Source organism: Dromiciops gliroides, chromosome 3 (assembly GCF_019393635.1).
Source record: "Dromiciops gliroides isolate mDroGli1 chromosome 3, mDroGli1.pri, whole genome shotgun sequence".
In the NCBI taxonomy this organism is placed as follows: Eukaryota; Metazoa; Chordata; class Mammalia; order Microbiotheria; family Microbiotheriidae; genus Dromiciops; species Dromiciops gliroides.
In genome coordinates this window covers 556986167-557108062 of record NC_057863.1, presented here as the reverse complement: position 1 = coordinate 557108062, position 121896 = coordinate 556986167, and the positions used below count along the sequence as shown (strand labels likewise).

At 38.8% G+C, this 121896-nt stretch overlaps 1 protein-coding gene across 1 annotated transcript; it reads left to right on the top strand.

The window, feature by feature from the left end:
* Positions 1–1265: 1265 nt before the first annotated feature.
* LOC122745527 (prolylcarboxypeptidase) lies at positions 1266–92894 on the top strand. Its single transcript, XM_043990861.1, has 9 exons — positions 1266–1541; positions 42700–42840; positions 47871–47972; positions 51457–51638; positions 51903–52060; positions 69904–70076; positions 77854–78018; positions 78422–78609; positions 90673–92894. The coding sequence occupies exons 1-9, from the start codon at positions 1347–1349 to the stop codon at positions 90875–90877; spliced, it is 1509 nt and encodes a 502-aa protein (XP_043846796.1). The 5' UTR covers positions 1266–1346; the 3' UTR covers positions 90878–92894.
* Positions 92895–121896: the final 29002 nt, after the last annotated feature.

Genomic DNA, 121896 nt, shown 5'->3' with positions numbered 1-121896 from the left:
CTGAAATTGTTGATATTTCTTCCAGCAACCTTAACTCTGTCTTTTGATTCATCTAGCTTGGCATTTTGCATGATGTACTCTGCATATAAATTAAATAAGGTGACAATATACAGCCTTGTTGTACTCCTTTTCCAATCTTAAACCAATCAGTTGTTCCATGTTTGGTTCTAACTGTTGCTTCTTGGCTCACATTTGGATTCCTCAGGAGACAAGTAAGATGATCTGGTACTTTCATCTCTTTGAGGACTTGTCACATTTTGTTGAGATCCACATAGTCAAAGGCTTTAGTGTAGTCAATGAAGCAGAAGTAGATTTTTTTTTGGAACTCCTTTGCTTTCTTCATAATCCATTGAATGTTGGCAATTTGGTCTCTAGTTCCTCTGCCTCTTTGGGAATTAGCTCACTCTTCTGGTAATTCTGGGTTCATGTATTGTTGAAGCCTAGCTTGCAGAATTGTTGGTATGACCTTGCTGGTGTGTGAAATGAGCGCAATTATTCAGTAATTTGGGCATTTTTTGAGTGGGACATAAACTGGTTTTTTCCAATCAGTGGCTACTGTGGAGTTTTCCAAATTTGCTGACACATTGAGTGCAACAATTTAATAGCAGCATCTTTTAGGATTTTATTATTATTATTATTATTATTTTTTATGGGGCAATGAGGGTAAAATGACTTGCCCCGGGTCACACAGCTAGTAAGTGTCAAGTGTCTGAGGCCAGATTTGAACTCAGGTACTCCTGAATCCATGGCTGGTGCTTTATCCCCTGTGCCACCTAGCTGCCCCCTATCTTTTAGGATTTTAAATAGCTCAGTTGACATTCCATCACCTCCAGTAGCCTTATTGTAATGTCTTTGGGGTTTTTTTGGGGGGGGGAGCAGAGGGTGACACATAGGAAACTGGTATGAGTAGGCAGGTGAGAGGAGAGGAAGGATGCTATGAGGGGGTGAGGCAGAGGAATGGGTAGGCCTTCTTCATTGGGTGCCTAGTGGGCTGGGCTAATTCCTTATTTCAGGGCCTGTAAATTGGGCTTTTTCCATCTTCAGAGTCTGGGGGAGGTGGCTAAGCTATCCTTTGGTGCCGGAGGGGCAGGGCCAATCTCTTATTTGGGGGCACAGTAGGCGGGGCTACGTCCTCATTGGAAGTCTGGGGCTAAGCAGTCTCATGGTGCCCGGTGGGCGGGGCCACTCCCTTCCTTGGTGCCTGGTGGGCGGGAAGTGGGCGGGGCCACTGCCTCCCTGGGCAGGGTTGGTTCTGGGCCGGGCGGGGGCGGAGCAGCAGGAAGTGCGACTCTGTATCTGCGCTGTGGCTCCCAGCGCTCATAGCCTCACTGCTGGTGTCTGGAGCCATGGGCTGCCGCGCCTCATTCTCCGCTACTGTCGCCTATGCTTTAGTCCTCCTTGCCTTGAATCCGCTCCTATCGAGCCCCGCGGCGGCTGCCCCCCACCTGCCTCGGGCCGCCCAGACCCTCCGTCTGTCTAGCTCGCCCAGCAGTGCCCCCGCTGCGAGGCTCAGCTACAAAACCCACTACCTGGTCCAGCAGGTAAGTGCTGGTCGGGAGGGAGACTTGTCCTCCGAGGAAGCCTCCTCCCCCTGCCATCCCGGCCCGTGACCCCAAATCCTAGCTTGGAAGCCCGCTGGATCTGTATCCCTACCCCCTCAGAGGATACCCCAAACCGGCTCTCCATCGGGAAGAGGTTCCTTCAACTTTTAAGTGCTTCAAAAAGAGGAGCTGCCACAGTGCCTCCCAAATCCAGGCCAGAACACTGGCACACTTCCCCAGCTCCAGGGGTTTGGGAACCCCTCCCTTAGTGCAATCTACCCCTCTCCCTGCATCCTCCTAGGTTTCCCTCCCTTTTTTCCCCAACCAGCTTTTAACACTTGCACTTTCCCTTCTAAGCCTCCTAGTTCATCTCCCTTCTCCTAGTTCCAGAGGTTTGAAACTTCTTCCTTAGGGGTAGACCTTCCCCCCCCCTCCCCATTATTTCTCCTTCTCCCATTTCCTATCCTTTTCTTCACGCTTTAAATGTCCGAAACTCCTCTGCCTAACTCATCTCTTCATCCTTAGCATTTCCAGGCAGATGTGAGGTCCAAAACGCCTTCTTTAGCCCAAAAGAGACCTCTTAACATATTCTTCCTCCCCCCAAGGGTTTTTTTTGGGGGGGCAATGAGGGTTAAGTGACTTGTCCAGGGTCACACAGCTAGTGAGTGTCAATTATCTGAGGCCGGATTTGAACTCAGGTCCTCCTGAATCCAGGGCTGGTGCTTTATCCACCTAGCTGCCCCACTTCTTCCCCCCACCAAGGTTTTTAGTAGTCTCAGAGATCTTTCTCCATTCTTCTGAATTTTCTTTTTCCTTCCTTCCTTCCTTCTCTTTCTTCCTTTCTCCTCTTTCTTCCTTTCTCCTCTTTCTTTCTTTCTTTCTTTCTTTCTTTCTTTCTTTCTTTCTTTCTTTCTTTCTTTCTTTCTTTCTTTCTTTCTTTCTTTCTTTCTTTCTTTCTTTCTTTCTTTCTTTCTTTCTTTCTTTCTTTCTTTCTTTCTTTCTTTCCTCCTCTCCTCTCCTCTCCTTCTCTCTCTCTCTCTCTCCCTCTCTCCCTCCCTTCCTTTCTTTCATTGCCTTATAACACTTGAACCTCCCTCTTGTAGCTTCACTCCTCTCCTTAGTGAAGTCCTGGGGTTTGAAATCTATACCTTATTTGAAAAGGTTCTCCCCCCCTTCCATTATCTGCCCCCCTCTTCAGGTCCTTTCCTTTTTACATGCTTGAAATTACTGCAACTCTCCCAGCCTAACTTGTCTACCTAACCCCCAGCATTTCCAGGCAGATGTAAGTCTGAAACTCCTTTCTTACTATCAGAAATACCTGTAACACCATTCTTTCCATCAAAGTAGAGACCCCTTCCTTAGGCCAAGTGACCCCAGGATCATCCTGCCAGATTTCTTTCCAATCGTCTTATCTTCCTAACTCTGGCACCAGGAGTTTGAAATACTTTCTTGTCCTGTTGTTGTTCAATTGTTTCTGTTGTGTCCAACTCTTTGTGTGCTCATTTGGGGTAAGATACTGGGGTGGTTTGCCATTTCCTTCTCCATCTCATTTTACAGATGAGAAACTGTGGCAAACAGGGTTAAGGGACTTGCCCAGGATTACAAGTATCTTAGGCCAAATTTGAACTCAGGAGTCTTCCTGACTTCAGGCATGGTATTCTATTTACTACACCACCTAGTTCTCCTTATCTTTAGAGCCCTTTTTTTTCTACTTATCCCCCTCTCCACTTTCAGTCCTTTCCTTTTTACCACTGAAAAATAACTCAGACTCTCTGAGCTTAATTCATTTCCCCACCCCAGCATTTTCAGACAACTGTAAGTATGAAACTCTTCCCTTAGTCTGAGGGATCCCTCTAACTCTATCTTCCTCACCAGATTTGAAACCACTTCTGTTAAAGAGATCCTTCTAACTTCCCTCTTTCCTCTTCCTCCTTCTAAAATACCTGCACCAGCCTGCCAGGGGTATCAAACTGAAGTAGCAATTGATCCCTGCAGGTGGCATAGTGATTTAGAAGACCACATATTATTATCCAATACAAATCCAAATGCAACAATGTGTTTTAATTTATTTTGTTAAACATTTCTAAGATACATTTTAATCTGGTTCTAGCTTTACCAGTTTTGTGGAAGGCTTGTGCCCTGGGGCTTTGAGTTTGACCAGTCTCTTTGTTCTAGTCTAACTCATTTTTTCTACCTATTGCTCAGGGGGTTCACCACCCATTTCTTAGTCCCAGAGCTCTATCTTCCTCCATCTCTTATCTCCACTCCAAATTCTTTCTAGTTTAACCAAATAGCTAAAGAAATCCTATGTGGGGTTTATTAGGGTTGTTTGTGGATGTGAGAGGCTTTGGATACAGATTTCTCCTATGAAACTCAAGCTTTTAGTTTTGTTTGCTTGTTTGTTTGTTTTTGGTCAGGCAATTGGTGTTAAGTGACTTGCCCAGGATCACACAGCTAGTAAGTGTCAAGTGTCTGAGGTTGGATTTGAATTCAGGTCCTCCTGACTCCAGGGCTGGTGCTCTATCTATTGTGCCACCTAACTGCCCCTGAGCTTTGAGTTTTAAGATAGACTTGAATGCATTTTATGCTTAGTTTATCTAGAGGATGAGACATTTCTAAGCAGTTTTGGGGTTTAAAGGTATTGTGTAGAAACAAGGTAAGACTTCTCTCTTGGTGGAATGATAGGGATAAAAATTCAAAGTTTCATAGTTGTCCAGTCATGTCTGATTCTTCATGACCCCATTTGTTTATTTATTTATTTATTTGCCAAGGATGCTGGAGTAGTTTGCCATTTCTCCAGCAAAACTTTGCTACCTACCTGAATTTGGCCTACTGTTCTACAGTTTAGGGTTGAGGTTGAGGGCAGTGGATCTCTAAAATAAGAATAGGGGGTTTTCTCAAATCATTATGGTATGTTGGAAAGACCATTGAACTAGGAATTAGGAGACCTGAGTTTGAATTCCAGCCTTACCCCTACTTCTTAGCCTTGTGATTTGGGTTAAATTATTTCCCTTCTCCTGACTTTCATCTGTAAATTGTTGGATTTGGACTAGATGATTTTTGAGGTAGCACACAGTTATAACAAGTGGGAGATTTGTTTTTGAGGAAATAGAAGAGAAAGTAGGGAAACAAGAGTCTTCCACCAATTCATTCTGTGAACTTAGGCAAATAACATAACTTGCCTAGGCTTTAGCTTTCTCATCTTTAAAGTGAGCAAGACCCTGCACCAGATAATGTTTAAAGTCCTTTCCAGGTCTATTGTTTGTTGAGTTAGTGATTTGAATATTTAGAAAGTGGTTATTTATGATAAAGAGCATTGTATCAAACTAGAAGAGAAGATTTTGGACTATGTTATAGAAAAAGGATCATAAAAGGGGAAGTATAAAGCAAATGAAAGAATTGTGAAGTTCTGGCTTTTTTTTTTTTTTGACCGGGCTTGTGATTTCACAGATGTAGTTAACTTGCTATCCAAAAAACTCCCTACAACAATCCAGATGAGTAACTTCTGTAATTTAGAGTTTCCAAAAGCAACTGATATTAACTTTTGTTATATTAGTTATAAATGGCCAGTGGGTGAAGTAGCCAAGACATGTATCAGATAAATACTTAGTGAATTTGTGTGTTGCTCATGGGTTAATATTTGCAAAATATCAAATCTTTTAGAACACAAAACAATAACTAATTAAATTAGTCACTAACTATTAGAAACTATTCTTCCTCACCTTCCAGACTACTTTGATTTTTACAAGTGGTTGTTTTTTGGAGAAAATAACCCACACATTTGTTGTATTTGTTAGAGTATTAGTAGTTGTTAATCTCTGAACCACAGGTTTTTGGTTTGTTATTTAGTGTTTTGGTCTATAAGCAAATATTATTTGTATCATTAACAACTGGAGACTGTCTACTTAATTGCCACTGAGCAGAATTATTTCCCTTTTCTTTTCATTTTTTTCTTTGCCTATTTTGTACCAGCATTTTTTTCACTTCCTCAAAGACCTCAAGTTTGTGCTCATTTCTTAGAAGTAACCCAAACCAAAACTGAAATTGAACAGCAAATATTTTAATTGTTGATATGCACCATAAATTTTGGGAGTCAGATAATCATAGAAATTAGTTGTAATGGCTCTATCAATCACCTAGTATAATTCTGCCTTGTTTAACAGATTCATTTCAGCACACATTAAGTGCCTACTGTGTGCAAGGCACTGAGTTAGGTGCTGGAGGTACAAACATGAAAAAAGTCTGCTCCCAAGGACCTTATGTTCTATAAGGAGGAGACTTGCACATAGTTAAGTAAATATATACAAAAAATACATACACAGTAATTGCAAAGTATTAGAATGAAAGGGAGAAATCAGAAAAGGTCTCCTCTAGGAGGGGGTACTTGATTTGAGCTGAGTTTTGAAGGAAGCTAAGGATGTTAAGAGTCAGAGGGAGGGAGGAAGAACATTTTTGGTCCAGGCAAAGCATGTGCAAAGGCTTGGATTTGGAATTCAAATGTTATGTATAGGAAACAGCAAGTTGGCCAGTTTGACTGGAATGTATAATATGTGTGGAGAAATAATGTGTGTGAGATTCCAGTAAACTGTGTACTCAGTTTAGAAAGATAGGTTGAGGCAAGATTGTGAATGGTTTTAAATACTAACACTTGTGGTTTTGTATTTTATCTTCAGGAAACTGATAGGAAACTACTGAAGCTCCTTGAGCAGAGCAATGATATATTAATATTTGTGCTTTAATAATTTCAATTTGACAGCCGTCTGAAGAATGAATTGGAGTGGGGAGAGGCTGGAGGCAGGAAGACCCATTAGAAAATATTACAGTTGGGGCATCTAGGTGGTGCAGCAGATAGAGCACTGGCCCTGGAGTCAGGAGGACCCAAGTTCAAATCCGGCCTCAGACACTTGACACTTACTAGCTGTGTGACCCTGGGCAAGTCACTTAACCCCAATTGCCTCACCAAAAAAAGAAAGTATTACAGTTTATAAAAGTCTAGATTGTCATACCCTTCCCAGTAAATGGGAATTGTACCTCAGACTCCATTTAGGATGTCAGTTTGATTTTCTGAGGTCAAGATGGGTCTTTGGACTTGGGTTGGTCTGTGTGGCCAAAGGCCAGTCCAGGTGGCTGGTGAGAGATCTGGTGTCTGAGTCCTCTCTGCTTATAGAATTGTTGTTTCACTCTTCTTCCTTTCTGTGTTTTTTTTTTTTTGGTGGGGCAATGAGGGTTAAGTGACTTGACCAAGGTCACACAGCTAGTAAGTGTCAAGTGTCTGAGGCCGGATTTGAGCTCAGGTCCTCCTGAATCCAGGACCAGTGCTTTATCCACTGTGTCACTTAGCTGCCCCTACTCACCTTCCTTTCTGGCTTGTATTTGTATCCCCTTTACCACTGAAAAATATTTTCTTTCTTTCTTTCTTTTTTTTTTTAGTGAGGCAATTGGGATTAAGTCACACAGCTAGACAAATATTTTCAAAAAGAATATCATATAAGTGCAAAGGTGGGAAAGAGTGAGGATGGAGTGAAATATATAGGAAAATATGGATCAGGAAAAAGAAGTGAGAGAGACCAATGACTTGTAAATTGTATGTGAACACTTTTTTCAAAGAAAAAAGTTGGTGGGTCAATCACCAAATGACATCACAGAATGAAATGGACTGCATTTTTAACAGATAGGAAAAGGCATTATTATTGATGTGGGAGATACTCCTGATTTAGCTTTCTGTGCACAGTCAGACCATTGACTCATAAGAGTCAAGATCAGAATTTGTAATACGCAAGAAGAATGTAAGAAAGAAAAAGATGTGGAACTTAATAAAGAAGAATTAACTCAATTATTTAAACAACGTTTTGAGACTCAAACATAGTGCACCACAGAAATAATATCAATACTGATTATAATATTTTCATTTAGAAATTAAATAGAAATTAATGTCTCCCCTTCAACAAAGCGACCAAAAGAGCCCAGAAAGTGTTTTAGTGAGCTAACATTTGACTTCCTTTCCAAATGGAAATAGATGGCTGCCAAAGCCATTCTGGGTTCAGGAAATCGAGGGGATTAGGACAGTAAGTGGTTGGTTAATTGTGGGAATTGAGTGAGCCACACTGGTTCCATCTTGTGACTCAGTTCTGGAGCTAGCTCAGTTCCCTTTTTATTCAATTATGGGTCTAATCCAAATTCTGTCTTGTGAGAAAACTTTATTCAATTGTGGGAGCTGGGAGAAAACTTTATTTCATTGTTTGAACCTCACCCTGTGTGGCTGGGAAACTGGACCACCTCTCCTTGCTGTTTAGAGACCCTCAACCAAAGACCTAGGTTATACTGACCAGAAATTCACTCAGATGCAAAGATTGATGCAATTTGAGGGAATTAGGATAGGAATTGAGTGAACCACACTGGCTCTATCTTGTGATTCAATTCTGTGGCTAGTTCAATTCTTTTTCTACTCAATGATGGGTCTAGTCCAAATTCTGTCTTGTGAGAAAACTTTATTCATTTTTGGCAATTGGGAGAAAACCTTATTGCATTGTTTGAATCTAGTCCTGCATGGCTGGGAAACTGGACAACTTTTCCCTGCTGTTGGTGAGACCCTCAACCAAGGACCTGGGTTGTGTTAATCAGAAAAAACAACCCATATATCTTATCTAAAAACAGTCCCATACTGATCAATCAGTTTCCATGTTGCTTTACTTGTTCACAGATACTAGGGGGAGTGGGACATCTCTTTTTCTGATTTCCAGGAATTGTACCTATTCTCTCTCCCCCTCCCAACTTGGAAAGTCCCATATCTTTCTTCCAATTAGAAACCAGATTACCTAATGTTATATTGTTTCCTTTTAGTTAATTGGTCTTATTTGATTATTTTTTTTTAATGTATAAAAGAGCCTGGTCCTGATTTGTTGGACAATTGGCATGCTTAATATGTCATTATGCTTAGAAGGTCGAACCTTTGTTTTCCTCAGTCATTTCATCTTTCACCTGCCACAGGGTGAGACTATAGACTTGCTTGTGAAGTCCTACAAAGAAGACTGATGACTGTTTATGAGTAGAATGGTCTCATCAATTGGAGAGAAGCCTTGGAGAGTAAAAGTTATTTAAAGAAAGCTTGACAAGATAACCATACCTATTTGTCACATACTTCTGTTTGTAGTCCTCTCTCCATTTTCATCCTGGAAATTGGTGTGATTATCTTATGAGAGCTTTGCAAATGGCATTTTAAGATGATTCTATACATTTCAAGGCATTTGCATTAGCCCTTTTTATGATGTTGAGGGAAATGGAGGAAGGCTTTGAGGACCTTGCATGGATTCCTTGTAGGAAGGAGGATGTGGACAAGAGTTGCACAGGATGGTTAGACAAGGATAGTTTGTGATCTGCATTATTTTAGGGGACTCTCAAGTTGACATTACATATCCATTTAAACATTGTGTTAAAAGTTTTCTGCATACTTATATAATTATGTTTTTTGTTGTTTTGTTATTAATATGGTCTATTTTGTTTATAGTTTCATACCCTGTATCTCTGGTATAAATCCAACCCAGACATAGGGTATAATCTTTTCAATATATTTCTGTAGCCTCTTCAAAAATATTTTATTCAGTATTTTTACATTGATACACTTTAGAAATATTAGTCTATAGTTTTCTTTTTCTGCTTTGTCTCCATTAAGTGCTGGATGATGAAGTGTGGACAGATACCCAGGCTAGTTATTTATTTTTGTTTGAATCCTAGTTTTGATTTACTTAATCACAGTTGGATTCTGCCTGTGTTTTACTAGGGTAGAAAGGTTTTCAAGGTGGTCTTAGTGACAGATTAAATCCACTATCCAAAGACCAGCCTAACAGCAAAGGCTCCTTGCTAATACCTTGGCCAGTATGTGATGAATACTTTGCCATCCAAAGAATGGGTTATGATGATATGTTATTCTGATGTCTGGAGATTTAAAAATATTGACAATATTTGGTACTTTGATAACTGAAAATCTCTACTAGTTAATCATATTTGCATCATAAAAGTTCAAACAGAAATTTAAGCTTGTAGGAAAAACTGCATAACTGAAACACTCAGAAAAAGTTATTCAATTGTATTAAAGTATATTACTGTCTAGTCTCAGAACTATAATATTTTAGTGAACTTGTGATCTAATTAGTTTAGGCCTTCCTTCCTTTGATGAAGATAACAACCTATCCACACTTATACTTTCAGATTCTTGTCTATGTATTTCCACAAGCAATATTACCCATTTCCTCACTGGAATCTTTGTGCTTTTACTTTAACTCTTCTGTGGATGCCAGTGTAGCCTTTGGAACACCTCTATCATCCCTTTTTTGATACATTATTGGACCTGTCTTAAATGACCAAATAACTTTTGCACTATTTCTCAAATAAAGACTATAGTCTTCATCATTATCATGATCAGTTGCCTTTTTATATGAAAAATGCCCTACTGATGACCCACTTTAAGGAAGATGTTTGCTATAAGCTGTCATGTTCAGCATTTGTGAGATGGCTGGTTTAGGTTAGAGATGCTTCTTGTGATCATTCACTCATTACATATTGATTGAGCATGAACTATGTGTAGTACCTTGTGGGAGACACATAGTTCAATAAGATGGAATCCTTTCCTTCAATAAGTTTATAATATTAGATGAGAATATATATATATAAACTATATTACAAGGCAGAATGCCATAGCAAAATTAAGTACATAGACAAAGTATAGTATTAATGGAGCAAAGATCAAAATTACATCCCCCCTCCCCCCATGAATTAATGAGTGAGGGAATGAGGACTATAGTGCTAAGCCTGCAATTGAAATAATCATAGCTTTAGTCAGATCCCTTAGATCCAACCAAACCAGGCCTGGAGTTAGGAAGATCTGAGTTCAGATTCAGACTTATACACTTACTAGCTGTGTGATCCTATGTTAAGTTCTGTTTGTTTTAGTTTCCTCATCTATAAAATGAGGATAATAATAGTACCTACCCCCTAGGGTTGGAGGATCAAAATGAGACCATATTGTAAAGAACTTGGCAAGGTGCCTAGAACATAGTAAGCATTATATAAATGTTAGCTATTGTTGTTATTGTCTTTTGTTCAGATCTGTTTCAATATTATTTCAAATTGTTTTTTTGCAGGGAGAGATACTGGAAGAAAAAGAAGTCTGGCATAAATTCAGATTTTTATAGTTGCAAAATTTTTATTAGAGGTAACCGATGATTGCTAAGTGGACCAGTGGATGGAAATTATAGTTCATTCATGATATGGCTAAAGAAATAAAAATTTAAGTACAGGACACTTTTCAGTACTCTTTGTCCCCCATATTTACTCTTTCCCCCTTCAAAAAAGAGGTAAACTTTAGGGAAGCTTCTGATTGGGGGAAAAAGTCATGTGACTTCAAGACAGGTTTAGGGACACTTTATTGCTTAGAACTTTCTTCCCTTTTTGAAGGGAAGAAGTAAGTAAATTTTTACCTTGTGGAAGGGAAAGAAAGATTCTGAAGAGAAGGTAACTTAAATATTTGGTAACTTAATCTTTTTTTTTTTTTTTTTTTTTTTTTTTTTTTGCGCAGGGCAATGGGGGTTAAGTGACTTGCCCAGGGTCACACAGCTAGTAAGTGTCAAGTGTCCGAGGCCAGATTTGAACTCGGGTCCTCCTGACTCCAGGGCTGGTGCTCTATCTACTGCACCACCTAGCTGCCCCCCCCCTTTTTAAAAATTAAATTAAATTAATTTATTTTGGTGGGGTAATGAGGGTTAAGTGACTTGCTCAAGATCACACAGCTAGTAAGTGTCAAGTGTCTTAGGCCAGATTTGAACTCAGGTCCTCCTGAATCCAGGACTGGTACTTTATCCACTGTACCACCTAGCTTTCCCCTGGAGTGAGTTTTTTTTTGTTGTTGTTGTTGTTTGTTTTGTTTTGTTTTATTTTTTGCTGGGCAATGGGGGTTAAGTGACTTGCCCAGGGTCACACAGCTAGTAAGTGTCAAGTGTCTGAGGCCGAATTTGAACTCAGGTACTCCTGAATCCAGGGCCGGGCCAGTGCTTTATCCACTGCGCCACCTCGCCGCCCAGGAGTGAGTTTTAAAGAAGCATTCTAACCAGTCTTTGTAGAATGCTAAAGTTGAACTAAGTTTATAACAATTAAGGATTAGAGCAGAATTTAGCAATCTATGGCATATGGGCCTAATTGTCTTTTGAAAGAATGACTCTTTGGGCAGCTAGGTGGCTCAGTGGATAGAGCACTGGTTCTGGAGTCGGGAGGACCTGAGTTCAAAGCTGGCCTCAGACACTTAACACTTACTAGCTGTGTGACCCTGGGCAAGTCACTTAACCCTCATTTCCCCACCAAAATAAATAAAAAAAGAATAGCCAAAGAAAAGCCACATGTCTTGCCCTCAGGCACCTTCTACTCATGGCAGGGCTTTCCTACAGTAAGTCTCCAGCAGGTGGTGTCATTCCAATCGTTAGGGTATTCCCCAGTCTAGTCTGGGAGGAAAGAGTTTCAAACTTTCCTCTCTGCTAGTTTCTCTTGTATCAAATAAAACTGTTCTTTTATTCCTAACTAGGACATGGGAGAGAGTGTAATTCTTTTTTTTTTGTTTGTTTGTTTTTGTTTTTGTTTGCTGGGCAATGGGGGTTAAGTGACTTGCCCAGGGTCACACAGCTAGTAAGTCAAGTGTCTGAGGCCGGATTTGAACTCAGGTACTCCTGAATCCAAGGCCAGTGCTTTATCGACTGCGCCACCTAGCCGCCCCCGAGAGTGTAATTCTTTAACAAGGAATCCTAAGGACCCGAGTACTTTCCCCATAACACTAGCTTGCCAGAAAAACAGGAGTTTTTGTTGTCTGCCTACCTTTGAAAGGTTTATGAGAAAATATTTAATCAAACTTGTGTGCATTTTCTTTAAAACTTGCATTTAAGATGCATATTCTTTGAAAAGAATGTTTAGAGGCAGCCAGGTGGCGCAGTGGATAAAGCACTGGCCTTGAATTCAGGAGGACCTGAGTTCAAATCCAGCCTCAGACACTTGACACTTAACTAGCTGTGTGACCCTGGGCAAGTCACTTAACCCTTATTGCTCTACAAAAAAACAAAAAAAGAAAAGAATGTTTAGCAATGCTACTGGTTTAAAGCACTGAGCAGTTTCCCAAATGCTAAAATGCATTCATTCTGTCTTCTTCCTAATTAATCCTGGGCCCTACTTATTGCCAATTTGTGGTGCCTTTCCCAAATATATATACTGATATACTAACTCAGTGGGCAAGTACTTTTTTTTTTTTTTGGTGAGGCAATTGGGGTTAAGTGACTTGCCCAAAGTCACACAGCTAGTAACTGTTAAGTGTCTGAGATCGGATTTGAACTCAGGTCCCCCTGACTCCAAGGCTGGTGTTCTATCCACTGTGCTACCTAGCTGCCCCAGGCAAATACTTTTAATGATCCTAAATGATCCAATAATTTGACTTTTTAATGTTTTATTGATGCTCTTTTTAAAATATCACTGCTGCTTTCTACTAATATCTCCCTTCTCCTACCTGTAACAAATGACTCTAGTCAAACAAAACAAACACAATCAATGGTCATGCACCAGACCTAACTTTTCAATAAAAATTTCTCCCAGCAATGCTCTGTTAGCAAATATTGAAACATCAGTGCTTCAAACAGTATTTGATACATAAGTGTTTAATAAGTGTTTATCAACTGCTATCATAATTTCCAAGGTAGTAAAGTTTCTTGTAACCCCAGTGGCAATGGAGAAAAACATGGTGGGCACAAATAATCTATAGCATATTTCAGTTGATGACCTATGCTCAAGGATACAGCATGGAATCATGGAAAAAGCAATGGTTTTAGAGTCAGAGGACTTTCATATATGAGCTCTTACACTTGCTAGTTGTGTGACCTGGAGCATGTAATTTCACTCCTTTGTACCTCAGTTTCCTCTTTTGGAAAATGAGGGGGTTGTATTCAATGACCTATGTGGTTCCTTCTATATAAAGCTGCAGAAGGATAATCACTGAAGAAATATATTGGAAAAGAAGTTAAGCAAGCCATCATGTAATATGAGTGAAGATAACAAACAGACAACTGAAGGCCTTTAGCATGTGGGGTTCATTTTTGGAAGATATATGAATAAATAAGAATTAGAATTGCATAGGCTTAGAAAGCATGGATTTGTTGCTATTTATACCAATGGAGAGAACATTCACCTTAATGAGATCATGAATCCATCAAAGTATTGAAGGAATAAATCCATCAAAGTACTGAAGGAATATTATTAGTTATGTCCAGTTATTCAATGAGCACTTCTTTTTGTAAAAAGTCACAATCGAATGCAAAAATTATACTGATTTCTTTCAGTTAACCACTTCTATTTGAAGCTTGACTCTTCGGATTTAGAGACCTAATTCCCTAAGTAGTATAAAATAGTAGTAATAATAATATTATAGGTTCCTTTTGATGTTTAAAACTAAATGTGTGGTTGCCTTAAATTAGAAACTTTAGCACCAGTCTTTGGGCATTAAGCATTTATTAAAGCATACCAGGTATTGGTAAAAAGAAAACATGTGGAGTTCAGAAAATTGAGAAAGAAAACTTTTCTACCCTAGGGTTCAGAATGGACTCCTTCTTCTCTTTCCCTTCGCCACCAACCCAAGGTTCCAGAACAAAAAAGAGACCAGAGCCAAGAAGCCAGCCTCACTTCCTACTTCCTGTCCCCCTCCCTGGGAAGGGGAGGTCCTTCAAGCTGATTGGTTGAGGGTGGTCTTGTGTTCATGTAGTCCACAGTCTCTGAGAACAACACCCCACTCAGGGCTGTCCAGGTGTGGTCTCAATTTAATCAACCTCAGTCAGTCTCACCCAATTCAGTCAATTCAAAATCAGTTTTCAGGTGGGGCCCCTGGGCGTCTGCCAAATCCCATTATTTTCTCACACCTTTGACTTTTATTTATACATAAAATGTTCTAATAAATCGTAATAAATTATAGGAATCTCAATCTCTCTACCTTGAATCAAATTTTAATTTATATTATTCTACATATTTGACAGAATTCTGCCTAAAGACTCCTGTGAATATCAGTGGCAGATGTCAGTGCTGCCTGATGTCTAGGATGAAAGGCAAAAACTGAAGATTATATAATTAATAAGCAGAAGATGATGCACAACCTCCAGGAAGAAACGCATTTTGAAGTGTAGGAAGCCATTGTTTCTCTAGCCATTTCTTCTTATTTTTTCTAGCACTTGGAGTTATAGAAGCTTAGCAGTAAATGGGATAGAAAGATTTAGAGTTAGAAGGTACTTTGAAATCATCTGTCATTTTATTAATTTTTTAAATTAGCAAGTGTATGTATATCTATATGTGTATATATATGGTGGCTATGGAAAACAAAACTTAGAAGAAGTATAAATGGTTAAACAAAACAAATTATTGCATTGGCCATGTACAACATATGTAACATTCTACATTACTTCTCTATCAGGAGGGATAGGTAGCTTGCTTTGTCATTAGTCTTCTGGAATCATGGTGGGTCATTGCCTTAATTAGATTTCTCTGAAATTGTCCCTTTCATCCTTTCTGATGATGCAGTGATATTCCATTACATCCATATACCATCATTTGTTCAGTCATTCCCCAGTTGATGGACACTCCTTAGTTTCTAGTTCTTTGAATGAATGATGCATTTATTAAGCACTTACTATATGTGAAGCACTGTGCTACGGATACAAATATAAAAGTAATATAGCCCTTGCTTTCCAAGAGTTCATGTTTCAATGGGGGAGACAACACATGGATGGTTTTAGCTACAAGTCAGATGGAAAAGTTCCATGGTCATTAGGGAGCAGCAGCAAAGCAGATAGTAATACTTCTCCTTTAATGGCATTATTTAAGGTTTTTATTAAGGCTCTTGGACTCAGGGTCTAGACTGTCTCCATTGTGATCTGAAGGGAAATGGGGGTCAGGGTGGTGGTGGTGGTGGTGGTGGTGGATGAATTTGTTTGGTATGTGCTGCCTCCTGTCTCCCACAGTGCCTTGTTCCTTCAGCTTCTTTGCCATGATAAAAAGAGCTGCCATACATTTCCGAATATCTAGGTGATTTTCTCTTCATTGATCTCTTTGGGTTATTGACCAATTAGCATTATGGCTCTAATTACCTATCAGATCTACTAGTGTTATGCACAATTTTCATCTGTCATTTTATAAACAAGCTGAGGGAGACCAGGAGAGGTTTGTGATTTGTTGAACATCACAGAGGTAATAACAGAACCAGGATTTTTTTTTTTTTGATGGGGAAGGGGATAGAAATAGAGAGAGGGGCACTAATAATATGCAACTGGGTTTGTAATCTCCGGGAGAAGGAAAAAACAAGGTACTTAAAGCTGCCCTTGGTGCTAATTAAGTCACAGTTAAATCACAGTCTCAACAATTTTTTTTTTAATACTGTTGGTATTTGTCATGGAGTTGGCTTACTTTGATATGTTTTCCCAATAGTATACAACTGGCGAAGATCACTGTGATTTAATAACCTAATTTAAACAAGGAATGACAATCAAGACAATGGTTCTTACTCAGCAGATGGGAAAGTGAGGAAGTACTTGTTTATTAGTGAATTTTTATTTTTATGCATTGTATACTATGGGTCACACTGCAGACACTCCCTTTTAAAACTCTCGGAAATGGTCACTTCCTTTACAGTGAGGGCTTTTTCCTTTCTTTGAGAAGTGAGTACAGCATCTACAGAAAGTAATGAAAATTATTCTTCTCCCTTTGGCAACGAGTATTTCCTTTTTCATGTATAATTGACTTAAAATATTAGTGATCCTTACTTATAGGAATAGCAGAGGTTTGTGGCAGATTTAAAATGCATCCTTTGGTTTTATCTCTTTTTTAAATAAATTTAACTTTTATAAATGACTAGCTTAAAAAAACCCACAAAACTTTTTAGGTGCTCAGTAAATAGCCCTTAAATCATTTTTCAAAAATCCGCATTTTGTTTTGCCTTATTTTAAATCCTGTCCATTTTGTCAGGGATAATGAGCATGGTGATATTTCTTTCTTTCTTTTAAAGTAATAAACATTTTTATTTATAGTTTTGGGTTTCAATTTTTATCCCTCCTTTCCTCCCTCCCCTCCGTCCCTCTGAGGTGGTATACAATCAGATATGGGTTATACATGTATAATCATGTAAAACATTACCATATTAGTCACTTTGTGTAAGAAAACTTGAATAAGAGAAAAAAATTCAAAGGAAGTGAAAAAATAGCATGCTTCAGTCTGTGTTCCATCAATATCAGTTCTTTCTTTGGAGGTGGATAGTATGTTTCATCAATAGTCCTTTGGGATTGTCTTGGATCATTGTATTATTGAGAATAGCTAAGTCATTCACAGTTCATCAAGCAGCATTGCTGTCTCTGTGCACAATGTTTTCTTGGTTTTGCTCACTTCACTGTATATCAGTTCATACAAGTCTTTCCAGGCCTTTCTGAAATCATCCTGCTTGTCATTTCTTATAGCACAATAACATTCCATCACCATGATATACCACAGCTTGTTTAGCCATTACCCAATTGATGGGCATTCCTTTGATTTCCAATTTTTAGCCACATGGTGATATTTCTAATCTATAGCTCCTCTTCTGCTTGAGGCTCGAGAAATTATATCCATGCCTGTATGAACACACACTTTTTGCCATGGTGTTGTATGCTCTTCAAGTAGGGTTATTGCTCATTTATCAGAGAAGAAATTTTCCCAGTGTTCATTAACTTTATTTTCCACATAACCCCTTTCTTTTTGCTTTCTTGGTCATTCATTAGCTCCTCTGATTAAAATTTACTTTAGAAGATTCTTTGACCTTCAGCACCCAGTTTAATTCTTTCATGTAATTCAGAAAGCCCTAAATCTAGGGATTCTTTTCTGATTAGCTGAAATAATAATAGTTTATTAATTTTGGACTTATATATATATTCAATGTAGTAGGCTGTTGGTTATCTACTCAGGGATTATATGTTCCCTGTTTTTAATTTTAAATTTCTGCCAGCCTTTTAGCCTGTTCCCAGGCTACCTTGCCTCTTGTCAGAGAGATTGTTTAGAAACTTCGGAATAATTTTAGTGATCAGCCTAGTGAAAACATTATTAGGAAAGTAAATCATCTATGGAAATAGATCATATAAATTAATTTAGAACCACATACAGTTTGGGCATGGGTATGTGTATGTCACTTTACCTTTTTCAGTCTTAGTTTTCTCAAATAGAGGTAATATTTTGCATTAATTACAAGATTGTTGGGAGAAAAGGTTTTTAAATGCTGTGGAAATGTGATTATTATTATTATTATTTTTTTTGGGGGTAATGTGGGTTAAGTGACTTGCCCAGGGTCACACAGCTAGTAGCTGTCAAGTGTCTGAGGTCGGATTTGAACTCAGGTCCTCCTGAATCCAGGGCTGGTGCGCCACCTAGCTGCCCTCTGTTTTTATTATTAGGGCAGTTACTTTAAATTGAACTACCAATCCTTTTGCATATTGTCTTTCCACCATTAAATTATAAGCTCCTTGAGAGCAGGGATTGTCTTCTTTTTTGAATCTATATCCACAGCACTTAGCACAGTGCCTGGAACATAGTAGGCACTTAACTGACAAAGTGATTGATAATGAATAGCATTTTTGTAGGGCTTTAAAGTTTTGCAAAATGCTGTACAAATATTATCTCATTTGATCTTCAGCACAACCCTGGGAAGTAGGTGTTATTATTTACCCCCATTTTATAGATGAGAAAACAGGAAGATGGGTTAAATGACTTGCTTAACGTCAGACAGCTAGAAAGTATTCGAAGCTGGATTTGAACTCAGGTCTTCCCAACTCCACTTCCACCTATTGATTACTTTGCTTGCTGCCTCCTATTAATGACATAGCAGAATGTCTAAGGTCACTGTTATCTCCAGGAGGTAAGCTCCAGGAAGGATCATGTTTTTAATTTGTTTTGCTAGGATAACATGTTATTTATTAAGTAACATTAACATTATGCTTCAATGAAGAGAATACATTGTGTTCATCTTACTCCACGGTTTCCTAACTTTTCAAGATGAACACCTCTTTTTAATATTAAATTTATGACCAGTTGTACTCTTAGTACTCTGAGTAAAAGGATATTGGCAAAACACCTCTATGAACTTAGTGACACTTTTAGATGTATTTTTTATTCTATTAATTATAGCAGGATTTATGTACATTTGAAAAAGTGTGTGTGTGTATGTATGACATTATTTAGTTGACAGAAGCTATGTTTATTCAGATCTATCAGAATGACCAGCTTATGAATTTGTGGAATGCTTCAGTAGCTCCAGGGTCCCTTTGGAGTCTATCCCTCACAAATTGATGGAATTGATCAAAGTTTTCATACTAATCTTGGGCCCATGCACTGGTTATAGAGCAGGCTTAGTTTAAATTCTGAAGCTGCCAAGGTGGTTTTTTTGTTTGTTTGTTTGTTTTTTTTTTGTGTGAGGCAATTGGGGTTAAGTGACTTGCCCAGGGTCACACAGCTAGTAAGTGTCAAGTGTCTGAGGCTGGATTTGAACTCGGGTCCTCCTGAATCCAGGGCCGGTGCCCTATCTACTGCCCCACCTAGCTGCCCCTCCAAGCTGTTTTTTTTAAAAGTGTAGTTCATTGAGCTCCAGTAATGCCCTGTTACCCTAAGGCTCAAATGTGAAAACTGTGTTGCATTTAAAGTTCTTCATCTGGGACACTGTTGGAGTTGTGAAAAGATCCAAGCATTCTGGAGAGCAATTTGGAACTATGCCCAAAGGGCTATAGAACTATGCATACTCTTCGATCCAGCAATACCACTGCTAGGTTTATATCCCAAAGACATTCCCAAAAAGAGAAAAATACCTATTTGTACAAAAATATTTATAGCTGCTCTTTTTGTGGTGGCTAAGAATTGGAAATCAAAGGAATGCCCATCAATTGGGTAATGGCTAAACAAGCTGTGGTATATCATGGTGATGGAATGTTATTGTGCTATAAGAAATGACAAGCAGGATGATTTCAGAAAGGCTTGGAAAGACTTGTATGAACTGATATACAGTGAAGTGAGCAAAACCAAGAAAACATTGTGCACAGAGACAGCAATGCTGCTTGATGAACTGTGAATGACTTAGCTATTCTCAATAATACAATGATCCAAGACAATCCCAAAGGACTATTGATGAAACATACTATCCACCTCCAAAGAAAGAACTGATATTGATGGAACACAGACTGAAGCATGCTATTTTTCACTTTCTTTCATTTTTCTCTTTTATTCAAGTTTCCTTGTACAAAATGACTAATATGGTAGTGTTTTACATGATTACACATATATAACCCATATCTAATTGCTTACCACCTCAGGGAGGGGGAAGGGGAGGGAGAAAAGGAGATATAAAAATTGAAACCCAAAACTATAAATGAAAATGTTTATTACTTAATAAAATAAGTTCTTCATAATCTGATTCCTTCCTACCTTTATAGTTTTGTGATACTTTTTTCTCCTCCAGAAACTGAACTGGCTACACTGGCCCACATGCAGACCTTTTAACATGGCCTTCGTCTCATTCTTTGATTTAGTGCTTATGTATACAGTAGGTAGAATTTTGGTGATTTGGATTTGTGTGAATGGTCAACCATAAGATACCCAAGTATTTTGGGGAGTGCCTACCACATATCTAAACCTGTGATCAGTACTGAGGTATTACAAAGGAAGCAAATGACATGATCTCTGCTCTTAGTCTTTTTTTGGGGGGGAATTTTGACAGTCCTCACATATATGTGTGTGTGTATATGTTTATATTGTATATATTTTATACATACTTGTCTCCCTCATAATATAAGCTCATTGTTTATACAGATCATTTTAATTTTATATTTGTATCCCTAGTGCCTAGCACAGTGGGTAGCACATAATAAATATTTGTTGATTGAAAAGTATTTAATTAAATATACAAGTATTTGGCATAAGCCAGTGAGCAGATCTGGAAGTGATCATACACAGATTGGACAGAAGCTGTAAAGATGTTATAAACCTGGAGTTCATGAACCTTCAACAAATCTATGCGTATATTTCAGGGTGAATTTAGATGAGGAAAAATACACCTTTGTTTTCATTAACCTTCAACTGAAATTTAGCGTTTCCTTTAAATAGGAATTTTAAAAAATGATTCTGAGAAAGGGTGGTCAAGCTTCACCAGACTGTCAAAGGGGCCCATGACACAAAAAAAGGTCCAGAAACCCTGCCTTGTGGCAACATGTTGAAGTGAAATTTCAGTTTATTCAGCAGGGTTTGGATGTCTACAAAAGGCTACTATAATCAGAAAAGCAGCATTAACAAGTGAAGCAGATCATTTGGAACAGATCCCAGAAGCCTGCAAAGCAAGGAGGCAGAGCTGTATGATATAGTTAAACCTATAGTGACTACCACAAACTGTATATATTAAGAAAATCCAGCATTCTATTGGTTATTTCTACTTCATTGGCCTCCTTTTGCCTACATGTCTAAACCCAAACTTTTTGTTCTCCCTTGTGATGAAAATGTCATTTGAAGTGATATGGTCACAGAAAATAGAACTCAATATGCTCTTTAGTACTTCTTCAGTTGTTAACAGAATAGCTATTTGGGCTATTACTAAATGGCTTCTTCACCATATTATCTTCACATGAGTGTTTTCCTCATTTTGACCACTGCATGATGATCAGAGTTTTATGACTACTGAGTCTCTGAACCCAACAATCTTCTGGCAAGATTCATAGGATTAACAACTGGAGTGATTTTAGAAATCAAATTTGGTCCCTGCAGTTTGTAGGCAAGAAAACTGAGGTTCAGAGAATGTAAGGGACTTGCCCAAGGTCACACAAGTAGTAATCACGATTGAAACCCTGGTACTTGGATTTGAACTCCATTGCTCTTCCCACTCTATTGTGGTTGCTGATTGTAAGATGATTAAAAAAAATGTTTTTGTAAGGTAATTTTTTTTTAATGTATAAGGTATTTTATTTTTTCCATTACATGTAAAGATAGTTCTCAACTTTTGTTTATACAAGCTTTACAATTTCAGATTTTTCTCCCTCCCTCCCCCCTCCCCTAGACAGCAGGTAATCTGATATAGGTTATGTCTATATATCTCTATACACATAGATATAGATATATACACACACATATATATACACATAATAACATTAATCTTATTTCTGCACTAATCCTGTTACAAGAGAAAAAATCAGAGCAGTGATGCAAAACCTCAAAATAGAAAAAAAAAACAATAGCACCAAAAACAAAAGAAATAGTATGGTTCAATCAGCATCTATACTCCACAGTTCTTTTTTTCTTTTTTTTTCTTGGATTTGGAGATCCTCTTCTATCTTGAGTTCCCTGGAACTCTTCTGTACCATTGCATTGGTGAGAAGAATATAGTCCATCACAGTAGGTCAACACTCAATGTTGATGATACTGTGTACAATGTTCTTCTGGTTCTGCTCATCTCACTCATCATCAGCTCACGTAAGACCCTCCAGGTTTCTCTGAACTCTTCCTGCTCATCATTTCTTACAGCACAATAGTATTCCATTGTATTCATATACCACAACTTGTCCAGCCATTCCCCAATTGATGGGCATGTAAGGTAATTTTTAAAAAGTGGTTGGAGCTGGGCCATCAATTATGAAGAATTTTTCATTCCTCAAATAAATGATTGTTTATTAAGTTTCTGGAATGTAGGGGCAGCTAGGTGGCACAGTGGATAGAGCACTGGCCCTGGAGTCAGGAGTACCTGAGTTCAAATCCGGCCTCAGATACTTAATACTTACTAGCTGTGTGACCCTGGGCAAGTCACTTAACCCCAATTGCCTCACCAAAAAAAAAGTTTCTGGAATGTATAGAGCATAGTTACTAGGTGTCATAGGGGATATCCAAAAGTATTAAAACCAGTCCATTCCCTCAGCTAAGGAGACCAAAAACCTGGATAAACAAGTGAAAAGTTAAATAACATATCAGTAATAGCCATGTAAGAGAATAAATGTCATGAAGTAGTACATTGATTTCCAGATGAATAGTGCAGATAGTAAGTGCTGTGTAGGTGGGAAAAACTTAACCCATGGTGTCCAGGGAAGTTTTCAAGAAGGAAGGGAAATTGGGCGGGTCTTGGGAAATTACTAGGATTTCTATAGGCGAAGAGGCAGAGAGAAGGTACTATATAGGATACATTTGAGGGAAGAGCTATTGGATGAAGGGAGAATAGTTAGGAGATTTTTTTTTAAATGGGGCAGTGAGGGTTAAGTGACTTGCCCAGGGTCACACAGCTAGTAAGCATCAAGTGTCTGAGGCCACATTTGAACTCAGGTCCTCCTGAATCCAGGGCCGGTGCTTTATCCACCGCACCACCTAGCTGCCCCCTGAGATATTGAAGTTTATTTCTGAACTTAGGTAGTAGCAGTAGGAATGAAAGGGAATGGAGCAAAAAAAAAAAATGGTGATACCACTAGTGAGGAAGCAAGATACAAGTAGACAGCATCTGATGTTTAAGCAGAGAAAAGAACTGAAAGGAAGAGGTAAAACATGTCTGCAAGTTAGATTTCTTCTGAAGGTCTCTAAAGTAACTGTGAGGGAAGATTTTGAAGATTGCAGATCAAAAACACCTGGCTAAAAAAAGATTGGGAACCTGAGAAAAGGAAGGAATACTCACTATATAAAAGCCTCCTGGTGTCCATTGACAGGTGTAACAAAACTGGTTTACCACTGCAGTTAATAGTAAGGTAGGAGCCAGAGTAGTAGTATAAAAGGTTTTGTTTTATTTTCTTTAATTTTGGGGTGGGGAGGTGGAGGCAAGGAAGTGGGAAGGATAGAAAATTGATTTTTGTACATTGAAAAGAAAAAATAAAACTAAGTTAAAAAATTCAGAAAACAAAATGAAGGTCATCCCAGCAGGAGAGGACTAGGTGAAAGGATTGGAAGGTCACTTGTTGTTTTTTTTAAATCAGGAAGAATTAAGTGTTCCTTGAACAAATGGAAAAGAGTTGTAAGAGGAAAGAGAAGATCATTTAACTCTGTCAGTTAGAAATCTGAAGAGCAGAAGAATATCATAAAAGAAAGGAAGAAAAAGCAGCACTGAATTGAGGTTCCACTTGTAGATTGGGGTTTCTTTCTTTTTTTTTTTTTATAAAGTGAGGCAATTGGGGTTAAGTGACTTGCCCAGGGTCATACAGGTAGTAAGTGTTAAGTGTCTGAGGCTGGATTTGAACTCAGGTCCTCCTGACTCCAGGGCTGGTGCTCTATCCACTGCGCCACCTAGCTGCTCCCAGAGTTGGGGTTTCTAACCTCAGGTTCATGGGCCCTCAGGGAGATGGTGGATAAATTTTAGGGCATTTCTCAACTTGAAGGGGAAAAAAATGACATCTTTATTTTGTCTGACTTCTAACTTTAACATTTCCTTGAATTATGAGTTAAAATAATTTATTGTGAGAAGAGGTCCTTAGGCTTCACCAGACAGCCAAAGGGACCCATGCTACACACAAAGGGTAAGAATAGCTCTGCTGTAGAGGTTAAAGATGGGCCCTCTGAGGAGGAAGAAAGTCCTCATCCTTCCTAGTCAGGTGGTGATGATCCACGGATTTGGGAGAAAGGGCCTCTAGTATGGATTCCTAGAGACAGATAAGGTTTGCTGGTTGATGTCTCACTGCTGATTGTTAGAAAGCAAGTTCTCCTCATATGAATAGTAGGAGGTTACATCTGAATAGGTTGGGTTGAAAAGGTCCCATGGCAGTTTTGATTCGATATTGGAATGAAACGAAACATTCATAGAAGGTCTGACACTTAACAGAAGATTGTCTTAGCTGTGTAGGGGGATTCAGCTGAGCACAGCTCTTCTGTCTCCCCATTGCTTGTGGTGGTCTACTGGTTATGCATCAGGGAAGAGCAGGATCTTTTAGTGGCTTTTTCTGCTTAGGAATTGTGGAAATTTATTTTGATTTGGGGACCCTACCTTTAGGCTGAGATTAGAAAGCCTTAGGCCCTCAGGGTCTCTTCCCCTCCCCCTCTGCTTCAACTGAGCCAGAAAGCCCTGTGGGCTGTGCAAGACGCCAGGTCAGACAGCTGGGGGGAAAAAGCCCCCAGCTCTCTCTGACCTGAGCGGAGGTATCTGAGAGATTCTGGGCTCTGGTGTAGCCTGTGCTGAGGCACGTGAAGCTGGAGCCCCCCACCCCCCCACTAGCCGCAGCTCTGGCTGGCAGATTAGCTTGGTCTGTGGAGGCGCAGGAAGCCCCGAGATTTGAGTGGAGAGAAGAAAACGTGTATATATAGACCTAGGAGTTAGAAGCGGAGGGGGGGGTGGGGGGGGAGGTGGGGGGTGGGGGGTGGGGGGTGTGGGGGGGGGAGGGGGGGTGGGGGTGGGGGGGTGGGGGGGAGATGAGATTAGAGAGGTTCGGATGGAGGAGAGCAGACAAGGACGGAGCAGTTCAGTCGGACCAGATGAGGAGGAGAAGAGGTCAAGCCACAGCTGACGAGATTAGAAAGGTTGGAGCTCGGCAGACTAGAGATCAGGCTACTAGGATGCAGGAGAAGACAAGAAGGACTAGGAGCAGAGAAAAGAGAGGCTGAAGGGCAGACTGACAGGACAGACAGAAGGTCAGTGAGAGAGAAACACAGGGGTTCAGCGGTGGCAGTAAGGAGGAGAGGAAAGTTAGAAGTAGGGGGATTTACAAAGTGAAAGAGTACAGGCAGAGTTAGAAGAAAGTAGCTGAGCAGGGAAAGTGTAAAGTGCCCTGAGGCCAGGGCGGCTAAGGCCCTTATTGTATTCAAAAAGTTTGAGGCACAGCAGGTGGGAAAGAGACGCACCACAATGCAGTTAGGTTGTACATTTTATTTCCCTGTATTCTTAATTTTCAATAGTATCTCATAAATAAACTCTGCTTTGATTATTTGGTTAAGAGTCTTCTTAGTCCTTTGCTTATCAATTTTGGGAGTGGAGCAGTGTGGTGGAACTTTATAAACAGCCCACATTAAATTAACGAAGTCAGATAGCCAGTCAGTCAACAGTCCCAGATTAAGTATCCCAGTCAGCTTTAGCCCCCCAAATTAGGCTAGGTCATTCAAAAATATTCTACAGAATGGACAGAACCTTTAATTCCCTGAGCCAAAGTCTCAAAGATGGTTTCAGCACTTTTTTTTTTTTAAAGGAAAAGAATTAACCCAGTTTGTGTGCAGTGGGTCGCCGGTAGCTGTTTATCTGATCACATCCTACCCCTTGGTGACAAGGCTCTAAAGCTCTTTCAGAGTACTTTATGCCACTTATATGGTTTTAGGACTGTTATTGGACAACCTTGACCTTGGGGATGCAAAAAGCCTGGTTTAGGCAGCACTGGAGAAGGAAAAACAAAATCTCAAATACAGCATAAACAAAAAAAGAAACAGGCTGCACAATTACCCCCCACATTGACTTAGCACAGGAAGACAAAAACCAGAAGCCCCAGGCTCCTCCTTTTCATGTTGGAAGGACTGAACCCCCCCACATCTAAATGCTTTTGTTCATATGGTGGTTGCTACCACATCTTTGCAGTTTCCAGCAGGTCTCCTGATGTAAAGACGTGACCATGAACAAGAGCACCATTAGGAAAAGCATGATGATTCCCATGCATTCACCAATCCTCAGCACAGGACAGAGTTTTCCATAGTCATGTAACTGAGAAGTCATTACCTTCTTACATACAGCATGTCCCAGTGTCAGGGTCAATGCTCAGAATTACCTTTTAGGAATTTTCTAATGGTCACTCCCTGGGTACTGCTGGCAGCAATCTGGATGGGACCTATCAGATCCAGATGACAGTAATAAAAAGGGGGGGGGCTGCACTTAACCTCCCTTTGCCACTGTTTATGCTAGTGCCCACTCTGCTGCCACTGGGGCCTGTTCCTTTGGTATCTGGGTAGACCATTTCACGTACTTTCTACTGCTAGAAATCAAGCTGTTTTCCAACAGCCCATATTCCTCTAAATGGAAGCTTCTTGAACTGTGGGTTGAAATCCCATATAGGTTTGCATAACTGAATGTGGGGGTTGTGAAAAAACTGGCAGTAAATGTTTGATTTGTATACTTATTTTATATATCTGGGGTCGCATAAAAATTTCTCCAGCAAAAGGGGTTGAGGTCAGAAAAAGTTTAAGAAGCCCTGCTCTAAGCCATAATTGTCGAACACTCAGCCTGTTGTCTATAGGCTCACTAGATTAAAATGTAATTGGAAAAATTTAAGAAAATAAACTGAAATAAAATAGAATATAAATAATGTTAATATGTGGTTTTCTAAGTCAGTATTTGGTAGCAAGTAGTGTCTTTCCTTTCTCCTGGAGTTTGATACCACTGCTCTAAGCCTTGTCTGGGAAGGAGCTGTCCAGTGATAGCCAGCAGCTGTGCTGGCAGCACTAGAACGACCAGTTTAAGATTATTGTAAGCTGGGCCTTCCTTTACCTTTGCCACGGTTCATGTTGGTGTCCACTTTCGTGGGTCCCCTGTATCTGACCATTTTGCTGCCACTGGGGCCTACACCAAGGACTGTTGCCACTCCAAAAGAGAAAGGAAGGTATAGTTTTGAAGATGGTATCAAAGAATGTGATTTGAATTTTTAGCCCTAAGATGGAGGATTAATGGAATGTATCTAATGGTCAGGAATAATATATTTGTCTGATCAAGGGAACTTTAAATGGGGAAGAGGAGTAAACTGTCATAATAGATCTACTAGTTTCCATCCAGGAAACTCATTGGGAAATCTCATGCTACAGGATTAAATCAACCTGGTACTCATATCTCATTAGTACCCTTTTTCTCTTTTGGCTGGATGGCAGGGCTATGGGTTCTAGTTAAAGAGGGGCCACAGAATGCCCTTTCTTCCCATTTCCCACAGCTGTACTACGCTTGGACTTCTTTGGAACTTTCCTGTCTGCCCTCACTCTGGGTAATTTCCTTCCCCTCCCCCTTTCAGTGTCATCTTTCCCCATTAGATATAAGCTTCTCGAGGGTTAGGACTGTTTTTATTTGTATTTTGTATCCACAGTGCTTAGTTAAATGCCTGGGGTGCCAAGAACGTTGTAGGTGCTTGCTAAATGTTTATTGATTTGACTGTCACTAAGCAAGACAAAGAAAATGATAGGTGTGACGTGGAAGAAAAACTTAAAAAATCTTCTTAAAGGTCTCCTGAGGTTTCCCATCACAGTAGTTGCTTAGTTCTACTTAAGAAATGGAAGTTAGTGTCAATATACGATCATTTTAGCTTCTCTCCATCCCTTGGCTATGTTTTGTTTATATTCCTATTATCTTGATATTGGATTGGGTTTAATTGTGACTTAAACAGTGACAGCCAGGAATAGTACTAGGAACTTTTCTTTTCCTTGCTTCCCCAGGGCTTTTCCATTGTTTTCCAACCGTGCTCATATGTTTACATTATGGTGCTGGGTTCCTTGTGGAAGTTTCCCTTTTGGGTGGTGATTCTAATGGTGAGTGAGGGGAAAGGGAAGATTAGTCCTGTGTTCTTAAACATGCTTTATTAATTTAAAACAGTTGAAAAGGAATATTCTAAAATAGGAAACCTTGGGGATTCCAGGTTGTGGAATAAAATCATCACATGTGAGTAGCTCTAGCTGCCGTGTAATTTCAGGGTGTAAAGTTGATAATTGTAAAGAGAGGGAATATAGTCATAATAACCTAATATAATTATGATAATTGAGGAATTTACTTCAAACAGTGACATTTTTAGTTGGTGTTTATTATAGTTAGCTAGGCTTTCCCTCTCCCCATTACTCTTTATTCATTCCCCCAGCCTCCCCACCCCATGTAGTTTCAAATCTATTCCTCAGACAACACAAGTGTCAGTTATCTCTCATGCCACAGTTCTGCTAAATTAGATTTTTCAGACATGATTACCTACTCCTCAATAGAATGTGTAGACCAGTGAAGTTTCATGCTAGGAACTAGTTTTTTAAGAGACAGGGACAAGATAACTCTGTCCTGATAATGACTAAAATTCTGGAACCTGGCTGAGTTGTATAAAATTCACATGACAAGGGGTGGGGCGGGGCTTGGTGTAGGTCACTCACAACTACAGGGTGGGCCAAAAGTCATGAAAGGGTTTGATATTTTAATAACTTTTGGAAAATTATTTTTTCTTTATTTTTTCCATTTATGAGATTTGATTTTTCACATGTAATGTGAATTAGTTTCCTATATCTACTGTATATGATTCTGTGGTATTGTAAATTGAAAACAAAAAAAAGGAGTTATTAAATCTTTGTGACTTTTTGCCCACCCTGTACAAGGATAGTTTGAGATTAAGAATCAATATACTAAATAACTCCAGGGAGCTAAATTGTTAACCAGCAGATGGCTAGAAGACATCTGCTCATTCTTAAAGAGCTTGTTTCTAGGTGATTGGAGGGGGTGGGCAGGGGAGAGGGGTGGTAGCATTGTTTGTAGGGTGGGAGGGCTGGCCTTTTTGCCTCTGCAACCCTAGCAAAAAGAGCTCTGGTTTTGTGGGTGGTCTGCCAGAAGGCCTTATGCATAACCTCTTGATAACAGGTACATACCTGCTGAGGTAGGTAAGTGAATGCAGTGTGGCAACACTTGCCCTGCTCTTGTTCAAGGATTTCTCCTTAAAGTTACTGACAGATTTTAGAAGAAATGACTCTTTGGATTGAAGCTTTTTTGGTGATTACTTACACACACACACACACACACACACACACACACACACACACACACACACACACACTTTTTGCGGGGCAATGAGGGTTAAGTGACTTGCCCAGGGTCACACAGCTAGTAAGTGCATCAGATAAAATATTGGTACAGAATATTTTCCAAGCAGTGAATATCTATTACAATTATTCTGGAGAAGCAAGCTGCCTGAATATCTCACAAACGGCAACAAGCAATCTTGGGATCCAGGGCTGGAACTATCAGGTAAAGATAGATATTTGCCCTAGAAAAGGGCATTCTTTAAATCTCAGCTGCCATTAATTCTTTTTTTATTTTATTTTATTTTATTTTTTTAGTGAGGCAATTGGGGTTAAGTGACTTGCCCAGGGTCACACAGCTAGTAAGTGTTAAGTGTCTGAGGCTGGATTTGAACTCAGGACTTCCTGAATCCAGGGCTGGTGCTTTATCCACTGTGCTCCTCTTGGTGATATTTTTGGAGGTGTTTTTTCTTTTTATTTTACAATGTGCTTTATTGAAAAGGTAACATAAATCAAAGAAATATTTATCATTGTTTCCGAGATAATGACAGAATTGTGTGATTAAAAAATGATTAGTAGAATATTGGAATTTTTAAGAGACTGTAGAACCATAGTACTGTAGTTCAGTATAAGAAAGTGTCATGAAGATACTTACATAGTCTTAATAGGATTTTTCTTTTGGTGATGAAAAATGAAGTGTTATGGCAATAAGCCAATGGTTAGATCTCTAAGGAAAACCATACTTTGGAATTAATTTTCACCCCCACCTGAGTTTCTGAGTATAATTTGAACGATACCACGATGGTTTCAGGTTGCTTTGTACTTTTCAGTGGTAAACTTCTAATATAAAGATAGATAATAAGAGTCAAAAATGTGATTTTTAAGGAAGTAGAATTGAGTTGATTCAGTACAAGCCCTGGGTCCTTAAGGATGTCTTTGTTGAATTGAATTCTATTCAGTCTAGGTCATGTTGGTTTGCCAGGGTCACACATAGGGAGTCACCTGTCACTCCCTTTGGCCTTAAGACATCCTGGTGGGGATTAAGGAGCAATCTATAACCATTAAAAGAAATTCTCCATTTATCTTCAGGAACAGCCAACAGTTGTTCAAAAAGATAGTAACCCTGTAGTGAAGGAACCAGAACCTAATCACAGGAAGCTGCTCTCTAATTCTTTACCTTGTGGCTATTGTGCTTAGCGTTTTGGTTTCATGTGAGGATATCCTCCTCCCTTCCTGTATCTTTTCACAGTGACCTTCTCATTCAGGCAGGATGAAGATTTAAAACAATGAGGTTGCTGTTTTTCTGGTGTCGAGTATAGTTTTGAACATTATAAGTAAACCCCCTGAGACTGTTTGACAATGGACTCAGAATTGTACTTTTTATTGTGGAATTCCCCATAGACATTTGCTTTCTTATTTACTGTATCAGAACTCTGTAAAGGTTTTATTTTTCAGAGTACTAAAAGCCTTTATGATGGCATGTATATATTTTATTTTTATCCAATAATTTATTTGAACACAATTAGAAGGAGTCATATGTTATCTCTCTGAGTGATAGAATAATCTAGGCCTTGGTTGTATTTTTAGGCTCATTGTTCATTTATTCATTCAAGTGTTTGTATTAATCCATCAACAAACATGAATTGAATGCATACTGTGGGCCAGCAGCTAGGGATACAATGAAAAAATAAAGCAGCTCTAAAGGGTGAAACAACATGTGCACATTTAAGTAAATACACACTATAGAGGACAAGGGCATGGGAGGAGAGGCACTAGCACCTGGAGGGTAGGGCTGGGCTAAGTAAGGACAGATGTATAGAAGATGGCACTTTGAAGCCTTGCAGGAAGCTGGAGAGTCTAAGTGGTGCAAATGAGGAGGGATTCCATTGTAGGAATAGGAAGACAATCTGTGCAAAGGTATGGAGATGAGAAGGAATGATTTTTTGTGAGGGACAGCAACTTGGCTGGTTTGGTTGCATGCTAATGTGTTCCTCTGTAGCTGTAGCCAGGTTGTGAAGGGTCTTAAAAGCTAAAAAGAGGAGTTTGTGTCGCATGTTAGAATAGACCTTAACTGGGGGTCTGGGAACTTGTGTATTTTTCTTTTTGTTTGTTTGTTTTTGGTGAGGCGACTGGGGTTAAGTGACTTGCCCTGGGTGACACAGCTAGTAAGTATCAAGAGTCTGAGGTCGGATTTGAACTCATGACCTCCTGAATTCAGGGCCAGTGCTTTATCCACTGTACCACCTAGCTGCCCCTGGGAACTTGTTTTTTGAAAACGATTTTGATAGCCATATTTCACTATGACTGGTTTCCTTTTTAATATTATGAATTAAAAACATTAATCTGCTAAGGGGTCCATAGACTTCTCTAGAGGGGAACATGACCAATTCCAGCGCTAGAGGGATAAAGGAGTCCCTGTGATGTAGGGGGTGGGTTTAATTGATCAAATTGGTCATGAGGTATCCCCAGGAATTATAAGACTCAGTGACTCAGTTTCCTGAATTTTATTGAAAGACTGCTGACCATAGGGAGATCACCATGGAGTCTCGAATAAGGTGAAGAAGAATAGTTATATTTATAATGAGAAAAAGTAGGTTATCTCCTCATATCTTAATCTCCTCCTTGTGGGAGGTTCATGGGAGGTCTTATACTAATTTGGACTTTCTGGGGTCCTAAGCCAACCCATGAGGCGGGTACCTTTTCCCCAGGAGGTGTATTTGTGGGGTTTACAGGTCACAAGGTGAACCTAAGGACACATTTGGCCCTTTTCTTCCCATGCTCCTAAAGACATGCTTAAACTTGTCAAAGCTAGAAGGTCTCTGTGTTTTGGGTATCTCTTTACTTAATGATCTGGTTTCTAGGTGTCCTGTCATCTAGGAATATTAATGGTTATTAATGGTTAATGGTATCTGGTTACTGTCTCTGTTGATGGTGAGGGTTGGTAGGGACTGAACTCTCTTGGTTATTGTAAGAATACAAACCTTAGTTGCTGTGAGGGTTAAGTGACTTGCCCAAGGTCACACAGCTTGTAAGTGTCAAGTGTCTGAGTCTGGATTTGAACTCAGGACCTCCTGAATCCAGGACCAGTGCTTTATCCACTGTACCACCTAGCTGCCCCTAGAGGTAGCCTTTTTTCTTTTTCTTTTTCTTTTTTTTTTGGTGAGGCAATTGGGGTTAAGTGACTTGCCCAGGGTCACACAGCTAGTAAGTGTTAAGTGTCTGAGGCCAGATCTGAACTCAGGTACTCCTGACTCCAGGGCCGGTGCTCCATCCACTGCGCCACCTAGCTGCCCCTTAGAGGTAGCCTTTTAAGAAGGATAAGCTTCCCCTAGGATGGAGGATGAGGGGTAGAAAAGGTAGGTAGCTGACTAGGGCTTCAATGTATAGAGAGGTGCAATGAAAGATATGTTTTCATATTGCTTTTTTGTAATAGCACATTTTTAATGTCAGAAGATTCTTACTTCTTTGGTACATAGCTATTTATAAAGTGAAGCTTCAAAGTTCCTGAAGATGGTAAGACATGGGAGAGATTTAGCAAGGATCAATTTTTAAACTTGCCTAGAGCAAACAAAAGCCATGTCTTGACTCAATCAAATCAGCCCTAGGGGACCTCAGAGGCCTAATTATGCACCACTCATCCCACTCTGTGGAGTATTCTTTTCTACCTTGTTCATACGTACTGTCATCACCTACGTAAGTGCTTCCAGTGACAGGGAATGCACTCCTTCAGGAGGCAGTCCATGGTATTGTCTGACAGTTCTCATTTGTTATATATAGTTCTTCCTTGTATAGAGCTGAAATTTTCTTCTCTGTAACTCCCATCCCCTATTGGTCCTACCTTACTTTGCTTGGTAAGAGAGGCTTTTTCCAGACATTCTCTCTCCCCTTTATGTCTTCAGTGTAGTTACTCTTACCCTCTGCATTGTTCATTGAATTGAATCCGCACACACCCCTCCTGTTTTAGGCGTACACACATCGATCGTACTGATGCCATAAACTGGTCGTCTTTAGGCTTTCCTGATGTACTTCTTTTTGCTTTATTTCCAGTTAATTTTCTCCTGACACTTCCTTGTCTATTCCTCTGAGTCCTGTTGTTTCCTAGGAATCTTGTAAAAGATGTTCTGGCAATGACACCTCTCAATTCTTCATTCTACCTGCTTATTAGTATTTCCTTTAGGCATGTGATTCAGTGGGCAAAAAAGAAATCCTCTTTTGCTCACCAAACTTCATTAGACCTGTATTAGTTCCCCAAACACCATTTAAATATAGACACAGATCACTGTAACAAACCCTAACTACCAATCTACCTCACCACCAACTCAGAATCACATGGTAAACATTCATTTGTGAAAGTCTTTTTTCTAGGAATTTGTTATGTCCACCATTACTATTGTAGGTATTTCAGTAATACCTTTTTTTTTTTTGGCCGGGCAATGAGGGTTAAGTGACTTGCCCAGGGTCATACAGCTAGTAAGTGTCTCAGGCTGGATTTGAACTCAGGGCCTCTGAATCCAGTGCCCGTGCTTTATCCACTGCGCCACCTAGCTGCCCACTCAGTACCATCTTTTTTTCTTTTCTTTTTTTTTGTGGGGGCAATGGGGGTTAAGTGACTTGCCGAGGGTCACACAGCTAGTTAAGTGCCAAGTGTCTGAGACCGGATTTGAACTCAGGTACTCCTGAATCCAGGGCTGGTGCTTTATCCACTGCGCCACCTAGCCGCCCCCCACTCAGTACCATCTTAATGCTATGCTATATGAGACTAAAACATAGTTATGAACCTGATCTATTCATGGTAGGTTGTGTAAAGGGCTAAAATTCTAGCTATACTGTCTAAAATCTAATGAGTGGTTGCTAATAAATTATAAGCTTTGGCAAGAGTTTAGACTTTTTGTTTTTTGTTTTTGGTGAGACAATTGGGGTTAAGTGACTTGCCCAGGGTCACACAGCTAGTAAGTGTCAAGGGTCTGAGGCTGGATTTGAACTTAGGTCCTCCTGAATCTAGGGCTGGTGTTTTATCCACTGTGCCACCTAGCTGCCCCGAGTTTAGACTTTTAAACATTTATTGAGGAGAATAAGAATTTGGTAAAGAGAGAGAGAAAGACCTAGATTCATCTCTCTATCTCAGGGAGCTACAGTTCTGCTCCACTCTCCATGAGAGTCCTGATGAAAGAGAGTGAGAGCGCCAGCCTTGCCCCTTCTTCCTCCCACAAGCAAATGTCACTTCCTGACACCAAAGATCTGGATGTCTTGCCCTTAGACGCCTTCTCCTCATGGCAGAGCTTTGCTACAGTAAGTCTCTAGCGGGTGGCGTCATTCCAATCGTTCCAGTTGTTTTAAGAAATTTATTAGATTTTTATTCAAACATAGGTTGTATAAACACCCATTCTTACACGTGCGTGTGCGTGCACACACACACACACACACACACACACACCAGCAGGCATTTACTAAGCACCTGTGTTAGGTCCTAGGAATACAATGATAAAATGAAATAGTTCCTACCCTAGAGGAGCTTACCATTGAGTGAGGGGAGACAGCATGTGAAATATTAAGGGGGAGGCACTAGCAGCTGGGAGGATCAACAAAGGTTTCATATAGTAAGTGACATTTAAACTAAGGAAGCTTGGCATTCTTTTTTTTTTTTAAGTGAGGCAATTGGGGTTAAGTGACTTGCCTAGGGTCACACAGCTAGTAAGTGTTAAGTGTCTGAGGCTGGATTTGAACTCAGGTACTCCTGACTCCAGGGCTGGTGCTCTATTCACTGTGCCATCTAGCTGCCCCTAAAAAAATCAGTTTTTTTTTTTGGTAGGGCAATGGGGGTTAAGTGACTTACCCAGGGTCATACAGCTAGTAAGTGTCAAGTGTCTGAGGCCAGATTTGAACTCGGGTACTTCTGAATCCAAGGCCGGTGCTTTATCCACTATGCCACCTAGCTGCCCCCAGAAGCTTGGCATTCTTAAGAGGTAGAAGTGAAAAGGGAATGTATTCCAGGCATGGAGAATGACCAGGGCAAAGGCACAGAGATGGCAGATGGAGGGCCACGTATGAGAAATGGTAAAAGGCCAGTTTGGTTGGACTCTGGTTTGCACATATTTAGTTTGTTATTTTATTTTATTTTATTTTTGGCGGGGCTATGGGGGTTAAGTGACTTGCCCAGGGTCACATAGTTAGCATGTGTCAAGTGTCTGAGGTCGGATCTGAACTCAGGTCCTCCTGAATACAGGGCTGGTGCTTTATCCACTGTGCCAACTAGCTGCCCCCTTTAGTTTGTAATTCTAAAACCTTTCATGAAAGTCCTCCTTTGGGGAAGCTAGGTGGAGTGGTGGATAGAGCACTAGCCTTGGAGTGAAGAGGACCTGAGTTCAAAATCAGCCTCAGACACTTACTAGCTATGACCCCGGAGAAATCACTTTACCTTGACTGCCTCCAAAATAAAAGTCTTCCTGCTACAGCTTATCTCCTTGTGGAAGTGAACCTGAATTCGTAAATGTTGTGTAGCAGAATGCAGATTTTGGCAGGTTCTACCAAACTGGCAAGTCTTTGAGTGTAGACCTAGTGACTTAATGTGTATTTGTTGCCTATAGATCAGCTCTGCTGATCACTAGGTTGACGGTGGGATAAAGAATTCTTCCCACATAGACACATTTGCAGACTCAGTCAAGAAGGGCTATCAACTGTTTTGGTGGAGGAATTATCCATATGAACAAGATCACTGTTCCTTTATGTATTATTATATAGTAGTATAAATGAAAAATGTTGAAATGTAAATAATATTTAAAAACATTATACCTAAATACATCTGTATGCAAACTTGTATCACAGTCTACACACATTGTATAATACAGTTTCTAAAATATACCAAAGTACTTTATACTAAAGTATAAAGGATATTATGAAACATTATGCAACATACTGCAACCCTTCTGTAACTTAGGAAATGATGTTCAGAAGTTACTGTGACTGAAAAATTAATCACTCTACAGGTAAGCTGATGAGGAGCTTCTTACTTAGCCAAGCTGAACAGCATACTGGAACACTTTCCAGCTTGGTATGTAATTATATCTTGATATAAACCTATTTAATTATTGAAGTCTCCCTTCAGTTAGGTTAATTGAACCATTTTTGAATTATGTGACTATACATCATTTAAAAAAACATTTTGGCTTAAAACAATAAAAATAAAGTATTTCTAAAGCTCCCTCCCTACTCAAGTCCCCACCCCCAATCTAAACCCTCCCCCCTACACACCCTCTCTCCAATCAATGAGCTTTAACACATTTATTTTCGAGGTAGCTGAAGAGTTGGTTGTACAATAGCACCCCCTTGTGGCTTTAAACATTTTTGCTTTGCTTTTAATTTTCTCACGGGTGGTATATATGTCAGGTCCACAGTTATTGGCTTGAGGGCTTATTCCTCTTGAAATTTACTGGTTCAAAGCTTCTTGAGGTCATTGGAAATTGTTATTTGTGGATTCTTGTTATTACATATAAGGACAGGATTATCACAGATTTATACTACTGGTTTTTTGTGTTTTTTGGGGGGATATTGACAAAATGATGCTTCCAAAAGATTTTTTTTGGAGGGAGCAAGAGGAATTAACTCTGATTTTATTGATGTAGGGAATTTCCCTTCTCCCCCCTCTGTTCATGTATTTTTTATTTAGTATTTTATTGTCCCCCAATTATATGTAAAAACAATTTTTAACATCAATTTAAAAAACTGAATTCCAAATTTTCTCCCTTCCTCCCTCCCCCCTCCTCTGTGAGAAGGCAATTCAACATAGGTTATACATGTGTAGTCATGCAAACCATTTCCATATTAGTCATGCTGTGAAAGAAAACAGAGAAAAAACCCACAAGAAAAATAAAGCTAAAAAATGCTTCAATCTGTATTCAAACACCAACAGTTCTTTCTCTGGGGATGGACATCATTTTTCATCATAATTTCTTCAGAGTTGTCTTGGATCATTGTATTGCTGAGAATAGCAAAGTCATTCACAGCTGATTTTCTTACAATATTGCCATTACTTTGTACACAGAACATTTCACTTTGCATCAGCTCATGTAAGTCTTTCCAGTTTTTTCTGAGAGCATCCTGCTAATAATTTTTTTATAGCACAATAGTATTCCGTCTTAACCACATACCACAATTTGTCCAGCCATTCCTCAATTGATGGGCATCCCCTCAGTTTCCAGTTCTTTCTCACCAGAAACAGGCTGCAATAAATATTTTTGTACACATAGGTCTTTTTCCTTTTTTATCTATTTTTCTTTACAAACCTAGTAGTGGTATTGCTAGGTCATAGAGTATGCATGATTTTATAGCCCTTTGGGCATAGTTCCTGTTGCTCTACAGAATAGTTAAATCAGTTCACAACTCCACCAGCAGTGTATTAATGTCTCATTTTCCCCTCGTCCCCTCCAATATTTGTCATTGTTCCTTCTGTTCTATTAGCCAATCTAATGGGTGTGACATAGTACCCCAGAATTGTTTTGGTCTTAGCGTATGTAGGGCATTATTTTTCTAATTTAATTTTCTAAGCTTCAGCTTTTAATTATAACTCAGATATTTTCTACTATTAGGATCTCTGGTGAAAAACATTTTTTCCCTTTTTGGAAGTGACTGTATAGTTAGACTATGATGCCTGTCTTCATCCATTGTAATACTTAGGGGCTATCTGGCTCCACTTGCTACTTCCTGGTTTGGGGAATTGTCCACTTTGTAACCAGAAAATCATAGACATAGGATTTTCTTATTTTTGGAACAGTGCAACCATTAAAAATTTCATATTTATATTAAAATTACAATAATATTTACTGAATGCCCACTTAGAAGATAAAAGCATAGAATTTTATCTTCAAATTTATTTGGATAACAAGAAAGTCTCCAGAAAATCTTAAGAGGAAAGGACCTCAGAGGTAATTTAATTTCACCCCCATCTGAAACTTGATTCCCCTCAATAATATCTCCCTAGTAAGTGATCCAGGTTCCCTTTTTTTGGTGAGGCAGTTGGGGTTAAGTGACTTGCCCAGGGTCACACAGCTAGTAAGTGTGTAAAGTGTCTGAGGCTGGATTTGAACTCAGGTCCTCCTGAATCCAGGGCCAGTGCTCTGTCCACTGCGCCCCCTAGCTGCCCCCCAGGTTTCTTTTGAAGACCTCTAACAATGGGGAGCTCATCATCTATTGTGAGGGAGCCTGTTCTTAGTTTTGGAGAGTTGCGATTATTAAGAAGTTTTTATTTGTATTGATACCAAGGCCTCTGTAATTCTGTAAGTTCTAAGCCACAGGAGTCCTATTTTTGCCTTTTAAAACAAGTCTGATTTTTGTTTTCACAAGATAGCCCTTATGGCCCTTTAAGTCAGCTTCTGTTTGGCAGGAAAGATAATCAAAACCTAATTGGCACTTGAAGAATAGTGTTTGTTGGAAAAGAGTATATCAAATTTAGCTTTTATCAAACTTTTTTTTTGGGGGGGCTGTTTATATAATTATATACTATGTAATCATGGGGTTACAGATGTAGAATGGGAAGAAACCTGGGAGGCCATATTGTCCGACTGCTGCATTTTATAGATAAGGAAATGGAAGCCCAGATATTTCCATGTGGGAACAGAAAAGAAACACTTCACCAGAGAGCCCCAGAATAAGGGGATCTTATCTGTAAAGTGAAGAGGTTGGACGAGATGGCCTCCCGTGTCTCTTCCAGCTCTGCATCTAGCAACCCATGATCCCTGGCCTAATCATATTAACGACAATCACAGACAGCACAAAGAAGTTGTATGTGTTGACCCCAGTTAGACACAAATTGTATGTTTAAGAATTCAGAGGGACCTACGGAACCATCTAACACCACACAAACCAGTTATCCACTAAATGGTTATGCAGCCTTTGCTTGAAGGGCTCTAACGAGGGGAAGTTCGCTATTCCCCAGGTGGGTCTCTTTCATCTTTGGATACTCTAATCATTAGCAAGTTTTTCCTTAGGTCAAGCCAAGCCAAAATTGGCCTCTTTGCAATTTCCACCCATTGTTCCTAGTTCTGCCCTCTGGGACCAGAGTAAGTCTGATCTTTCTTCCACATGATAGCTCTTTGTACACTTGAAGATAGCTGTCATGTCACCCCTGAATCTTCTCTCATAGAGGCTACTCATCCCATTCCCAGTTCTTCAGTCAGTCCCCATGTTGTATGATGCTGAGGCCTGTCACATTTTTTGGTTGCCATTCTTCTGGACAGTCTCCAGCATATCATGTCCTTCTTAAAATGTAGTGTTCAGTAGTAAGTGCGGTGCCCCAGATGTGGTCTAACCAGGGCAGACTATAGCCCTGTACTATCATGTGTGTATTTCTGACTGCTGATTCCCAATGAAGCTGCAGATCCCATTAGGTTTTTTTTTTTTTTTTGGTTATCTTGTTGCACGGTTGACTCTTATGAACTTTCAGTTCGCTAAAACCAGATCTTCATGTAAGCTGCTTCCTTAGCCATCTTACACTTGTGAATGCAATTTTTTGGCCTCACATCTAATATCTTATGTTTATATTAAATTTCATATTCTTCAATTTGGCTATTTTTTAGCCTTTTAATTCTTTTTAAAAATGTAATACATATTTTTATTTAATATCTTTTTGAATCCCGACTTCGTCATTGTGTGTTAGCCATCCCTCTCAATTTTGTTTCTTGTGCAAATTCAGTAAGAATGCCATCTATGCCTTTATCTGAGTCACTGTTAAAAATGGTAAACAGCATAGGACCAAGGACAGATCCCTGGGGCACCCAATTGCAAACCTTCCATGTTGTCATTGAGCCATTAATTACTAGTCCTTGGTTCTGGCTATTGAACCAGTTCTGAGTCCACTTAATTATACTATCATCCAAGGCACATCACCGCATCTGTTCCATATATTTTGTGTTATTCAACAAAATTGTATATGTATATTTTAAATGAACCAATTGCTTGTTTTATTATTGAATTAATTTGGCACCTTATGTAGTTGCCTTTTCAGGTGATTGTGTCTTCTGGTTAAAAACTCAGGTTGAGGGGCAGCTAGGTGGCGCAGTGGATAAAGCACTGGCCTTGGGTTCAGGAGGACCTGAGTTCAAATCCGTCCTCAGACACTTGACACTTACTAGCTGTGTGACTCTGGGCAAGTCACTTAACCCCAACTGCCTCACCAAAAAACCCAAACCAAAGCAAAACAAAAAAAACCAACTCAGGTTGAGACCACATATATATATATATTCTTCTGAAGGTCTATCATAAAACTCATTATAGAGTTGACACTCAATAAATATCCAGAGATTTCTTTTTTAGAAATAAGAATTATTTGAGAATTATATGAGAAACAGTATAGATAGAGAGATTAGCCAAAGAGCCAGAAAGTCCTGGGTAAAAGTCCTGCCTCTGTCACATACTGGCTGTGTAAATCCGGGCAAGTCACTTAACCTCTAAGTGCCTCCCCCCACCATACAACTCAAAACTGAGGGCTTCAGAGAAAGTATACTCATAGAGGAGTTTTTCAATAAGAGATGAAATCACACACCCAGTTAAAAATAATGATGTGGGGGGCAGCTAGGTGGCACAGTGGATAGAGCACCGGCCCTGGAGTCAGGAGTACCTGAGTTCAAATCCAGCCTCAGGCACTTAACACTTACTAGCTGTGTGACCCTGGGTAAGTCACTTAACCCCAATTGCCTCACTAAAATAAAAAAAAAAGAAGAAAAAAAATAATGATGTGATCTTACAACTAGGTGAGGTATTTAGAATTTCATTTTTGATTTATAGAAGGTTAGGGAATAAGACTTGGTGAAGGACTGGAGTAAAGTAATGGAAAATGGGATTAACTAATTTACTAGATCCTTGCCTAGATAGAAGTCTTCAGATAATGTGTAGGTGTGTCAGTTCACTCAAGTTAGAGATGGCACCCTCAGTACCATGATAGTTTTCATCACTATCTTCTTAAGGGCTACAGGAATAGTGACTGTCCCCCAAAGCCTAGGGAACACTTTGCATATCAGTGCAGTGACATATACTGTGAAATTAATTCTCTAGCAGTTTTATAGTGAAAATTGATATTTTGACTTTAGTACTTAAAGGATTTGTGGTTTGTTTGATGTAGATAAAACTCCCTTCATTCCACATTGCAGATTGCAAGCCTTCCATATTGTAGGTACTTTGTGAAGTTGCTTTGGCTGAAATGGTAATTACCAAGATGTAGTCATCTTGTTGATGAACTTTTCCAAAGTTAGCTGGGCTGGATTTCAGAAGATCACAAGGCCCATATTCCAAGGTGTTTCAACATGGAAGGAAATGCCACAGTTTAGGTAGTTTCGCATTACCTTCAAGAACTCAGGTTTAATTCTGTGTACTAATGAGACATCAGAATACAACTTGAATTGTGTTATTTTGATATTTCATGTTTATTGAATTTTATCTTTTAATTTCTTTTCACCAAACCATTCTTAATGATTAATTTTTGTAGCATTAAGAATAACATTTGAAAATTTTTAGCATTATTTGGGAAGAACTCTATTGGAACTGAACTGTATTTTATTCTTTTGATGCTGTTTTTGTATCACCTAATTTTTTATATCAGTTTATTTAAGTTAGGTAGGTTTCTGATTTGAGTGAAACCAAATTATCTTTCAAAATCAAGAAAAGGTTTATAAATGTTTATTATAGTTATCTTATTTGAAGAACTAAAGGTATAGGTTTGAGTCAATCTGCCAGCAGAGGGCAGCATCTCCCTACTCAGCCCTGGTTCTTTTCTAGCACTTGGAAAATGGAAACAATCCATTAACTGGTCTCAGTAGTTTCAGGTGCATATCTTTGGTAATGAGAAATTTAGGCGAATTTGGTGTTTGGCAAGGATAAAAGGTTTTCTCTCTATTTCTTGATGTTTACTGTTCTGGTAAAGTCACTTAGAAAATAGACTTTTTAAGTCTTTTTAACTCAACCTTGCATTTTCAGTTCATGTCATGTTACATTTTTGTATAGTCATGGACAATGAATGAGTAGTGTGTGTGTGTGTGTGTGTGTGTGTGTGTGTGTGTGTGTGAGAGAGAGAGAGAGAGAGAGAGAGAGAGAGAGATCTTTACTATGTATATGCTATACAAATGACCATTATGTGTGCAAAGTCTAATTCAAAGCACTGAGACCTTAATGAAATAGAGACATTTGGAGAAGAGATAGAATAGGATAGAAGATGGTGATTTAAGTTTTGAATGTGTTGAATTTGATATCTTGATGGGATAACTAAAGTTGAAAGAACGTCTAAAAATCTGATTTTGGAAAATTAAGAAAAAATATGTAGTTGTTGCTGTTGTATGAATGTCTTTTTCTTTAGGTCTTAATTTTATGAAAGATGCCATTTCATTACTTTAACTACACTTGACTCTAATCTACTTTTGAAAAATATTATTTATTTTGGTTACAGGTTGATCACTTTGGATTTGATGTTCGTTTGACATTTAAACAACGGTACCTAATAGCAGATCAACACTGGAAGAATGATAATGGCCCAATACTTTTCTACACTGGAAATGAAGGGGACATTACCTGGTTTTGCAAAAATACGGTATGCATAAGCTTATGAAACGTATCATGTTTATAAAATTTGCCTTTCCAGTAGGACTGGGAAAAGGCAGGAATGTGCAGATTCTATTTTAGTTTGAGATGTTCTGTTTTATAATTTTCTTCATGTTCTTAATAGTAACAAATTCAAAACAACAAGCTATCCGCTTACTTTTGTTGGATTCTAGTTTTAGAACTAGAAGTGTACTTAGAGATCTCCTAATCTGAATCTCTCATTTTACATATATTGGGGGTGTTATACTCTATGGAGCATGTGTGGGGATGGGGCATTTAGAGGCTGTCCTATAGAGCATGGGTTAGAGCACCCACAGCAATTTCTGTGATAGGTATGACAGTGCTAAAGTAGTTTGGTGCTTTGAAATGATGAATCAATCCTTTTACTGGCCACTTCTGACTCAGTGGTCCTTGAAAAGGAGTGATTCTGACCTCCACCTTCACCCCCTGCCTCCCCTTTGTCCTCCAGCAAGTCAGGCCCCTTTTCCCTTAGCAAATAGAAGCTAATGTATATTTCTTCTGGTGAGCCAGGGTTGTCCTTGGAGCTCCCACTCCTGTTTATAATCACCTCCAAGATAGGAATAGTTGTATAAGTCGAAGACATTCTGCAGTTATTAAATGACATTTACAAGATCATATAATTTTGAGCTAGAAGGAACTGACCAGTCTACAACTATACCAGTCTACTCTGAGGGAACTGAGACTTCTAGATCACTCACAAACATGCCTGTAAAGCTAGAATTTGCCCACCTCAGAGGCACTACTCGGTCATCTACACTCAGAAAAGGAGCAGAGCAAAAGAGGCAGCTACAAACCCAGGCCCAGGCTGGCATGGGCAGGATAGGAGCTTCAGCTGTGACCTGATCACAGCCTTGATGCTGCCACTGTTGGGGAAAGGTCCTGATTTCTTTTCTCCCACAGAAGCATTTAGAAAAACTAGAACTTTGTATTCTCTATAGGAAGATGTGAATCTAATCATATTGTAATTGTACTGAAGCCAGAAATTTGAATTTTGTTTCTTGTTTTTATTATAAGAATTTAAAGGGGCAGCCAGATGGTGCAGTGGATAGAGCACTGGCCAGGAGTACCTGAGTTCAAATCCGGCCTCAGACACTTAACACTTACTAGCTGTGTGACCTTGGGCAAGTCACTTAACCTCAATTGCCTTACTAAAAAAAAAACACCAAAAACCAACCAAACAAAAAACAACAACAAAAAAGAATTTAAGGAATTATACTAAAATTAATCAAATTTAAAAATCCCTACTTGATCAGTACCTTTTCATTTACTTTTCAACTCTATTGTCTTGGGTAAATCACCCAGCCACTTTGAGCCTAAACTTATTCATCTTTGGGCGTAATACTCTTCTCCTTACCTCACAGTGTAATTGTGCAGGTCAAGTGAGATAAGCCATGCAAACTTTTGTAAACTATGATATTCTGTTCAAATGTGAGGGTTTATGCTTGTTGAAAAGCTATTCAATTTATTAGATCACTTGATAAAAAAAAATTAAATTATTTTTTTCTACTCCTAGAAATTCTCTTTAGCTCCTTTATGCACCTTCTCAGACCTGATTGGTCTTCTCTAGGAACCCACTTATGTGATTTTCTACTTCCATGAAACATCTTGACCTAGTGGTTAGACTTAGAGTCAGAGGATCTGGGCTTAAAATTCACCCCTATAGCTTCCTATCTGTGTAATCTTGGATAAGTCACTTGTTTTCTCTGGGCCTCAGTTTCCTTAGCTGGTTGGATTAGATGAAGACTAAGATCCATTCTGGTTCTAAATCTGACCCTTTGTGACTCCACTTAAGGTTTTCTTGCTAAGATATTGGAGTAGTTTGCCATTTCCTTCTCCATCTCATTTTATAGATGAGGAAACTGAGACAAACAGGGTTAAATGACTTGCCCAGGGTCATACAACTAGTAAACGTCTGAGGAAGATGAGCCTTCCTTGACTCCAGGCCCAGCATTCTATCTATTGCATTACCTAGCTGCCCCATATATGTATGCATGTATGTGTGTATCTGTGCATATACACACACAAACATATAGACCAGACTTTTGACATTGAGAACGTATCATGATATTTTGGTTTATAGCTGGTAAAATTTTTCAGGTTTATTGATTGTACTTGACAATACAGCCAGTCCTGGCTTTAAAGCATCCATCTGACAAATGACTCTTCATTGTAAAGGGGTGCTCTGCCTTACCTTGCTTCACCCTGACAATACAGCAACCCTTTACCACTGTCAGGGGAGCAGTTGTGATTTGTAAAGTGCTTTGTAGTTTTTTTTTGGCTGGGGAATGAGGGTTAAGTGACTTGTTCAGGGTCACACAGCTAGTAAGTGTCAAGTGTCTGAGGCCGGATCTGAACTCTTGGTCCTCCTGAATACAGGGCTGGTGCTCTATCCACTGTGCCACCTAGCTGCCCCCACTTTGTAGTTTTCAAAGTACTTCTACAAGCATTTGTTCTTTATTAGGTAAGAAGAACATACATTATTTCCATGTGAAAAAAAACACAACTTTAATCTTTCAGAGAATTTTGTTGGTTAGGGGGTGGTGAAAGTGCTATAAAAAGCAGGGATAGTATACGTTCTCAGACTGGACTTATTTATTTATTTTGTGGTGTCCTGTCCCCAAATCTTTTCTAACACAATGCTGGCATCCCCTCCCCCTCCATCACATGACTCCTGAAATTTTACCAATGAATGATTCATTTAGCTTAACAACCATCATTTTAAAGAACTACAACTACTTTTCTGAGGCTACTAATGTGAATCATGCCATACTTTGGATCACATTTTTAGTGTCTCAATTACTTCTTCTTTGAATACAGAGAAACTTATATTTCCCAAATCTAACTACCTCTTTTATTCCCAGGAAGTTGTTAGATCAGGCAAATACATGCTTCAAGGATCTGTGATATATTATAAGTATGGGTATTCCTTTTACCAATATAGATTATAATTCCTCTCTACTTTAGAAGGTGCTTCTTGTGAATTGATCTGATTCTTGCCCCCAAATAAAATTATCACCTAATGGCTAAGCTTCTGGTGATAGGCTTCATGGAATTTTAGTCAATCTGATCCTCAGATCCAAAAGATGACAATCTTTTGCCAAGCTCCTATTTGATGCCTTTCTCACTTGGTAGAATCTGCCAGAGTTTGCACTGTGCTATAATAACATTCTAGAACTCAGGGTCATCTCTGTGCCATGATGAGGCAATGGAGGAGGCAGCCATGAAAGGGAATACAATTTATTTATTTATTCTCTGCATGGGGCCTGGATGGGGAAATTGGATGCTTTCCCAGCTTCTCAGTCAAATCTCTTCAGTCTAAGGCATCATGATTGTTTTAGACCAAAATCCCAGAATTCTGTACACACATATTCAAATGTTAAGTACAAAAACACATTATAAAAGCTAATTACATTATGTTTTTTGAACTTTCTAAGCCTTACAATTAGTATGAATAATTGGGAATTGACTGTATATCTAATTCATCAGGGGCATATTGAAGCGCTGGTATTCCTGTGTAGGGCCAACTGTTTTCACATGGCCAATCACTCCTAACCTTTTTGACCCTGTTTCTGTATTTGGAATGAAGGAAACATTGGTCTCTGATTTTGTTATGTACAGTGAATATAAAGGTTTGAACTTATGTTTATAAAGGTTTACTTTCAGGAGGGAATGGGAAAAGGCAGGAAAGAGCTGACTACATCTTAACAAAGGTTGTCTTGTTTTATAGTTTCTATTAATTTATTTTGAAAAAAAAAAAGAACTTGCCCTCATCCTGAGTTATTGATGTAGACTTATATCCCCTTTCCTCCTTCACTCTAATCAGAAAAAGCATTAGTATATGAGAGTATTATATACCCCATCGAAAAAATGCACATATGTGCTTATATGCACATGTCTATACTTGTATGTGCATATTTATAACTATATGTACACATCCTGTCTCTACTATTTACTTTCTCTATGACAATGGACAAGTCATTTCCCCCCTTTGGCCCTCACTTTCTTCCCCAAAATGTTGGACTAGTTGATTTCCGAGTTTACTTTCAGTTCTTAATTCATATCCATCCATCCATCTATCTATCTATCTATCTATCTATCTATCTATCTATCTATCTATCTATCTATAGATAGATAGACAGACATACACATATATACACATACATATATACATACACATATACACCTAATAGGGTAAATGGATGATTGGGTGAGAATGGGGTGCAGTGGGTTGGGGAGAAAAGGTGAGGGTAATGAACTAAGCTAAGGAAGAAGACTTTAGTAGGTAAATGTTTATAATTAGGTAGATGGCAAAGAGGGTAAGGGATAAGTGAAGTAATAATAGAATGTATTTGTAGATACTGGGTTAAACTCATCCAGATGGGTTGAACTACTCTAATAGTTTTTTCAGTAAAGAAGGTGGGGCTCTTACATTTCATTAAGGCCCATAAGCATATTAAAGAATAAATTATATTTGCCTTTTCTCTTTTATTTTGGAGTCCCCATAGTGGCTGTTTTAAAATTTTCTGATCTAATAGGCCCACTTTACTTATTGAAGATTTATAATCCCTCATGTTTATTTATTAAGATTTCTATAACACTTCAAATATATCTTAATATCTATATTCCCTTCACCTTTTGTTTATAAATATCTGTGAGAGTGGGAACTATCTTTAGCATTCTCAATGATTCCCTGAAGCATCTAGTAATATTTTTTGGCTGGATCTTTTGCTTACACTGATCATTCTATTGTGGGTTAAAATCAGAGATAATTGGTAAATTGTAGTAATTTTAAATGATCACATTATAATAAGAAATTAGTGATCAAAAGTGAGGCACGGAAGTTTCCTTCATCTGTAGAACAGTCATAAACCAAGCAACTCCTCAGAGTGCTTAAGGAATTACATTTTCAAAATAGATTTTCTTGGATCTATTTTACATGCATTGGGCTGTTTTTCTTATAACCAACTGGTATCTTATACATTTACAAACTGTTTCTAGGGCTTCATGTGGGATGTGGCTGAGGAGCTGAAAGCCATGTTGGTGTTTGCTGAACATCGCTACTATGGAGAGTCCTTACCCTTTGGTAACCTGTCATTCAGTGTAAGTGTGTGGTCATTAACTTGGGGAAACTGTTTAATGCAGCTCAGGAGACCTGGCTTCTTGTCTCAGTTTTGCCAGTAACTAGTGCTTTTGGGGAGGGGACTTCTTTCCTACTGTTTATGTTGCAAGACATTTCCTTCCTGTCTCCCTTGCAGAAGAGTTGGATTAGTCCCTCATCAATCCAGAGGCTTCAGTTGGCTGTAATCCAAATTATGCATTCCTGACCCTCAGCAACAGGGCCACTCTGTGTTCAGACTTGCCCATCACTGGTCCAGGCTAGCTTCATTCAGTTTGCTTGATATCCTGAAGATTAGTGTTGAGGCATCTCTGTATTATAACACCAAAAAAATTATTTACTCATCTGACATAACATCTACACTAATATTTGTTGACTTATAAAGCCATTTGATTGATAGGAAGTTGATAGGCCTTAAAAACAGTTTAGGAAACTGTGATCATTTTGGATAAAAAGAAGCACTATGCATCATTTACTCTGAGAATATATGCTCTGTTAGCAAAATTAGATGATTCTATAAAATGCTGTATATGTTGTCATTCGAGGTGATCCTCTATCATTTATGGAGTCACAAAATTTGTGGTATCAGCAAAATGAGGGAAGTGTAATATCCTATTAGAATTAGGAAATATGTTTTAATCAGCTGTATGTTTCCATGAAACGACGAAGCAAAAACAGTAGTGTTTGGAGGTCAGAAGTCAGGCCACAAGGAGGATTTCAGAAGAATTTATAAAAGGGAACTAAGTTAATAAATAGCTGGTCTAAAGGGGATAGGAAACAATGAAGCACAGGAATATCTGTCCTGATTCAGGAAGGTGGCACAAAGGAGAAATGATAACAGCAAAAGGATGGAGATGAAAACTAGAAGGATGATAACATAAAACTTGTGAAGGAGGCTCCATACAGTAACAGGTAGGGATGAAATTGGTACCCAGACTGGTAAATATGTGATCATGAGGTTGTAAAGCAGGGGTTCTTGAGGTCTGTGAACTTGCTTAATATTTTCATAGCTATTTGAACCTAGTTGGCTTCCTTTATGATCCTATATGTTTTTTTAAATGCATTTAAACACATAATTCTGAGAAGGGGGGACCATTGGCTTCACCGGACTGCCAAAGGGGCCCATGAAAAAGATTAAGCACCCCTATTCTAGTTTACCTCCCTACTTTCTCTGCAGCAGGTGATTCACATGTATCTGCTCCACAGGTCTTCTTGGTCTCTCACTCTATTTGAGGTTATCCTCTCCTTTTGGTAGTTGCTAAGGACATTTAGCTGTCCTTAGAAATTGACCAAGAGGGGGCAGCTATGGGGCCCCTAGATGGTGCAGTGGATAAAGCACCAGCCTTGGATTCAGGAAGACCTGAGTTCAAATCCACCTCAGACACTTGATACTTCCTAGCTGTGTGACCCTGGGCAAGTCACTTAACCCTCATTACCCCACAAAAAAAAGAAAGAAAGAAAAAAAGAAATTGACCAAGACCCTAAGCTTATTCCATGATGATATGGTTGGTCTTGTGAAAATGAAAAGATCTTTGTCTCATGTTGGTTGCTTGACTGATCTGGTAAAGCAGGGTTTAACAATCAATTTGGTCTCACTAAAATTATTTTGCATAACCATTTTAAAGGGATATATGGTATTGGAATAACTGTAGGAATTAAAAAAACACACACCTTAATAAGCAATAGTACCTTATTGAGATATTTATTCAAGAACCTGCTATGTTGTTGATTGTAGTCTGGAAGAAAATATGAAAACATGTCAATACTCAATTAATCTATGATCTCATTCTTGTGAGTATTCCCTTACATTGGCGTAGATGGAAAATTGACCAAACCTTTTTGTCCTCTTCACTTTTTTTCATTTTCTCCTAAAGAGTTTAATAGAGGATCTACCTAGTCTGTTAGAAACCTTCTTTAGGTCTTTGTATGTGAAAAGAATATATAAAAGATGAACCACTTTGCAGATGTAGTAATTAGAGAGCAGTAGTGATCTCTCAGTCATAGCTTATACTTTGTAGCCTCTAGGAGCCTAGCACAGAGCCTTTGGTGAGATGACAAGCATTTCAGTGCTTGCCATTGTGCTGAGCAGGGGGAATACCAATACAAGCAGAAAAAAGACCCTTTATACCCTCGAGGAGCTGCCATTCTAATGGGAGAAAACAGCAGAGAAAAGAAACTGAAAAGGGAGGGGGGCGGAGAACTGAAGGTATCCAGTATGGGCATAGTAGAGAAAGCCCAGTGATGAATCAGGGCAGCCTGGGGAAGAATGAAGACTCAGTGGTGGAGGTGTCCTAACTAAAATGGAGGTTCTGGGGAGAACCAGCTCATCAAAGGGAGAGAGGCAGCTCCTCAATAGATATTTGATGCTTGATTGCTTAATTGAACTAACATGTTAGCTTGGAAAATTTTTCTAGGATTACATGACAAGTTTAGCTATTTTTGTTTAATATTCTAGAGTGTTTCTTAGGAACTTAATTTGTCAGTAACTATATGAAGCTTTCTTCATCTTCATGAAAACTCCTGAATATTTAGTCCTTTTGCAATTTTAAACTTGATTTTAGGCATGATGAATGTGATCTGTAATCTTTGGCAACAGTAAAATTTGTTTTCCTAGCTTCAATTTCTGTCCTCAGTCAGCAAATTAGCAGCCATTGGGGATATAAAGAAAGGCAAAGACAGCTCCTGCCCTCAAGGAACTCAGTATAATAGGGGAGAAAACATGCAAACAACTGTGTACAGATGAGCAATAAACAGGATAAATTGGAGTTAATCGACAGAGGGAAAGTGCTAGAATTTGGGGGGTTGGGAAAGGCTTCTTGACTTTCTCAGCTAAATACCCATTTCCTCCCATTTGTCAGAATCTTCTAAGAATATATTTTTTTAGTTGTTATTGTGGTTTTTTTGGGGGGGGGCAATGAGGGTTAAGTGACTTGCCCAGGGTCACACAACTAGTACATGTCAAGTGTCTGAGGCCAGATTTCAACTCAGGTCCTCCTGAATCCAGGGCTGGCGCTTTATCCACTGCACCACCTAGCTGCCCCCTAAGAATATGTTTTGATCAGTTGTGTAATGAAGTTACTCTAAACTTTTTAATGAATCAACTTTTACCATGTGTACATTTTGTTTCTATCCTGAACACTACCAAAGCTTCACAGGATAAAAGTATCCTACAACTTTTTTTTTCTTTGAGACTTAGTAACACTGATGTATAACTGAAGCTTAATCAATAACAAAGAAGTTAAGTCTAAGTATCATATACATTGTGCTGTTTCATTACCCTAAAGTACTTTAACTATAGCAATTGTTTAATTAAGGATACTGATTGTATCGATCAGCTACCCTGACTTGATTACACAAAATTCCCAGTGAAATGCTCCACTAATCCATTGCTTTTTATCTAGATTAAAGCTGTGCTTTATTTGCTATTACCTCTTGCCATTTATAGTCCTATTTGTAATTTTTCTTTAGGATTCCAAGCACTTGAATTATCTGACATCAGAGCAGGCTCTGGCTGACTTTGCAGTTTTAATTGAATACTTGAAAAAAACAATCCCAGGTGCTAAAAATAGTCCTGTTATTGCTATAGGAGGCTCATATGGAGGGATGCTTGCTGCCTGGTTCAGAATGAAATATCCTCATATAGTGATTGGGTGAGTGCAATATAAGGGAATGTGAGTGGTACATCTTGAAGATTTTAAATGAAATCTACAGATACATTTTTGTATTAAAAATGTACATTCTAATCTGTATTATAAATCTCAGTTTAGATTCCTCTAATGCATAATTTTTCCTTATTTAATCATTTTCTCAATCTCATCTGACACTTTAGAGTTAGAATTTAATTAACTAATCTTTTTCTCTTTTTTCTTCTTTGTTTTTTCCCCACTTTACCTCTTTTTCCTTTAATTTTTCAGAGCACTTGCAGCCTCTGCTCCCATCTGGCAATTTACAGATTTGGTCTCTTGTGGAAAATTTTTTGAAATTGTAACCAATGATTTCAAGAAAAGTGGTTCTAATTGTTCAGAAACCATCCAGGGTTCTTGGAAAGCAATTGATAGACTGACATCCACAGGTAAGAAGGTGAAAATAATTTTCTTTTTTTCTTTAAAAATTTTTTTTTATTTAAAGTTTTGAGTTCCAAATTTTATCCCTCCCTCCCATCTCTAAGGCAGTAAGCAATCAGATATAGGTTATATATGTTCAATTATTTAAAACATTTCCATTATTAGTAATTTTGTATAAGAAGACTAGAATAAAAGGAAAAAAAAGAAAGTGAAAAATAGTGTGTTGATTCAGTCTGTATTCAAACAATATCAGTTCTTTTTCTGGAGGCAGATAGTATGCTTCATCATTAATCCTTTAGGATTGTCTAGGATCATTGTATTGCTGAGAATAGCTAAGTCATTGAACAATATTGCTGTTACTGTGTACAACATTTTCCTGGTTCTTTTCACTTGGCTATACATTAGTTCATGTAAGTCTTTCCAAGTTTTTTTCTGAAATCATTCTGCTTGTCATTTCTTATAGCACAATAATATTCCATCACTATCATATACCACGGCTTGTTTAGCCATTCCCCAATTGATGGCCACCCCCTTAATTTCAAATTCTTAGCCACCAGAAAAAGCTGCTATAAATATGAAATTAATTTTCCAACTCAAATAGAAGATTTTTTTTAAGGTGCCCAAATCAGTATTTACTGATTTTTATTAAGAATCAGAGGTTTAGTCTGAAAAAAGATTTTGAATTATAGAATGATATTGCACATATTTGTTTTTTACTGGATCGTTAATGGACACTTTTTTATTTCCTTGTAATCCCCTGTTCACATTAAGCATGGATGTCTGATTGACAGGTACAGCAAAGAGCCCCACATGAAGCAGGTTTAATTTCAGTTCAACAGATTTTATTAATCTCTTTCTATGTTCAAGATACTGTGGCTTAACAATGAACAAGAAGCCAGTTCCTGCTGTCAAGGAGATTTTTAATTTAGTAGAGGAGTTGTCATATTTTTTCTCAAAACTTCCAACATGTGATTTCATCAATTTGGGTATTCTCATTACCAATGCAGATCAAAACCTGCTTTCCTCCTCCACTTCTCCCTTTCCCAGTCTCTCATCTCTTAGAACTCACCTTAGCAAATGGTCTATGTAAGTGGCCATGACTCAGAACAATTCATCTAATAGCTTACTTTCTGATGATGACATTTTCAAAATGGAGCTAAGCTGGAACTTGGAAGCAGAAATGTAGCTTGTTATTGCACTTGTGTTTGAAACCTTGCCAGGCTAACCTCCTGAGGTTATGCCCTGCTGGCATAATCTTCAAGAACCTGGGGTCACCTCTATTTCACAGTGAGGCATTGGGGTAAGATGTACACAGGAAATACACAGAGGAAGAAAATTACGAACAGGGGGAGGAGGAGGAAAAGGAATTGGAAAAAAACTAAGGAACAGGTGACATTTGAATTGAGCCATGAATGATGGGTAGGATTTTTAAAATTAGGGATGGGAGAAGATATTCCAGGTAGGGTAACATGAAGAAAAACATTTAGGTAGGAGACCATAGGGCATATTTGGAGAACAAAAGGTAGTTGAAAATAGCCAAAGCATAGGATGTGTGAAGGTAGATAGGGGGCAATGTGACTTCCAAGTTGGGGCCAGAGTATGTAGGACCTAGAATTTCATGCAAAGAAACCTGGACAATCTGTAGACAATAGGGAGTCTGTATCATGAGAATGACATGTTAATAGCTCTTCTTTCAATTACTTTGGCAGCAGTGCATAGAATATATTGGAACAAGGACTAACTATAGTCAAGAATATTGATTAGGAGACTAATGCATTAGTCTAAGTGAGAGCTAACGAGGGCTTGAATTAAGAGTGTGGCAGTGGGAATGAAAGGAAAAGGATGGATGCAAGAAGGATTTGGGAATTAAATTAATAGTACTTAATGACTAATTGAATGTGGTATAAGAACAAGGGAGAGGCAAGAGAAGAAGATAACTCATCTTTTGTGCTTAGGTGACTAGGAGAATGGTGATACCAGTAACAAAAATGAGAAAGGTAGAAAGAAGAGCAAGTTTAGTGAGGAAGAGGATGTTTGAGTTTTTGGCCATGTTGAATTTGAAGAGCTTGTAGTAGAGATGTCAAATGGGCAGTTGGAAATGTGAATCTAGAGCTTAAGTTAGTACTAGACAGAAGATCTGAGAATCATTAAAGAAAGATGATATTTGAGACTGGCAGTTGATGAAATTGCCTAGGGCAATATAAGGATAGGTGAGGGAAGAGGGTCAACAATTGAAGCTTTGAAAGGGGAGGAAGAAGAAAACAAACCAATGAAAGAAAGCAGCAAGAAAGGTTCGAAGGGTAGAAGGAAAAACAAAATATTGCTACAAAAACTAAGGGAGGAATATGTTTCAAGGAAGTGGTGGTCAGGGCAAAATGCTGGAGAAAAGTCCAGGATGAGAACTGGAAAAAAACCCCAATGAATTTGGCAATTAGGTCATTCATGATCTTGGGGCCATTTTTGGAGAATGGTGTTAGAACATAATTACAAGGGGTTGAAGAAGTAGTTTGAGAAGCAAAGATGGGTAGAGGCAGCTAAGTATAGAGTATTTTAACAATTTTTTTTTTGTGAAAGTGGAATGAGAGATGGGACAGTAGCTTAGCAGGGTAGAGAGAGAATTTCTTTCTTTCTTTCTTTTTTTTTTTTTGATGAGTATCTTATATGGCCAAACGGTAAAAAGTCAGTGGGGAAGAATTACTGCAATAGGCTGCTGGCAGGTCTGCCTGCCTCAAGTCTATCCCCACTGTAGTACATCTTCTCTTCAGCCACAAGAGTGATTTTTCTAAAATGCAAGATGGATCATGTTACCCCAGTAAACTCCAGTGGCTTCCTTTTTCCTCCAGGAGCAAATATAAAATGCTCCATTTGGCATTCAGAGCCCTTTATAACCTAGCCTCTTCCTCATCCAGTCTTCTTACTCCCTTACTCATATCCTTTAATCCACTGACACTGGCCTCCTGGCCATGCCACGAACAAGACATCCCATTTCTTGACTCTGGACATTCTTTTTGATTGTCCCTCATGCCTGGAATGCTCTTCCTCCTCTGCTGTGACCACTGACCTCCCTGGCTTCGTGAAGTCTCACCTAAAATCCCATCTTCTACAAGAAATCTTCCTAACCCCTCGGAATTCCTTCTTTTAATTTTTAAATTTAGTGCCGTCCTTCTTTAAATTTATAAATTTAGTGCCTTCTTTCAATTTTTAAATTTAGTGCTTTCCTTCTTTTAATTTTTCCTATTTATCCTATATACAGCTTGCTTTGTATGTATTTGTTTGCATGTTTCTCTCATTAGATTGTGAGCTCCTTGAGGGCAGGGACTATCTTTTATACTCTTTTTGTGCCCTCAGTGCTTAACACAGTGACAATACACATTAAGCAAACAAGAGATGCTTATTATATATTGACTCACTGACTAACAAATTGAAAATGTTGGAAAGAAGGGGTTCTTCATGGTACAAGGTCACTGGGGTATGTGATCAAGTATGAGGTCGTTGAAGGACATAAGAGCAACGAAATGGGCAGAGGGATTACTATTGAAAACGGAGAGACACTTCTTCCTTTTTGATACCAGGGAGGTGGGGGGGGGGGGAAGAAGAGAACTAATGCAGATATCGTGCAGAAAGTTTCTGTGGGAATGAGGGCTGCATGGTGATAGGTTGAAAGAAAGGAAGATTAAGGAGCTTGTTCTTACTCGATAGTCTTTATTTGAAGCAGCTCTGCAACACAGTGGACAGAATTCTAAGCCTGGAGTCAGAAAGACCTGAGTACAAATCTGGCCTCAGATACTTACTAGCCATGTGACCCTGGGCAAGTCACTTAACCTCTGTCTGCCTCAGTTTCTTCAACTGTAAAATGGGGATAAGGGTATCTACCTCCTACGGTTGCTGTGAAGATCAAATGAGAGAATATTTGGGAAGTGCTTAGCATAATCTCTGGCACTTAGCAGGTGCTATGTGCTAATAAATCCTTGTTCCCTCCCTCTCCTCTAAAGTAGGAAGACATTGATGTGGGAGTGCATGACATTGGTGCTTTGAGGGTAGTGGAAAATGTTTGAACATTCACTCATCACTTACTAAAGTTAGCTCTTTGGAGCTCAGGGTAGGTATGTTATGTACATTCACATAAATGTGAGTAAATGAATATACAGGTGCATTGAAAATAGCCAGTTAGTGATCCAACCATTCTGGAGAGCAATTTGGAATTATGCCCAAAGGGCTATAAAGCTGTGCATACCCTTTGACCCAGCAATACCACTATTGGGTCTTTTCCCCAAAGAGGTCATAAAAAAGGGAAAAGGACCCACATGTACAAAAATATTCATAGATGCTCTTTTTGTGGTGGCAAGGAATTGGAAGTTGAGGGGTTGCCCATCAATTGGGGAATGTCTGAACAAGTTGTGGTATATGAATGTAATGGAATTCTACTGTGCTGTAAGAAACGATGAGCAGGAGGAGTTCAGAGAAACCTGGAAGGACTTGCATGAACTGATAATGAGTGAGATGAGCAGAACGAGGAGAACATTGTACACAGTATCTTCAACATTATGTTTTGATCATCTGTGATAGACTTGATTCTTCTCACCAATACAATGGTACAAGATAGTTCCAAAGGACTCATGATGGAAAAGGCTCTCCAAATCCAGAAAAAAAAAGATCTGTGGAATATAGATGCAGATTGAGCCATAGTATTTCTTTTGTTTTTGGTGCTGTTTTTCTTCTTTGAGATGATTTCTTTTTGCTCTGATTCTTCTCTTATAACATGACTAATGCAGAAATATGTTTAATGTCATTGTACATATATGACAGATTACTTGCTGTCTTGGGGAGGGGAGGAGGAAGGGCAGGGAGGGAAAAAATTTGAAACGAGTAATCTTATTAAAAAATGTTGAAAATGATCTCTTCATGTAACTGGAAAATAATAAAATACTTTTATAATTAAAAAAAGAAAATAGCCAATTAGGTAGCAGGAATTTGTAGTGGTGCTAATCAGAAGTGTTATGTAACTTTGCTCCCATGTAGCTGAGCACTGTTGGAGAGAGACTAATGGTATAGTTAATGTATTCAGGGTCAGGATTGGCAAGGATGGGGTACTATGGTTGAAAATAAAAGGGATGAAGGATTTTAGGATTCTGGTAAAGTAGTAGTTGAATTAGCTTTGAATATAAGCTGGGCTGGGAAACAGGAAGCTGGTAGGGATCAAGAGAATGAAAGTTATGATGAGGGCAAATAGCGGGTTCAATAGAAGTGAGGCATTGGTGAGGTAGTTTGTCATTTGAGAAGGGAATTTCAAAGTTCCTGTTTGTGGAAGTGGAGAAGTTTTGGATGATGACAATGTACAAGGTGTGAGGGAAGTAGAACAAATATATGAAGGTCATTAGAGTTAAGGAGGTAGAGAAACCATGAGCACAAAATGTTGGAAATGGTATCAAAGATCAATAAATGCAAAACAAAAACCAAAAACCAAAAAACCAAAACCAAATCAATAAATGTTGAAGTCATCAAGGATGGTAGGATAGAAAAAGAGAAATACTAAAGTTCCTGAGGAAGGGAGGGAATGTACTCGACATAGATAAAATATTTATTAAGCACTTAACTGTGTGCCAAACACTGTGCAAAGTGAGGGTGATAAAAATACCAGCAAGAACAGTCTCTGCCCTCAAGGACCTTACATTCTTTAACAAGGGGAAGACTACATATAAAGGGGATCTGGAAGTTGGGAGTGAAAATTCAAGTGTGCTGGCATGATTTGGAAAAGGTAGGTGCCAGGGAGTGAGGTGGAGATCAGATTCTAGGAAAAATAAGGCAAAAACTCACCATTTGGAGCCCAGGGAGGTTCCAGGAAGGAGTTTAAGGTTCTGGTGAGGGAGTGAGGGGGCATATGAAGATGATGCTAAAGTGCAGAGAGCATAGTTTGTAGATGGTGGCTGGGAATAATGATGATGAGGACGATGACAGCAACACAGATGAGGAAAAGGTGATTTACTAGATTTTTCAAAATTGTAAAAGCACATATATCCTTATTTCCTGAACTTCTTACTCTAAAGAGGAACACAATTCAGCTTATTTATATGCTTTGATAATATTCATAACACTTAATCAGCTGCATTAATTCTTGAATTTCTTTAAAAAGGGAAATAGCTGTGTGCTTAAATTCACTCTACCTTAAAGAAAATACATTTTCTCTTGATCAGAAATGCTTTTAAAAAAAGTATGGCTTGCTAGAAGAGAAGGGAGCTTTGGTTGAGAGACTGTTGGCATCTTTTGCCATTCTTGTCTGGTCTGTTGCTCCCCCAGTTTATTGATGGTTTTTGGATTAGGCATTGGACATTGGAGGGCTTGGAGGCTGACCCTCACAAAATATAGACCCATTTTACTTGAGAGATATATTTATGATGATTATCAGGCATTCAAACTATGAGGGAAAGTTATCATCTCAATGATGAACCTCTAAGCCTAATCTTGGAATCAAACACATGACTTATAAAGGGAACTCCTTAGCTCAATATGCATGAACATAGAAATCTATAAAACAATATAATAAAAACTTAAACAATTCTAGGAATATGAAACACTACACAATTAGGAAGATTGATAGGATTGTCTTTTGGGGCATACTCTGACATAAGGCTACATGGTGAAAATGAAAGAAAACACTATCCACAGAAAAATGGAGATTCTTAGGTTACCCAGTAATTCATCTTTCAGAAATGGAGAGAGACTGAACCAAGAGCAAGGTCAGTTTCCTCCTGGCTGACTAGAAAGACAAGAGGTCAGGGTTGTCATAGAAAACCTACTGTTTACAATTTAGGACACAGATCAGTAAAAGGTTTTATTTCACCCATAGTTATAAGTCAAGGTAGGAAGAAGTATTAGTTACACAGAGAAGGATGTTTATATAGAGCAAGGGAGCTTCTGAATATGCACCATTTCTCATAGGTACTTAGAGTACACAGGAAACACAAAGTTCTGCCGGTTTCACAACTGGTCAGTCACTGACCTTGAAGTCCATTTGTTGTGTTTCAGGGGTGAGGCAGAGATATCGTAATCTGCTAGTATTGATATTGGCCTTCTATCTTTAGGTTGACTTTGCACAAGAACTGGGGTAAAGGAAGGCAAAACATAAAGGCTAGATGCAACTGCCAACATACATTGAATAGAGACCTCTTCTAAAATGGAACTATGTCAAGAAAGGAAAAATGTAGGGCCTATCATTTCCTGCCACCACATGGTAAAGAGAGAACCCAGGAGACTTGTCTGAAGACCTCTCTATACTGCTACTGATCAAATCAGGTTACCTCAGGCATAGTCTTGTGCCTCCTTGCTAGGATGGAAGGCTCTCCATTAACTTTTCTTGGGATTCTCTTATTCTGCTTGTTTGATTCTCTCCAAGGATGTTACAATGTGGCCTCTTCCCTTCTGCATTTTGTATTCTGCCAGCTCAGGAGATAGTGTGAGATTTAAAATTGGATATTAGATCATAAATCTCCCCTACTTAACCCTTCCCTTAATTCATCTCCCAGACTAGTAAATGGAAGAAGCTTCTGGTTTTCTAGATAGAGCCTTTATTGTATATAAGGTGTTGTTGATTAGAAGGATAGGAAAACAGAAATACAGTACAAATCGTCTTAAATCTAGGCTTAGTCTATATTCCTTATAAAAACTCACCAAACCGATTTAGGCCACCTTTGGAGTGAGTCAGACCGTCTGTGCCGCGCCGCCCGGAGTCCCGCCAAGCCGGCAAAAAAGGCTACTCCCCTTCTCTCCACCCCGGAAGTCAAAAAACCCGGCAGGCAGTCTGACATGCGCAGCAGGCGGACTGTACCCGGCAGGCAGTCTGACATGCGCAGCAGGCGGACTGTACCCGGCAGGCAGTCTGACATGCGCAGCAGGCGGACTGTTCATCTCCTCCCCAAAAGGGTGGTCCTTGAAAAACTGGCGTCTTTCAGTTATCCTAGCCGACTGTTAAAAACTTTCATATTTTACCACATTTCCCCCCTTTGCTTCCTCAAGAAATGGAATGTTTCCTTGATGGAACAGTAAAAAGAATATAATAACTTCTGCTGACTAATAATATGCGAACAACAATATAGAAAAGGAAGAGAGGAAAGTTTTGTCCAGAGGGACGATTTTTTTTTTTCCTCATGAACCGACACTTTGACATTGGTCTTGCAAAGGGAGAGCCTCTGCAGAGAGTACATGTTACAGATAGTATATAACAGAAAGGAGATAGTAAAAGCTAATAAAGCAAAACAGTTCATATAAAGTCTCTGAGTTCTCTTGTCTTCTTGAAGTGGTAAGATGTGATCAGGAGGAAACTGGATTCTGGTCTGGAAAACTGGATTCTGGACTCTGGTCTGGATTCTGGATTCTGGACTCTGGTCTGGAAAGCTGGATTTCTTCTTTAACTGTTTGAATTGCTGTATTTTTTTTTTTTTTTACTAAACCTTAGCATAGCATTTTGCAATCAGTAACACTTTTTACCACCATGTGTCTGGATCAAAGTCAAATTTAGTATGTGTTCATGACACCTGAAAATGTTATGGAAAGGTTATCATACCATATCTCATGGTTCCGAGACAGCCAGTGATTGTGCTAGGCCACAGGTGAATTCAACTGAGTGAGATAAAAAGATAAGTAAGTTCAGTTAAATTAGGTTAAATTAGGAGGGAGAGAGGATGAATACTGGACTGTGCCTAGTAATTGTGCTCTACATAGTCACCATCATAAGCAAACCATGGACTCATGTATACCTGTCTCTCCTTTTGTTGCACATATATTCTCTCCAGGGCCTGCATCAGAGTTCACAGCAAGTTAGTCTCTGAAATGATAAGTTTCCATATTTCTGAAATCTCATTAATTTCACCAAAGACAATATGATGGTAAAAATGTGTGCTATGCTGCATAACTGAGAATATATTAGTGATATATACAATAATTCCAAACCATACCCAGAGTATAATGACATATAAATAATAAACGAATGTAAATAGCTGATTATATTAGACATTGTTACATAATCTTCTTTTAGACATTATTACATAATCTTCTTTTAGCAAGTAGACCACATCATCTTATACATGAATTCTCTAGTATAACAGTAGCAGATACTTAAAGTGGTGATTAATTCATCAAAAAGAAATAAGACTTCAATAAGCAAGATTCAATATTCAATAGCATATACTTAAAATGCCTTTGAAAAGTCACTTAGTTTACAAAATCGGGTTTTTAAAGAAAAGCAAAAGAAACAAAAGTAAAAAAAAAACAAAGCAAAACCAAAAACCAAAAATAAAAGGCAAAAGATTCGCTAAGCACCCTTTTGTGCTCTTAAAGAATTTAAAGGTGTGGTGAATTCCAGGTCTTTTCAGTGCCTTTCAAAAGTCAAAACAAAACAAAAAGCAAAAAGGATTAAAAAAAAAAATAGGTATAGGGTAGGGAAAAGGGTGGGAGAAATTGAGGTGGGCCAGAAAACTAGGCCATGTGCTTCAGTGCTTTTGCCTGTGGAAGGAAATGCTTGTTAAATTTTAAGGTATTTAAGCTGCTAGAGTTTGGGGTATGCCACATTGTTTTAACTGGTTCCCCAATTCTCTGCATGCCAAAGTGGCAGGGGTTTCTGAATTGTCATTGATCTTTCTAATGCTGTCATAATGTTCTTTATGGTAGAAAATGTGGAGTTCTCTAGCATCAGTTTTGTCTGTGCCACTGATTTTCAATAAAGGCTGATTTAATTGATGAACCACAACATTCAGCTGATGCTGCTTAGCAAATGCTACAATTGTATCATTTCCTCCCCACTTTCCAAATTTCTTTAATTCATCAACATATTCTTCAAAAGGGGAGTCATTTACTATAAAAGACTCAAACTCTTGTCTATGGTTAATCATATAAGAAGCAGCTTCTTGTCTGTGTCTGAGATGATTTCTACAGTGACCTTCTAGCTGGTCTGCTAAAGCCCTAAAAAGGCAATTTCCGTCTCCTGATACTTTACGAAGACTGAGTCCCAAAGCATTTAACTGATCAGTGGGATTATTAAATGGGAACTGCCTTTTTCCTCTGAACCCTCTTTGCTCTTTAACAGTTGCTATCTTTAGGGTTTTTACCTCTTTAGCGTCTACCTCAGGTCTATCTGAAATCTCTTCACCTATGAATGGTGCAGGCTTTATATGAGAGCAATGAATCCATGAGTCTTTTTCACCAATTTTAATGGCAGTAGGAGTTGTCAATAATACCTGAAAAGGTCCTTCCCAGGCAGGTTGAGTTCCACTGGTTTTCTGAAAATTCTTTACATATATTTTATCTCCTGGGTTGAAGTTATGCAATGAAAAGTCTAATGGTCCTGCCTGGACCACAGCTCCTGCCTCATGGAGTTCACGTAGCCTGGTCTGTAATTCCTGTATATAGGAAGCAACAGAAGTATCACCTCCCACCAGTGATGTATAAACTGGGGAAAAAGTTTTAGCTTGGATAGGAGGGTGACCAAAAAGCATTTCATAAGGAGATATATGAAGTTCTCCTCTTGGTCTACTTCGTAGATAGAATAATGCCAATGGTAGAACATCAGGCCATTTCAAATGGGTTTCAGTACATAATTTGCCAATCATACTCTTAAGCTCTTTATTCATACGTTCGACTTGGCCTGAACTTTGTGGATGGTAGGGCGTGTGGAATTTTGGAGTCACTCCCAAGAAAGAGTAGATTTGGGATAAAATCGAATCAGTGAAATGTGTGCCTTTGTCAGAATCGATGCGGGCTGGTGGGCCAAAACGAGGGTACTATCTCTTTAAGAAGAATTTTGGCAACAAAGGCAGCTGTGGCTCGGGGGCTGGGAAAGGCCTCCACCCACCGAGTGAGCTGATCAACTATAACAAGGCAAAATTTATAATGTCCTGCTTTTGGCATAGTAATATAATCAATTTGTAAGTGCTCAAAAGGTGTATATGCTAGAGGACGCCCTCCATAAGCTTTGGCCTTAAAAGCATACTGATTATAAGACTGACATGTGGAGCAGCCCGAGCAGATTCGAGATGCTGTATTAGTCACACCTGGTGCTATCCAGGTTCTCTTAATAGAGTCTACAATGCCTTGTGTACCAAAATGGCCTTTTCTGTGAACAGAGAGGCATACCTGGTGGTAGAATTTCCGGGGAAGAAATGGCTTACCTTCCGGAGACACCCAGATGCCATTGATCTGTTTCGCCTCAAATTTCTTTTTCCACTTTTCTACTTCAGAATCGTCATAGGTTAGGTTGGAAGGAATATCCTCAGAAGGTGAAAGGTTAAATACATGTTCAGGAGCTTCTAATGCAGCTAGCTTGGCTGCAGAATCGGCTCGTGCATTTCCCTTTGAAACAGGATCACTATTCCCTGTGTGGGCAGGGCAATGTACAACGGCTAGGGAAGAAGGCAGTTTTAGGGCATCTAAGAGGTCCTTGATAAGGTCCCCATTGGCAATAGCCTTGCCCGAGGATGTTAGAAAGCCTCGTTGACGCCAAATCATACCAATAAAGTGGCATATGCCAAAGCCATATTTCGAGTCAGTAAAAATGGTGGCACTCTTATCTTTAGCTATATTACAGGCCTGTGTAAGAGCCACAAGTTCAGCAGCCTGTGCACTAAAATGGGAAGGCAGAGAAGCTGCCCAGAGGGTGTCATAATCAGAAACTACAGCAGCTCCAGTAAAACGGGTTCCCTCTCTCATAAATGAGGAACCATCTGTATAGAGGACAAGATCAGGATTTTCTAAAGGTGTATCAAAAAGATTGTCACGGGGTTTTTCAGCCATATCAACTAAAGAAGCACAGTCATGCAACGGTTCCCCCGAGAATGGTAAGTTAGGGAGTAGTGTTGCTGGATTAAGAACTGTGCAGCGTTTTAAAGTGATATTCTCATTACCTAACAGGGTTATTTCATACTTAGCCAGCCTTTGATCTGAAAAGGCTTGTGTCCTGTGACGTAGTAAGAGAGCCTCCACTTCGTGAGGGCATTGCACAGTTAGAGGGTTACCTAGGACCAAATCAGAGGCTTTTTCTACCAAAAGCGCTGTGGCCGCCACTGCTCTAAGGCAAGGTGGCGCTCCAGCCGCTACAGGGTCCAGCTGAATTGAATAGTAGGCTATAGGACGTTGGTTAGGCCCCAGTGACTGAGTCAGGACTCCAGAAGCCACCCCCCTTTGTTCATGCACAAAGAGAGTGAAAGGCTTACTATAATCTGGCAGTCCTAGGGCAGGTGCTGATAACAAGGCCCGTTTTAATTCTTTTATGGCTGAGAGATGCTGGGGATCCAACTGTAAACTGTCTGGAACAGAACTTTTTGTAAGAGCTATGAGAGGTTTAGTAATTTCACCAAAAGAGGGTATCCATTGTCTACAGTACCCAGCTGCTCCCAGAATGGCTCTCAACTGCCTCTTAGTAGTGGGGGCAGAGAGTTGTTGAATGGCCTGGACTCTCTTAGAAGAGACAGAGCGAGTTCCAGCAGCCAAAATAAATCCTAAATATTCTACCTGGGGCAAACACCATTGTACCTTTGTCTTGGAAACCTTGTGTCCTCTCTTGCGCAGCTCCAGCAGTAAGTGACGGCTATCTTCCTGACAAATTTCAGCATTAGGAGAGGCCAAAAGTAAGTCATCAACATATTGTACTAGTATGGAGCCCTTAAAGGTAATAGAGGCCAGATCCTGCTGTAAAATTTGGGAAAATAATGTGGGACTGTCTACAAATCCCTGTGGGAGTCTAGTCCAGGTCCACTGTCTATTTTTCCAGGTAAAAGCAAATAAATATTGGAAGTCCTCATGTACTGGTATGGAGAAAAAGGCAGAGCAAAGGTCTACCACTGTGAAACATGTAGATTCATAGGGAATCGAGGAAATTATCGTAGCCGGGTTTGGAACTATGGAATGTCTAGGAATAACATAATTATTAATCGCTCTAAGATCTTGCACAAAATGATAAACAGGTTTACCATCTGGCCCAGGCTTGGGTTTTTTAACTGGCAAAATGGGAGTATTGCATGGAGAGTGATGACATGGAATAATAATACCCTGGCTTTTCAAAGCCTCAATTATAGGGGTGATCCCTTCTATTGCTTCCCTAGACAATGGATACTGTGGAATGGAGGGGGGTGGTCCCCCCTTAACTTTAAAGGTAACAGGCATGGCAGACTTAAGGAGCCCCACCTCATTAGGGGATGAGGCCCATAAAGACTCAGGAATGTCAGAGGGGATTTTGGATACCTCCCCTGCTGTTCCTTGAGCTTCTGTAAGTAAAATTGGTAATAAATGAACAGTATCCTCTGGCAATTGTAAGGAGACAGCCCCATCTGGAGCACAAGATATGGTTGCTCTAAGCTTGCAAAGGAGATCACGACCTAATAAATTTACAGGGGCATCAGGCATGAGTAAAAATGAATGTTCCACTGTTAAGGGCCCCATAGATACCATGCGAGGATTCAATTTTGCCACTCTCTGGCTCTTTCCTGAGACTCCTACTACATTTAAAAATCCTACAGGTCTACACCCAGCATCTGGTTTGCTTACTAATACTGATTTAGAGGCTCCTGTGTCTAGCAGACAATCATAATAAGTCTCCCCCACTTTTAGGGTGACATGTGGTTCTTTACTCTGGGGAGGTGAATGGACTGGTACAAGGGCATTCAAAAAATCTGGATCTGGGAATATATGGCTTTCATTATCTATGTTCCATTCCTCCCCAAGACCCCGTCAATCCTGTGCCCTCCTCTGAGAGGGACCTTGGTCACCATTATTCTGGTACTGCCTTTCTGTATTCCTCCAAAAAGATCTATTCCTATTTTGATTTCGCCTGTAATTAGAATTAGAATTTCTTCTCCAAGTCCTACATTCTCTCAATTCATGCCCCTCCTTACGACAGTAACAACACACCTTAGTGTCCTTGTTCCGGTGTCCACATGGCTGACTAGGAATCGCTGGTGCCAGAATGCTCTGTTTAGGGTGATCTGGATCTTCCTCACGTGAGTCAAAGACATAATTTGCAAGTTCCTTAATTCTATCTACTGAGAGATTTCTCCAGTCTGGACATTGTTTCAGAAAGTATCTGCGTATTTCTGGCAGTGAATTATAAACAAATGTGTTGAGAATGATACAGGAATCTCTTAAATCTACTGGATCCAATCTGGTGTACTGTCTAGCGGCCTCACAAAGTCTATCATAAAATCTGTTTGGTCTTTCATTAGCCTCCTGAGGTAGGCTTAAAAATTTCTGCCAGTTTTCCGGTTTTCTAGAGCAAGATTCCATTCCCTTCAGAAGTGTTTCTCTAGCATCTTTTAATCTTTGGAAATCCCTATCATCATTATAATTCCACTCTGGATCCTTTAGAGGCCATTCCACATCGGCCTTACCTTTCGCAACAAGGGCATTTCCTGCTGAGATAATATCTGTAATCTCAGTTGGGGACAGTAAAGTTTCCAAAAGGCAAGTAACATCAGCCCAACTGGGTTGATATGCATTAAATATAGTCCTTAACTGTGAAATTACAGTGTTTGGATTTTTCTCAAAACTAGGGATGATTGATTTCCATGCGCTCAAGTCACTTGGTCTAAAGGGGCTATATTTTCTGACTTGAATTGGCACTCCCTTCTTACTATGTTCTATAGCTTCCTGCAGAGGGAGTAGTTTCTGCTGATCTGATTCTGAACTTGGATCATCTCTAGTAGAAACAGCCATTTTGAGGTCTCTCTCCATATGTGAGAGTTTCCCCCACATCATAACAATGATAATAACAAAAACAATGATAATAACAAAAACAAAAAAAAAACAACAAAAAAAAATAAAATCCTTAGTCGTATGAACTATGGATGTGGTATTAAAAGGTATTTCAATTGCAGGCATAAAATTTCTACTTATATTAAACGTATTTTCCCAAAGATTCTCACGTATACTATTATACAAAAAACTTTTTGCTGCCTGAATGAGGAAAAAACCAATAATGTTATGAAGGACCATTGAGTAAACTATTCCTCTAAGTCGGGATGTTATGCTGTCCCAATACATTCCGATGAGAAAAATCAAAGGGATGGTAGAATATTCGAGCATCTTGCCCTTTAAACTGGGCTGGCTTTTCTGTTTAAAGCGAGACTTTTAGAGGCTTAAAGTCTTTAAGGGAGATTAGACAAAGGGAAAGTCCGCGGGGGGGGGGGGTATTTGGAAAATCCACCGAATTAGCCGGCTTATGGCCAAACTAGGGAGGGTGGGAGGGTCCTTAAGGTCCCTTCGGGGTCGCCAAACTGTGAGATTTAAAATTGGATATTAGATCATAAATCTCCCCTACTTAACCCTTCCCTTAATTCATCTCCCAGACTAGTAAATGGAAGAAGCTTCTGGTTTTCTAGATAGAGCCTTTATTGTATATAAGGTGTTGTTGATTAGAAGGATAGGAAAACAGAAATACAGTACAAATCGTCTTAAATCTAGGCTTAGTCTATATTCCTTATAAAAACTCACCAAACCGATTTAGGCCACCTTTGGAGTGAGTCAGACCGTCTGTGCCGCGCCGCCCGGAGTCCCGCCAAGCCGGCAAAAAAGGCTACTCCCCTTCTCTCCACCCCGGAAGTCAAAAAACCCGGCAGGCAGTCTGACATGCGCAGCAGGCGGACTGTTCATCTCCTCCCCAAAAGGGTGGTCCTTGAAAAACTGGCGTCTTTCAGTTATCCTAGCCGACTGTTAAAAACTTTCATATTTTACCACAATAGTTTTGAATAAAGGGACAGCTAGGTGGTGCAGTGGACAGAGCATCCAGACTTTGAATCAGGGAGACCTGAGTTCAAATGTGACCTTAGACACTTACTAGCTATCTGACCCTGGGCAAGTCACTTATCCTCTGTCTCCATTTCTTTATCTATAAAATGGGGATAATAATAGCAACTACCTCCCAGGATTGTTGTGAGAATGAAAGGATATAATAATTTTAAAGTGCTTCCCATGGTCCCTGATAGTGGTAGGTGCTATATAAATGTTAACTATTATTATTCTTTTTTATTGCAAAGCACTTAGAAAAGTACCTGGCCCATAGTAGGCACTATATAAATGTTAACTATAATTATTATTAATTTTAAAGCACTTAGAGCAGTGCTTGGCACATAATAAATACTATATAAATGTCAGCTATTATTATTATTATTATTATTAATGGCCAAGTGCTGAACACAATGACTGGTGTTGTGCTATGTAAACAAGTGCTACATAAATATTAGCTATTATGATTATTATTATGGACAATTATTACATCACACACATTTGATTTTACATAAAGAATTCTGAAAGAAATCTGCATTCCAAAAGACCATCTGTGTTAACTTTACTGTACAGTACCGTGGTCTTTCTCTCTACTCCTGCCCCTTGGCTCAGCCTTCCCTCCCCCCAAAAAAACCCCAAGCAAACCTTCCAAATAAAAGCAAAATAACAGATGCCTGGAGAGACTTCCACTGCCCCCAAAGGGCCACTGATCGCACCCCAAAAGTAGTAATTAAACTTTGAGGGAAGTCTCTGTCTAGGAGAGTACCCCAGGATCTGCCCTTGGTCCTATGCTGTTCGACATTTTTATCAGTGACTTAGAGGAACAGATGATATGCTTGTTAGATTGCAGATGACGCATACCTTGGAGGGATAGCTAGCAGGCTGACAGGGTCTGGTTCCAAAAAGATCTCAACAGGTTAAAAAGACTGAATTGGAGAAAATGAAATCTAGTAGGGATGAATGTAAAGTTCTGTACTTGTATATAAAAAAAATCAGTCAACAGTCTTTAAATGCCAGGAACTAGCTAGCTGCAGAGGCTAAAGTATAAAGAATTTAAAAATCCCTACTTAGAATGACCTGACATTCTAGTGGGGAAGATGAACACATATTACATTTGTTTTATACAAACATAAGTAAAACATAAAAATAATGTTAACAGATGCAAATGTACAAAGTACATTTGATACAAAGATACAAAGTAGTTAAATATAGTGTAGTTTGGGAGAGGAGGCTAACAATTCAAGAAGAGGATGTTGATTGAGCTGCATCTTAAAGGTAGAAAGATGCTCTATGAAGTAGAATTAAGGGGCTGGGAGAGTATGTTCCAGGCATGGCAGAGAGCCAGTACAAAGGCATAGCGAAGAGAGATGGGAGAGCTTTGTGCAAGGAACAGAAAAAACACCAGTTTGGCTGGGTCAGAAAGTTCCAGAGAGGGAGAAATGTTCAGCAAGACTGGAAGGATAGGCTGGAACCAACTTGTGTAGGCCTTTAAAAGTCAAATGGAAGTGTTTATATTTTGCCCTAGAGGCAATGGGAAGCCACTGGAGTTAGTTCAGTAGGGGACTTGTGTGATCAGAACTGCACTTAAGGAAAGTTAATTTGGCAGCAGAATGTAGGATGGATTGCATGGGGGTGAGGGGGAGAAACTTGAGACTGGGACCAATGGAGGCTGATGCAATTAGTGAGAAGTGACAAGGACCTGAACCAAAGTAGTAGCTTTGTAAGTACAGATAAGAAGAAAGAAGTGAGATAGCGAGGAAATAGAAATGATGACATTTGACAACTTATTTGATATGTGGGGTGGGGAAGAGTGAGGCGCTCAGGACAATGGCGAGTTTATGAATCTCAAATACATAAAACAGAAGAGGAGTGGTTAGTATTAAGCTGTTAGAGCTTAAAACCAAGCTAAGATTTCTGGGACCCTCTGTATAACCTCAGAGGTCCTTTGTAGCTCTGAGGTTGTAATTCTCTATTGTGTGAGGCAGCATTTGTCATGAAGTCTTGTGAAACGAACTGCCATTTTTTCAAATATTCCTGCTGACTAGTAGTTATCAAGTGAAATAAATGCAAATGCTCCTTTTCTTTCCCATAGGTGAAGGTTTGCAGTGGATTTCTGAAGCATTTCATCTCTGCGACCCATTAAGAAGCCAAACTGATATAATCATGTTGAAATCATGGCTCACTGAAACGTGGGTGAATCTGGCAATGGTGGATTACCCATATAGTTCAGACTTTTTAATGCCTTTGCCTGCTTGGCCTATTAAGGTAACAGAAATATATTCTTGAATCATTTTTTTTTTTGTGAGGCAATTGGGGTTAAGTGACTTGCCCAGGGTCACACAGCTAGTAAGTGTCAAGCGTTTGAGGCCAGATTTGAACTCAGGTCCTCCTGAAACCAGGGTCGGTACTATATCCGCTGTGCCACCTAGCTGCCCCTTGAACCATTCTTAATGATACTTCTGTGTTTAATATGCATCTCACTGTCACCATTAGCTTGGAAGACATTTTGTTTAAGAAGAGCCTTTAAGGTGGTGCTTTATAAAATTTGTTGTTGTTGTTGTTTGTCCTTTGTTCTCAGAGAGGACCTTGTCATCAGAGAGGTGATGTCATGATTTGCAAGGAATCAGATTTAAGTGAGGAAGGGCTGCGTAAAGTCACCAGCCCCACTCTCTCCTCTGGAGCCATCTGGGTCCAGTGACAAGATATACATCAGGATTAACTGGAGATGGCCCCAGATGTAGTGGGAGACCTTGGCCTTTTAAGCTAAGGCCTTTTACAGATCTCAGTTTGCCTGAGGGAATTCTTGATGAGGATGTTAAAAAGAAACAGGCAGGTTTTTGCAAATGATATTCCCACAGTACAGTACATATTTATATTCAGACAGCTGACTCAAAGGTTTCAGAGAGGACAAGATGTCACTGTGGTTCTCTTTGTTGACTTTCTAAAAGCATTAAATTGTCTCAAAACTCTGTATAGATGAATTACTTAATGATGTTCTCTCAGTTGCCTTTATTTTGTAATAAGGTCTGAGATCTTTTTTTCATGCGTTTGCCTTATCATTCATATACTTTGAGAATCAATCTATGAACACCCCCAGAATTGTGGAACCTCCAACCCAGATCTCTTCTGTGTATACATTGTCTAGTCCTGCTGTTTTTCTCCAACTTTTAAAAAAATATTATTTCTACTTCCCATATAACATTCAGAGCAAGGGAAATGATAACCATGCTGCACTCAGTCCTGGTCTAATCACATCTGGAGTGTTCTGTTCAATTCTTTCAGCCCATCTCAGAATACAGGCGGTTTTGAACATGTCTAGAAGAAACTTACCTGGATGAGGGAAGTGGAGGCCTTGGAATGCAAGGGTTGATTGGTGGAACTGGGAATGTGTAATGTGGAAGAGAGAAGACTTTGGGGAAAAGGGAAGGCTTAGAAGGTGGGGTGGAGAATATGATTGCAATTGTCAAAAATTGGAAGGATTTCAGGGAAGAGGGATTAAACTTTTTTCTGCATATTTACTGAGGGGGAAAATTGGAGCAATAGATGCAAATTAGAGCTGTTCCAAAGTATCATGGGTTCCCTCAAGGGTTAATGGTTTTCCTTCCTCATCACAACTGTCAAGCAAAGCTGCATAACCAACTTTTTGATAGTGATGTAGAAGGGATTCTTACTCAGGTAACTTTTGGACTACATGGACTTTGGAGTTACTCACTTCTAATGCCGAGAGACCGATTCGGACAACTATTCAACTTGTCGTAGAGTCAATGTTTCTTAAATCTGAACAGTAGAATCACCAGTGTGTCTTAATTGTTTTTTCTTGTGGGAGATCTGACATCAAACTAAGAAAAGGGAAATATCCAAACTAGCTAGGTTTTTTTTTTTTTATCATAGAGTATTTTTCTGTACAAAATAATTCAGTGAACAGGCCACTAGAAATGAGTGAGGCCAGTCTTAGTAGCCATTGCATTACAACACACTGTAGTGGGATGGGCATTTAAAATTCTTTCTCTTAGTTTTCCCATCTACAAAATGAGAGTAATACTTGAACCTCTCTGTCCTCATGGAAATGATACAATGATACCAATTGTAAAAGTGTGTGCAGTGCTTAGGAGCTGCTATAATGCACACCCAGTGTACTGTTATTCTTTTTTTGTTTTGTTTTGTTTGTTTTTGCAGGACAATGAGGATTAAGTGACTTGACCAGGGTCACACAGCTAGTTAAGTGTCAAGTGTCTGAGGCTGGATTTGAACTCAGGTCCTCTTGAATCCAAGGCCAGTGCTTTATCCACTGCGCCACCTAGCTATCTGCTGTCATTCTTTTATCAAGTACAGACTTAGCAGACTTTGTTTTATAGAGTTAGTTGGTCCCATTTCAACATGTCCTATGGCAAGAGACTATAGTCTACTGAATTTATTTTCCCAGATTTTACAATCTGTGTAATTAAGTATTCATTTAAAAAATGAAAACATTAGTGTATTAATTATAAATAAAAGGATAATCTGCTGCTCTCAGAAGCCTCTCACCACTGCCAATCTATATTCTCTAAATATTTTATTTTATTTTATTTATTTATTTTTGGTGAGGCAATTGGGGTTAAGTGACTTGCCCAGGGTCACACAGCTAGTGTTAAGTGTCTGAGGTCACATTTGAACTCAGGTCCTCCTGAATCCAGGGCTGGTGCTCTATACATTGCGCCACCTACCTGCCCCTATTTTATATATTTTTTTCCTCATCTAACAATAATCATCTTGTCGATGTTCTTTCTTAATTTTTTTCAAGGTCATAACATTTTGTTTCCTGCTTTTCATGTTTCTGCTTTTTTCTTCTTTTGATCAGATCTAGCTTTCATCATTCTCATTTCCGTTCATTTTTACTAGCTTTGTCCTAACTCTTCAAAGCTGAAGGAATTCTGGAGTGACTGAACTGCACTTTTCTTTGATGTAATTAAAAAACAACAACCAAGATATACTCTATTCCTATATTCATTTATGGAAATATTTGTTGCTTCTGTATATTTTCAATTTTGTTTCAGTATTGCTTTCCTGCTTTAAAAAAAAAATTCAAATACTGCTTCCCCCCACCTCCCCCCCCAACTTTCTAGTTTTGGATCACTTTCTCTCAACGATTCATTCCATTTCTCCATTCCTGACCTTCTTTCTGTTGTTCTCCTATTCCACTAAGCCCTGGAACACTAGCCAGTTCGTGACTATTCTTTCACTTGGATAGTTCCATTTATTCAGAACTCCTCCTCCCTCTGATCCACTTCCTCCTTTTTAAAGGATTGACAAACAGCTATCCTTTTCTGATTTGTGACTTGAACTAAGAAATTCAAGGTGGCATGTTACAGATGACATATTTAAGTATCTCTGAAGTACAGGGGAATTCAATGCTTAGAATTATCATTGGTTAGTATCCAAATTTCATTTTCCATCTCATTTCAAGTAATTTCCTTTTGTTTTTGTACATTTTTGTAAGTATAGACGGGTTCATTTTCCTTTTGTTTATTGTTAACAAAAGCTGCAGCATTCATGCAAAAATAATCATGGATTGGGCTGATGGATTAAAAATAAAATGAGAGGAGAAAATAGAAATACCCCTGTCATTTGATTGTTCTATCAACATAAATGCTTTCAATACTGGATCTCTTGTCAGGCTAAATAGCAGCTTAAGGGACACTGTACAGATTTTATTCCCCCTGCATTTTTTCTTAGGGAATAGCTCATGAAACCTTTTAGCTTAGTCTTCTGAGCATACAGATAGATACAGTGAAATAATAAGACACAAAATGGAAAATCCCTTCCGCTTGTCCTGGTGTTTTATAACATACGCGACCTCTCTGGGTGGTTTAAGCGGTTTAGGTGCATTCTATGAAAAGGGAGCTTTTAATGACAAAACTAATGTGATTATCTGAGTGAGAGTGAGGGGTATTGAGAACTGAGGGAAAGAAAATCTGTTAGAATAGCTGAATGTATCTGCTTAATCTTTTCTCTAATGTGGATGGACCATACTTTATGGGAATAAATTAGCCCTTTATTTTTTTTAAACTATCTTCTTTCCTTCTCTTATTTCCTAACCTCTTCCCCTGTCCTCCCCCCCTTTATCTTATTCAAACACTTATTCTCAGATATAGGACCACTGGAAGTTTTAAAAATAATTCTTATTCTTGCTTTCCACGGCATATATGGGAATAAGAATAGAAGCCCATATATTTGTGGGCAAAGAATATGCATTTATTAAATGCTTAATATATGCAAGGCCCTGTGCTAAGTATTGTACAGATATTATGTCTTTTGACATGGGTGTAAAGTTGATTAGGTTGTGTCCCAAGGTTAGAATTTTCCTTTCCTTTAACCCTTTTTGGTTCCTTGTATGATCAGGAGGTTAATAAAACAGGCTTTTGAACACTCTTCTTACCTTCATCTTTATAGTTATAGAAAGAGAACCCAGAAAGATCACCCCGGTAAAGTACTTTGCAGACCTTCAAGTGCTATAGAAATGCTAAGTGGTATTATAGTTATTTGTAAAGGGAAGGTAAAATCAACTTAAGGCCAGCCATTTCAGATGCTGATTCCTGAAGCTTTTAGCACTCTCTTTACTCCCTTGCACTGGTTGAAGAGTTCCCCCTTCCTCCACTGTTGTAGCCACAGGAATAGTCTTCCCTTTTTGAGTGTTTACCAGCAATGATATTGTGATACTTGGAATCTGTGTCCTCACTGGGTATGGGTATTCCCTCCACCAGAACAGATTGCCACAACTTTGTCATACTGTTTGATTCTTGCCCATAAAGGGTCTAACTCACACATTCTGGAGGCCATTCTCAGTTTCTTTTATATTTTTACGTTTGAGTTTAGTTATCAATTTCACTTTATCACCCTTTGAAGTATATTGGCTTGAAAATGTCTTCAATTAAAAGCATTGCTCCCAATATTCTTTTCAGTTATTGTTTTTTTTTTTAAAAATGGATGCTTTCAAAAACACACACATTCCAGCAAGTACACAACTCCTGTACCCTCATAAAATATATTCCTTAAAAACAGTTTTCTAAAACTGCTTTTAAAAATGGCTGTGATAGATAGTATGTGTTGCTTTCCACATTTCATTTACTGCTGATTAATGGAAGAGAAGGATGTGTATTTTAATTCAAAGTATTTGATATCCATATTGTCCATTATGTTTGATCTGAGTATTGTTGCCATTTAGTGTTGTCTTCATTTATATTACTGTGGTTGTGTTGTATATTCTTTTAGTCCTGCTTCCTTTACGCAGCATCACTTCATGTAATTCCTTTTTTTTTCCTTTGTGGGGCAATGAGGATTAAGTGACTTGCCCAGGGTCACACAGCTAGTAGGTGCCAAGTGTCTGAGGTTGGATTTGAACTCAGGTCCTCCTGAATCCAGGGCTGCTGCTTTATCCACTGTGCCACCTAGCTGCCCCCATTTCATATAATTCTTACCAAGATTCTTTGTATTCTTCATATTTATTGTTTCTTATGGCATGATAGCATATATCACAATTTGATCAAACAGCTGTTCTCCTTCCCCTTCCCCATCCCCTCCCCATCCCCTCCCCTCCCCTCTCCTACCCTCCCTTCTCCTCTCCTCTCCTCTCCTTTCCTTTTTTCATAATTCCAAATTGTTTTCCAGAATGGTTGGACAAATCCATAGCTCTACATTCACAGTGTCTGTCTTCCCACAATTTATTTCTCCAGCATTTTCCCCCCTTCTTTTACCATCTTTACCAATTTGAATCTAAAGCACTACCTCCTGGCTTATTTTCATTTGCATTTATTAGATTATTAGTGTTTTTAAATTTTTCAGATGGCTGTTAGTATGCTTTTCTTCTTTTGAAAACTGTTCATATTTGTTAACCATTATCTACTTGTTAATGTCCCCAAATAGCAGCATAGATTTGTATAACTTCACTATAGATTCTAGAAATTAAACTTTTATCATAAGTACTTAATGCACATATTTTTTCATATCCATAATTTGTCTTTTTCTTGACCCAGTGGGGTTTTTTTGGACAAAAGTATTTAAATTTTATATAATTGGGGCAGCTATGTGGTGCAGTGGATAAAGCACCGGCCCTGGATTCAGGAGGACCTGAGTTCAAATCTGGCCTCAGACACTTGACACTTACTAGCTGTGTGACCCTGGGCAAGTCACTTAACCCCCATTGTACACACACACACACACACACACACACACACACACACACACACACACACACGTATATATGAGGGTTAAGTGACTTGTCCAGGGTCACAGAGCTAGTAAGTGTCAAGTGTCTGAGGCTGGATTTGAACTCAGGTCCTCCTGAATCCAGGGCCAGCAGTTTATCCAGTGTGCCACCTAGTTGCCCCCCCACTATATTTTAAAAGAGGTAATGTTTGTTTTGTGATTCTATGACCTTTATATCTTTTGTTTTTGCTTTACATTCATTTCCAAATATATTCTTTCTTTGGAGCCAGTTTCTAGTTATAGCCCTCTTCTCTCTATTTTCCAGAGTTATATCTCAAAACAGGGAATAAAAAAGAAGAAAAACTGCCCTGTAGGTAAACCAATCAATATATCAACTAGATCTGACAGCATATTCAGTGTTCTACACTCATTTTCCTACACCAAAAAAAAAATGAGGGAGATGCATTTTCTCTTCTTTATGGGGCCAAACTTGATTAATCAATTTACAGCATTTCATAGAATTACAGTTTCATTTTGTCTTTTATATTGTCATGGAATTTTTTTTTGTGGTGCAATAAGGGTTAAAAGGTTTGCCCAGGGTCACACAGCTAGTAAGTGCCAAGTGTCTGAGGTTGGATTTGAACTCAGGTCCTCTTGAATTCAGGGCTGGTGCTCTATCTACTGCATCACCTAGCTGCCCCCATGTCATGGTAATTTTGAGTATTTTTTTCCTGGTTCTGCTTACTTCACTTTTCATTAGCTCATAAATCTTTTCATGCTTCTCTGCATTCTTCATATTTATTCTGTGACCTTTAATGAAAGAATTCAAGTCATTTGTTATAGTAGGAATGTAAGGGCCTAAAATTCTAGCTGTGATGTCTAAAATCTAATAAGTGGTCGCCTTAAATTAGAAGCTTTAGCAAGAGTTTAGCCTTTTAAGTATTAAAGTGCATTAGAAGTTAATGAACAGAGAGAGAGAGATTGAGAACAGATTACTTATAGCATGGGAAATCCTAGTTTAGATCTATTCGGTATAGCCAGAGAGAAAAAACCTTCCTTTCCTAGCAGCCCATGTAAAGTCCCCCACCATGCCGAATTCCAGAAACAAAAGGACCTCACTCCTCTGTGGCTTCTCCCAGAAGTCTCCAGTGAAACCAGAAACAGGGCTGTCCATACACACAGCTCCAAGCTAATTGGCTGGTAACACTGATTGACAGGACCCATGGGTGACAGACATCCCTTCTGGATGCCAAAGTCATGTGGTTTCTTTTCAGGCCAGAGCTTACAATGTCCCTCCTAGCAGGGGGTGTCATTCCAATTCTCACAGTCCCCCCTGTGCTTCATGCAGAGAAACATGGTTTCCTCACATGAAGCAATAATGTTACAGAAACCTATGATTAACAAAGTAAAGGAAATGAAAAAAGAGAAAAAGAAATTGAGCGACGCATTGACAAAGGCTAAAGGGGGCACTCTCCTATTAGCAGGTGGACATTACAAACAGAAAAACTAAAGGGGGCACTCCCCCTTAGTAAGTGGACATTATAAACAGAAAAGGTAGTTGTTGGGCAAGGGACCTTTTTAATGTTCCTCAAATCACATCTAGTAAGCAACTCCTAATATGTAAAGTTAGCTTTGGAGATAGTTATCTGTTAAAGTGGGAAGCTAAACTTTATTTCAGTAGCCTTTGCACCTTAGAGAAATCTGGAAAATAATAATAATAAAAGTAATAATACATTTTATCATCATCAAAAGACATCATAGAATGAATGGCAGGTTTTCCATATAGATTAGACAAAATTCAATTTTATATTCATATTTTTTCTCTTTCCTGATATTCTTTTTAATCTCTTTAAAACAATAGGAGGTATGCAAATATTTGACAGATCCCAGTGCATCAGATAAAATATTGGTACAGAATATTTTCCAAGCAGTGAATATCTATTACAATTATTCTGGAGAAGCAAGCTGCCTGAATATCTCACAAACGGCAACAAGCAATCTTGGGATCCAGGGCTGGAACTATCAGGTAAAGATAGATATTTGCCCTAGAAAAGGGCATTCTTTAAATCTCAGCTGCTATTAATTCTTTTTTTATTTTATTTTATTTTATTTTTTTAGTGAGGCAATTGGGGTTAAGTGACTTGCCCAGGGTCACACAGCTAGTAAGTGTCAAGTGTCTGAGGTCAGATTTGAACTCAGGTCCTCCTGACTCTAGGGCTGGTGCTTTATCCACTGTGCTACCTAGCTGCTCCAGCTGCTATTAATTCTTAAAGGTATTATAAGTTATGTTAATAACTTCGCTTCATTTTTATAATTTCATTGCTTCTGGCTTTTACTTGATGGCCTGTTTGCATTGTTGATCCAGTACAAAAACCAAAGATAGTGATTTGTGTAAAGCAAGTCTTGTTTCTTTTGTCTTTGCTTTTCAGGCCTGCACAGAAATGGTAATGCCCTTTTGTAGCACTGGTATCAGTGATATGTTCGAACTTCAGGCATGGGATTTTGCTGCATATTCTGACCAGTGTTTCCAAGAATGGGGTGTGAGACCTAGACCTCTGTGGATTCCAACTGTGTTTGGTGGTAAAAACATCAGTTCACACAGTAACATTATCTTCAGGTGAGCTGCAGAGTCATAATGGCATAATAAGACATTAGTAAAACAACTGAGAAAATATGACTTGAAAACACTATTGAGCTGTGTAGTTTGGATTAGAAATCTTAGTTATCTTTTCCTATCTCTTGAAAGATAAAAGAAGCAGAAAATAAATATATTTTGTACCTATTACCCCATTTACTTAGACAGCTTTACATGGGCCAAACAGCATATCACATCAGAAGCATTATATATTTCTTCCATTTTGTCTTAAGAAGCTAAGTATTTGGGATGTGTTTATGTCAAAGTCGATTGAGTGAAATGTATACGGGAGTACAGTATGTTATGAATTTGGAATTTCTAAGTATTTCCTGTAATGCTAGGCTTCCCATTATAAAGGTAAGAGTTAAGCATATTTTTCTACAGACTAAGCCTGTAGCCTCCAGTGAACTTCCTTGTTTTTGTAAAGAATGCACTGTGAAGTACATACAGAAACCTTAGAGTCAGGGTCTTTGTTCAAATTGCAAATTCATTTCTTTTAGAAACTTCTTTAAACAAAAGTCAAAATTAGCTGTTGGGTCATAACAAATAGCTGAGTCTTTTAAAAGTGAGAAGTATTGGCTTGAATTGGAGGATTACTCTGGGGCTTTCAGATGGGGGTATTGGCTGGCTTTGCTAAAGAGCTGCTGTCTTCTTTTGCTCTTGCTGTTACTAGCTCAGCAGGGTATCAGCTCCAAACTAAAAACTGCGTCACTTTGATGGAAAACTTACAGCTCCATCTTATTGAATTTCTTTAAATTGAGTCTTCATTATAATTCTGCAAAACTATACTGTACAACCCAGCTTTATAAAGTGACAGTTGAGCAAATAAACCTGTTTTAATGCATTTAAGGGGTCTTTGCCAGATTAGGGTGTTTGCAACTAGAAAAGCCTGAAAGCACTCAAATGAATGAGAAAAGAAATAAGTGCTTAAACACAACACTGTGAGACTCAAAGCTTATCTTTGTCTTTTCAGAGGCAGAGACTTTGTCATCATCTTGTACTTTAGGAATCTACCTTCACAGCAGCATCTGTCTGGTGGTTGTTTCGTCCATTTAGCTACTCTTAAAGTGATTGTATGGCATTTTATTAACAATTGAATGACACATATATTCAACCAAAGTTCTTTTAGGTATCTATCATGTTACAGGGGAGATGCAAAAATGTAAATTACATTGACCCTGCCTTCAGGAACCTGACAGTCTAGCAGGTTGATACATCAAATTCCTTCTCAAGGATCTTTGCGTGAATTTAAGTTTTATATTTGATTGGCTCCTACTGAAAGGAAAATCATGGTTGGATTGAAATGGAATCATAGGTCTTTGTATGATAATTTCATGTAGGAAGTGCTGAAAACCATCTCATTCTTTTTTGTGCAAGCAGTACTGGTGATACTTATAAGTCAATCAGCAAATATTCACCGAGTTCCTAGAATGTGCCAGTTACTGTGCTAAGTGCTGGGACTACAAAGGCAAAAATGCAATGGCCTCTTGTTAAAGGCACAGAGGAAGGAGATGGGATATTATGCGTTAGGAACAGCAAGGAGGCCATTTTGAATACCACAGAATGCATGTAGGGGAGTAATAGCTAACAAGCCTGGAAAGGTAAATTGGATCCAGATTGTTAAGAATTTGACATGCCCGACAGAGGAGTTTTTATTTAATCTGAGAGGCAGTAAGGAGCCACTGGAGCCCTCTGAGCAGCAGAGTGATGTGGCCAGACATGTTCTTTAAGAATATAACTTTGGCAGCTTTGTGCAGAATGAATGGTTTATGGGAGAGACTTGAAGCAGGGAGACCAATTCGGAGGCCATTCTAATCATCCAGGAGAGAAGTGAGGAGGACCTGAAATAGAGTGATGGCTATGTGACTGGAAACAAGAAAGATTGTGAGATGTTGTGGAATTAGAGTTGACAAGATCTGGGAAATGACTGGACATGTAGGGTGAGGGAGAGTTAGGATAACAGCAGGTTGCAAACCTGTAGATTAAAAGAATGGCAGTACCTTCAACAGAAATAGGGAAGTTTGAAAGAGGGGTAGGATTTGGGGTGTAAGGAAAGATCATGAATTCTATTTTGTACCTTGAGTTTGTGGTGCTTTGAGCATATCTGGTTTGAAATATTGAGTTGGAAGTTGTTAATGAAGACCTGGAACTTAGGAGAGAGAGTTGGACAGGATATATGGATCTGAGTTATTTGGATAGAGATGATAACTGAGCCCATGGGAGCTTGTGAGATCACCAAGAAAGAAAATTTAGTAGAAGAAGATAGAGCGTTGGGGGCACATTTACATTTAGGGAACTGGACATAGATGATGCTCAAGTAAAGGAACCTGAAAAGGCAAGAGTGAGAACCAAAAGAGAGTGGTATTATGAAAACTAAGAAAAGAGAGTATTTAGATAGTCAACAGTCTGTCTCTGAGGAGAGATCAATAAGGATGAGAACTGAGAAAAGGCCATTAGATATAGCAATTGTAAGATTATTGGTAACTTCAATTACTTTAATTTTCTCCATGAAGTCTTTCCCAACACTTCTTAATTCTAGCACCTTCCTTCTTTTAAATATTTACTATTCATCTTGTATACATCTCATTTGTACATGTTTCTTTACTTCTTTTCTCCCCTATGAGATTGTGAGTTCCTTGGGAGCTTGGGCCATCTTTTGCCTCTCTTTGAATTCCTAGCACTTAGCACATTACCTTGTACATAAGAAGGACTTAATACATGGTTATTCAATGACTGACCAGAGAGAGCAATTTCAGTTAAATGATGAAGTCACAAGCCAGATTATAAGGGTTGGAGAAATGAGTAAGAGGGTAGATACAGTGAGTATAGATATCTTTTTTCTAGAAGTTTGCGAAAAGGAAGGTGAGATATAGGATGATAGCTTAAAGACATGGTTAGGGCAAGTAAAGGGTTTTTTTAAGGATGGGGAAGACTAGGCATATTTGTAGATAGCAGTAAAGTAGTCAGAAAACTGGGACAGAATGAAGATCAGTTAAAGAGAGGAGGTGGTTATGGGGATAATTTGCTGGAGAAATGATAAAAAATACAAGTTAGAGGAATTGACCTTGGCAAGGAGAAGGGCCATCTCATCATTTAATGAAGCAGAGAAAGAAATAATGGAGCATAACATCTTGTAGAATAGAGAAGAAGACAGAGCAGATGGTTAATTTTGAAAAAGTGAAGCTTCTCCATTGACGGGATGGAGAAAAGAGAATGTTTGGAATGGCCCCTTTGCATAAACTAGTGGAGGATCAATTAAGGAGGAGTCAAAGGATTGCCTTTTTGCAGTGAGGGCCCAGTTGAGATTAAGTAGCATAGATTTGTAGTGGATTCAGTTAAAAGAGTTGTGTGTCTTCCTCCAGAACTATTCAGCAGTATGCGAGGAGAAGCAGAAAAGGTAGATGGTGGGATACAGGATAAAATAAATAACAAAATACAATTTGAACTATTTGGAGAAGACAAGCTACTGGGTGACAAACAGAATAGATCTACAAAGGCCCAAGACCTGTCAGAATAATCTACTTCCTTTTTGTGATAAAGTGGCAGCTTCAGTAGAATGACAGTATGTGATCTAACTTTAACCTTTTAAAATTCTGTCCACAGTGATTCTAAGAGTATGTTGTCTAGAGCACAACACTGGTGTATAAATGCATGATTGACAAGAGGGTCAGGCCCAGAGAATTGTTATTAGTGGGTCAGTACACAGTTGGCTTTTAGCAATTTGTGAACAGAGATAGAAAAAGGTGCAAAAGGTTTGAGAGAAGAGGACAGCATAGAGTTGAACTGGTTAACTATAGGGTCAATATTGGGAGAGGAGAGAAGTAGAGCCAGATGAGGAGTGATGGTCTGTGAAACTATTGAGGGGTGGAGGGACTGGAGGTCACATTGAGAATGAATAAGTTTAGGAGGGAAGCACAGAGGGAGATATAATACTGTTTTTATGGAGGAATTTCAGAATTCTTGATCATTGAAGTGGAACATTTTGGATGGTGGGGAGATCAAGGGTGTGACTCTTTCTTTGTGTAGCTAAACTGGATTGATGGTATAGGTCATGAGAGTTGAGTATATTGATGAACTGAGAGTCCAGGGTGATTGACATATGTCAGTCTCCCAGTATAAGGGTATTGGCTGGAGAGGAGAGAGACTGTGTGGCAGATACTAAATTCTTAGAGAAATGAGAAAGAAAGATCTGGAGGATAATAGACAAATTCCATGAGGATCTAGATGGGATATTCTATCTGGACAAAATATTACTATACTCCCAAACTCTCCTGTGTTTTCTATAGACTAGGATATTTTTAGTGTATAAGTAATATAGTCCAGGCTAAAAAAACACACAGGTATATTTTATGAAAACGTGTAGTAACTAAACCTTTTGTAATACCTATTCTTGGTATGGACGTGACCCTGGGATCTTGGAAGATGCTTCTGCATTCTTAAAGCCCAAGATTTGTCAGACCATACTAAACTAGAAAGGCATGATCTTTGTGATTAATTGTATATAATAAATATATATCTATATATGTCTATTTAGATATCTGTTTGTATATAGATATCTATAGATATATGTATATCTATTTCTGCCTAGATATCTGTGCACACATACACTCCATCACAAGAATCATGTTTTTAAAGCCTGTGAGCAATAATTATTAATAGTTGATACCTTGGGGGACCCAGTGATCTCCCCTTCTTTCTTAGTCCTTATTTTCCCTTACTCCAAAGCCCAATTTTCCTTGAAAGTAAGATTCATCTGGGTCAAAGGAGTCTTGGGTGGAGACAAATCCATTTGTCTAGATAGCTGAACGACTTTTTGGATGAGATTTGTGCCTCTATCAGCTTGGGTAGAGTCTAGATTCTTTCACAGCCATTCTTGCCAAGATTTGAGTGATTGACTTTAGTCACGTAGACTTAACCCAGACTTCATTTTAATATAGTACACTTCCAAATCACGGTCAGCCAATTAGATTGGATTGCTATGTGATGGACTTCCTACAGTTAGAAGGGTATATAAACTGTGATCCCACTGCCATTAGGGGTCTTTTTTCAGAGAGGTGGCCAATGGTCTTCCTTTTATTAATAACTTACTGGCTTATTAATAAAAATGATTATGTTACTCAGAAACTATGTCTCTCATATTTTAGCCATCTCAAGCTTGCATTCACTCTCTCTCTTGTCATTGTTGGTCATTTGTTCAAAATGACATCACTGTATTAGAGTCAAGTGTCTACCTATGGCTGAGCAGACCAATATGAGCTCAGAATGCTCTACCATAGGTTGGACATAAAATAGTCCATGTGAACTTTTGGGGTGGATTCTCTAAATTCATACAACTAGCAAATTTCTTTAGAGCTACTTCAATTATTCTTTGTTCATAAAGCATAGTGCCTTCTTTGATGTGGGTACTCCATGCTGGGTGTTCCTCTGCCAGTGTGTTCCATGTCACATGATCAATTCCAAAGTTCTTCAAAAAGATCTTCAGAGTATTATCTATCAATAACCTAAAGATCAGTCTTGCTACAATCAGAACTGTTGGCCCCAATAAATTGGCCCCAAGGTTGGTTTTCTCTTTTTTGGGGGAGATGGCGCTGCTGGTGCTGGTGGTGATGAGGGCACAGCCATTCTCAAATACAAGTGTTAGAATTGTTTTGATCAGCATGGATGGAGAGGGTATCCTCACTGATATAATGAGATCCTTGGATTATATAAGTGTAATGATTTTCTGTTGGGTAGGTACCATAAGCAAATTAAGAGAGTATGGAATCGTTTATCTGTCAGATTTATGGACAAAGAAAGAATTTAGGACCAAAGAAGATGTAGAGAGTAAAATAAAACATAAAATAAATCATTTTGATTATATAAAATTAAAAAGCTTTTGCACAAACAAAACTAATGTAACCAAGATTACAAGGGAAGTAGAAAACTGGGAAAGAATTTTTGAAAGAAATATCTCTGATAAAGTCCCCATTTCTCAAATATATAGAGAACTGAGTCAAATATATAAGAATACAAGTCATTTTCCATTTGATTAATGGTCAAAGGATATGAACAGGCAGTTTTCAGACAAAGAAGTCAAAATTATCTATAATCATATGAAAAAATGCTCTAGATCACTATTGATCAGAGAAATGCAAATTAAAACAATTCTGAGGTATCACCTCACACCTATCAGAGTGGCAAATATAACTGTCACTTTTTTGATTGTCAACATCATGGTCCCATTTCTAATGACAAAGTTCTGTCAACCCCTATTTAAGCATAAGAGCTAATAAATTTGACCTCTTATATTTCTCCATTGTTTTTGTCAACATTTGATAGCTTGTGTATTGAGTGCAAAGCATTGTTGAAAAGGGTATAGGAAAAAGAAAAGCCATTGACCTTAAAGAATTCATCATTTAATGGGAACAGGATGATCACAAATATGTATCTTTGTTGTAACTTTAAGATCATAGGATTAAAAGGTAGAAATGAACTTGCAATTGGATTAGATAATCTTTCTTATTTTACAGATAATGAAATTGATGCTCTCAAAGAGTTGAAATGACTTGCTATGGTTCACATAGGTGAGAAATTTGAACTGAAATCCTTGGACTCCCAATTGAGTGGTCTTTCTATTCAACTGTTAACTTGATATTATAGTATTTATTATAGAATGGAAATTCCTTATGGAACAGGTCCATCTTAGATGCCATTCAAAGTATGTCATTATTGCAGGGTTCCCTTGCTGCTTGAAACACAAACAGTATTCCGGCAGCATTTGCTGAGGGACAAAAACAAGATTAAAAATTTCTTAAGATATCTTCATGTGAACAATGCTGTTTCTGTTACTATGCCATTAGTATTTCAAATGAAGTAATCCCAGAAAAACAATAAAGGCTTTTCATTGTTTAATATTAATAAAGGTAAGTTAGAAAGAAGACAGGCTTACATCATGGTAGTAGAAATTTGGTACCTTTTTCAGGGGTATCAAAATTATCTTTCAATTGGATGTTGAGTATAAAAAAATCCAATATGAACAGGTAAGTAGATCAATTAAAAGCTAGCATTTGTAATCATAGGAAGTGGTTTTCAATCAACTCAAATACTCTTTTTTTTGTGCTAAGGAATACACATTCTCCAAAGGCAGAAGGGAAGCAACCTAAGGTATACTTTTCTGGAGCTCACGATTTCCTATTTTCATTCTATGTGGGCCACCAGGTATAGCATGTTTTTATTTTAAGTCATCTCTAAGAAAGGAGTCTGAAAAGGTCCAATAGGATAGTTGTTGTCCTCCTTGTCGTCATCTTTGTGTTTGGGGAGCCAGATGGCCTCCTACCAGAGGATCATGGCACTAAAACAGCATGTAGAGAATGTAGCTATGGATTCACTCTCACTTAATTCCTGTGTTTGGCTACTACCCATTAGTTTCACAGCCCATTCTCTTACTCAGCTTTTAGAATAACACAATATTTTTTAAAATTTATTTTTCTTTCCCATTGGATAGCTTAATAGGATGCCAAACACTTTTTTCCACACAACTTAAAAGGAATGCTTCACTCATGTCTGTGTAGAGTCTAAGTATAAATGAGAGAAGGGTTCCTTTTTGAGCTGACTCATTTACCATCATTTCTCAGGCCCAGTAACTGCTGACAGTGATTCCATTTGGCCTGATGATAGGAATCTTTACACAGGGGCAGCCAGATTCCCCCAAGAAAGCAAATGCATTTGTATATTTCTCAGTGATTGGCTTAGTTTTCACATGACTAGGACCAAGAAATCAAGTCCATGAACATCTTGGGTTTCTCAGCAACTCAAAACACTGTTGCTAAGCCACTAGGTTGGTTCAGATGACCTTTTAAATCAAATGCAGTTTGCTTATTATGTTGCTTTTGGGATGGCCTTTTTGTTTTGCAAATGATGTAGTGTTTCCTATCTATGTTAGGTCCCTGAAATTAGAATGATGATAAAAGTTATTTGTCAATTAAAAGAATCCAAATCTGTGGATGTATAGTTTACTTTTCCATTTGTTAAATAATTGAAAACCAGCACCCCTCTTTGTTTTGGAACTCTCTTTGGGTAATTGAAGGGGGAAGTTAGCTCTTTGTTTTATTTTCTCTTTGTGTGTGACAAAAGCAGAACAATGCTCTTTTTGGAGTGAGTCTTTCTGGTATACAATTGAGTTACGAGTGAAAATTCCTTAGGGAAAATGATAATAATTTAACAGGCAATTTAAAATTACACTTTGAACACATATTATTGGTAAGAACTACTTACATTTGCCAAGAGAAAGTAAAATGATTCTGCACACAAAGTCACTAGCTATATTTTTAATGTTAAGAACTTAGTGTTCATCTAAAATCATTTTCAGAAAGTGGTGGGAGTATGGCTGAAAAAACATGATTTGTGTTGACTTTTGCTTTTTATCTCTGCATAATGTGTTTTTTCTATCATCCATACATAGCAAGTAGCTATAATGAAATTAAGTGAATTGTCTGAGACAACAGTAAGTCAGTGACTAAATTGTGAATAAAACCCAGATATCTAATCTCTAAAAATAATTGTAGGTCTGTATTCTATAGGGATATGTAGTGTAGCTTTGGATATATAATTATCTTGATTTTGCATTATGGTAGTATGTACAAACTTAGGTACTTATAACATGATTTTGGTCATGAGACGTAAATATATAAACATATACACGTATTATAGGAATTACTTATCTGAAAATTTGACTTTGAAAATTTCGTTTCAGGTTTGTAATACTGTTCATAAAAGGGGCACAATATTTTTTTAAATAGATTTTTATTTTTCAACATTCATTTTCTTAAGATTTTGAGTTCCAAATTTTTCCCTTCCCTCCTTTCTCTCTGTCCTCCTCAAGATGGCAAGCAATATGAAATAGGTTATACATGTACAATCATGTTAAACATATTTCCACATTAGTCATATTGTGAAAGAAACAGAACAAAAGGAAAAAACACCACAAAGAACCAGTCCACCCCCCCCAAAAAGTGAAAAGATTATATTTTTGTCTGCATTCAGACTTTATAGTTCTTTCTCTGGATGTGGAGAGCATTTTCCACTATGAGTCTTTTGGAATTGTCTTGGATCATGGTATTACTGAGAAGAGCTAAGTCTATCATAGTTCATCATCACACAATGTTGGATATTGCTGTGTACAGTGTTCTCTTGGTTCTGCTCACTTCACTCAGCATCAGTTCATTTAAGTCTTTTGAGGTTTTTCTGAAATCTGCCTGCTCATTATTTCTTATTGCACAGTAGTATTGCATTACATTCTTACACCACAATTTATTCAGCCATTCCCCAATTAATGGGGCATTCCCTCAATTTCCATTTCTTGGCCACCACAAAAAAAGCTGCTATAAATATTTTTGTACATGTAGGTACTTTTAAAAGGGGCATAATCTTATACAAATTTGAGAACACAGTAGAAAAGGTGCCATTCTCTCTTTACAAAGATTCCATCATCCAACAAGCATTCATTAAATACCATTGTGTAGAGGCATTGTGCTAGATGTAATTCAGGAGGATAGGTACTAGTTCTTTCAGTAGTTGAGTTTGGCTGTGTGATAGTTTGTGGCTGTACAATAGAGGCTTTTGCTATGTTAAGCTAACTGTCTAATATTGACATTAAATTAATTGCCTTAACCTCGTTTGCACCATGTTTTTTTTTTTTGTTGTTTGTTTGTTTTTTGCGTGGGTCAGTGAGGGTTAAGTGACTTGCCCAAGGTCACACAGCTAGTATGTATCAAGTGTCTGAGGCTGGGTTTGAACTCAGGACCTCCTGAATTCAGGGCTGGTGCTTTATCCACTGTACCACTTAGCTTCCCTGCACCATGCTTTAACCAGTATATAACTGACCCACAGTAATAACTCAGTTATATTTCATAAACTTTATTTTAAGGTTATCATATTTTTCCCATAGAAGTTTAGATATAACTCAGTTGCTTTAATGAAAAGACCAAAAAGAGCTTAGAAACTTTTTCTGCCAGCAAATACTTGATCTTCTTGCCAAATGGAATGAGATGGCAGCTGATAGTAGTGGTGGTTTAGATTATAAACTTTTTTGTAAAACTTTATGGTGAATAATGGTTAAAGATGGGCCTCAGTTTCTTCCTATGTAAAATTATAGTGCTGCATTAGATGGCCTCTAAAATTCTTTCTAGCTCTACTTCAATGATCCTAAGATTATGCACATTTTCACATAATTAAACATTGAGAAGCAGCAGAGAGGAAAACAGGTTTAAAGTTGAAATGTCAACTAAGCAAAACCTTAGGAGGACTACATTAAAGGGACAGAATAAGAAAGGGGAACAAGTGATAAGAGTTAATTAGTAAATTTATGAATAAATGAATGTGTGAATGTAGAAGCATTTATGAAGCTTCTGTGCCAAGCATTGGGGTTATAAAAACAAAAGGAAGACAGAGCCTGTCTTCAAGGAGCTTATATTCTAACGGAAAAGGCCACATATGGGGGCATTCCATGAATCTTAGTGCAGTTTTAAACTATTAAAACAAACCTTCAGGATTTTTTTTAAGGTATTAAAGCTTAAAACTGTGCTAAGACTCATGAGACACCCTGTATATGGAAAGGGTGTTTGGGATAGTGAGAGGAACCAAAGGTCAACTAATTGATGTTCTAGTAAATGTCAGTGTTCATTTGATAGCTGTTTAAGAGCTGGAAAGTGGAGGTGGAGTGGGAGTAGGGAGGTTATGTTAATGGTGGCAGGGGTAGGGTGGATGGTGAAATGTGAAGCATGGCTGAGGCTGGCCAGATATAGTGGGCTCTGAATTTGCACTCATTAATTCACCAATCTGAGTGGCTCAGGCCTCATGGTAGGAGATACAAAGCTGAAGGGGATTCATTTGCTGAGGACATAGTCTGGAGATTCTAGCCTGTTTCTCTAGCCAAAGATGGAGAGAATTCTATGGAGGTTCTATGGAGAAAGGGATTGGTCAAAAGAAAGATCTAGGGGGAATAAGGTCTGAGGAAAACACACTGGCCCTGGCAATTAGAACATCTTTAGTGATTTTAGAATGGCTTTAGGAGAGTGGTCAGGGACAGATGTTAGAGTACAAGGGATTGTTGATTGCGTAGATAGTGAGGAAGTGCAGGCAATGAGGAGAAACTTTGCCTCAAGAAATTTAACAGTTAATAGGAGAAGAGATGGGTTTTGATAATTGTTTAAGGGGATAGTGGTGTCAAGAGATTTTTTTAAAAATCATGATAGAGAAAGCTATTATTTCAGACATAGAAGAATGAATTTATGAAGGAGAGTTTGAAGACGCAACAGTAGAAATAGAAAATATTCTTTCTTCTATTTGGCCCTTCACAACCTGGTCCCAACCTACTTTTTTCATCTTTTTACATATTACTCCCTTTCACACCTATTGTGATCTAGTCAAACTGGCCTCTTACTTTCCTCATATATGGCAGTCCATTTCCTGTCTCCTTGACTTGCCCTGGACTACCCCTCATGTCTCCTGTGCACTCTCACTTCTTTGTTTCTTAGAGTCTCTTGTTTCCTTTAAGATTCAGCTGAAAGGCTGCCTTCCAGATGAAACCTTTCCTAATCTCTCCTCCCCAGCAGCAAGTGCCTTCCCTCCAAATCCCTCCTACGCTATTTTGTATAGCTATTTTATTATAGACGATGGAATGTAAGCTTCTTGAGGACAGGGACTATTTTACTTTTATCTCCCCAGTGCCTAGCACAGTGCTGGGTACTTGATAAATGCTTAATAAATGGTTGTTAACTGATTGAAGAAGATGGGAGGGAATGGAATCCAGGGGTATGAGTGGAAGAATTAACCTTGACCAGACCTAGAACTAATTCTTCCTTAGAAATAGGGAAAAGTAAGCAGAAGATGGATGAAAACAACAGCTCTTTTGAGGTGAGGAGTAAACAAATTTCTCAGCACAAGGAAGACCCAGATGAAGTTGTGATTACATTTCTTTTTTTAACCTCAATACATGTTTCATAATAGGTTCTTAGTGCCACTTGTTGGGATGTTAAACTAATTGCCTTTCCCTGCTTCTTCCTGCAGCAATGGTGCACTGGATCCTTGGTATGCAGGTGGAGTGAATGAGAACATCACAGATACTCTGGTTTCAATAGTCATCCCAGATGGAGCTCATCACTTAGATCTACGTGCCAGGAATGCTGATGATCCTGAGTCAGTGTTGTTAGCCAGAACCATGGAAGTTGACTACATGAAGAAATGGATCACACAGTTTCAGGGTCATCTCTGAAAAGCGACATGGATGCAACAGAATAATGTTGTGATTTTTTTCCTCAAACATCACCCCCTGTGCTTTTTCTGTGTATTCTTTTTCCATTACTAGATTGGGGACAAGAGAGGAAAAGTACCTATAATAAAATTCCCTCAGTGGGATTTTATTTTGCAGGTGGGGGACTTCCATATTCTGTGTTCTTTAAAGAGGTCCTTTTTAGTTTTTACAAATTGCCAAAAACCTAACCTGGTATGTCCTCCCTGAATATATCAGGGTTCCCGATTGTCTTAGGAAAAATGAACAACTCTACTGAGGGATAGCTTGATTAATGTTGGGCTTTTTGTCCCTCACCTATTCAGTTTTTCAAATCACCTTGGGGGGGGGGGAGGGGGCTACTTGTCACTTCTCACCAGAGAATTTTGCAAAAACAAACCAACAAACAAACCAGAAATGTTAAGGGCAGGGGGGTGATGAAAAAATGATACCTGCTGTTGTGGAAAACCTTCTTAATAGGTCACATCTAGAACATGGAAAACATTTCTCTTGTTCTGAAGTTGTTACCCAAGGATGTAAGTTGGGCTGTGCTATTGTAAAGAAGGTATAGGGCTGGGCCTTATACCTATTTGTTTATATTAAAATACATGCCCGCTGTATTTTAACATGCCACATATTTAGTTTGGTTGTTTGTGTGATTTTTATCTTTCATGTGTATCTTCCTTCTTGGCATTGTCTCTTAATTCTGGGATATTTGCCACAGCTTGTTTGCCAGAGAGAAATTTGGCTATTTTCTGCTCCATTTCTCTTTGTTTCTGAGCTCAATTTTGGGACACTTTTGATAGGCTCTTCTGGTTTAAAAAAAATCAACTTTGCCCATTATATTTTTTGAGGGACTTGCTTGTATACAATTTGGCACCTACAGAAGTTTCAATATAGATCTTAAAATTATAGATTAACTATTCAAAGTTGGTTCCATTTACCTTTCCTTTTCTTGTTATTGGTTGGGCTGATGTCATGAAAGCCCGGGGTGTTGCAGCACACAGGGGCAGGTGCACAACAAGTTTCCTGTTTGGTATCCAAAAAGGCCAACTGACCAATTCAGAGAGACAGCATTTTTGACATTAATAAATGACTGAGCTGTTCCTATTTTCAAGCTTTTGGCTTCTTTCATGCAGCACTTACACTGAAACCTTTCTTTCTGAGAGCTTTTTTAGGATAACAAATAGGGCTGGATCAAACCCTTTCAGGGGCAGAGGGGGACTCTCTTAACAGCTTCTGCTTTGTTGAAAGTCTTTTTCTCTTATTTTTGCTGTTCTCTTTCTTTAGGATCTTTCCCGTTGCCCTGCCTTGGGAACAATGTCTGTTCTTTAAAAAAAAATGTACCTCAAGCCTAATCACTTAAAAAAAAATGCCGGGGCAGCTAGATGGCGCAGTGGATAGAGCACCGGCCCTGGAGTCAGGAGTACCTGAGTTCAAATCCAGCCTCAGACACTTAACACTTACTAGCTGTGTGACCCTGGGCAAGTCACTTAACCCCAATTTCCTCACTAAAAAAAAAAATGCCAATTCATGGTTCTAGCTCAGATACAAGGACAATGTGTGTGTGTGTGTGTGTGTGTGTGTGAGATCTAGAAAATATAGGAGGATAATTGTCCTTTTTTAGAAACATTCAATTCCCTATTATATTGGATCATTTAGTCACTGTTTTCATTTTAAATTCAGGACAATTCCATGATGTGGGGATCTTATGACCAAAGTGTAATGGTGCTGGTTTTTGCTGCCCATGAGTAGTTATATAATTTGGAATGTATAGATTACTGTTTTCCCATTATGTGTATGTGAATGACCCAAGAGAATTTTCATTAAAATGTCCTTTTTTGCTATATATTATAAATGTATTTACACAATATATACACATATAAGTGGAATTCTTAATGACAATTTTTACCTATTAACTACCTGAGAAAATTAGGCTTAAGAAAGTTTTCATTAAAAATCAATCTCTCTTCGGGCAGCTAGGTGGAGCAGTGAATAGAGCACCGGCCCTGGATTCAGGAGGACCTGAGTTCAAATCCAGCCTCAGACACTTGACACTTACTAGCTTGTGTGACCCTGGGCAAGTCACTTAACCCCAATTGCCTCATTTAAAAAAAACAAAAAAACCCCCAAAATCAATCTCTCTCTGTGTCTCACTTACTCACCAACACACACACACACACACACACACACACACACAATACTTTCACACCCACAATTTTTTTTTTTGCAGGGCAATGAGGGTTAAGTGACTTGCCCAGGGTCACACAGCTAGTAAGTGTCAAGTGTCTGAGGCCGGATTTGAACTCAGGTCCTCCTGAATCCAGGGCTGGTGCTCTACCACTGTGCCATCATACCCACAATTTTTAATGAAAATTAGGCCCAAGAAAGCTTTGATTAAAAATCCTATACATAAATACACACAATAAATATTTATATATGTGTGTGTGTGTCTGTACACACATACTTATGTATGTATCAACACAGCTTAAAACCATCCTCAAAATATTGTTATTTCAGCTGATATTATTTGGATGCAGTAGCCTTTGATGGGGAGGTGGGGAAGCCTTTAAATAATATTTCCCACAACCTGGTATTTTTGAGAGGCTATTAGGCATAATGGATAGTGTTGGGCCTAGAGATAGGAAGAACCTGGGTGTTAATCTTGACTCAGGTGATATGTAATAGCTGTGTCACCCTGGCCAACCCTTTCCATTTTCTCACCTTCAAAATGGGGCTATTCATATCTGTAGCATTTATTTCACAGAATTGTTGTGAGAAGCATGTGAAATGTGTGTATAAAGAACTTTAAAAATCTGTAAATATTCTAATACTCAGTAAATAGTGTTTAAGCCCCAATAATTTCTTAGATTGTTAGAGCTGGAAGGGACCTCATGATATAGAATGTTATAACACAGAATTATGGAAACTTAGAGCAAGGGAGAGCCTTAGATCCATAAATATGCAGCATATTATACCATGAAACATAGACTATATCAGTGGAATGGGAACTTAGTGATCATTTCATTGGACTCCTGCATTTTATGTATGGGAAAACAGGCTAAAAGAGGTGAAGAAGGACTTGCTCAAATTACTAGTTAGTCTGTATTTTCCTGTATATTTTGTAACAGAAAAGCCTTGATTGAAATATGGTTTAAATATACTACATTTAATGCTAAGATCTATCTATCTATCTATCTATCTATCTATCTATCTATCTATCTATCTATCTATCTATCTATCTATCTATCTATCTATCTATCTTTTGCTGGGCAATTGGGGTTAAGTGACTTGCCCAGGGTCACACAGCTAGTAAGTGTCAAGTGTCTGAGGCCGAATTTGAACTCAGGTCCTCCTGATTCCAAGGCCGGTGCTTTAAGCACTGCATCACCTAGCTGCCCCAATGCTAAGATTTTTACAGTTATTTTGCCATCATTAAAAAAGATTTGTATTGATTTAATGTAGTAACTACTTCCAGTTGACATGTGATTCTGAGGAGAAGTCTTTGGAAAACAAAACAAAACTATATGCCTACAGAAGATAGGAAAAGTAGACTAAATCAGGTTTGGCTTATCCATTATCTTTTCAAGATTAAGGACACCAGCAGCCTTTTTTTTTTTTTTTTTTTGGCTTGGAAATAAAATTCAATGAGAACTCCGCATGTAGTACTTTAATAACTCAATGGGTCCATGATCTTACTGACATGGATACTTTGAGCAATACAAATTGTGACCCCGTGCATGGTTTTCCATCCTTTCAGATGTCTGTGTCCTTCCACAAATCTTGTATACATACAGACAGCACTTAACATTTGTTGAATGAATGAATGTATATCACTTATTTCAAATTAGATGTTTTTTCTACGAAGTAATAATCTAATTAAATTTTAGCATAAATTTCAGGTTTTGTTCAATTGTACTGTTTCATCCAACAAGTATTTAATATGTGCCATGTCCCTTGTACTGTGATCGGTGTCTGTAGGGGATCAAAAATAAGTATATCGCATGGTCCCTGCTATAAAGAGGCTTATGTGCTTTTGGATAAATGAGATTAGCATGAAAAGAGGAAGACGTGAAAAAAATCCAAAAAGAATATGTTTATAAATTATTAATAAAAAGGTAACGGTTTTCTAACAACAACAACAAATTGGATAGTATAAAATTAATTTGAGCCAAGGCCAATTTTTCCTAATCCTTTGCATTCCAAATAGAAACAGAAATTTTTCCCTAAATCTACTTTTCTAGATAATTCTATTGGCAGGATATTCTACTAACAGGCCAAATTCCTTAGCAAAGGTTTTAGATCCTAAGTAATTATAAAAATACCTTCACCTTCACCAATCTATTTCTAGTCTGTCACTGGAAGGGATCTTAGAGATCAGCTAATGAAAAGTTGAGTCTTTCCCTAGATGATCCCTTGGTAGAGAAAACAGCATAATTCAGCCTCCTTTCCATTTTCCCATTTTCCATTATCATCTGCCAAAATAAAATACCCCATACTGTAATAAGTCTTATTTTTTGACATCTATTATTGAGTCATATCTCTGTCTTCTCTTTCCTAGGCCAAAAAAAAAAAAAAATCCCAGTTTCTAATTGTATGGGTGTAAGTGTTCTTTAGTGTGATTCTTTCTACACCTTCCTTCCCCTGCTGTTTACCACTTTTATCTTCTGTGTTCTATCCAGTCCCATTCTTGACAAGAGTTCTCAGTCCATTGCTGTTCAGCCTTGGTGTAGGGATAGTTGGGGGAGGGAACAAGAGAGAACTGCTTTCCCTTTACTGGTAATTTGCAAAATCTTTTAACTTGGTTTCCTGAATTTAGCAAGTAGGAATAGGGAAAACTGAAATGAGGAACAGAAAATCCCTTCCGTTTGTCTTGGTGTTTGATAATATATGCAACCTCTCTGGGTGGTTTAAGCGGTTTAGGTACTTTTTATAAAAGGGATCTTTTAATGACAAAACTAATGTGATTATCCGAGTGACTGTGAGAGGGGTATTGAAGGCTTAAAGAAAATCTGTTAGAATAGCTGAATGTATCTGCTTAATCCTTTCTCTAATGTGGGTGAACAATGCTCTGGGAAGCTATTGGTCTTTCTTTTTTGCAGTAAATGCTTGGTCTCCAGAGGTAGGGACTGTTTGCAGCACTTTATATCCTTAGCTTCACCTTCTAAAGAGCACAACAGCATAGGGAAAACCCAAAGGGAAAACCCAAGAACTTACAGAAAGCCAGCCTCTCCTGTGATAGCTGAAGGCAAAACTTACTGCTTTCTCTGCCTCACCATTCGCTACCAAGAGATGAAACATCTCAGAAACCATTGCCACAGATGTGGCAAGACTGTTATCTAAAAAAAGCACTGGGCCTAGCTCCACTAGTGTTAGGTGCTGGATGGATGGATGCATAATTCTTTGAAATTCAAAGGCTTGATTGCTAAGGAATGGGCATTTACTCATATTTTTGTGGAGATTTTTTGTTTTTGTTTTTGTTTATCCTGTGCTTCTACTCTGCGACCTATGGCATTCCATATTTCTCTTTTGCCAAAAGTGAATAAATCTAAATTATCAATCTCACCAACTGCAAAAATTGTTGGAATGGGCTGTTGGAATTTTACAATGTTAATTAAGTGCCTTATCTGTAGGTTTTAAATATATTCCTTGAATTCTTAGTGGGCTATGACTAAGAATGTACATTTTTATCATGATTATAGAATGCTAAGTTTGGAAGGAATCATGGAAGGACATTAATTAGTACTAATTCAAATTGTGAATTTCTTCTGATCTCTACCCTCCCTCACAAAGGGTCTTTGGGTTTCTACTGAATAACCTTAAGTGATGGGGACTCACTGCTTCCTAAGGCAGTCTTATTAGATTGCTCTTGTCATTTCTTCCTGATTTTGAGAAGAAATGCTCTTTTAGTGTTCCCACTGGAGTCACACAGAATAATGTTTACTCCCTCTTCCATTTGACAGCCCTTCAAATAACTAAGAAGAGCTATCATGTCCTCCTCCCAAGCCTTCTCTATACACCTATGAAAGGAAAAACTTGGATTGCATTGTCCAAATCTGTGGCCTGTAGGGTTCCACCCTTTCATCTTTCAATAATATAATAATAGTTGGTTTACATAATGTTTTCTGGCCCCACAGCCTGTTTTTTGTTCAGTATGCCTTCCTGGTCATGCTCTAATTTCTTTTTCTTTTCTTTTCTTTTTTTTTTTTTTGGTGAGGCAATTGGGGTTAAGTGACTTGCTCAGGGTCACACAGCTAGTAAGTGTCAAGGGGTCTGAAGCCAGATTTGAACTCAAGTCCTCCTGAATCCAGGGCCGGTGCTTTATCCACTGCCCCACCTAGCTGCCCCGCTCTAATTTCTTAATGTACCTCTTAAAATATAGAGTTTGGAATTGACTACAAGGTTCCGGATTATATTCCTGGAATGTAAACTGAGGTTGGATTAGCTTTTTTGGTTGTCATGTCACTGTGGTTTTTAGCCCACTAAATTTCTCAGGTCTTTTTTTGAATGAACTGCAGTCTAGCCTGGCTGCATCTTCTTCTTCCTTGTGCTATTGACTACTTTAACCTAAAACAGGGTTCAGCTTTTATATTTATTAAATTTCAGCTAAGTCTGTAGAGGAAATAGATTCAAAGATAGCACCGCTTCTCTTTATTCATTCACTTCCTCTGCCAGATTTATTATCCCCATCTGTTAGGCTAATATGGTCAATAATTTAAATGGGAGTGGCTTCCACCTTGGGTATGTTTATTGTGATAAAATATATTTGAGGTTTGAATAATTTGTTTCATGATAGTCCATGAGGTTAGTGTAGGTAGTAAGACTTATTTGTTCTGGGCTTATGATTTTATGATTCTACAAAACTATGTGCAAATTCCCTTCTGCAATGAAGAGCAATTTGTCTGTAGCTTATAGTCTTGGAGAGTTGTCTTGGGCAGGGGTACCAAGAGGTTAAGTGGTTTGCCCATAGTTACATGGTCATTATGTCTTAGAGGCAGATCTGGAACTTAGGTCTTCCTGATTCCAAGGCCATCCTTTTAATCATGTTGCTTCATTTGTCCCTTGCTAAGATATGCACCTAAATAAATAGGCTATTACTTGCCAGACTGTAAACTCCATGAGGGGAGGTATAGTTTTATCTTCCCCAGACCCTACCACTGCATTCTACATATAGGAGATAGTTAATAATTCCTTGGGGCAGTTAGGTGGTAGGGGCAGCTAGGTAGTGAAATAGAGTAATGGGCCTGAGTCAGGAAGACTGATCTTTATGAGTTCAAATCTGGTCTTAGACATTTACTAGCTGTGTGATCCTGGGCAAATCACCTAGCCCTGTTTGCCTCAGTTTCCTCATCTGTAAAATGAGCTATATAAAGAAAGGGCAAACCATTCCAATATCTTTGCCAAGAAAACCCTAAATGGGGTCACAAATAGTCAGACAGACTGAAAATGACTCAACAACAACAAATTAGTGAATGGTTTAATAATATAAATATATTATAAAATATATATACACATGCACACATGTATGTATATGCATGTCTATGTATAGATATACATATAAATGTATGTGTGTGATTTATTGTACCTTCCAGAATAAGAAGGTATGAAGAAACTATAGTCTGCACTGGTAGAGAGAATATTCATATTGATGAGATTATGGGTCCATCTAAATATTATAACTATGTGATTATTAGGATGCAAAGAAATCATACATCTACACAAAGGAAAATCTTATGCCCAGCGTCTCCCCACCTGCTTTGCCAGAGTCATCAAAAAACACTGCCCTATGTACCAACCAACTCCAAAGAAGGAGTGGAGGAGGAAAAATGAAGTCAGCACTCTGTATGTAAAATAGACTAATAAATGTTGGTGCAGCAGGAGGTGAGAGCAATAAAGTGAGCGGGCTGAGTTATCGTGGTAACCTGCTGAATTCCTAGGTCACAAAGTAATTTACAGACTGGTCCTAATGCCATTCAGTAATTATTCAGACAGCCCAGACTCTGGGGTACAGAGTGTCCTGCTGATTATGTTATTAATACCATCAACAAACAGCAGGATGTTGGTGTGAAGCAAAGAAATACAAAACAGGCAACCAAGTTGATGAACAAAACCAAAAGCAATATTAACTGGCTGTGTGGGTAACAAAAACAACAACAACAATAACAACAAAAACTCCAGTCTGTGCAAGTCACCCCTTATCACTGGTTGCCCCTTATGATACCAGTGCAGACTGCTTAGGAAGATGGCTTTGGGGGATGGGCTGGTGGAGAGGAAACAGAGCCATCCATGTCAACCAATTTATATCAAAGACCCTATGCAATAGGCCCCATGGAGACAGATGGAAAATGGTTTCTAGGCCCCCCTCAGAATAATTTAAATTAACATCCAAGGAACAATGTCAGACCTTCTTTGACATAGTGTGGGAATGAGTGGCCCTAGCATTTTAACTGGATCAGGGAAATTGGTGGTGTCCAGTAAAGGATTTAATCAGCTGAGATTACAACCTTTGTTAACCCAGATGTACCTTTGAGGAGTTTGCCACCAGGGAAGAGTGTTCTATTCAATCCTCACCTTCTTTCTGCTCAAATATACAAAGATGACCTAGGAAATTTTGAAGTTGTCTTGGAAAATGGTAACTGATTTTGTTTTTTTTTTTCTAGCAGTAAAGAGTAGTACAAAAAATAAAATCAATTGTATTTTAAAAGACAAAAAGTGACTAGTTACCAATGTGAGTTATTTCTGAATCAGCTGTAGTTCTTAGTAGAACTTTTGTTCAAGAAGAGTAAAATGAGAATATATGGCTTGCAATTGAAGCAACTCCAACTTGACTTCTGACGACAAAAAATAGGAAATAGATAAAAGAATAGAAAGACATCAATACAGATTAACCTTGCCACATGAGACCAGAAGAGCCTAGAAATCATTCCAGCTAGGAAACATTTGATCTCCTTACCAATCTTAGAGATTATAGCAACTAAAGAAAATACTGTTTAGAATATAAACTCCTCTGTAAAATCTTATGAATGGGGATGATGGAAGATAATGGACATTTTTGACTCAGAAACAAATGAGAAGCTGTTGAAAGAAAAACACATTTATAGAAATATTTAGTGAGAGACCCAATTAAGACAGATAATTTTGAGGGTATTTAATGATGAAACTGGAAAGAGGAGAATGGATAATCTAGCATCTGTTCCTCCTAGAGCAGACCTTAATTTGCGGAGTGGGGCATGGATGATGAATCTTAATAAGGGGACTGAGAAGATCAGAGAGGTATCATGAAAACTAGGAGAATTCAGTATCTCACACACCCAAAACAGAACAAGAGAGTATTCCAGAGGAAGGGGTATAGTCTCAAAAGTTACTTAAAGGTTATGAAGGGTGAAGACTGAGAAAATTAAGATGTTAGTAATCTTAGGGCAGTTTTAGTCGAGTGGTATGCTTGGAAGCCAGATGCAAAAGGGTAGTAGATGGAAGCTATAAATATAGATGGCTTTTTCTAGGAGTTTGGGTTTGAAAGTCAATAGATAGTCATTACACATTTATTAAGCACTTACTCTGTGCAGGCAATATACTAAATGCCGAGGATAAAAAAGGGGGCAAAAGACAGTCTCTACCCTCAAGGGGCTTACAGTCTAATGGAAGAGAAAACAAGTGTGTACTAACATGCTATATATAGGATAAATAGGAAGTAAAAGGGGAAAATCCTAGAATTACGACGTATTGGGAAAGACTTTCGGTAAAGTATTTGGTGGAGTATTTTAGTCAGGACTTAAAGGAAGCCAATAGATAGAGATAATGAGGGAGATTGTTCCACCTGCTGAGAAATGAAGTGTCTTATTTGTGGAATGGCCAGGAGGCCAGTGTTACTAGGTCAAAAAATATATGTAGCATAGTAAGGGATAAAAAGACTGGAGAGGTAGGAGGGGGCTAGGCTATGAAGGGATTTGAATGCCAAATAGAGCATTTTGTAAATTGATCCTGGAGGCAATATGGAGCCATTGAAGTTTACTGAGTAGGGAAGTGACATAGATGAATTTACACTTTAAGAAAATCACTTTAGGAGGATCAGAGCTAAGATAGCAAAGAAAAGGCAGAAACTTGCCTGAGCTCTCTTAAATTCTCTTCCAAACAACTTTATGCCTCAAAATGAATTCTGGAGAGGTAGAAACCACAAAAGGACAGGGTGAAACAATTTTCCAGCCCAAGACAAGTTAGGTGGTTGGCAGGAAAGGTCTGTCTCACTGAGGTGAGAGTGGAATGCAGTCTAGTGTAGGCAATGCCCAGGCAAGACAGAGGCAGGCCGTAGGGGCAATAGAATCAGTAGTGTTCTCAGATTACAGATGGTAAAGGGGGTTGGAAAACTGTTCAGAAGAAGAACTAGTTCTGAACACAGATGCACAAGAATCCTGAAGCTTGGAACAGTGCCCTCTCCACACCAGAAGCAGAGCCCGGCTTTAACATCAAGTTAAAAGTCAAGAAATAGCTTGGAAAAATGAGCAAACAACAAGAAAAGAGAACCTGCCCATAGATAGTTACTATGGTGACAGTGAAGATCAAAGCACAAACCCAGAAGACAACAAAATCAAAACTGCTATATCCAAAGCCTCAAAGAAAAATATGAATTGGTCTCATGGTCAAAAAGAATTCATAGAAGAACTCAAAAAGGATTTAAAAAATCAAATAAGAGAGGCAGAGGAAAAATGGGAAAAATGCAAGCGATGCAAGAAAATCATGAAAAAATTGCCAGGAGAAAAACTCCCTAAAATGGACAAATAGAAAAAGATATACTAGACTTGACCAAGTGGAAGAGGAGGTACAAAAGCTCATGGAAGAAAAGAATTCCTTAAAAATTAGAATTGGGCATGTGGAAACTAATGACTCCATGAGACATCAAGAAACAATAAAACAAAATCAAATTAATGAAAAAATAGAAGAAAATGCGGAAATATCTCATGGGAAAAACAACTGACTTGGAAAATAGATCTAGGAGAGAGGATTTTAAAATTATTGGACTGCCTAAAAGCCATGATAAAAAAAAGAGTCCATTATCTTTAAAGAGATTATCAAGAATTGCTCTGATATTCTAAACCAGAAGATAGAATAGAAAAAAAAATTAACCAATCACCTCTAGAAAGAGATACCAAAACAAAATTTGGGACACTAAAGCACTAATGGTGGAGTTGTGAACCATGCCCAAAGGTCTATAAAACCATGCATACCTTTTGATCCAGCAATACTAGTTCTGTATCTGAAAGAGATTTTTTTTAAAAGGAAAAGGACTATATGTACAAAAATATTTATAGCAGCTCTTTTTGTGGTGGCCAAGAATAGGAAATTGAGGGGATGCCCATCAATTGGGAAATGGCTGAATAAGTCATGGTATATGATTGTAATGGAATACTATTCTGTCTACTAGGATATTATTAAAACTCCACTCTTCATCTCCTGCTGCCCTTATTCCCATTTCTTTCAAGCTAAACCCTGTAATGTCCCACTCTAAAGCTACCCACACCTTCTAGTTTGTTCTGTGGGATGCCTGTTCCATAGGCAAAAAACTCATTCATCTTAAATTTTTTTCCTTCCATCTTCTGACTTTCACCAACACCTGACTTCCTTCTGATGACACAAAACCTCCTTAGCTTCTTTTTTCCAGTAAAGGTTACACTTTCACTCATTTCCTCCACTCACTGGTCATGGGGGGGGGGTGTTGGAATACTCTTTGCTCTCTTTTTCTACTTCCAGACTCTTTACCACCACTACTCAGTGACCTCTCCTCCTTTGAGATTTATTCAATTGATTTCACATACCACTCAATCAAAATCTGGTAGGATGCTCCCTCAGGATACCCCTCCCCCCCATTTTTCCTCAAAGAGTTCAATACTTGGCTTAGAATTTTTCCTTCTCAACTCCTGCTCTCATACTGGGAGTCTTCATACATATCGATAGTCCCTCAAACATCTAATCTCATAATTTCTCAATTTATTCATTTCATATGAATTATTCTTCTATGCCACCTCAACTATACACAAAGATTTTCTTGAGCTCCCTACCACCCACAAATGTACCACTTCTTTGTATTTGAACTTTGAAATCCCCTTTTCTGATCACAACCTATTGTAATTCCACTTCTCCTTCTGCCTTGCAACTATATACCCTGTTTTTTTGTCCTCTTGGTAACATCATATCCCTTGACTGTTCAGTTCTTTCCCAGGCTATTATCCCTGAACTATCTGCCTATCTTAACCTCTTTGTGAACCAGTTCAACTTTACACTATCCTTTATGGTATTACCAGTCTTGTCCTACTTAACCTCAGTCTTGGATTACTTCTACTGGGGATGAATGAAGCTAGAGAAAATCACAAAACTATGTTGAGTGGGTCCACTACAATTTATGTTACATACACTCAGCTGTAATCTCAAAATGGCAAGGCAATCCTTTTATGCCTCCCTAAATGAACTTCTTATCCCACTCGTCACAGTGACTCTTCCAAATTTTTTCGTCCCTTCTCAAACTTCCTATGATTCTTCCTCTCTTACCCTTGTAGTTGTCTTACATTTCTCTGAAAAAAACTGAGGCCAACTGCTGAGAACTCCATCTTCTTCCATCCTTTGCTCAAACCATCTAGATGCATTCTTCCACTTTGTCCTTTTTCACTCCTGTCTTGAAGAGGTGACCCTTCTCTTTTCCAAGGCAAACCCCTCTACATGCACAAGTGATAGGGATGAATGTAAAGTCTTAAATTTGTGTATAAAACAGTCTACTTCATGGATAAAAGATGGAGGAGGCCTAGTTAGACTGCAATTCTGAAAAAAAAAAAGATCTAGGGCTTTTAGTGGGCTTCAATATGAGTCAGTATTGGGCTGACAACCAAAAAAAGCCAATGTGATTTGGGGCTGCTTTAAGAGGGACAGAGCTTCCAGAAATATGGAGGTGAGAGTTTCAATGTAATTTTACCTCATCATACCTTATCTGTAGTATTTCAGTACTGGGTACCAGAGCTTAAGAAGGATATTGGTAAGCTGCAGTGTCCAAAGGAAGGCACCAGGTATATTGTAGGGTTCCATGTTAATTGAGGATCTTTTGAAGAAAAGGCTTAGGTGGGAACATGACAGTTGTCCTCAAGTATGTGAAGGGCTGTCATGTGGACGGGAGCTTCGGCTTGTTCTATTTGACTCCAGAGGGAAGAGACCAATTTAGGCTTTCTGTCAGAAAAAGCTTGCTAATAATTAGAGTTCCCCTAAAATAGAATGTAGGCAGCACAGTAGATAGAGCACTAGGCCTGGAGTTAGGAAGACCTGAATTCAAATCTGACTTCCAACATTTCTAGCTGTGTGACCCTGGCCAAGTCACTTATCCTGTTTGCCTCAGTTTCCTTATGTGTACAATGAGCTGGAGAAGGATATAGCAAACTACTTCAGTCCAGTATCTTTGCCAAGAAAATGCCAAAAGAGGTTATAAAGATCCAGACACAACTGACTCAATGACAACAATAAAATGGAATGTGCTGCCTTGGGAGGTGGTGGTTTCCCTGTCTTTGGAGGTCTTAAAACAGGGGCTAGATGACCATTCATAAGGTATGTTATGATAGGGATTTCTTTTGTTTATAGATTGGACAATATACACATACTAGCATTTATAGAGTTATTTAAGGTTTGCAAAGTCTTTATGTTATGCTCACAACAACCCTGGGATATAGGTGCTATTATCATCCCCATTTTACAGATGAAGAAAATGAGGCAGACAGAAGTTAAGTGACTTGCCCAGGGTCACACAGCTAGTAAATGTCTGAAACTAAATTTTAACTCAGGTGTTTTTAACTCCAGGTCCAGAGTTCTATTTGTTCCAACTAACTGCCTCTAGTTTCTCATCCCTGAGGCCACAGACAGGGAGACACCAATTAACTTAGACGCTGAAAGTGTACAGCCTTCCAGGAAAAGATTTCAGATACAGTGAATGCTTTGGGGCTACCATCCCAAACACACATTCATACTGGCAGGTTGGGTGCCCACAATGGGGCTCCTACTTTCCCACTTAGTATCCTAAGGGTTAACTCTGAAGCATTGATGAGGGCGTTTCTCTAATACTTTAATAGTTCATGAGTCCCCACTGATATGCTTCCTTCAATGATTATTCATTGATATCAGTTAACTAGCTTGACTTAATTCATTTTTAGAAACAAGTATTTATTAAAATGGCATAGTAAGGGGCGGCTAGGTGGCACAGTGGATGGAGCACCGGCCCTGGATTCAGGAGTACCCCAGTTCAGACTCAGCCTCAGACACTTAACACTTGCTGGCTGTGTGACCCTGGGCAAGTCACTTAATCCCCATTGCCCCACAACCCCCCCCCCCCAAAAAAACCCCCAAAAAGCAAAAAACCCAAAAACCAACCAAACAAAAATGGTATAGTAAAAATAGTTGGCACAAATATCCTCCCCAAAGTATGGGACACACTCTCAAAGTAAATACAGAGCCCAAGGCAAATGGGAGCAAGCTTAGAGAGCTTATGTAGCAATGGAATATAATTCACAACTTCTGGCCATTGGAGGTCCCCTTTCTCTCTTTAGAAAACTCTTATGAAATTTTCCTTAGGCATGATACAACTTGCCTCTTGATTCCTTGAAGAATCCTAAAACTGCCTTTCTTTAACTGTGCCAGCTTGTCCCTGGTTCTAGAGGCAGACTCTACTATCACATATTCTGGAGTTATGATGCACTTGGAAATTCCAAGTGTCCTGGACCTTTTGAAGGTCTTTCTCTGATGGAACTGGGGAGAGAGCATTGGAGACTGAGGTTCCTCTCTGTCTATCTCCAAGTGACTCCTTCTCAGGTGATACAATGGATGAAGTGCTGGACCTGGAGTCAGGAAGACTCGAGTTTAAATCCTATTGGTATGAACCAGCGCAAGTCACACAACTGTCTTTGACCTCAGTTTCCTCCTCTGTAAAATGGGGATGATACAATCATTTACTTCACAGGGTAGTGGTGAGGATAAAGTGAGACGCTTGTAAAGCACTTAGCAAATCTTCAAACTATATGTTATTATTATTATGGATAGAATCCAAACTGACTTACTTTTTCATATAAGTGTCACAAGGCATTGATTCACTGAATCTCTCCAGCCAATCCCAATATACATTTTATCATAGAGTTATTTTGTTTTATCCAGTGACTGGAAGTATTCTATTCCTTTCTACCTTGATTAAGTAGATTGTTTACACTTAAATTTCTTTTGATTTATTTGTAGAGGTGTTCTTACCAGATTGTGGTATCCTCTGGGGCTTTATCATTTTGTTAATTACTTTAAGTGGAGTGGGGTGACTGATTCAACCCAACCCCTGTCCTTACACAGTTATGGCTGGTTCTGTAGAAGTTGTAGGGCAGGGGCAGATAGGTGGCACAGTGGATAGAGCACCAGCCCTGGATTCAGGAGGACCTGAGTTCAAATCCGGCCTCAGACACTTGACACTTACTAGCTGTGTGACCCTAGGCAAGTCACTTAACCCCAATTGCCTCACCCCCCCCAAAAAGAAGTTGTAGGGCAGAAGGGAGGTCAGGCAACATTTTTTCCCCCCTGAACTATACCACTGCTCCTCAGGGCTGTTCTGAGAAGAGTCCTTCGTAAAGCTTAAGGAGCTATATAAATGTTTAAGTAACTGTGGTTTTATTATAGCCTTATGGTCATTTGCCTTTTAGGGGTTCGTTGATTTCACAAAATTATCTGGAAGGGATCTCAAAAGATCATCATCCTAATCATTATCATCGCCTCTTATAACATTTGCTTTTTCTTTTCTTTTCTTTTCTTTTTTTTTTTTTTGGCGGGGCAATTGGGGTTCAGTGACTTGCCCAGGGTCACACAGCTAGTAAGTGTTAAGTGTCTGAGGCCAGATTTGAACTCAGGTACTCCTGAATCCAGGGCCGGTGCTCTATCCACTGCGCCATCTAGCTGCCCCACATTTGCTTTTTCTTGAAGAAAAGAAAACCCCTTGGGGCAGCAAGGTGGCGCTGCAGTGGATAAAGCACTGGTTCTGGATTCAGGAGGACCTGAGTTCAAATTTGACCTCAGACACTTGATACTTACTAGTTGTGTAACCCTGGAAAAGTCACTTAACCCTCATTGCCCTGAAAAAAAAGAAAAGAAAACCCTTTATAACAAATAAGCATCATGAAGCAAAACAAATGACTATATTGGACCTATAAAGAATTTTAAATGCCAAACAATTGACTTTTTGTTGGATACTGGAGGTAATTGGACTGAGAGAGAGAGAGAGAGAGAGAGAGAGAGAGAGAGAGAGAGAGAGAGAGAGAGAGAGAGAGAGAGAATGAGTGAGATACAGGTACCTATGATTTAGTAAAATCACTTTGTTAGCTAAGTGGAAGATTCCAGTAGGGAGAAACTTGAGATAAGACCAATGAGAAAACTATTGCAGTAATCTAAGCAAAATTAATGATGAAGCCCTGAGCTAGGGTCTAAGTGGCTGTGTGAGTAGAGAGAAGTATAGGAGAGATTGTAAAGGTACTTATTCTGTTTTCAGGAGGGTCTTATTTAGTTGCTATTTTGTAGAAGAAGCAATAATAGCTGAGATAAATTGTGATTTGTGCTGGTCCATATTAGGTAATTAAATATTTGTTGATTTTGGTTGGCTAAGGTCATACACTTAGTGAGTGGCAGGAGAACTCAAACTCAGGTCTCCTGCCCCCTGGTACCCTTCCTTCCTCTGCTAACTCCTGTCTCTGGTTTGTCACATTTAACCAGCCTGCAGGAACACTTTGCCTTCATGGCTTTAGCTGAGTGGAGGAACATATCATGTGCTTATAAAGGTCTTGTTCTTTCTTACCAGACTACTTTTCCTTACTCATAGTGCTGATCATGTCACTTCTCTGCTCAAGAAACTTCAGTAGCTCCCCATTGCTTACCAAGTAAAGTTCGATTTTCTTTGATGGGCATTCAAGGTCCTCCAAAATTTGGGGCTCCTCTCTCTTTCCAGTCTTATTTCATACTATGCCCTTCCATGTACTCTGTGCTTCAGCCAAATGGGAGTACTCTTTGCCCTCAAGTACTTTCTGAGCTTTACTGCCTTTGTGCACACATTGAGGAGGCTGTGATATACAATATGAATTAAGAAATACCAACCAAGGTTCTTTAACTTCAAAGTCTCATCTTTTCCCACCAAATCATGTTTTCCTGAGCTTTCATTTATTGCTCTTAGTTTTATTTCCAGGGGCCAAGCAGAATAAGTTTAAATCTTTTTTCCATAGGACAATCCTTAAAATATTTGAAGACAGAAACCATTTCCCCAGAGTTTTCTCTTATCCAGGCTAAGCACTCCTATTTCCGTTTTTTGTTTTTTTTTTTTTGGTGAGGCAATTGGGATTAAGTGACTTGCTCAGGGTCACACAGCTAGTAAGTGTTAAGTTTCTGAGGTTGGATTTGAACTCAGGTCCTCCTGACTCCAGGGCCAGTGCTCTATCCACTGTGCCACCTAGCTGCCCTCACCATTTCCTTCAAACAATATACATCTAACAAAGTTTATTTTTTGCAATATTTATTTGATTTTTCTATTTTTTTTGATTAAAAAATGTTACAAATTTTAGAGATGCTACTTAGAACAGCAGGTTACTTCCCATTTGTTAAAAAATGCTTTCCATTTTGTTTTTTTTTTTAAAGTTTTATCTGCTTTTTTGGAAGAAGACAGGATGATAGCTGAATTTATAGACTGTCCACATGGATGCTATATTTGTAAGAACAGAAGTATGGCATAGTTTATAGCCCCTCACAATTCTGGTCATCTGTCTTTGGACAAATTCCAGCTTGTCAATGTCCTTCCTGAAATGTAATTTAAGGAGAAGAACTAAACACAATACTCCAGATGGGGTCTGACCAAGTAGAATATACACAGACTTCCTGCTCTGGATACCCTCCAATACTCCAGGGGATCTGTGAGCTATTATGGGTATTCCTTGCTACTATGTAGACCCAAATCCCCATGCTTGCCCATCCTGTGAGACTTGAGTTCATATGCTCCTGTAAGTACACCACAGGGAATCCACCCAATAAAGGGGATCCACCCAACAATATTTCAGTGAACCATGTGGATTCTTGCTGTGTGAACAATTTATGTATTTTTTCCATCCTCCATTTCTTTTATGGAAACTTTTATATCTCATTTCCCATGTATTTATTTACTTGTTCAATCAATCAATCAATCAATCAGCATTTATTAAATGCCTATTATGTACCAGACATGGTGCTAGATGCAATTAACACATAAGAAAAGATCTTCAGAAACTGTCAAGTTCCTTGATTCACAGCTATACACTATATTCTAGGAAGCAGGTTGATATTAAAAAATCATGGGCCTTTGTTTCAAGGAGAAACTCGAGACACGATACTTTTGTTTTAATTTTTAACTTAATTTTTCTTTTTTTGGTGAGACAATTGGGGTTAAGTGACTTGCCCAGGGTCACACAGCTAGTAAGTGTCAAATGTCTGAGGCTGGATTTGAACTCAGGTCCTCCTGAATCCAGAGCTGGTGCTCTATCCACTGTGGCACCTAGCTGCCCAACACAATACTTTTGTAATGAAACCCATGTCTGTTGTTGCTGCTGAGTCATTTTCAGTCATGTCCAACTCTTTGTGACCCCATGTTGGGTTTCTTGGTAAAGATACTGAAGTAATTTGCCATTTCTTTCTCCAGCTCATTTTACACATGAGGAAACTGAAGCAAATAGGGTTAAGTGACTTTCCCAGGGTCATATGATTAGTAAATGTCTGAGGCCAGATTTGAGCTCAGAAAGATAAGTCTTTCTGACTCCACACCTGTCACTCTGTCCACTGCACCACCTGGGTGTCTCAAGTTTACATCAGTTTCTTGAGTTGTAGAATGCTAACAGTTAAGTTGAATTAAACTTTTAGTCTATTAAAGCTCTTAGTTTGTTATTTGATTAATCAATTGAATTAATTGATTGATTAATAAGTTGAATTGATTGATTGCATGAATTCCTATCTAGCCACATAGAATATCAGAGCTGGAATGAGTCTTAGAAATAATCTTTGCCTCTCCCCACCTTCATCTTCTAAATGGGAAAACCCAGATCCTATTTATCCAGTATCACATAGCACATTCGTGGTAGAGCTAGGAATCAAATTTTGGTTTCCTCATTCCCTCTCATTGGAAAGGACACTCTCTTTCCATGGTACAATGGTGCTCCACTTTGGTTAAACAATAAGGCTCTCTGAGCTCCCAGTTATCTCCACTGTCACGTTTAATTCTCTGCTCTCCCACCATGACAGCCAGCCAAGGCTGCCTCCTCCCTTTCAAGGAACTCCAAATCTCTATAGAAACAATTGGCTTGATAGACAAGGTAGCTTTGAGAAAAGTTTAGCATATATTGAGTGCAGTTGACTTGATTCTGAACAGAGAAATTTAACCCAGCTGAAAAATCTTCATTTTCCAGGATAGTTCATGTTTGGTACCACGAATAGTTGAGAGTTGGTACTTTCTTTCCTCCTCATTGCCTTATTTTACCTTGCAGGGAGCCAAGAAGGGAAGGGGGTAGCCGTTACTAGATTCCACAAGGATAACTTGGGATGGGAGATGGAAAGAGGGGCTGCCCATAAACACTCTGAAAGTACCACCTGCCTTCCTGCCTTTATTTTCTCTCTTCAAAGGATTTGGATCACTAGAGGCCCCTTTTTGGCTCTGCTAATGTTTGGCCTGAATGGTAGTGAGTCATTGTCCTGGCTCAGGGTGCAGGCACACACACACAAGGTTTCTTTAAGCAGTGCCAATGAAGGGAGGCATTTTTAGAATGTTTGGTAGGCAGGCAGAAAGACCACTAAAGAAGAAGCCAGTTTCTCTGTTATAGCTTTGATGGCTACTAATATCTCCAGAGTCCTCATCACCCATACCCTTTCCCCCTCACTGCTGATTAAGTTTACATTTTCTTGGACTTGTCCCACCAATTTTAGAGAGTTGGATTTGAATCTTATTGGACAAGTCACTTACTTAATGTCTCAGAGAATCAGCTTTCTCACCTACTAAATGATGTGCAAGGAATATTGCCAGGAAGAAATCATCTTGAAAACTTCAAAGAGTTATAGAAATGCTAGTTGCTAGATTGTTATTAGAAGTGGTCTTTCAGATTTCTTGCATGAACAATCAAAGTAATCATATGTGAGATTTTCTTTGGAGGTTCTGAAGCTAGATGAGAGAATAAGGCAAAGTATACATGTGTGGATAAATACACATGTATACACTGCGCTGTTCTGAATATAGGCTTTGCTTTCCTTCTGCAAATCTGGCTTGCATAAATCCTGTAGTGGCTTAGTTGTTGCTATTTTTCAGCGTATGACTACATATTTTTTCCTTTTCAAGATGTTCTGGGGGAGAGGAGGGAGGAGAAAATGGTATATTTGGAGCAATTATAGTATTTCCCAAATGTAGTCTCACTGCAGAAAGGACTGCATCACTGAAATATTTTCCCAAACTAACCCCTTTTGTGTTTCTGCACAGATGTTGTAGATGATATTCCATCTGTCTGGGAAAAATTTTAAAAGCCAGTTTTATCAGTATTCTCCAAGTGTCCAATAGAAATGCAAATTACCCTGGGACATCAACCAGCTTGGCTTTTTTTTTTTTTTAAACTGGCCAGAATGTTAACAGGTCATTCTTCTGAGTTCTTGTTTTATCTCCATTTTTTCCATTTTCTCCCTTTCCCAAAGTTTGAAAAGAAGTTACCTTAGAGGCTTAAAAATACTCTACATTTCCCTTAGATCAGAAGTTCTTATCATGGGCTCTACAAACTTGTTTTCTTAATATTTTATATCCATACAATTGATTTCCCTGTTAATCTCACGTATTTTATCTTGTACATTTAAAAACATTATTCTGAAGAGTCTGTACAGACTTCACTAGACTGCCAAAAATTCCATGAAAGAAAAAAGATTAATGGCTCCTGCTTTAGAGATTGGATCCTTTGACTTGAATTAAATTGTTCATTAATGCTTCCAAGGTTCTTTCTTATCCAGAGCAGAAAAGATAGTTTGGTTAGCTATACTCAGCAGAAGGCTCAGCATCCATGTTTTTGAGTCAGCTTCAAGGGTAGCACAAAGCACATCTCAGTTACCACCTCCAAAGTGAGACCTTTCTTTCTCCTTTTATTTGTTATTGTTCTCTCCCAATTTTGTATATATTTTGTGTTTTCTTATCTGTGGACATGTATCACTTCAGTAGAATGTAAGCTCCTTGAGGGTCAGGATGATTATGTTTTTGCTTTTGTATCCCTAGTCCCCAGAATGGTGCCATGCACACAGAAAACATTTAATTAATGTTTGTTGGTTTGAACCTGCCAGTCATTTGTCTTTTGCATAGGATTGAGCTCTTTAGGTAAATGGAAGAAAGTTCTGCACCAAACAAGATGTTGGCTGCAAAATTATAGAGCATGCTTAGAGGGATCTTGATGACCGTCTTAGCTTTCTTAAAACCTTTACCAGGGGCAGCTAGGTGGCGCAGTGGATAGAGCACTGGCCGTGGAGTCAGGAGTACCTGAGTTCAAATCCAGCCTCAGACACTTAACACTTCCTAGCTGTGTGACCCTGGGCAACTCACTTAACCCCAATTGCCTCACTAAAAAACAAACAAACAAACAAAAAAAACCCTTTTACCAAATAAATCTGGCTTCAGGTTTAGCAATAGCTTGAAAGAGTATAAATTTATGTTAAAACAAAGCCAATTTTTATTGGCTGTGGAAAAAAATGAAAGTTTTTAACTAAAATTTAACTGCCAGTTTTTGAAGGACCGCCCTTTCAGGGAAGAGACCATGACGAACAGCCGTGCACCTGCTGTTTCTTGGGAGAGCGTGGCCAAGCATGCCACTTCCGGGGCGCCAGCTTAAAAATGAGGAGAGAACAGAAGTGGGCACTCTCTCTCTCTCTCTCTCTCTCTCTCTCCACACGCTGGCTCAGGTTTGACGGTGTGTTCAGGTGATCGGCCCTGGTCCTCGGTGACAGCACGTGATTGACTCTGGTTCTCAGCCTGAGAGGTAGCTTTGGGATTCGGTGAGTTTTATAAAAGAATATAGACCAAGCTTAGATCTAAGACTATTCATTTGTATTTCTACTTTCCTATTTCCCTAATCAGTATCACCTGTTTGTTGGCTAATTAATTCCCAAACAATAAAAGCTAAGTAATCCCTCTCTAATTAAAGCTCAGAGGTTTCTTTCTCTTACTGGTCTGGGAGATATATATATATATATATATATATATATATATATATATATATGTGAAAGGTTAAAGGGGAGTTTAATGCTCTTATATCCAACTTTAAATCTCACATGGTTTATTGCAATTATTAGAATATTATGTCATTATTATTAAATTACACTGTTCAGGGAAGGAGTATGCTAGAAAGAACATTGAATTGAGAATCAGTTGACTTGGATTCTAGACCTGACTGTACCTATAAATTGCTAAGTGACCCTTGGGAAAATCATTTAATCTTTCTAGGTCTCAGTGCCCTAATCTATTAAATTAAGAAGATGGACTAAGTGATCGCTAAGTTTTATTCGTTCATTGAGAAATGCAACAAATATTGGGGCAGCTAAGCAGCACAGCAGATAGAGCACTGGCCCTGAAGTTGGGAAGATCTTATTTTAAATCTCACCTCAGACATTAGTCATGTGACCCTGGGCAAGTCACTTAACCCCAATTGCCTTAAACATCTGGGGCCATTTCCACTTGTCCTGATATAAATCTTGCCAGTTGACACAGATGGCTCTGGAAGAAAGAGTGAGGTTGGTGACCTTGAACAGCCCTCCTTCACTTAAATCCAATTCAGTGAAAGTCATGACATTACCATAATGTCATGGTCCTCTTCAAGAACAAAGGACAAAACAACAGTAAAAAATACTAACTGATTGCCTACTATGTGTAAGACACTGAACTAGGTGGAGGGAAGATTAATATACTGACCCCACTGTCATGGTATATGAGTTTTCTTTCCTATTAGAATGTGAGCTCCTTAAGAGCAGAGACTAACTTGCTTTTCTATTTCTTTTTTTTTCCTTTTTTTTTTGTTTTTGTTTTTTGAGGGGCAATTGGGGTTGGTGCTCTATCTACTGCGCCACCTAGCTGCCCCGCTTTTCTATTTCTAATCCCTAGTGCTTAGCAGAGTGCTTTGCACACAGTAAATTCTTAATACATGCTTTTTCATTCACTTGTTGATCCATCCACCCATCTATCCATCCATCCACCATCCATCCATGGTTGTTATGTTCTAGTAAGATGTCCAGGATGGTGAGGGTGCTAAAGTTATGTTGCAATATTAGTTAACACAGAAAAGCTTAGACATACAGGGGCACATGACAGCTCTTTTTAAACATCTGAAGGATTATCAAGTGGTAAGAGAAATTACACACCAGAATAGATCTCTCATATATCCCTATAGCATTTCTAAACATTTGCAATGGCTGCCTCCCAACCACAATACCTCTATCTTTTAGAATCTCTTGTTTCCTTCAAAATTCTTCTCAAAAGCTCTTTTTGTGGTGGCCAAAAAAATTGGACATTGAGGAGATACTTATCAAATTGTGGAATGACTGAATAAGCTGTGGTATATAAATGTAATGGAATACTATTGTTCTAAAAGAAATGATGAGCAGGAGGATTTCAGAAAAATATAGAAAGACTTGTATGAACTGATGCAAAGTGAAATGAGCAGAACCAGTAAAATACTGTACATAGTAACAGCAACATTGTGAGATGATCAATTAGGAATGACTTAGCTCTTCTCAGCAATACAATGAGCTAAAGGACTCATGCTATCCACATCCAGAGAAATAACTGATGGACTCTGAATGCAGATCAAATCATACTATTTTTTCCCTATTTTTTTGAGGCATTGGGGGTTAAGTGACTTGCCCAGGGTCACAAAAGTGTCGAGTGTCTGAGGTCAGATTTGAACTCAGGTCCTCCTGAATCTAAGGCTGGGGTTATATCCACTGCACCACTTAGCTGCCCTCCAAAGCATACTATTTTTATGTTTTTTTCATTGTTTTTCCTTTTGTTCTATATTTTCTTTCACAACATGACTAATATAGAAATATGTTTTAAGTGATCGCATATATATAGGCTTTATTAAATTGCTTACCATTTTAGGAAGAGGGGAGGGAGAAAAATTTGGAACTCAAATTTTGTTAAAAATGAATGCTAAAAATTGTCTTTATATATAATTAGAAAAAATACTATTAAAATCCTCTGCTCAGTGTCACCTTCCATATTAAACCTTTCTTTTCCTATCAGCTACTAGTACTAGAAGTCCATTCCAACTCAGATTTTATAGTTTTAGTGGAGATAAGACACATACCTGAATAACTCTTTCTTATACAAATGACCACTTCAAGTTCTAAAATTCTATCACTCAGTTATTTGACTCATATCTAGGCAACAGTAATTTCACTCAATAAACATTTATTAGATGCCTACTATGTGCCAGTCAGTGTGCTAAATACTAGGGATACAATTAAGAAAAAGAAAGACAGATTCAATAGTTTACAATTTAATGGGAGAAGCAACACAAAAGGAAACTGGAAAGGGGCAAGGAGAGGTAAGACACCAGGCACCATCTTGTTCCATGGGGTTGAAATCCAGCAGAGCTGCAGATGGAGAGTGGAATGAACTGGAAGTTCAATTTCTGCCCTCCATAAAGGAAGTTAGGTTACCACCCTTTGGCCCTCCAATCAGAGGGAAGAGGAGGGGGAGACAGGTGGGCAGAGTTAGCAGCATAGTAATGAAGTCATAAGTGATCAGCTCAACAATCATTCATTGATTGGTAGTTTAGTGCTTTGTTATTGTTCAGTTGTATCCAACTCTTTGTGACCCTACTTGGGCTTTTATTGGCATTGGTACTGGAGTGGTTTGCTGTTTTCTTCTCCAGCTCATTTTACAGATGAGGAACTGAGGCAAACAGGGATAAGTGACTTGCTTAGTGTCACACAACTACTAAGTATCTGAGGTAAGATTTTTTTTTTTTAGTGAGGCAATTGGGGTTAAGTGACTTGCCCAGAGTTACACAGCTAGTAAGTGTTAAGTGTCTGAGGCCGGATTTGAACTCAGGTACTCCTGAGTCCAGGGCTGGTGCTCTATCCACTGCATCACCTAGCTGCCCCTGAGGCAAGATTTAAACTCATGAAGATGAATCTTCATGACTCCAGGCCTAGTACTTTATTCACTGAGCCACCTAGTTGCCCTATATTTTAATGCTTACTGAGTATTTTCTCACAATGAATTTGTGAGGATAGTAATAGAAATATTAAAACTTCCATTTTACAGATGAGGAAACTGTGGCTCGAAGTCCCATGGACACAGAGTGGATACATTTATAAGCCAAGATCCAAATCCAGGCCTTGAATCCTAGTCCAGAGTTCTTTCTGATTGTCTTTATTATCCTAATTTCCATGGCTGAATGGATTGACACTATTTTGGATGTGAGATAGAACTTTGTCCTGGCTGTAGCTTTCTCTTTTCATTCCACCCTGCCCTTCATATTCTCTCCAGAGGGGTACAGTTGTGTGTATACACTGTGCACATACACTATTCCGCCCATTCAGTTTCCCAGGTCTAGTCAGTTTCTTCAGTAAGGTATACTATTAAGACTATTATCCTAGGGGCAGCTAGGTGGTGCAGTGGATAGAGCACCGGCCCTGGATTCAGGAGTACCTGAGTTCAAATCCGGCCTCAGACACTTAACACTTCCTAGCTGTGTGAACCCGGGCAAGTCACTTAACCCCAGTTGCCTCACCAAAAAAAAAAAAAAAAGACTATTATCCTACAAGACTCCATTAAAAAGTCTGATGACCTTAAAGTGGAGAGACAGTTTTTCAAAGAGAGTAGAGAGCTGGCCTCAAAGTCAAGATGATCTTGGCTCAAGCCCCTCTCCTAACACATACTGACTATTGATCTTGAGAAAGTCACTGAGTTTCTTAGTGCCATCATCTGCTAAGACAATTCTCTAGGATCTGCTGATCTGCATTGGTAGAAGAAATTCCTCACAGGGTGCTCCCTATCCCAATGAAATCACAGGACTGGTCCAGAAAACCACCCCAAAGCTTAAAATTACCTGAAAAGATTCTCTTGACTTCAGATAGATTCCTTTTGTAACAGTAATTTATTAGCCCAATCCCTAGGTTTTATGGAGGAGGAAACTGAGTTCCACAAAAGTAAACGGACTTGCTTAAGATCACACAGCTAATTAGTGGCCAAACTGAAACTAGAACTGAATCTTCTTACTTGTGGTTCAGTGCCTTTTATGTTGCATCTCACCTCATTTCCAAACTCAGTTAATTTAGTATCACCCAATAAGCTAAACAATGGATTGAGATTTTGGGTTCTAACCAAACTTCATCACTTTTATGCCCCAAAGAGGAGTTCTTGATTCCCATTTTCCTCATCTTTAAAATGATGGAAAGTGTTTGAGGTAGGAAAGATGGGGAAGGGTTTAGTGGGCAGCACTAGACATATAAAAATGAAAAAGAAGAAAAGAAAGAAAGAAGAAAACTTAAAAACAAGCTGAATGACAGTTCACAGTTACATATACAATCATCTTTTTTTGTTGTTGTTCTTTGTATATAGAAATATTTATTTGAGCTGACATTTAAGAGTATCACCAATAACCTTTTGGGCATCTCAGACTGGATGTCCCACGGGCATCTCAAACTCAGCATGGACAAAACAGACCTCCATACTTTTTCCTTACTCCCCAAGACTCCCCTGTTCTAAACTTCCCTATTATTGTACAGGGCACCCCATCTTCCCAGTCACTCAGACTCAAAATCTTAGTGTTGTTTCTCACTCCACTTTCATTCACCCCACGTATTTGGTCTGTTGCCAAACTTTATTGTGTCTACCTTTGCAACATCTTTTGTATAAATACTCTTCACTCACACAGCTACAACTCTAGTTCAGGCCCTTATCACCTCTTGCCTGGACAATTACAATAGCCTTCTAAATGGTCCTTCTGTCTCAAGTCTCTCTCCACTCCAACCCATTTTACACTTAGATGCCAAAGTGATTTTCTTAAAGGACAGATCCAACCTCCTTTCCTTCAATGAGCTCCAGTGACTCCCAACTGCCTTCGGAATCAAGTATAAATTCTTTTGTCTGACTTTTACTTTCCTAATTTTCAAATTTTTTTCTTCTCCCTTCCATACTCTTAGACCTAACTAAATTGACTTACTAGTTATTTCCTGAATATAACACTCTTGTCCCTGTTCCTTTTCACTCCCTCCCTCCAATATCTGGAATGTTTCCCCTTCTCACTTTTTGCTTCTTGGTTTACCTGGCTTCTTTTTTTATGTTTTTTTTTTTTTGGTGGGGCAATGATGGTTAAGTGATTGCCCAGGGTCACACAGCTAGTAAGTGTCAAGTGTCTGAATCCGGATTTGAACTCAGGTCTTCCTTAATCCAGGGCCGGTGCTTTATCCACTGTGCCACCTAGCTGCCTTTCCTGGCTTCTTTCCAAATTCCCATCCAACTTCCTCTTCTGCCGGAGGACCTTTACTCTCTCCCAGTTGCAAATGCATTCCTCTTTCAGATTAATTTCCATCTACTATGTATATATCTTGTATGTACCTAGCTATTTACACTGTTTTTTCCATGAGAATTTAAGTTCTATCAGGGCAGGGACTCTCTTTATATGTGTACTTCTGGATGTGTATACACAGATGCATACACATATACACATATCTACACACACACACACACACACACACACACACACATATATATATAACCTGTGCATAGCAGTGTGTCAGGCATATGGTAAAGTTAATAAATGGTTGTTGATTGACTAATTAAAAAAAAAGAAATGGTTTCAGGGATTTCAGAGTTGAAGAGGGAATTAGGGGAAGTATTCTATTATTATTTACAATGGCTAAAATTTACAAAGTTTATATGGCACTTTACACACATGATTTTTGATTCCATGGATTAGGTACTTCAGGTGTTAGGAATCTCATTTTACAGAGGAGGAAATTGAGGACAGAGATTAAGTGATTTGCCCAGGATCACAAAGTCATTCCACATTTGAGGGAGCATTCAGACTCAAGTTTCTCCTGATTTTAAATCCTGTCTTCCTTCCATTATACATTGTTGTCTCTATTTTACAAAGATTTGTAAAAATGAAGGCACTGTGGTTGGGAGGTAAACTTAAATTCCACATTCCTGAGCTGGATGTTTCTTGAATTCCTCCTTCCAATCTTCCTGCCACCCCCAGAAGCTCTAAGGACTAATGAAACGAGTCTTGCCTGGCTGGCTGGGACACATCTGGAGTATTGTGCTCAATTCTGGGTGCCACATTTTACAAAGGACAAGGACAAATTGGAACCTGTTTAGAGGACGGTGACTAGAATGGTGAAGGGACTGGAGGTCATGACAACTGAGAACTGGTTCAGGGAACTGGGGATAGTCTTTCCTGGAGAAAAGACTTGATGAGGCCAAGGAAATGATAGCTCTCTTCAACTATCTGAAGTGCTGGCACATTGAAGTGGGACTAGCCTTGTTCAGTTTGTTCCCATGGGAAGAATTGGAGGTTGTAGAGATTTTGGTGTGATAGAAGGAGAATCTTTTAAACCACTGTAGTTCAGAATGGGCCACCTTGGCAGATAGTGGGTTCCCTCTCATTGAAATTCTTCAAGCTGAGGCCAGATGATTATTTTTCAGGGATGCTGTAGAAGGGAGCCCTCGGAATTTCTTCTCAATTTTGAGATTCCATCACTTTCTGAGATCAAAATCTGGATTTTTATCTGAGAAAAATCCAGTTCAATCTCTCTAAATAGAATAGGTCTGTCCAGTGGTCCATAGTCTATTCCCGAATTTAAGAGACAACATATGGTGCTATGATGACCAATTCCACTGTGTGTCTTTGCAAAGATTTCCCCAAGGGCCAGCCACACTATTTGAACTACCTCCTGGCCCTGTGCCCTGCAACAAGCCAGAACTGAAGCGGTTACTGTGCCCCATTGGGGAGGAAGAAATTTCTTGTAAAATCCCAGATTCCCTAGGAACAATGTCCTCTTTTATTTTCCAGCTTTGGAATCAAGCCTGGCTGCCCAAGTCAACAAAGGGAGGAAAGAATCATTGAACCAGCCTAACAGAAGAAAAACAAAACAAAACAAAAAAAACCTGACCATGTCTGTCTTTGAAGTCTCCTCTATGTGCTCTGGAAAACTTGGGATTATTGGTGGAGTTTTTCTCTCTTTCTCCATTCCTCCTTACCCCCACTTTTTCTTCCTCCTCAGAAAATAAGAGGGATGGGTGTAGGGGAAAGTTTCTTTTAAACACAGCAGAAGTCATTAATTAAGTATCCCATTCATTTTTCCAGACACTTGCTCATCAATCAGATTTCTTATTAGCATTCTGATGACCTGGCTGACCCTGAGCCCCTGTACTGTCTGCCTGATGAAATGGAGAATCAGACCACACACCAGAAAAAAAAAAGAGAGAGAGGGAGGGGGTGGGGAGAGAAAGAGAGAAATCTGGAGCAGGCAAACCCAGTTCCTATTTTTTTTTTTTGCCTGAGAATATGAGGGGGAAGAAAAAGGAGGAGGAGGGGCAGAAGGGAAATAAGGATGGGGAAAGAATGGGAAGAGAGGAACTAGGGAGGGAAAGAAGAAGAGGAAGAGGGAAAGAAAACAAGTTTGTTTGTGGACAGTACAGTCTTCCAAGCAGGTTGGTCCAGAGATCCCCAGAGCCAATAAAACTTCAGGAGGACATTGCCATTAATCCTATTTACATAGTGGAGCAGGCTTTATCCATGCCCATGATCTATAGCCACCCCTCCTCCCCCAAACTCTGGGCTAGGACAGCAGCTAGGACACCTGCCAACAGTCTGAGCCAAGACAAGAGTTAGTCACTCCCTCCTGTCCATGCCAGTGATTGGCCATGAATGAAGCAATTTGGATGAAATAGGAAATAGCTCCCAACCTTCCCATAGAAAGAGGGGAAAAAAGAGATGGTATGTGTATGTGAGGGGGAAGGGGAACTTTTGTTGGGGTGGTTGGAGACAGAAGGGATTGGAATTAGGTTTTGGGGTCTTCAATTTGACACATGTTTTATTAATGCATTCAATTCTTCTACTACCCCATATGAATTTCCTGTTACCTAGAATGTTCCTCCAAGAAGCATATACCATTTTGGGAACCTTATTATCAACAATTATATATTTACGGAATCATAGATATTAAGCTGGAAGGGACATTAGAGATCCTCTAATTTAGTCTCCTTATTTTTCAGGTGAGGGAATTAAGGCCCAAAGAGATTAAGTGACTTCCCCAAGGGTACATGGCAGTGTGACAATAAGTGGCAAAGTGAAGATTTGAACCCTGTTCCTTTGATTCCAAATTCAGTATACTTTTCACAGCTCCACATTGCTTTATACCACCTCTCTAGTCATATGCTATTCTGAGCATGTTTATTTTTGAAACATATCCAGGAGGAAAGTGAATGGGAAGTACATTCCCATTTTACAGATGAAGAAAGTGAAACATCATGAGGCCGTGGAAGGAATTATGACAGTGGAATGAGCACTACAATTGGAGTTAGAGGACTTGGGTTCAAGTCCCAGTTTTGCCACTTACTAGTAGCATGACCTTGGATAAGTAAAGAAGGTATTGTGGTACAGTGGAACCACTGGCTCTAGAGGCAGAAAGTCTGAGTTAAAATCTTTTCTTTTCTTTTTTTTGGGTGGGGCAATGAGGGTTAAGTGACTTGCCCAAGGTCACACAGCTAGTAAGTGTCAAGTGTCTGAGGCCAGATTTGAACTTGGGTCCTCCTGAATCCAGGGCCGGTGCTTTATCCACTGTGCCACCTAGCTGCCCCTCTGAGTTAAAATCTTACCGTGTATGCTTACTATCTGTATGATGGAAGGAGTCTAAACCCATGAGACTATGATTAGCACCCCACCCCACCCCCAACAAATTCATAACAAGGACTAAATATGTAACTA

Bases quoted from the DNA above. Each gene is read 5' to 3' on its own strand.
- LOC122745527 (XM_043990861.1), top strand. From the start codon at position 1,347: ATGGGCTGCCGCGCCTCATTCTCCGCTACTGTCGCCTATGCTTTAGTC. The intron at 47,973-51,456 runs GTAAGTGTGTGG...ATTTTTCTTTAG, and splicing joins TTGGTAACCTGTCATTCAGT to GATTCCAAGCACTTGAATTA. The intron at 51,639-51,902 runs GTGAGTGCAATA...TTAATTTTTCAG, and splicing joins TATCCTCATATAGTGATTGG to AGCACTTGCAGCCTCTGCTC.